Source organism: Hemiscyllium ocellatum, chromosome 13 (genome assembly GCF_020745735.1).
Source record: "Hemiscyllium ocellatum isolate sHemOce1 chromosome 13, sHemOce1.pat.X.cur, whole genome shotgun sequence".
Lineage (NCBI taxonomy): Eukaryota > Metazoa > Chordata > Chondrichthyes > Orectolobiformes > Hemiscylliidae > Hemiscyllium > Hemiscyllium ocellatum.
The window spans coordinates 41,130,038-41,274,216 of record NC_083413.1 but is presented as its reverse complement, the minus strand read 5'-3'; positions in this window follow the sequence as shown (position 1 = coordinate 41,274,216).

The window sequence follows — 144,179 nt, the reverse complement described above, 5'->3', positions numbered from 1 at the left end:
AACTAATTAAAGGGTTCTTGGTCAATTACCTACCTAGACAGATTTGGACAGAAAAGTAACTAGAAACATTCATGCCACAAAGTGCCAGGCAATGACCATTTCCAAGAAGAGAATTTAACCATCTTCCCTTGACATTCAATTGCATTATTATTAATATTATTATTATTATTATCAGTATGAGTCTCCTATTATCAACATCCTGGAGACATTGACCAGAAACTAAACTGAATGAAACTATGTAAATATTGTGGCTACAGGAGCAGGTCAGTGATATAGAATTTTGTGACAAGTTATGCACCCTTTGATTTCCCAATGCCTGTCCACCATTTTACAAGTCACAAGGCTGCCATGTAATGGAATATTTGATGATCAAATATCCATGTACTGAGACACACAACAGAAGACCTTTAGAGGTTTACAGCTGTTTTATTGTTCAACTGTAGTCCACTATAAGTTGTCATCTTTCCCTACAAGATCCTTTGCCTATTCAGATGCCAACACCCCTATTAGGGTGAAACCCGGATTCTAAATATCTTCCTAATCACCTTATTCAGAAATGTTATCATTCGCTTCAAGAGGAGGCAGGACTTGAACCCAGGGCTCCTGATCCAGAGTTATGGACATTACCACCGTGCCACAAGAGCCCCTCAAGCTTACTGCAACAGGTATTCCCAGGCAGTCTCCCAATAAGGTCCTAACCAGACCTGCTTTTGCCATCTGACAAGATCAAGTCAGGGTTAGGGTTTCAGACTAGCATGGCTGTTGGCCAAACCCAGCTTTTAGATATTTTCTAATCAATCCATTCAGACATGTGACTACACACACCTGAAGCAGATGGCATTTGAGCCCAGGGCTCCCTGCCCAGAGGTAGGGACACTACACCTGTACCACAAGAGCCCTAAAACTCATACTTTCCAATCACCCTGTTCAGAGCTGTTATTACACACCTCTGGAGCAGGTGGGACTTGAACCTGGGACTCCCAAACCCAGCTTTTAGCTTTTCTTTTATATCCAGAAATGTTATTGCACACAACTGAGTGGCTTTTTCCCACCAAGTCACCCATGGTGCTTTTCATCCATTATCCATTAGCAGTAAATTGCCAATTTTTTCAGTTCATCAATTTTCATGCAAAACTCAACAAGGGCAGCACTTGCCTTTTTCCCAGTAGGTTCTGTGGTTCAGTGGTAGTATCTCTATCTCGAGCCAGGGGAACCAGGTGTGTCATAATATCTTGAATAGTTTGGTAAGAAATAGCTATTCTAAAACCTCCAATCTGCATCTACTAGCAATCTGAAATTGTGTGGATCACAACAATCTGCAGGCCCTGTTGTCACTCTGTTGAAAAAGAGAATCTTGGTTTCCCTTAGGAGGGAGGCAATAGCCCAGTGTTATTATCGCTGGACTATCTGACTAACAGAGACCATGTTCATATCACCCAAAGAAAGTATTTAAGCTTTGTATGGGAAAATGTTGAGGATCAAGAAGATGGTCTAGAAGTTCAGATTGCAGAGATTGCACAGGAACACCAAAATCCAGTGGTGATGCTGTCATAGCTCACAAGTAATAAGTTAGTACTAAGATATTCTCAAGAATGTCCCATCTCCTCTCCAATAAACTAACAATCCCTCCATTGACTTAATCCAGCTTATTCAACCACCATCTGATTCGTCTCACAGATATCAAAATCATGTTCATGTCTTTATATGACTAGGAATTTCAAAACCAATGTCACCATTGGAACGGTGGAGCTATGAGAGAGGGGCTGGCCAAAGTTCAATGGTACAACGGCTTATGCCCGAAACGTCGAATTTCCTGTTCCTTGGATGCTGCCTGACCTGCTGTGCTTTAACCAGCAACGCATTTTCAACTGTGATCTCCAGCATCTGCAGACCTAATTTTTTACTCAATGGTGCAATACCCTAGCAGGGACGGCAGTGAAACAACAATGGCAGGTATTTCTGGGTATAATGCAGAAGATGCAGGATCAGTTCATTCCAAAAAGGAAGAAAGATCCTAAGGGGAGACAGGGGTGGCCGTGGCTGATGAGGGAAGTTAAGGACCATATAAAGACAAAGGGCAAAAGTATAACATAGCAAAGATGAGTGGGAAATCAGAGGACTGGGAAGCTTTTAAAGAACAACAGAGGAAAACTAAAAAGGAAATACACAAAGAAAAAATAAGATACGAAGGCCAAAAATATAAAAGAGGATAGTAAAGGCTTTTTTAGGTATAAGAAAAAAATGGTTAAGACTAAAATTGGGCCCTTGAAGACAGAAACAGGTGAATTTATTATGGGGAACAAAGAAATGGCAGAAGAGTTGAATTTGTACTTTAGATCTGTCTTCACTGGGGAAGACACGAGCAATCTCCCAGATGTAATAGTGGCTGAAGGACCTGAACTGAAGGGAATTTATATTAGGCAGTAAATGATGTACGAGAGACTGATTTGTCTGAAGGCTAATAAGTCCCCGGGACCTGATGGTCTGCATCCCAGGGTACTGAAGGAGGTGGCTTTAGAAATCGTGGATGCATTGGTGATCATTTTCCAATATTCTATAGATTCAGGATCAGTTCCTGCGGATTGGAGGATGGCAAATGTTGTCTACTTTTTAAGAAAGGCGGGAGAGAGAAAACAGAGAATTATAGACCAGTTAGTCTGACCTCAGTGGTGGGAAAAATGCTGGAGTCAATTATAAAGGACGAAATTATGACACATCTGGATAGCAGTAACAGGATAGGTCAGAGTCAGCATGGATGTATCAAGGGGAAATCATGCTTGACTAATCTTCTGGAATTTTTTGCAGATGTAACCCTGAAGATGGACAAGGGAGATCCAATGGATGTAATATGCTTGGACTTTCAGAAAGCCTTTGATAAATCCCACATAGGAGGTTAGTGAGCAAAATTAGGGCATGTGGTATTAGGGGCAAAATACTGACATGGATTGAAAATTGGTTGACTGACATGAAACAAAGAGTAGTGAGAAACGGCTCCCTTCCGGAATGGCAGGCGGTGACCAGTGGTGTGCCGCAGGGATCAGTGCTGGGACCGCAACTTTTTACAATGTACATTAATGATATAGATAAAGGTATTAAATGTAATATTAGCAAATTTGCTGAGGACACAAAACTAGGTGGCAGGGTAAAATGTGAGGAGGATTTTAGGAGAATACAGGGTAACTTGGACAGGCTAGGTAAGTGGACGGATGCATGGCAAATGTAGTTCAATGTGGATAAATGTGTGGTTATCCATTTTGGTGGCAAGAACAGGAAGGCAGAGTACTACCTAAATGGAGTCAAGTTAGGTAAAGGGGCAGTACAATGAGATCTAGGTGTTCTTGTACATCAGTTAATGAAAGCAGGCATACAGGTACAGCAGGCAGTGAAGAAAGCTAATAGCATGCTGGCCTTCATAACAAGAGGAATTGAGTTTAGAAGCAAAGAGGTCCTTCTGCAGCTGTACAGGGCCCTGGGTGAGACCACACCTGGAATATTGTGTGCAGTTTTGGTCTCCAAATTTGAGGTAAGACATTCTGGCTTTTGAGAGAGTGCAGCGTAGGTTCACAAGGTCAATTCCCGGAATGGCGGAACTATCATATGCTGAAAGATTGGAGCGACTGGGCTTGTATACCCTTGAGTTTAGAAGGCTGAGATGGGATCTGATTGAGACGTATAAGATTATTCAAGGATTGGACACTCTGGAGGCAGGAAGCATGTTTCTGCTGATGGATGAGTCCCAAACCAGAGGACACAATTTAAAAATAAAGGAGTAGGCCACTTAGAACAAAGTTGAGGAGAAACTTCTTCACCCAGAGAGTGGTGGGTGTATGGAATGCTCTTGCCCAGAAAGCTGTGGAGGCCAAGTCTCTGGATACTTTCAAGAAAGAGTTGGATAGAGTTCTTAAGGATAGTGGAATCAAGGGTTATGGGGATAAGGCAGGAACAGGATACTGATTGATGATGATCAGCCATGATCATAATGAATGGTGATGCTGGCTCGAAGGGCAAAATGGCCTACTTCTGCACCTATTGTCTATTGTTTATTTTGTAAAGATAATGTGTTACCATTCATTTGGTAATGACAACACCAACCATGGAGTATGAAGTATCATGCTGATGCAATGTTTTATTCTGTCTTGTGAGGTGGCTTACCTGAACTAGTGGTCCTACAAAGTGCATTCCCAATAGCTACGGCATGGGATGTAAAAGCTGCAGAATACTCAGTGATGCCCCCTGAAATAGTATGGGGAGCTCTGTTCAGCAAGGGGCAAATTGTAGGTCATGGTATTTTGGCAGCAACTGGGTTGGTCAGGCACAATCAGCTGTTTGACATCGAGAGGTTGACTATGTCTTGAGAGAGTGCAGATGCTCTCCTCTCGATGTAACTACAGACAGATGAGTGATTTCTAATGTCTGACGCCTTTGACATTAGTGTGAGTGGTTAGATTTTAGTAAGAAGCAAGAGAGTGAAATAATCAAATATCTTGAGGGAACTTGTCCTTCGGCCCTTTAGGAGTAAACATTCCGAGCTCCGAAGTATCCTGCCTGTAATGTCCTGGGTTTGCCGAGCAACAGGTCATGGTCAAACTCAGAATAACAGGCTTTGGAGATGTTTTGGAGATGTTCCTAACTGAATAGGTGCTTCAAGTGGCATGTCTACTATTTTGCCATTGTTAGTTTTGACAGCCATGAACTTGGACCTCTACGAATTTAAGTATTTATCCATTTTAAAACCCATTGTCACATCGAAATATTAGCCCCACTCGCATAAACATAGCTGCAGTTAGAGCTGCACAACTTCAAGACAGGGCTGCACAGAAACAACAGTTCAAAACTGAATTTCCAAATGCCAGTACTTTACCAATATTATAGCCAATAGACTTTCAGGGTGGAATGTTTATGTACACATCTACCAGCATACTGAACATACTGCGCAGTGTATTCAAGTCAGTCTGCCATTGTGCTGGATACTAAAAGAATCAAGGAAAATGGGGATGTTGTGGGATTGACGGAGCAATTAGGTTCCAGCCATCTGTTTTGTACTTGCATTGGATTTCTCAGTAGATTTTTGATAAAGTTTTATAACAGTACCAAATTTTCTTTCTTCCAATATATTGAACTCATTGACCTCTTTACCATATCTAAATTGTTGTGCTGGCAACACATGGCAAAGATGGAACAGAATTTAGAATTCTCTGGATACCCTGGCACAGATGGTAGCTTTATCATTCTGCAAAGCCTTCTTGTGCTCAATGAACTGTTCTGGTTTTTACGTAATACTTCTCCAAGCCAGAATAATTTTCTCAGGCTGGAATGTGTTCTGAGAATTGAACGTTTCAACACTCAGAGAAAATGAATGCAAATTAATTGTCAATTCCTGCATCAGAGATGGTAGAACAATCAGAGATGGTGAACACTTCGGAATTTCTATCGGTATTCTAGCTCAGGTTCATCAGATTTGTCTGTGCTGCAGTAACAACTAAGTTGGATTTTATGTAACACAATCCTTGCTACAATGGTCTGAAGCATTTTGCTGTCATACTTAGGTTATACAAATAATTACATAGTCTACGGTATATTCAAAAGTTTTTTCAGCCCATTTGTTCTATAATGGCATTTTCACACAGGCCTTTTAATTAATTCTCTCTTCCCATTCCATCCTTGATTTTTTTTCTTCCCCTTGCATGAATCAACCTTCCAAATTCTGACCAAGCTCTGTTTAAAGACATTTATCCGAAGTTCTTTATTTGACCTTTCTGTAGTTACCAGTGTACTGACATTGCTTTAGTCTGGACTCACTGACTGTAACTTACCCATTATCTCTATTCAACTAATATGAATTATCTCAGGATTTTTGACCTACACAATCCATGATTGTTAGAAATTTAATTTGAGTGTCACTTGGTAGTCAGCCTTCAAAGCAGACCTTAGTTCATTCACAACAGGTTTAAAAAGACTGTAATGCTACACTTACCATGGATTAGCATTATATTTCAAGGAGAAATTACTTTACAGAAAAATCAGTCTTGTTGTGCCTATTATAGGATGTTTAATTATTGATGTATTATATTATCTACCCTTTTGACAGGTTCTATTTTGGGACATCTGAAGATGCTATGGATGTTTATGTTTGCTCAGACAGAAAAACATGAATACAATGTTGTAAGAAGAATGTCAACTTATAAAACAGGATTGTATGACAGTTTGTTTTAATACTTGTGCTATAGTCTACAATGTTTAATACAAAGGTACTATTTGTTAAAAGCCAGAATGCATAAAATTCCTGGAGGAAACCAAATTCATTTTGGTAAGAAGAAAAGAGAAAGAATAATATGTTTTAAATTGTCTTACACTGTTCCATTAATTATCATGTTGAAATCACAAGGGATCTGTTCCAGAAATCAACAGGTCAGATGTTATATGCAATTACAAATCATAGGCTAAGGTATACACTGGAAATAAGAACTGTATCAATGATTTAAAATTACACTTTCAAATGCTCTTCTGCCAAAATTTATAACTGAGAGAGGGCATCAAAAATGGCTTTGGGAACTTAAAAATAATGATGTTCATTTTGAAAAAGGATTTTTATCAGCTGAAGCTATAATTAATGAAATGGTCAAAAATTAATGTAATGAAAATTTGCATGTTTTCTTAAGTATTTGTTTCATGACAAATTGCATGTTAATTTAGCTGTAATACTTCTCATCAGTTTAGTTCTTTCTCTCAGCATTTTGTTCAATGTCTTATTCTGGCTTTCATAGTGAGCACAGCACAATTAAATAACTCTGTGCTATGCCATAGATACACGTTGCAATATTTCAGTCTTACAAGCTAAGGACAGTAAGCAAATTCATTTCTAAATTTCTAAGTCAGCATTTCCTTTCAATTGTACAGATAAACTGATGAGGCTAATTTCATCAGGAACAGGTGTTTATTCTAAAAGGAATTTCTTTGCAAACAATGGTATTAGGTGGGTTACATTACTGCATTATTCAGCATCAGTTTTCCTCTGCAGTCTTTCAGCTGAATTGAAAATAATCAGTTCTGCAACCTTCGAGTTATCAATGGCAATGCTGAGAGCTGGAATAATCCAAGACTACAAAATTGAACTCTAGGACATTGCTAGTTAGAGGTAAAGAAGCTCCTAGTGCCAAAAAGTGTATTGGCCACATTTCTGGCCACTTCTGTTGTGGCCTTTGTAGTATCCCATGTTGTGAAGGGCATTCGTATGGGTGTATTCCATGTGTACCATGTCCCCAGGAGCAGCAGAAGAGATTCTATCATGATGCCAGCCATTTTGGTTGATTTGAAAAAATTTCATGAACTTGGTCTGTGCATGTCCACTAAATGTCTGTGTCAATCTCTCATTGCTGAACGTCCATTCAGCATCAAACACACGCCACCTGTACACTGCCATTCCCAAAACCAAATAACATGATTTTTAATTAAGCCACCAAATTGGAATTGAGGTGTTTTTGACTTTCTTCTGCTTTGCCAAAATTATTGGGAGTGCTGTGAATTGTTTTGGGCAGCTGTTTTGTACATTCACGGTGGTAACACGATTTGTTACTCAACTTTGCCTAAAATATGGTTTTGATACCATTGGATTGCAATAAATTGACATGTGAATGAAGGCTGCAATCAGGGCAAGCTCTGAACAGACTGAAGGAGAAAGTGAGATCTTTCCACAGAAAACCCTATTCATCACGGACTTTTCAAGAACACACCTTAGCTCCACCTCAACCAGGAGGAATGTATGAGATGACTCACTTGCCACAAGTGAAAAGTCATTACTTCAAACTGACCTAGAGTCTTATGTCAGGGAGAGCACAACACTGCCATTGGCAGTTAAACTCACAGCAAAATGAAATCTCTATGTGTTCAGACATTTCCAGTCAGGAGTGGGCAATATTTCTTACATAACACAGTATACCATATATCAATACATCTGGAAGATAATGGAGGCTACCTACTTTAGGAGAGTTGAATGGGTCATATTTTTATCTCTTGTACATACAAGCTATATGAGAGGACACATCGTTTATCCAGGATAACAAAGCTTCAAAAACACAAGTGGCCATTGACAATGCACATGACTCAACAGGGCTCCTGTGTCAATGGACTAACGTTTAAGAATCACAGCAGCTACCATTCTATCAACATGCCATTAGTGTTTAACAGGGAACAATACAACATTTTGCGGGATGCCTACAAGCCTGAAAGCAGCCAGAATGCCTGGATTCTGAGGCAATCCACTCTCCTGCCACCATCATTCCTCCGTATAAAACCAGAGAGTGACTTCATGCCACAAATGTGATCCGCTGGATATGTGACTTCTAATTTGGTCCCCAAATCCATCAGAGCTGAAAATGTGTTGCTGGAAAAGCGCAGAAGGTCAGGCAGCATTCAAGGTGCAGGAGAATCGACATTTCGGGCATGAACCCTTCTTCAGGAATGACGAAAGTGTGCCAAGCAGGCTAAGATAAAAGGTAGGAGGAGGGACTTGGGGGAGGGACAATTGGAAATATGATAGGTGGAAGGAGGTTAAGGTGAGGGTGACAAGGTGAGGGTGATAGGCCGGAGTGGGGGTGGGGGCGGAGAGGTCAGGAAGAAGATTGCAGGTTAGAAAGGTGGTGCTGAGTTCGATGGTTGGGACTGAGACAAGGTGGGGGGAGGGGAAATGAGGAAACTGGAGAAATCTGAGCTCATCCCTTGTGGTTGGAGGGTTCCTAGGCGGAAGATGAGGTGCTCTTCCTCCAGCCATCATGTTGCTATGGTCTGGTGATGGAAGAGTCCAAGGATCTGCATGTCCTTGGTGGAGTGGGAGGGGGAGTTGAAGTGTTGAGCCATGGGGTGGTTTGGTTGGTTGGTCTGGGTGTCCCAGAGGTGTTCTCTGAAACGTTCCGCAAGTAGGCGACCTGTCTCCCCAATGTAGAGGAGGCCACATCGGGTGCAGCGGATGCAGTAAATATATGGCTCGGAAGAACTGTTTGTTTAGTGTATGGATTCTTCTGTGGATGAAGAACAGTAGAGGTCCTTTGCAGGTCTGTGAGAGTGTTGTCCTGAGCTAGGGTAGGGCTGATTGCAGGGAATGTAGGGAGTGGCTGCACCCGATGTGGCCTCCTCTATATTGGGGAGACAGGCCATCTACTTGCAGAATGTTTCAGAGAACACCTCTGGGACTTCAGTAAGGCATTCGACAAGGTTCCCCAAGGGAGACAGACTAGCAAGGTTAGATCTCACAGAATACAGGGAGAACTAGCCATTTGGATACAGAACTGGCTCAAAGGTAGAAGACAGAGGGTGGTGGTGGAGGGTTGTTTTTCAGATTGGAGGCCTGTGACCAGTGGAGTGCCACAAGGATCAGTGCTGGGCTATCTACTTTTTGTCATTTACATAAATGATTTAGATGTGAGCATAAGAGGTACAGTTAGTAAGTTTGTAGATGAGATCAAAATTGGAGGTGTAGTGGACAGCAAACAGGGTTACCTCAGATTACAACAGGATCTGGACCAGATGGGCCAATGGGCTGAGAAGTGGCACATGGAGTTTAATTCAGATAAATGCGAGGTTCTGCATTTTGGGAAAGCAAATCTTAGCAGGACTTATACACTTAATGGTAAGGTCTGAGGGAGTGTCACTGAACAAAGAGACTTTGGAGTCTAGGTTCATAGCTCCTTGAAAGTGGAGTCACAGGCAGATAGGATAGTGAAGAAGGCGTTTGGTATGCTTTCCTTTCTTGGTCAGAGTATTGAGTACAGGAGTTGGGAAATCATTTTGAGGCTATACAGGACATTAGTTGGAATATTGGAATATTGTTGGAATATTGTGTGCAATTCTGGCCTCCTTCCTATTGGAAAGATGTTGTGAAACTTGAAAGGGTTCAGAAAACATTTACAGGGATGTTACCAGGGTTGAAGAATTTGAGCTATAGGGAGAGGCTAAACAGGCTGGGGCTGTTTTCCCTAGAGCATAGGAGGCTGAGGGGTGACCTTATGGAGATTTTACATAATCATGAGGGACATGGATAGGATAAATAGATCAGTTCTTTTCCCTGGGTTGGGGGAGTCCAGAACTAGAGGGCATAGGTTTAGGGTGAGAGGGGAAAGATATAAAAGAGACCCACGGGGCAACCTTTTCACACAGAGGGTGATACGTGTATGGAATGAGCTGCAGAGGATGTGATGGAGGCTGGTACAATTGCAACATTTAAGAGGCATTTGGATTGTTATATGAATAGGAAGGGTTTGGAGGGATATGGGCCGAGTGCTGGCAGGTGGGACTAGATTGGGTTGGGATATCTGGTCAGCACGGGCGGGTTGGACCGAAGGGTCTGTTGATTTTATGACTTTACTTTCTCCAATTATAAGACTTCAGAAGATCTTCTAACAATATATGTGTGAGTTGTCATTGACTGTTTGTCTGGCATCAGGTTCCTGGGGTGATTTTCATTCAACAGAATTACTGTTCTGTTTGTGTTAGCACTCTTATACAAGTACAAGAGGTTATCCTTGCTGCATAAAGGTTGCTCCAAGCCCCATCACATCCACACTGTGCTACAGCATGAGTTCATCATTCACATCATACTACCTCAGTACTGGCATTATCAACACTAGTTATTTGATGCAAGTAAAAGTTGCTTTTTGTTCTGTATACGAATAAACCTAAACACTCTTTGCAGTAAGCTTGTGTAATTTTCACAACCTGCTGACAAATTATACAGGAACCTTGCTACTTTGTTCAATAATCCAGCAAGTTGTTGTACTTCTTCCCATCTGTTGATTGCTGCAGCATCTCTACTACCTCATCACCTCATCAGGATAAGGGCAAAGTCTTTTCACTGTCAGTACATAAGTTGAGTTCAATCACCTTCATTGATCTCTGTTTTTTCTTCAGCTTCAGTTATACCTGATAGCTTTTCTCTTTTAAAAAAAACTCATGAGATTCTAATCTTCTCTATGATTTCTCCACATCTGTAGATTAGCAGATCATCCATAATCACTTCAGCTTTGGAAGATCATTGACTATCGCATGATGTCTCCATTGCCAGTTTTCTTGAGCACTATCTTGAGAAATACCCAATGGTATCTGTGATCCTAAATGACATGTCAGAAAATACAATCAGAAAGTTGTTGCTTGCATCCAACTTCGTTTGTCAATATCTGTTGCTCACATCTCAGATAGTAATTATTTTTGTCTTAGTGCATTCTGGTTGCTAGACGAATTAAGATTGCTGCAAAGCTTTATTGATGTCCTTTGGATTTATCCACACACTCAGATTTTCAGGACCTTTTCATTGCTGCCATGGGAATGTGACAGTCTAGTGGTCTTGTTGCTTGACTGTTAATCCAGAGGCCCAGGCCAGACCTGAATTCAAACTGAATTTGAATACAATTAATAAATCTAGAATTAAAAAATTAATTGTTGAAAAAAACATCTGATTCACTAATTTCCTTTCAGGATAGAAACAGCAATCCTTACTTGCTCTGACCTACCAGTGACTCCAGACCCACAGCAATATGGTTGACTCTTAACTGCCCTCTAGGCAATTAGAGATGGGCAATAAATGAAGGTGAAGTTTGATCCTATGAATGAATTTGTAAAAATGCTGCTAATCCAGGATGTAATTGTTACTTTCTTGATTAAGGTTCTCTTTTCCATAAGACCACAAGACATAGGGGCAGAAATTAGGCCAGTCAGGCAATCAAGACTGCTCCACCATTCAATCATGGCTGATTAGTTTCTCGACCCTTCTACCACTTTCTCCCATAACCCATGATCCCTTTGATACTCAAGAACCTATCTATCTCAGTCTTTAATATACACAATGACCTGGCCTACACAGCCTTCTGTGGATTCACAGAAATTCTGTGAATTTCGTAGATTCACCACTCTCTGGCTGAAGAAGGTTCTCTTTATCTCCCTTCTAAAACATCTTCCCCTTACTCCAAGGTTATGCCCTCGGGTCCTAGTCTCTCCTATCAATGGAAATATCTTCCCAACGTCTACTCTGCCCTGGCCACTCAGTATTCTGTATTTTTCAGTCCTCAAGCGTTCCTGATATGTTAAGTTTTTCATTCTTGGGATCATCTTTGTGAAGTTCCCCTGAACATGCTCCAAGGCCAGTTCATCCTTCCTGAGATACTCTTCCAACTCTTTTACATTGTCATGAGCTTAACTTAAAGCATTCATTTTGGAATGATGGTCTCACACTTTCATCTGTTTTGAGATAATATTCACCAGGGAGATATCCAAGACCTGTAAAAACACCTTTTTAATTTTTTTTTAGGATTTCTTCAGTAGTTAATGGGCTGGTGCCCTGAGAAACACTGTGAAGCTCATTTGGTATTTGTTGGGTTACCAATAAAAGCTTTACACTTGCTTTAGTTAAGGTGACAAGATTTTGCTTAACCTCTACTATCTGTAACTATAGATCTTCAATCTTCCTATTGTTTTGGGTGCTCAGCATCAATTGCCCCTTGGGATGAGTACTGATCCTTTACTTGGCCTCAACTTTACTTCTAATGACTTCATTCTTGGTTCATCACCTTGAGGCACTTCATGAAGATCTGCAAAGCTCATTATGTTGCATATATCGTCAATGTTAATCTCATATTCACTTGACACTTTCCTTCTGCAATCATCATGCCAACAGTCATAAGTCATTATCTATTTGCAATGAGATAATGCTATGATGTAGAATGATCTGACGGAGTCATCAGTTGCCATCTCTCCCACAGCTATCTTTATAGATGCGCATTTATTCTTCTTAGCTAGCTACTTATGTGCAAAGTAATTACAAACTTTACAGTTGGAGCACTACTTTCCTCACACTGAGGCATGTTTTCTTTGCTTTCACAGGGTATTCTTCATAATATTTACCTCCAATGCACTAGTAGTTTGAACTGGCCCTTACGCAAGTAATTCATCTTCTCATTGTGCTATTTTTTGTTACACCTGGACTTCACTCAGAGTAATGCAAAGCCTTTTCAGTTCTCCCATTAAAAGTCTCTGTTTGATGATTACCAACTGCAGAGCTTCTGCATACTTTGGCATATTTCTTGAGAGTATTTAATTCCCTCAGCAGATATGCTATCAAAGCAGAATCTCTTATGCCCAAAACAATTCTAGCTCTGAAGAAATCATCTTATAATTGTCTAGATACATACATAAGATTCAGCTCGATGTCTCAGTGCAGCCATTTATCGGTTAATATCTTTCAATTCTTCTTGGGTTCTGATATTGAACACATAAATAGCATAAGTAAATGGTTCAAATTATTCTAAAAGACTTCAACGTTTCTCCAGCCTTGCTTTACTGCTCCGAAGTGAGGTCCAAGGTGCAACACAACTTACAGCATTCTTTCCCTTAAACAAAGAACAGATTTGCTACATTTATTTGTACAGACTTTCTTGTTTAACTCTTTGGCTTTCTCATAATTTTGCATTAAGACTGTAAGGAGTTCGATTGCTGCCTGAAATTTTCGCAGGATCATGTTTGGAAAACTCAAAGATAATTCACCCAGCTACACAAAGCAGTAGATTGAACTTTTAAAATTATTCTATGGCATTCCTTGGAGGTAGCAGGCTCTCTTCCAGCTATTGCAATCCACACAGTTTCAGCTGCACACTTGTAACACCATCTTCTAGGCTTTAATGGTTCCTCCCTTCCATGGAGAAAATAACTTCCCCAAAGCTCACAAGATTATGGGAAATCCCAATTTACAAACTGCAGCAGAAAGACATTGGAAAGCTCAACAATTTCAGCAAACAAATTGTCTATGACAGTAGAAAGGATGGTCTATAAACCAGACATGATACCCTATGTTATATTACAGCAAAAACTCCTTAACAGTGATAGCAGGCTGTCTAGCATGCAAATGTATCAATCTTCTTAACATGGATTATTTTGTGCAACATTCCTTTAAAGTCCTCTTCCAAGCCCCCACCCCCCAGCATAACATGATTGCAACTTCATCCTTTAGCGGATCTAGCAGATAAATCTTTCCTCTCCCCACTTCATCTGGCTGCATCATACTCAGGCCAGTGATTCACCTTGTGCAGACTCAGACTCTCCAGAAGTCTGCCAGCTTTGCACAGTGCCAATATCTGAGCTGGTAACAGTGGGTGCTAAATAAAAGGGCAGGGTTTCAATTGTGGAAGTCAAGTGCGGTTTCACTTTCTTCTCACTGGTGTTGCTGCGTCTGTGTGGAGATGGTGGGCCCAGGTGTCATATAAGGGTGTAGCCACTGACTTTGATGATTCAAATAAGATCAATGTGTTGTGTAGTGCTGCCAAGTTCTCAAGTCCAGGGTCAGGGAGTTGACTTCATTTGCCATTGGTTCCCAACCCCTTGAGAGGTTGGATCTTCAGGGTTTTCTGACTCTGCATGTCCCTTCTTGTTACGAGGATCAGAGCACCATTATGAACCAAAGACTGGATGAATTCCGTATTTGTCTCACATACTGCTAACCAGGAATACTGGGTATGAGTAGAAATTCTGGAATTTGTATGAAATGTGTGTGCTGTCTGCCTAAATGGGAATGGGTGGGCACAGATCATAAAACATCAAAAGATGGGAGTTAGTGAAATCTTAACCTCTTATCTTCGCATAAACACTAATGTATTCCATTATCAATGGGTTAAACCTAATTTAAATTTTAGAGTAATATATTTCTAACAAATCCACCTCAGCCTGTTTAAAAGTTATTGCATCACACCAACAATTATGACTGCTCAAGGTGTATTGATTTTTAAAGATGATGCATATTGATAATAACTCACATTCCCCTAATTTCTTAAGAATTATAGTAAGCAAAATTTTGGAAGGGAGCTGCACATTACTAATTTGTAGCTCCACTCATATGAAAGTCTGTGACATTATCATGGCATACTCAGCGCTGTACACAACCATAAGATAGAAAGAAATACAAACAACATGGATCACAATATTCCAAAGGGCCATTATTGAAAAAATATATAAGGTTTACCCTGATGTATACAGAAATATTACATTAAGTGTTGTTGCTTGATGTTAGCAATTCAAGAAAATGGTACATCGGCCCCTTCTCAGGGGCAATTAAGTAAGGGCAATAAATGCTGGCTTAGCCAATAAGACCCACATTCTGCAAACAAATAAACGATAATCTGGGTAATTATAATGAAGCAGTGCATCAAAATGACATGATTCAGAGAAATTGAGACAGAATATTTAGGATGTACAATAAAACAAAGAACTGTGGATATTAGTGATTGGAAACAAACAAAAACAGAAATTGTTGGAGAAATTCAGCAGGTCGGGCAGTATCTGTGGAGAGAAAACAGAGTTAATGTTTCAAATCCACTGTCTTTACTTCAAAACATGCTGAGGCATTCTGAAGAAAGGTCAGTGCACTCAAAACATTAACTCTATTCCTCTACACAGATGCTGACAAACCTGCTGATCTTCTCCTGCAATTTCTGTTTCTATTTGTTTACATAATATGTTCATTGTCTAAAATTGATCTCAAATATTAACAAAGACCTCTGACTTAACAAGTGTGATTTTTCTTACAAGTATTTTGTCTCCTGAAGCATTTACTTTGATCCTTTCAAAGGCTGCAACATTCTTCTGACAATTAATATCTCACCAAATATCATGCTCGAGTTGAAAGTTGTTTGTCTGTGTATGATGTGAATGTAGCAATTTGACTGTATTCATGTTCAAATGTGCAGGTCAGAGCTGGCCTGAAATAGAGGTTTACCTAAATCACCTGGATGAGTTGGACTTGCTGTCCTGTAAGAATAAATTTCAAGCTACCTACCTCACCAGCAGTAATGTGCTGGGGAAGGCTCCTTGCAAACACAATTTCAGCAATGTGCTTTGGAACCAGGAGAAACACTTCTGCACTTCTCAAATCCATAGGACTGTATAAAGAAATGATTAATACTCTTTGGTACTGATTAATTTCTAGAATACAGCGTCCAAGAAACGTGTAGTAGATTTAGTGCCAAGTTCTCTCCAGAGAATGCTAATTTCTTGAGGGACTTTCATTTAGATATGAAAGGGAACTTGGGCTGAAATGTAATCTCCTCTCATTTTTCAGGTATAATGATTCATAATCAGACCATACCTGATCCTGTTTAGGCAGCTAGTACGCAAACTTGATTTTGCCTCCCTTGCCTGATTTTAACATTAAGTTGAACATGGCTTAGGGAGCTAGCTGGTTGACCACTTAACAGCAGCCTGCATGTGTTCTAGTTAGTCTGCACTTCTTAAAGGGGACCTGCAGTAAGGAAACAGAGACTGCTGCCAACTGTGAGTATGATAATTGATGGCAAGGAAAGGCTGGATAAATAGAACATCAGGGGATCGAGGCAGGCTCCCATTTTCAAGGATAAAGTCAGAAGTCAGACGACACCTGGTTATAGTCCAACAGGTTTATTTGAAATCACTTGATGAAGGAGCAGTGCTCTGAAGGTTTATGACTTTGCCCACCCCAGTCCAACACCAGCACCTTCACATCATTTTCAAGGGTTCATTAGGCCTCGGGAGAGACTACATTGCTACGTAGGGATTTGGGGTATGCTAGCCCTGAAAACATAATGGAAATGGGAACAGGTGGCAAAGGAGGTCAGTGGTCCAGAGGACATGAAAGCTGTGCCACAAGGCATTGAAGGATTGCATGCTGTAAATATCACTCACAGCCTTCAAGCACTTCCAGATATTCAGTTATTGCAGACACATCATCCAATCATGGTGCAAAAACTACTGCCATCCTTCTTTCTATTTTACAGAATAAGGTGAAGGAGACTTGCTGAAGGATAGGCATATCTGTGTCTCCTATAGAGCATATGGTTCTTCACATCATGGGATTTGCAGCTACAGAGCCCTGTTGTATCTAGTATTGCTAAGGACATTGCAGTGAATAGTATATTCTTGCCATATGCCTCTTCTCAGACCATTGCTCAGCCTCAGCCTTCTAGCTGGCATGAACTGCTAGCTGCTCATGCTCCTTGTTTTTCACTTCTTACTCTTTTCTGCTCTGAAACCTCTCCTTCTAATTTCCTGCCTAAGGTATCTGAAAATAACAACTGGCTCAGGAGGAGAATTGAGAGCAATACTATGTCACTGATGGAGCAATATTATCAGTTGATCTTATACTGTGAGAAGTATAAACAGCAACGTTTGGTTGGAATCAGCACACGATGAGCCACCAGATACATGTGGGCTGCAGTCAGGCTAAGTACTGAGGACATAATCCTCATCTCAACTTATACTAAGGTTAAGTCACACACAAGTTCTGCTACAACAGATTCAGATGGGTACATTGATGGGGAAGCTGGCTGATGAATATCATACCAAGACGCCTGGGGCATTGCCAGACCCGCCCGACTGTCACCATAAAGGATCATAAAGGTGGCACATGAATTTGCAAACAGCCTGCAACCCATCCAATAAAACCTGAAAGTAGTGTCCAACACAATGACAGACCTTGTGCACTCTGCAGGATGCAGGTTCTGGTACCTTCTGCCTCAGCTTCCATTATAGGACAGCAGAAGCCACTCCACGTCCCAGGGCTGCAATCCCAGAGGTCAAGCAATCCATGTTTGCTGCCAGATTGACTCAGACTGCTGTCATCTTGGCTGTGGAACGCAATATTCAAATGGCCTTGCAGATTTCATGGCAGTTCAACATTCTGCTCTCCAACAGATTATGAAGATTGCTGGAATGTTATACTGGAGAAAGGCCAGTGTTTCTGTGGTGCAGAAAATTGCTGTCCCTCCTCAGGATGACAGCATTTGTACTCTGAACTATTGCCCTCTGCCAATTTTGTTGTTCCCTTTTAGCCAGCAAGCCCAGATTGCTGATTTTCAACATTTGTGCAAGTTCATTACAAAGCCAAAGGCAGTACTTGTTCCCAGTTCGATAGCTCCTGCCGTCTCTGGGGAAGAGCATTCCACAGTTTAATGAATCTCTGAATGAAAAGCTTTTCATCATCTCTGTTTTAAATGGCTGCCTTATTTTTAAACTGTGTCCTTTAGTTTTAGTCTCTTCCACAAGATGAAAGAGCCTTTCAACATCCACCCTGTCTTAATCTCCCCATGATCCTATATGTTTTATATTTTGATATAATCACCTCTCATTCTTCTATATGCCAATGGATACAAGTAATCCTGTCAAATCCTTCTTCACTAAGAACTCCTCCATCCTAAATCTTACTCAAGTGAACCTTATATGAATAAATGAACACATAAAATAGGAGCAGAGGTCAACTATTTGGACCCTTGAGCTGTTTTACCATTCAATAAGATCAGGCCTGATCGGTCTGTCAATCAAATTCAACTTTCCCAAGATTCCCCTACCTAACCATTCTCGATCCACCTTTCTCTCAAAATATTTAATAACAGTGACTCCGCCACCTTCTGTGGCAGAGAGTTCCAAAATCACGCAGCCCTCTGATAGAAAAGCTGTCCCTGAAAGGATGAGCCCTAGATTGTAAAATGGTGCAGTTTACTTCTGGATTGACCTATAAGGGGAAACATGCTTTTCATGTTCTCCTTGTCAAGACCATTCAAGATCTTCAACACTTCAATCAAGTCATCCCTCACTTTTCTAAACTCCAGTAGGTATGAATCCAGCCTGCCCAACCTAATCTCATAAGACAAACCAATCATTTCAGGACTGCTCCTAACCTCCTTTCTCAAATAAGGAGACTAAAACTGTGTGTACTAGTCAAAGTGTGACTTCACCAACTATAGTAAAGCATCCCTTTTATATTCCATTTTCCTTCTAATAAGTGACAATATCTGTTTGCCTTCTTAATCATGTGCTATATATAGATGCCACCCTTTGTGATTCATGCACTGGGACACTAAGATCACTCTGTATTACAGACTTCTGCAATTTTTCACCATTAAAATAATATGCTACTTTTGTATTTTTCTTGAAAATTTGAATAAGTCGAATTTTTCCCACAATATACTTTACTGCCAAGTTTTCATCCATCCACTGTTATTCATTTATAACTCCTGGCAGATTTCTTATGTCTTCTTCACAACTTGTTTCTCCACCTACCAAATGTTTCTACTGCCTGGCAAATTGGCAACCATAAGTATGGTCACTTCATCCAAATCATTGATAGGAATTTCAACCATACAGTTTCAAAACATAAACTGAGGGTCTGTAGCACTCATTTGTCACATTTTGCAAACATGAAAATGACAGATTTATGTCCATTTTCTATTTCCTGTCAGCTAAATAATTCTATATCCATAATAATATGATTAGATTCCCTACAGTGTGGAAACAGGCCCTTAGGCCCAACCAGTCCACACCGACCCTCCGAAGAGTAACCCATCCAGACCCATTTCCCTCTGACTAATGCACCTAACACTATGGGCAATTTAGCATGGCCAAATCACCTGAACTGCACATCTTTGGACTGTGGAAGGAAACCTGAACACCCGGAGGAGATCCATGCAGACAAGGGAAGAATGTGCAAACTCCACACAGTTGCCGAAGCTATAATCCTCAACGAGTACTTAGTTTGCACTGTAACGTTAGATGTGATACCTTGTCAAACACCTTCTGAAAGTCGAGCAGTAAATCAGATGGCTGAAGTAAGTGACTTCCAAGAAATTGAGATCACAGCCACAGATGGTGGCACAAGGTTTTCACAGGGCGATCTGATCTAGTTGGTTGTTTAACACCAACAATGGTTGATGGCCTAGTGGTCTAATGCCTTAGTCAATAATCCTGTCAGAATTGTACTTCTGCAGTCCTCTTCAACAACATGTATGTGCTCATGGACAGACAAGCCAGTGTAGTTAGCAGCTCTGTGGCCTGTGTTCAGTCTTCTTATGCATGATGGACCCTCCATGTCTTTATATATAAGCTTTCCAACAGGGGTACTTTGTTCTGGTCTGGTGCCCTGACTTTGCTCATGCTCACTAGTATTGCCACATAATGATCCTTCCAGCCAATTCTGAATTAGTTCCAGGGATAAGGCAGATATGATGATAATTACTGTGGGTATGCCTTCAGAGGGGGCAAGGGTCTTTCAATAACATCCCCCTGTTACATATCATCAATCAGAGCAAAGTCATTGACATAGATGAGTGAGGCATATTCTGTGAGGAATTCCAATCAGATATTCTGCCTCTTTTATGCTGCACACTAACAAAAGTAAAGGTAAAATCATCACAGTCCAACCAGTCTATAGGCTGCTCCCTCATCAAAAAGAGGAACTAGTGATGATTTAATCTGAGGCCACCCACATCTCAGCTAAGAGGGGAGGTTGAGAAGGCAGGTCCTTCACGGTAAAGGGGAGAGACCACTTTTAAATCAGTCAACAAAGAAGTTGAATCTAAGTCAAGTAACTGGAATCCAGGAAAATGTGAGGAAGTTATTTCCTTGAATTCTACCCGAGGAAGAGTGTTCTGACTGATCAAAACCTGACCAGACTGATTTCCTGAGATGGCATGACTGACATATGAAGAGAGACTGTATTGGTTCAGACTATAGTTTATAAGAAGTTTAGAAGAAATGAGGAAGAATCTCATAGAAACTTATAACATTCTAACAAGACTGGATAGGGTAAATGCAGGAGGAATGGTCTCAACAGCCTGGGAGTCCAGAACCAGGGGTCACAGTCTGACAATGTGAGGTAGGCCATTTAGGACTGAGATGAGGAGAAATGTCTTCAACCAGTGGTGAGCCTGTACAACTCTCTGCTACTGAAAGAGGTTGAAATCAAAACATTGAGTGTTTTCGAAAAAAAGGTTCACATAGTTCTTATGGCTAAAGCGATCAAAGGGTATGGGGAGAAAGCAGGAACAGAGTATTGAGTTGAATGTTCACCCAGGATCATATTGAATAGAACAACAGGCTCAAAGGGCCAAATGGACTACTCCTGCTCTTATTGTCTCTGTTGTTGTGCTACTGTTCAGGAGCTACTGTATGGGATAAAATATTGAAGATGCTGTTGTAATAAACACTGCATCAACCATTAAATTTAGATCTGAGCTGCAGTAAATAGAATAGTAAGGGGGCAAGTGGGGGTGCATGGTATAGGAGTAAAGGTCCCAGAAACAGGAGAAGCAGTAGAGCCCATGATTTCTCACCTTGACTTTGTTCTGAATTATGTGAGCCGTCATATGAAAGTACCAGGGAGCAGCGAACGGAGGATTGTAAATGCTGGGGTTATAAGAAGAGCTAGACAAAGCTAAGAGTCATGCAAGGTACAAGTTCGGAACCTTATTTTACCCATCCCTCTGAAGTCAATGGCCTTTTTCTTGCATTGTAGCCATGCCTTTGGGCTGATGCTTCTGTTGAATTTTAAGTTGCCGACAAATAACGGAGTAGCATTGGCTAGCTACCTAGTTTATTTAAATCCACTAAATCAACCATGATGGGGATTTGATTCCATTCATATCTGATGTGTTCTAAATGCAGTGCCTGTTCAGAACCTGAAGCTGGGTTTAAATCTACTTCATTCTATTTTGCCTGTAAGAGAGTTTAAAATTTACTAGCAACATGACCTGCTGTGGTATAATTAACATTCTCTGCCTATCAGTGTGCTGATTCCAAGAACTTTTTCCTTCAACAATTCCAAAGCCAAATTGTAGACTAAAAGTATTTCTCTCAAGTATTTGAACCATATGCTGTTAATGTCATTGCATAGCAACTGAAGTCATTGGATAATTATGACTTAAAATGGTCACAAAAATTCTTTACATTCAATATGAGTGTAGAAAATATGCAATCAAACTTTCATAATGTGTAAGCAATGCTCAGTTTGAATAGTTAAAAATGGACTACAGTTATTTTGACAGCAAGCTTGCTTTAAGTACTGTGGACTTTCAAAGTGAATTATGGACCTGTATATATAATTCCATGGTCTGCCATGGCAACAAGCGTCTCACTAGAACACTTTGAGACATGCATCATCCAAACTTCCTTAGTGATCTGTAAGATATTACACAGGCACTGAACTTTATGACCCCATGCAGTGTTACAGCCAATATTCCCTGCTGACATTTCTGAAGTTCACAGGAAAGAATTGTATCCAATTTCAACTGTGGACTTGCTTATGCTTTAATTTTAGATTCAACTTAAGAAAATGTGCTTTTATTAACGCTGGTGCCTAGTACTAAATAAATACATTAATTCTGACCACATGATGCATGCTTGCCAGTTTCCACCTGTGCAAGCTAACTGGAGGATATTTTAACTCTGCAGCCTTCAGGGATTTTTGAATCTTGGACAAAAGCTTTGAAGCCAATATTCCATGAATGTGCTCCATTGTCAGAGCAAAATGTGGCTACGAAACAGATTCTAATTTTTGATTTGGTGTAGTCTTCCTTTTATAATTCCAAAGATGTTACTCACATTTTTTGGTACATCACAAATGGTATCAAACTAAATGAGCAGTCGTCAACACTTTGGTTGTATGTAACACTGCTGATGATTGAAACTCTTGCTACCTTCTGAATATTATTGTTCCTGGCAACAATAATGTTAAGGACTAAAATGGTTACAAAATATGCAGAGGAAATTATAAAGATCCTTTTCTTTCTGTAGTGTGATGACTATGCAAAAAGTGGCTGAGTGAACCAATGTAATTCTACCACTTATTAATCTATTTAGTGAACTCACAGACAATAGATACACCTGTTACTTCACTGTAATCGATACAAGTACATTATAAAGTGCCAATTTTCTAACTGAAATTGTTGCCTGAGGGTTTAGGAATTGTAGGAAAGTGTGACAACTTCCTTTCTTTTGCATAAATTCAGCTACAGAAGTGGTAAGAGTCAAATCATAAGATCACTGTGGATGAAGAAAGCCCATCTGATATGACTTGCTGTTTTCAAGCCATTTTGATTCTGTTTAAATTAGCATTGTGGCCAAACATTTACAGCAATTATTATAATGTGTTGCATTGCGCAGTACATTTGCAATGTTAGCTTTAAAAGACATAAAATGCAGATAAATTTGACTAATGTGTTTGGTAACTGATTAAGTTGATTTCTGATCTTGCATTTTTGCATCTCTGTGACTAAACCCTACTTTCAAATTTGATAATATTTGTTGATAGTATCCAGATGAATTAATAAGAGAGGACAAACATATTTAAACATGAAAGTGACCAATATATTTTTTTAAGAGTTATCACTTTATATTTATAATGATGAGCTTTGGACCAAATGAAACTCTGAAGGTGTATTGTAAGCAAACAGAAACAACATCCAGTTATCATTCCAAAAGAGATATTGTTCATAGACACCCTACAGTGTGGAAACCGACCATTCTGCCCAACTGGTCCACACCAACCCTCCGAAAAATCCCACCCAGAGCCATCCCCCTACCCTATCCCTGAGATGCTGCATTCCCCATGGCTAATCCACACTGACCTTCCAAAATGCATTATACCCATACCCATCCCCCTACTCTATCCCTGTAAATCTGCATTTCCCGTGGTTAATCCATCCAGTCTGCACATCCTGAACACTATGGTTAATTTAGCATGGCCAATCGACCTAGCTTGCACATCTTTGTACTGTGGAAGGAAAACTGAGTACCCCACAGAAACCCAGGTAAGCACGGGAGAACATGCAAACTTCACACAGACAGTTGCTCAAGGGTGGAATCAAACATGGGCTGTGAGGCAGCAGTGCTAACCACTGAGCCACCATGCCACCCGAGACAGAGAATGAGAAATGGTCAGAAGATAGAAGTAAAGAGAAAGAAAGAATTACATCTCTATAGCACACACCCTTGAAAATGTTTATGGTTAGTGAAGTACTACAAGTGTAGTTGTTGCTATAATCTAGGAAATATTGCATTATATTGCCAATTTCTGGCAGCCGGCTCCCACAAACAATGATATGATAAGAAACTGATAATCTTTTTGTGATGCTGACTGAGGGATAAATCTTGGCCAGGCATAGAGGGTTTCTTCTCTGTCCTTCCCCAAAATAATATCATACTCTCATTTATGTCTGCCTGTGAGAGCAGACTGGGGTCTCAATTTAATGCCTATCTGAAAGATAGTTACTCAGATTATGCAGTACTCCCTCAGTACTGAATAGGAGGGTTAGCTGAGATCTTTGTGCTTGGTTCTCAGGAGTGGGATTTAAACCTTCCACATTCTGACTCAGAAATGAGATGGAGTGCATCAGTGATGTTGTTTGAAGCATGTTTTGAAGTTCAATGAGAAGAGATTAAAAAAAGATGTTTTCCTGTTCTCAAGGTACTTATCTCTTAGCAGAAATATGCCTGCTGTGATGTGGACTGCTGTGTAAAAGCAGTCTGCAACTTTAAGGAGATGAAATCTGATGAAGAACATGGTACAATCCAAGTCTGCCAAGGTAAGAATAGCCAGTTTTCTATTATATCAAACAGATGAGTAAATGTTGTGTGCCTCTAATGGTTTCCCTTTATTGTTTGCACACTGTCTAAGGCTACATGCTGAATCTTTAGGGCACCATTATTTTCAAAATTCCGCATGTAAGGCTACACTGCAGCAGAGCACAATTAAAAACTAAACGTTATAGCTCTAATTATTTGGCTACTTAAAGAGTGTTCACATAAAGTCATTACCATGTAGCTAACCTGCATGTTCATCTACTCACACACATTGTGTTGCAAAGTGGATAAAAACAACAACAAATCTTGTGTTTGGGAGCTGCTGAGTGAACATACTGCATGTAATCGTGAGAGTTGCAGTCCATGAGATTCGGTGATAAGCATGTACAGTAGCAGAATTAGAGTGTTGGCCCAGTGAGTGTGAGGTAGCCCAGAGAAAATGGGTGCACTTAACTTTGCAGAGCACAGGAGATCATTGACTTCTCCTTGCTCTCCTGGACATTTACTCAAGAAACTGTACTAACCCAGAGCATTATCTTAGCCTAGGGTAGCTGGGTCTAGTGAGGTGGCCTTCTTTATCAGTCACCATAATACAACACTACCCTGTTCACTACCAGTGTCACCTGGTCCCATTCAGTGACCTTGAAGAACTAACTAGCCTTTCTGGGCCATTTCCTTGGGGATAAAAAGGTGGGACCAAAGTGTGAGTAGTAGTTCCAAGCTTTTAGTGTCTGCAGTGGTGTGCAACTGAGGATTAAAAAATGCAATGTCCTAGCAGCAACAAGCACTTATTCATCTCCTACAGCACAATTCCATGGGAAGAGAGCTATGACACTCCAGGTGCCATGTATCTAATTCAAGAACACTTTACCTGAAAGTCGGAAAATTCAGCACAATATGTAGAAACTTATTAATATCAGTCTCGAATATCTACAATAACTAGCACTTTTGAGCCCTCTGGGACAGAGAATTCCAGAGATTCACCACCCTTTAAATGAAAAAGTCTTCCATGTTTCAGTTCTAAATATTATTCTTTTTATCCTGAGAGTGCATCTCCAGATTCTAGACATCCTCATAAAGAGAAAATCCTCCCTGCTACTACCATATTTGAGACCTGTAAGAATTTTCAATTTCTGAATTAAATCACCTCTCATTCTCCTAAACTCCTAAAGGCCCTGTCTGTTTTATCTTTATCAATCCCTACATCCCAAAAATTAGTTTAGTCAACTTTGTTGCACATACACAGTGTATATGAATGAATAAATTATGAGCTGGAGTAGGTCTTTTAACCCTTGGAGCCCATTCCACCATGCAACGGCTGAACTCTTTCTCTTCTTTATTGTTTCTAGTTATGTGGATGTATCCATAATTGCCCTTCAATGTATTGGTTTACTAGCTGTTGTGATCTCATTGATGGTAATACTGGACAACACTTACTTACAAACGTAACAGAAAAGTGCAGAGGAAGGGAGGAGTTGTCATATCTATCCATTGTCTACAGGAAACAATTTTCTTATTTCCAGGCAACTGTTCCTATCATGTGATACTATAAACGGAAGAGCCTTGGGAAAGGTTCAGGTCCATTGTACCCTGAAGGTGGATAGAGTGGTCAAGAGGCATATGGTATGCTTGCTTTCATTGGACGGGGTATTGAGCATAAAAGTTGGCAGGTCATGTTAAAATTGTACAAGATTTTGATTTGGCTGCATTAAGAATACTGTGTACAGTTCCGGTCACCACATTACCAAAAGGATGTGAACGGTTTGGAGAGAGTGCAGAGAAGGTTTATGAGAATGTTGTCTAATATGGAAGGTGCCAGCTATGAAGAGAGGTTGAGTAGGTTAGGATTGTTTTCATTAGGAGAAAGGAGATTGAGGAGGTGCCTGACTGGGGTCTACAAAATCATGAAAGGTATAGACATGGTGGATAGAGAAAAGCTTTTTCCCAGGGTGAGGGATTCAATAACAAGAGATCACGCGTTCAAGGTGAAAAGTGAAAAGTTTAAGGGGAATACATGTGGAAAGTGTTTTACACGGAGGGTGGTAGGTGCCTGGAACGTGTTGCCAGCAGAAGTAGTAGAGGCAGACACGATAGATTCATTTAAGGTACGTCTGGACAGATGCATGAGTAGGTGGGGAGCAGAGGGATGCAGATCTTTAGTAATTGGGCAATAGCTTTAGACAGTGGATTTGGATCAGCACAGGCTTGGAGGGCCAAAGGGCCTGTTCCTGGGCTGTGAATTTTCTTTTTTTCTTCTTTGTATGTCATCATTTCACTAAGGAGGCGTTGAGTGAAATTTGTCACCTCTTGTATGCGATCCTGCAGCTTCAAAGCAGGATGAGGATGGCAATGCTGGTGATGAGTCAAAAAGTGTGGTGCTGGAAAAGCACAGTTGGCCATGGCATTCATTGTATCCATTGCTCCTGACGCGGTCTCCTCTGCACTGGGGAGACAAGACACCTCCTCACAGACCACTTCAGGGAACATCTCTGAGATACCCGCACCAATCAACACTCACCACCCCCCCTCCCCCCACCACCGTGGCCCAACATTTCAACTCCCCCTCCCGCTCTGCTGAGGACATGCAGGTCCTGGGCCTCCTCCACCGCCACTCCCTCACTACCCGACGCCTGGAGGAAGAATGCCTCATCTTCCGTCTTTGACCCCAGGGCATCAATCTGGACTTCACCAGTTTCTTTATTCCCCCTCCCCCCACCTTACCCCAGTTCCAACCTTCCAGCTCAGCACTGTCCTCATGGTCTGCCCTACCTGCCAATCTCCCTTCCCACCTATCTGCTCCACCCTCCCCTCTGACCTATCACCTCCATCCCCATCCCCATTCACCTGTTGTACTCCTTGCTACCTTCCCCCACCCTCCTCTCTGACCTATCACCTCCATCCCCACCCCCATTCACCTAGTGTACTCCTTGCTACCTTCTCCCACACCCCTCCCCCCCCATTTATCTCTCCACTCTGGAGGCTTCCTGCCTCTATTCCTGATGAAGGGCTTTTACCCAAAATGTCAATTTTCCTGCTCCTCGGATGCTGCCTGACCTGCTGTGCTTTTCCAGCACCACTTTGATCTAAACAGTTGGTCAGGCAGCATCCGAGGAGCAGGAGAGTCAATGTTTCGATCATTAGTTCTTTATTAGGCATGATGAATTTCCTTCTTCAATTTAATGGACTTGGGATAAAATGTTAGATTTCCTATGTGCAGGGAGTGAATAAAATAAACGGAGAGGGGCTAGTCGAGCAAAGTGCGTTTCAGGTTAGACTTACCGCTGCTAGTCCTTTCTCCCAATGCTGGTGATCACACAGCTGTAGCCTGAGATCTTTCTGCTGGTTACAGTGCAGGTCTGGCTCAGGGTAGTCACCAGTTCCAGTGCAAATTTGACCTGATTGATAATGATCCTAGATCAAATGTCACATTTCATATTAAGCAGGAAATTATGCAAATCTCTGATCTCCTACTCTGAGTAACTGAAGATTTACATTTCCATAACGTTTTCTAAACTCAAGCAGTATTATTTAATTGTGGAGGACTGTGGTTGTGAACTTGCTTTGATGAATTTCCTTCCTAGTTGTGACGGACCTGGGATAAAGTATTAGATTTCCCATGTACAGGGAACGAATAAAATAAACAGAGAGGTGCTGGCCAAGCAAAAATGTGTTTCAGGTTAAACTTACAGCTACTAGTCCAGATGCACTTCTGACAGATAACTGATTTTGTTACATTTCCAAAAATGGGGCTTCCTGGATGGTTTTCATACTTAAATATTAGCCTTCTGAAAGGAATACTTCAGAAACTGTACTTAAAGGATTCATTGTCTATTAAAATATCAAGCTCACAGCAAATAGCAACTTGAAGATTGAATGTAAGTAAGCAAATATACTTTTCATTTTATTTTATAATTTAGTCAAAATGGTGAAGACAGTCTCCCAAGAGCAATAGTTTACAATCGATCGATGACCTTATTCATCTCATTCAAGAACTTGTAAGAATGCTGAACTGTTGAATGAGATTACTGACCTTTCACTGCAAATGACCCATTGAGTGAGATTGTGTCTGGTAGAAACATGGCTGAAGCACCTAGAAAATTGAATAGTTACGCATTTCTCCTGCCTCTGGTTTATGTATGGAGTGTCAGTCACCACCCTGAGATGATAATGGATGGCATTATCTTTTTTTGGGTTCAGATATTGCATCAATGACTGAAATATTTATTTCTTCTTAGGTAAGAGAAAATAAAATGGACTTTGCAAAGAAATGTGGATATGGTCAATTTAACTACATTCACAAATGTTAGCTTGCTTTGTCTCATTTTACTATCAACAAAAATGATTGTGAATGCCTTTGCTTTTTTTTTCTGTGGTGTTTAGCAAAAACTATCATGCCATCATAAATTTGGCCTTTGGCTACCGCATTTAGAATGTTCACATTTTAGAATTAAAAGTACGATATCCCACTTCTAATTTGATTATTAATTGTCACAATTTTATGATTTATAATTTTGGTTGAATAGAATACTGTTTAAGATGCTCTATATTATATTAATTTCCATTATCTTTGTACAAAATGTTATGACACATTTAGACAGTTCTCATGGCACACCAGTGTACTGCGGCACACCAGTCAAAAACCATTGATATAGGGGATATAGCATGCTCCAGCCTGAGAGAGGCGTGCCAAAAAAAAATTCAAAACAATTGCCAATCAGTTCAAAAGCGCTTTGGAGTTGCTATCTACCCTGAATCAGACCTGTACTTTAACTAGCAGGAGAATCTCTGAGAATCTCACACAACTCAGGGATAAGATCAGCTTTTTGCCTCATTGTGTAAACCAGCAGGTGAAGGCACTTAACAGAAACACAAAAACTTACATGATGGATATTAAGGAGGGAATTTGTAATTGGATGCAATTTCTCTACACAATTATAAGTTAGGGAAATAAATTAATGAGTGAAATTAGAAAGGTTTCTAATCAACAAAGGGCCAGGTAGAGCTGTGCTATGTTGGTGTGTTGCATCAATTCTTTGCCAAGTCCATCAAGAAGCATGTGGGCATCAGAGGGGTGAAAAGTCCCAAGCAGCAGAGGCAGACAGGTCAACCTACATACGCAAGGTCACAGTTGTTTGCTCTGATAGTTGGTTCACAGACTGATGAACATCTGTAACTAAGAACTACGAACAATACTGCACAGGAACAGAGTTGAGAGTGTAGTGCTGGAAATGCACAGCAGGTCAGGCACCATCCGAGGAGCAGGAGAATTCAACTTTTCGGGCATAAGCCCTTCATCAGGAATGGTACACAGGAATCAGCCATGAGGCCCTCCAAGCCTGCGCCGACACATTTTGCACTTCCCTTTCAAAACTGTCTTCACTTACAGGATCTGTATCGCTCTATTCCCTTCCTATTCATGTATTCGTCCAGGTGCTTCTTGAATGCTGCTGTGTGTCTGCCTCCTCTGGTAATGAATTCCAGTAATTCACTACCCTTTTTGTGAACATCTTGCCTCACACATTTTGTTTAAATAAACTGCCCAACCCCGCAACTTGAACCCGTATCTTCTAGCAATTGACCTCTCACCCTGGGAAAAAGCCGTATACTTTCCACTCCATCCATGACACTTAAAACTTTATAAATATCTATCAACCTCTCAACCTCCTGGGTTCCAGTGAAAACAAACCCATGCTAGCCAACCTTTCTTCATAACTAAAATCCCCATACCAGGCAACATTTTGGTAAACCTTTTTTGAATGCTTTCAAAGCTCCTACGTCTTTCTGATCGTGTTGTGACCAGAATTGTATGCAATATTCCAAGTATGCCCTAACTAAAGCTTTATAAAGCTGCAATACAACTTGCCTATCCTGATACTCAATGCCCCTTCCAATGAAGACAAGCATGCCATAGACCTTTTTTCCTATCTTATCTACCTGCGCTGCCACCTTCAGTGATCAGTGGACCTGCACACATAGATCCCTCTGCATATCAATACTCCTCAGGGTTCTGCCATTCACTGTATAATTTCCACCTGTACTTAACCTTCCTAAATGCATCACCTCACATTTGCCCAGATTAAACTCCATCTGCCATTTTCTACCATGCCTCCAACTACTCTATAACCTGCTGTATCTTCTCACAATCCTCCTCATTATCAAAGTTTGTGCAAAGATTTGTAGCTCGGGTGCTTGTTGTAGTGGTTCTGTTCGCTGAGCTGGAACAGCTCGGCGAACAGAACCACTACAACAAGCACCCGAGCTACAAATCTTCGCACAAACTTTGGACACTTACGGGCGAGAGACGCTGAGACAAGCCAGGAAATGGGAATCCTGCGCTAACCGCCTAAGCGCAACATATGAACAACTCCGGTTTCTACACGAATGCCGAAAGAATCAGATCCTTCCACAATGTGTCAGGTACAGACCACCAGTCAATAATCCACAAGCCAGGGAAACAGCCAAGCAGAACGGACTCAGGATGATCCAGGTAATGATCAGAGACGCTCACAACCGACTGCACAAATACAAACAAGAAATTGCGCGCCAAAAGTCGTTAATTTCAAAGACCGCTAATCATGAATGGACCCGGACCATAGAACAGGCTGTCACTATAGGACAGTACAGGACAACACATCGCAAGAAAACGGCACTAAAAGAAAAACTGGCCAAACTAACACACAAAAAAGAGGACACCACAACACACACCTGGGTTAAAAACCTCTCCCACAGACAGCTCACAGACATGGAAAGAACTATACTGACCAAGGGACTCAACTACAACCACAGGGACGCCAAGACAGCAGACTTCCTAGCAGCACTGGAATGCACACTCAGGAACAATGGACTGACTGAAGAGACACAACAAACAGTGAGACAAACAGTCGTACCTATGATGATAAGAAAAAGACAAACACATAACCTCAACACCAAGGAGAGGGAAGCACTGAAAGCACTAAGAAATGATAAGAACATAATCATACTACCAGCAGATAAAGGCAGAATGACTGTCATCCTAGATAAATCAGACTACATCAAAAAAGCACAACAACTACTCGCAGACACCAACACCTACCAAATGAAGGACTCGGACCCCACACCACAACTCACCAATAGAATAAATAACACACTAAGGAATCTCCAAAAAAACGGACAGATAACCAAAGCGGACCTATGAAGAATGAAACCGGAAAGCAACAACACCCCCAGATTCTATGGACTACCTAAAGTACACAAACCAGACATCCCACTCAGACCCATAGTATCACTACCAGGGACACCATCATACAAACTGGCCAAAGAACTACAACAGAAACTGAAACACCTGGTCAGCGGATCCAAACACTCCATACAATCAACACAGGAATTCTTGGACGCCATCAGGAATACACACATAGACAAAGAAGAAACCATGATCTCATTCGACGTGACGGCACTGTTCACTTCGATTGACAAAACCCTAGCCAGAGAAACAATAGCCAACCTACTGGACATACACAACAGAAAACAGGAGGCGGAACCTATCAACAAAGACGGCATACTTAAACTACTGGACTTATGCCTCACTACACACTTTACATTCAACAATCAGATATACGAACAAATCAACGGAACACCCATGGGATCACCAATCTCGGGACTCATAGCAGAGGCAGTTATGCAAAGATTAGAACAAACAGCCCTACCACAAATTCAACCCAAACTCTGGGTCAGATATATCGATGACATTTTCGTAATCATCAAAAACACGGAAATAGAAAAAACACACCGGATCATCAACGCAACACTCACAGACATCCGATTCACAAGAGAAGTAGAAAAGGACAGCCAACTCCCATTCCTAGACGTGATAGTACAGAGAACACCGAACGGAGAATTCACCACAAGGGTACACAGGAAAACAACACACACAGACCAAGTCCTAAACTATGAAAGTAACCACCCCAACACACACAAACGAAGCTGCATCAGGACACTATTCAAAAGAGCTACAACATACTGCAGTACACCAGAACTGCGAAAAGAGGAAGAGGAACACCTATACAAGGTATTCGCCAAAAACGGATACCCGCAAAACTTTATCAACAGATGCCTAAGAGATAGACCACGGAACGAGGACATGCCACAACCAAAAGGACTAGCCACACTACCATACATCAGGAGCGTTTCAGAACTGACAGCCAGACTACTGCGACCCCTAGGACTCATAACAGCACACAAACCAACAGCCACGCTCAGACAACAACTTACTAGAACAAAGGAGCTAATACCCAACATGAGCAAAACTAATGTAGTTTATAAAATACCATGCAAGGACTGCACAAAACACTATATAGGACAAACAGGAAGACAGCTAACAATCCGCATACATGAACACCAACTAGCCACGAAACGACACGACCAGCTATCCCTAGTAGCCACACACTCAGACAACAAGCAACATGAATTCGACTGGGAAAACACTACTATCATAGGGCAAGCCAGACAGAGAACAGCCAGGGAATTCCTAGAGGCATGGCATTCATCCACAAATTCCATCAACAGACACATCGACCTGGACCCAATATACCAAACACTACAGCGGACAGCTGAAACTGACACCCGGAAGCGGCAAGGACAGACCACTATAAATGCTGGAAGAAACATCAAAGAAGCGCTTCGCAGGCGGCTCCACAGCACTAATGATGTCTCCTAGCCAGGGGACGAAACGTTTGCAACAAAAACTTCCAGCTCGGCGAACAGAACCACTACCTCCTCATTATCTGCAACTCCACCAATCCATGTATCATCATTAGACCAGCCAATTTTTTTTCTGTATCATTTATGTGGACCACGAATAGCAAAGATACCAGCACTGATCCCTGTAGAACATCACTAGTAACAACATTCATTCCAAAAAGCATCCTTCCACCACTATCCTATGGCTAAGCCAGTTCTGTATCCATCTTGCCAGCTCACCCCGATATCATGTGCCTTCATCTTTTGTACCTTGCCAAAGGCTTTACTGAGGTTCATGTAGACCACATCAACCGCTTTGCCCCAATAAATTATCTTCACCACCCCCTCAAAAAACTCAATCAACTTAGTGAGGTATGACCTCCCCCACACAATACCATGCCGCCTATTGCTAATAAGTCTATTTGCTGCTAAATGTATACAGATCTTGTCCCTGAGAATTTTTTCCAATAACGTCGGTGGTGGGCAAGTCGTTGGAGAGAACTCTGAGGGATAGGATGTACATGTATTTGGAAAGACAAGGACTGATTAGGAATAGTCAACATGTCTTTGTGCAAGAGGAATCATGTCTCACAAAATTGATTGAGTTGTTTGAAGGAGTAACAAAGAGGATTGATGAGGGCAGAGTGGTAGACATGATCTTTATGGACTTCAATAAGGCATTTGACAAGGTTCCCCATGGAAGACTGGTTAGCAAGATTAGATCTCATGGAATACAAGAAGAACTAGCCATTTGAATATAGAACTGGCTCAAGGACGGTGATGTTGGAGGGCTGTTTTTCAGAATGGAGACCTGTAACCAGTGGAGAGCCACAAGAATTGGTGCTGGGCCCATTACTTTTCACCATTGATATAAATGATTTGGATGTGAGCATAAGAGGCACAGTTAGTTAGTTTGCAGATGACAACAAAATTGGAGGCGTAGTGGACAGCGAAGATGGTTACCTCAGATTATGACAGGATCTTGATGAGATGAACCAATGGGCTGAAGAGTGGCAGATGGAGTTTAATTTAGATATATGCAAGGTGCTGCATTTTGGGAAAGCAAATCTTAGCAGGATTTATACACTTAATGGGAATGTCTTTGAGAGTGTTGCTGAACATAGAGACCTTGGAGTGCAGGTTCATAGTTCCTTGAAAGTAGAGTTGCAGGTGGATAGGATAGTGAAGAAGGCGTTTGGTGTGCTTTCCTTTATTGGTCAGAGTATTGAGTACAGGAGTTGGGAGGTCATGTTGCAGCTATACAGGACATTGGTTAGGCTACTTTCGGAATATTGCATGCAATTCTAGTCTCCTTCCTATTGGAAGGATGTTGTGAAACATGAAAGGTTTCAGAAAAGATTTACAAGGATGTTGCCAGGGTAGGAGGTTTTGAGCTACAGGAAGAGGTTGAATAGCCTAGGGCTGTGTTCCCTGGAGCGTCAGAGACTGAGGGGTGACCTTATAGAGATTTATAAAATCATGAGGGACATGGATAGAGTAAATAGATAAGATCTTTTCCCTGAGGTGGGGGAGACCAGAACTAGAGGTCATAGGTTTAGGGTGAGAGGGGAAAGATATAAAAGAGACCTGAGGGGCAATGTTTTCACACAGAGGGTGGTGCAAGTGTGGAATGGGTTATCAGAGAAAGTGGTAGAGGCGAGTACAGTTGCAACATTTAAGAGGCATCTGGATGGGTATATGAATAGGAAGGGTTTGGAGGGATATGGGCTGGGTGCTGGCATATGGGACTAGATTGGGTTGGATATCTAGTCTCCATGGACAAGTTGGATGGGTTAAGGGTCTGTTTCCATGCTGTACATCACTATGACTCTATAACTCTAATTTTCCTTCCACTGACATGAGGCTGTAGTTTTGAATCAGTCTTAACTTATTGTGTAGCTTCTGAAAGAATCTGACAGAGGTTAACGTATGGTTGCATGCATACGCACTCTTCCCATTAGCCCAGGAGACTGTTACCTTCACACATAGTAGGTGAGCTTCCCAATTTATTATGGTTCAGACAGGATTTCACAGTCTGTTCAGCTCTTAGGTGAAGACCAGTGAACAGACTTCCCTCAGTTATGGACATGCTCCTCGTTTGATATGGATCAAAGTTACTTTTAAATGGATCCCTTCCCTTATGAAATGCTTCATCCAGACCAAAATCTATATTTAAAAGAAACCAATTGAACCAGACTGTATTGAATTCTCAAAAAGAGTGAGTCTATTAGTAATTAAACATAAGAAGAAATGATATTGCAATATTCACACAGGTTGAGAAATAAGAGATGAGTCCAATATGATGCAAGTTGTACGATTTATATAGTTTGGTACAAGCCATTTTGGATTTTAAAATTATAAACGTGTGGCTTATGTATTTTCTGTGTGTCTGAAGCTGTTAAATTATGTGCACAATGGTGAATTCATTATTTCTTTAAATGGTCTGAGAATGATAGTTCAGGGAGGCTAATGAGAATTTGTTTACATTGGGAGTGTCTATGAGCAACAAAGTAAACTGTGTAGTGCATTAGACTCTCAGATAGGGGAGAATGGAATAGATTAGATTCCCTACAGTGTGGAAACAGGCTCTTCGGCCCAACAAGTCCACACCGACCCTCCAAAGAATAACCCATCCAGACCCATTTCCCTCTGACTAATGCACCTAACACTATGGGCAATTCACCCGCACATCTTTGGACTGTGGGAGGAAACCACAGCACCCGGAAAAAACCTTAGCAGACACGGGGAGAATGTGCAATACAAACTCCATACAGATAGTTGCCCAGGCTGGATTGGAACCTGGGACCCTGGTGCTGTGAGGCAGCAGTGCTAATCACTGAGCCACCATGCCGCCCCGATTTGTCTTTGAACTTGGGAGAAATCTCAATAGCTTGGGGAAAAAAAGCTCTTAATTTCAGTTTGGGTAGTTTATTGATGTCTTGACAAAAGCTGCATGTACAAAACATTTGCTTCTGAGAAAGGAAGGTAGTTAAGGACTGTCAATAAAGAAATTACCCCAGTCAAAAGAATTTAGTTTAGAAGTTCCAAGCCAGAGCTGTTTAGCTAAAACCCTGAATGGGTTATTGGAAACTGAAAAAGTCTAAGTTCAGTTGATGAGGTTCCAAGATGAAGGGCTTATGCCCGAAACGTCGAATTTCCTATTCCCTGGATGCTGCCTGACCTGCTGTGCTTAACCAGCAACACATTTTCAGCTGAGGTTCCAAGAGGGGCTATCAACTTCTCAATACAAGGTAATGAAGTCACTGCTAAATTAAACATTATAATGCTGAATTCTAAAAAGGAATGCCTTTAAGATTAATGGGATTGTTTTCTTACCATATATTTCAGAATTCTTATAGTTGCGTTATATGTAAATCATCTGGTTTATTCAAGTTTATCCTCATTTCCTTTTTATAATAATTTTTTGTTTTACTGTTAAACCCAAATCTATAACATTGCATCTTTCTGTTTCAATGAAAGACCTTTCTATTAAAACCAAGACAGTCATGACAATTCTTTCTTCATTTATTGTTGAGGAGAATCACAGGACTAGAGGTCATCAATATTTTATCTCAAAAGAGGAGATATTTCCTTGTGCTTCAAATCAAACTAATAAACATCATAAGAAACACTGGAGCAAATCAGTCTTTTATAATATTCTTTGTCGTCTAGAGTGTTTAATGAAAGAGAAAATATTATTCAGAGGTTTGCTTTGATGTTACAAAATAGTTTCATTGTACAGAGTTTGATTTAAAAGTGACCTGTTAAATTAAATGCTTTATTGGTAGTTATGAAATAATATCCAAAAGAAGGAATTGACTTTATTTTGGGAAATGACCTGACAGGTTCAAGAATATTGGCTTCGCCAAAGGTGGAGGAACAAATTTTGTGGTATAAGGAACTGAAATGTTACAGGAGCAACATCCAGAATTGTTTCCTGTTTTTATTCTGACGAGATCAAGTATATATTGAATTAGACAGAATGAAAAGGAGTCTATGAAACAGGGCATTGATTTGGCAATTCAGTTATTGGATGCAATTTTTGAATATTGAACTAAAAAGTAAAAAGGTGCAAAGAATGAGGTTAAGAAGTTTAGTTTGTCTTGTTGAATAGAAATGGAACAAATGGATTCAGAATTGAAAACTTTATACAGTACAGACTACTCCGAAATTGAATCAGAAATAATACCAGAATGTTACTTTTGAAATACAATGTACTGATGAGGGAATGGAGACCATCTCAATACCAGGGGATGAGGATTTGGCAATTATCAATCAGTTGGTAGTTCCACCTGGGTATTGTGGCTTGCAAAATTGCAATGGCAAGTTACTTAGGTATTAGGAAAACACAAGCTAATATAGTAAAATGTTTTATTAGCCGGGGTTACATAAAGATGGAGTCAATTTTTGCAAGACATGCCATGTGAAGTGGGAACCCCTAACCTTCGATTAAAACTGTAACATTGAATCTAATAATCAATTATTGATGACACATTTAGCAGAGTCTTAGTAGATTTTTTAGGACTCCTACCTAAAGCCAGGATTGGGAACCAAAATCTTCTGAGCTGAAAATGTGTTGCTGGTTAAAGCACAGCAGGTCAGGCAGTTTCGGGCCAGAGCCCTTCATCAGGAATGAGGAGAGGGTGCCAGGCAGGCTAAGATAAAAGGTAGGGAGGAGGGACTTGGGGGAGGGGCGATGGAGATGTGATAGGTGGAAGGAGGTCAAGGTGAGGGTGATAGGCCGGAGTGGGGTGGGGGCAGAGAGGTCAGGAAGAGGATTGCAGGTTAGGAGGGCGGTGCTGAGTTCAAGGGAATCGACTGAGACAAGGTGGGGGGAGGGGAAATGTGGAAACTGGAGAAATCCGAGTTCATCCCTTGTGGCTGGAGGGTTCCCAGGCGGAAGATGAGGCGCTCTTCCTCCAACCGTCGTGTTGTTATGTTCTGGCGATGGAGGAGTCCAAGGACCTGCATGTCTTCAATGGAGTGGGAGGGAGAGTTAAAGTATTGAGCCACGGGGTGGTTGGGTTGGTTGGTTCGGGCGTCCCAGAGGTGTTCCCTGAAGCGTTCTGCAAGTAGGCGGCCTGTCTCCCCAATATAGAGGAGGCCACATCGGGTGCAGCGGATGCAATAGATGATGTGAGTGGAGGTGCAGATGAATTTGTGGCAGATATGGAAGGATCCCCTGGGGCCTTGGAGAGAAGTAAGGGAGGAGGTGTGGGCGCAAGTTTTGCACTTCCTGCGGTTGCAGGGGAAGGTGCCGGGAGTGGAGGTTGGGTTGGGGGGGGTGTGGACCTGACGAGGGAGTCAGGAAGGGAGTGGTCTTTGCGGAACGCTGATTGGGGAGGAGAGGGAAATACATCCCTGGTGGTGGGGTCCGTTTGGAGTTGGCGGAAATGACGGCGGATGATACGCTGTATACGGAGGTTGGTGGGGTGGTAGGTGAGAACCAGTGGGGTTCTATCTTGGTGGCAGTTGGAGGGGCGGGGCTCAAGGGCGGAGGAGCGGGAAGTGGAGGAGATGCGGTGGAAGGCATCGTCGATCACGTCTGGGGGGAATCTGCGGTCCTTGAAGAAGGAGGCCATCTGGGCTGTACGGTATTGGAACTGGTCCTCCCGGGAGCAGATGCGGCGGAGGCGAAGGAATTGGGAATATGGGATGGAGTTTTTACAGGGGGCAGGGTGGGAGGAGGTGTAGTCCAGGTAGCTCTGGGAGTCAGTCGGTTTATAGTAGATGTCTGTGTTGAGTCGGTCGCCTGAGATAGAAATGGAAAGGTCTAGGAAGGGGAGGGAGGAGTCTGAGACAGTCCAGGTGAATTTGAGGTCGGGATAGAAGGTGTTGGTAAAGTTGATGAACTGTTCAACGTCCTCGTGGGAGCACGAGCAGCGCCGATACCGCTGAGTCGAAAACGTCGAATTTCCTGTTCCTTGGATGCTGCCTAACCTGCTGTGCTTTAACCAGCAACACATTTTCAGCTCTGATCTCCAGCATCTGCAGACCTCACTTTTTAACCAAAATCTTCTAACAATTACAATTGTCTCCATAAGATTTGCCATGCCTTTTGGGAAATTTACTACAGGAAAGGTGGTGAAATCATAAATTCAATTTTTAAGGAGATATGAAAGAGATACAATCAGATTCAGAGCTTAGATTTTAGATAATAAATATTCAAAAAGTGATGAATAGTTCAACAATAAATCAATTTACACTTGCTGCTTAAAGCCACAATCTTAAGTTTTATTAGAAAGATGGCATTAACCTTGGAAGAACATAATTAAATTTTATTGCTAAGAATGACCAAACGATTAGGATAAGGGGATTATTTTGTTCCTGTTTGCCATTACTAATTCCAAAAACACACAGTATCTTTGCTGCAGCATTGCAATGATAGGCTGCAGTGCCTCACAAATTGCAGCCTGACGATGAAGAAGTATACTGTAGGTGATTCAGAGATGTGCTATGAGTGTGTAGTGAGGATGGTATGTTATTTGCCAATCTGTTGACATGGTGCTGTTGCCCATGAAGATGCCATGCTCTCCAGGATAGAGGTCCAGAGGAGCAAGCAGCATGCTGCAGTCACCAGTTACCCCCACTCTGACTGTCAAGTCAGAAATTCTCTTGTACCTATCTGGCAGGTTGAGGAATTGGAGAGTGTTTATTCATGAGGTGGGCTGTAGTCCTAACGAAGGTTGCAATGAGCAATAATACCTATTGATAGGCCTCTCACTGTCAAGCATCTTGACTCCTAGAATGTAGTTGAAAAATGCACCTTGTTAAATTTCTTGACTTCAAGAAAAGGCCTCACTTAGTTTCTTATGGTGTTCTCCCAAGGTTCTGGCATAGCTCATTTTGTTCAGGACCTGTGAAGATTCCATCTGATGGTTTTCTAAGAAATTATATCTGCTAAACCTTCCAGTAACTTATCATGTGACCAAGCTGCCTGGAAGATAAACAACAAATACAGATCAACAGGAAGTTAAGCAGATTGTGAATATGCCTCTGGTCTGAAGTTAGGTTTAGGAAAGCTTGCAATAGGAAGCATCTCCTTCAACCAGAGTTCAACTGAAATTTTTTTGTCAAACCTAAAAGTATTTAAATTATTGTGAAGCAAAGGACTACCAGCTGTGAGTTGGACTTCTGAGATAGCAAGCTGAGAAGAGAGAAGTTGAGTTAGTTTTAGATGTAAGACAAAGCGTTGATTCATATTAGAACTAGGAGAGTTCTGACCTGAATTGGCTATGCTTAAGATGCTGGTGATGCCTGTATTACATAAGTAGTTTATGACTGTGGGGAAGGAGATTTGAAATGGATATCTTGCTGGAAGTAAATGGAAGGCTCAATTGATTTTGACCCTGACATGAATCTTTGAAATAGTAACCAGAAAAAGTGGCTAACATTCTAATAGTCTAATGAATGCCTCACTTGAGTTCCTTGGGGGTGTAAGCCATGGGAATAGAAGGACAATAGAAGGACTATTTAAACTACAAACTATATACCAGTATTCATGATCTTTGATAGTTATGTAGTAATTTATTTTGATTAAAACATTAATCTTGTTGCTTCATTTAAGGAGAAAGTGAGGACTGCAGATGCTGGAGATCAGAGCTGAAAATGTGTTGCTGGAAAAGTGCAGCAGGTCAGGCAGCATCGATTCTTCTGGTCCTTGGATGCTGCCTGACATGCTGCGCTTTTCCAGCAACACATTTTCAGCTTCATTGGTTTAGTAATGACCCAGGTTTTGGGACTCTGGAAGTATCTAAATTATCATGGATCTCTACCCATGTTCATAATACATTAGTAACCAGACATGATGAGTAAAGAATGTGTAGCAATTCACTTCCTACAAACTGTGGTGAGGAATTTACTCAAATTCAAATTATTAGGGAAGAATGGCTTATTCATGTACGCTTGTAGGGGAGGTGCAGAGCATAAAGGATCAAGTGCTTGAACTACAATTACCCAGGAGTAGGTTATATAGTTCCAATCTTCACCTTGATCATAAACCTTAATTCTGCTCTCCCATCACATTGTCCATATTCCGTGACACCTGAATCACCAAAACTCTTATTCATTTTGCTTTAAATATAACCAAAGATGGAAAACTACGACCCTGTGGACTGGAGAAATCACCAAAGAACTACAAACCTTCAGTGAATCAATTCTCTTCTTCTCAATGATACAGAATCAGTTCTTATCCTGCGACAGTGTCCTATATTCTAGAATTCCAGTCTGAGGAAATAACATATAAGTGCCTACCTTATCAAGCCCCTTCAATGTATATTTCAATGAGATCACATCTTATTCTTCAAAACTCCAGAGAATATGAGCTCAGTTCCCTCAACCTTTCATCACAGGCCAACTTTCTCATCCAAGGTATTAATCTATTGAAATAATTCATGTGTGCATTCCAATTCCTCCATTATAGGTTATTATGTTCAAAGTGAGGACAGGAAGATAGGATCCAGCAACCTATTTGCTTCAAATACCTAGGAGAAAGTGAGGACACGTAGTTGGTCACATTTCACAACTTAGTTGGCTCATTAGCTTATTAAGTGCTAAAAGCAATGGACCTCTTCAAACAAAATAGTATAGATTCTACATGTATTTCCCAAGTTAAAATTACACGTACTAAGAGTGTATGTAATGTATGTGCACATTATGGTATAGTATTAAGAAAACACATTTTTATTGGCCATGGTTACATAAAGATGTACATAATCTTTGCAAGACATGCCAAGTGAAGTGGGAACCCCAACCCTCAATTAAACCTGCCCCATTAATTCTCATACCAACTATTCATGACCCACTTCTCAAGGTTCTGACAGAAAGAGAGAGAGTGAGGAAGGCCTGATGAAGAGCTTATGACAAAAACATTAACTCTCTTGTTCTTCAGGTGCTGCCTGACCAGCTATGCTTTTCCAGTGCCACACCTTGTGCTTCAAATACCTGCCCATTAAGGTCATCAGAAGTTTGCTACAGGGCTGGGAAATGCCAGATGTTGATTTCAAAACCAAAGCCTGATGCACATTGGCAAGCAATGTTTGAGTGTGTTCTCAAAATTATTCATGCCATTTTTGGAAGACAAGGTTATTCTCTAAAAGTGGGTTTACTGGTCACTTGCCCACACCAGCATCATGGGTGCTGTTATTGAAATCCTGACATTTACTTAATGCAAGAAGTGGAGGCAGTTATGCGTCATTTTAATTGCACAAACCCCACTTTAAGGATCTAATAAAACCAGTCATGCCAGTGAAAATGGCAAGTGCTGTTTTGAGTTCAGTAGGGGGCAAACTTCACATAATTATTTTGTTTGAAAAAGGCTTGTATTTGTTCAAAGAAATTCATTTTTGCCACCAAATTGCAAAATTCAGTGTGACATGAATCTTCTGATTTCATCTCCTGCATCTGCTTGCACTAATTTAATGAATAGAGAAACACGGGAACCCAAATTTATTATATGAGCATTCATGTGCAAAATTCTGTGTGTTGAATATTAACAGTAAACGTTTACATACGCGGGAACAGAGGCATATAAAACAGCTCATGCAAAGGAGTTCTTCCAACATCTGTCATGGGTATTGTCAATACCTATGCTGGATTTTGGCTACAAGTGTCCATATTGCAGATGGCAAAGCTCCCTGCTGAATTTATAGTGCCAGTTGGCCTTAATACATCCACAACCAGGCATGCCAGTACTTGCAATTATGATTCACAATGGTTCAAGACCTACAAGGCATCTGGCACGTACAAAAAAAGAGTTCCTTGTGAGAGGTTAAGTGAAGGTACAGTTAAAGAAAAAATACATTGCAGATTTCGAAAAGTTCAGTGCTTAGCCTTAACTTGCTTATTTATTTTGCAGCCATTAATTTGGCAATGAAGGTCAATTTTGTGTGAAGTGCAGGTCAGGCAATTGTGGGGGCAGGCTGATATGGATTGGATTTGTTACAGTGACATCAATGGGTCAGTTATCAATAACTATGATGATTTTATTACTGATGACATCTGATCTGTTACTGATGTCTGTTCTGCTACCGACATTGGTTTTTGCCTTACTCATGATATTTGTCTGTTACTGATAGCGTTGTTCTATTATTGATGATGTCAATGGACTTGTTCCCAAGATGTTGATGTAAGGTCCACAATGACTTTGGTTGTCACTTGCAAAACATATCAATCATTAAAACAGAAATTGCTGGAGAAACTCAAGTCTGTAGAGACAAAGTAGAATTAACGTTTCAAGTCCAGTGACCCTTCTTCAAAACACAGTCTATTTCTAAAGTGGTTTCTCCAACAATTGCAAGTTTTGTTTTGTTTCAGATTTCCAGCATCAGTTCATTGTTTCATTTAAAATGATTAATCAGTGGTGCTGCTCCTAGGCAGCTCATTGTTTGGGAGGGTGGCAAACATAGCAAACCAAATTTTCATCACAGCTCTTTAGCAGCACCCTAAAGTTGAAAGTTGAAAGCTCTGAGAGTTCAATGGAGTAGCAGTTTTCATGTTCAGGGAAATGTTATGAGGCGAAAAATGTGGCAGTGGAAGAGCACAGCAGGTCTGGCAAAAGCAAATTGTATGGGCTCTTAAAGTGATTTATACTGACTTGGTAATTCATGTCAGTCTTTATAATTATCCTAATCAGATGTAGCCTGCACAACCCAGTACAATTTCACCTTTCATGCAACTTCTTTACTCCTACTTATCATGTCAGTAATCATTATGCATTGAAATTCTATTAGTGGTTTTGTATAAGTGCACAAAATAAAGTACAAAATAATACAGCCTACTGTTGTCTGGCAGTGCCTTTCCTTGGGGATGCCTTATGTATTTTTGTATCTCCTATTTTATTGCTTCTTTTAAGTACAGTCTGAGGATTATCATTGCAAGCCATGGCTGGTTATTCATTTTCTATGAAGGCTTAGGCATCTCATGATAGTCAATTTCTCAGAAGGAGATACTACCAGCTTGCTGTCTGTAATTTGTTTTTGTGACATTGTTGTGTTGTTTCTTTTGTATCATTGCATAGCCTTATGTGGTTAAAAAATGCATTAGGAAAGAGGTTCCCTGATACATTCTATGAACAACTGGGGACAACTCACTAATACATTTGAGGCTGACCAATAGCCCACATCTTGCGTGCCCTTTCCAGAAGTCTTTTAACACAACATCCAAACACAAAATTTGAAAAGATATCTCCAACAATATCTATGGATTTGTTGAAGCTTTTCAAACATGTTTACATCCAACTGCAAGACAGTGACATTCTAAGTGATAAAAATGAGTTGAAAATCCACCACTGAGAATTTGCTCACTCATCTATGAAAACTCCAATCTCTCTCTCTTGATGATGCTTACTGAAAATTCTAGAGAGGAGAAAGGTGAAAAGATTAAAGGTTGAGCAGCTAACTTTCTGTCACAGAAAAGACAGACTTTTTGCATGAGGTATAACAGGCCAACTTCAATAGAGTCAAGCTGTTTGCAATTGCCATTGGGACAGTAAAGTGGTTATTTATTGAATAATCAATGTAGTCTCACTTCAGTATCAGGAGGAGATTACATCCCAAGCATTATTTCCTTCTGATTTTTATCACAATCAATGCAAGTCAATTAGAGTTGACATTACAACTCATCACTGTACATTTCTTTCAAATGACTGATTTGCAATCGAAGCCTTTTTTTAAACTGTAATTTTTGTAAAACAAAACTTACTAAAGGGGTGGAAATTTGGCCAAAATGACATTGTAATGAAAGAATATATACATTTTGCTATTACAACTGTCATGTTTTCTTGTGTTGTTATTAAGTAGTGCAGATTAAGTAGTGTGTATTCAGTTTACCTGAAAAGCTCAAATGGTTTATTATCAGCTTGGGATATAAGTTGGAGTTGCAGAGAATTATATCTCCAAACTCCTGCTACCGTACTTCTGACTGGACTGAACATGGCAGTTGATCATGTTTCACAACTTGGTCCTTGGCTCTTTAGCTTATTAAGTGCTTATAGCAATGGAACTCTTCAAGCAATATTATAGATTCTACATTAATTTCCCAAGTTAAAATTACACACATTAAGAGTGAAAATGTGTGCACATTATGGTAGTTGCAAAACTATTTATAGAGAAGCAATAATTGAAACATTTCAAAGTATAAGAGTCTAAGAGTCTGTATAATGTATAGGGATTTGATAAACTTCTAATCTTTTGATGGTACAAACTTCCAGAGATTTAGACTGCACTCTGGATGTTCTCAACTCTTAGTGTATTGACATCCTAAGTGTTGTTAGCATGTTGATGGCCCAATGGTCTTCTGTACTTTCATTATCCACACATATTTTTGTGTATGTTTTGTGTGCAATTGGAGTATTGTACATTTTCATGAGTCTGCTTTTGTTTCTCCTCAACATGGTTTCATTCAAAGTTATGACAGTATAACATTTGGACTCACTGTAATTTCAGATATCACTGCATGAAACCATGGTCTCTACGTAACAGGAGGATCTACACTTGTTTGTCAGTTATGCAAGATCTTGGCCACATGTTTTTGAAGAAAGCTGTCCTGTAAAGGAGAACATAGACAGGTGGTGACATGGCAGGGTTATCCTACCTTAGCTTCTAGGCATGATGGTAAACTTACCTTGATGGTAAGCTTATGTCCAGAGGGGTTGCTGTTTTCGTAACAGATTTTTAGCATGTATTAGAATCATACCCTGTATCTTTGCTAGATGTCATTGTAGACTAGATGGTTCACTTGTCAGTGGTTTGTGCCAAGTCATTTCCGATATTTTGTGATAGGTTTCCACAGTGAATTGCTTACTAAAAGTGTGCGCAGCTGGGCATTGAGGTGCAAATCGGGAAGAATCACCATGGTTTTGTGAAATGCAAACCATGTCTGACCAATTTACTGAAGTTATTCGAAGGAGTAGAACGTGCTGTGGATAAAGGAGTACTTATAGATGTATTGTGGTTGGACCTCAATTATTGCTATATAAAAGTCTATTGTACAAAGTAGGATCTCAGGTAAAGGGGACTACATGTTAATGTTGGATAGATAATTCAGAAAACAGAGAGTATGCAGAAATGTTTTTTTTCCTGATTGTCAGGATAGTTCAAGTAGAGTCCAGTAGGGGTCTATACTAGGGTCCCAGCTTCCAATAATTTATATCGATGATTTACATGAGGGGATTGAAGGCATAGGAATTAAATTTGTTGATAGCACAAAGATACGTTGGGAAGTATGTTGTAAAAAGGACATAAAGAGCCTACAGATGGATACAGACAGGTGAAGTGCATAGGCAAAACTCTGATAGATGGAGTGTAAAGTGGGCAAATGTGAAGTTGTTCACTTTGACAGGAAGAATAAAAAGAAGTAGGATGTCACTGAAACAAAAAATAACTCCATTTAAAAAAAATAATCAGTTTTGGAATATAGATGCTTCCAGCTGGGTGAACATTGATTGCCCTTCTCCCATTTTCCTAGTGAGCTGCCTTCTTGAATGTTGCAATCCATTTGATTAAGGTAGACCTGCAATGCCATATGGCAGCAAGTTCCTGAACTTTGATCTAGTGACAATAAAGGAACAGTAATATATTTCCAAGTCAGGATGGTGAGTGGTTTGGAAGGGAACTTACAAGTTTGTGGTGCTCCCATGTGTTTGCTATCTCTGTTCTTTGAGCTGCAAGTGGTCTTAATTTGAAGTCAGAGGTGCAGGAACTAAAGAACTTTAGTAAATCTCTGCAGTGTATCTTGGAAATGGTACGCAATGCTGCTACTGTGCATCGGTGATGGGAGGAGTAAATCTTTATAGATGTGGTCCCAATCAAGCAGGCTGCTTTGTTCTGGATGGTGTCAAACCCCTTGATCATTATTGGAGTTGCACTCATTCAGATCAGAATTTCATCAAACTACTGATTTGTGTGTTGTAGATGGTGGACAGGGTTTGGTCAATTACTCACCATACTCACCAAACAGCAATGGCTAGATTCTGTCTTGCTGGAAATGGTAATTGTCTGGTACTTGTGTGGCACAAATGTTACTTGCCATTTTTCAGCCCATACATGGTGATTGGTGCACCTTGCTGTGTTTGGACATGGTACACTTTAATAACTGAGGAGTCACAAATGATGTTGAACATTGAGCAATTATCAGGGTCCGTTGCCATTTCTGACTTTATGATGGTAGGATGGTCATTGATCAAGTAGCTGAATATATTTGGGCCTAAGATGCCACCCTCCACCATTCCTGCACAGATGCCCTGGAGCTGAAATAACAGATCTCCAACAACCAGAACTATCTTCATTTGTTTCAAGTATGGCTCCAACCACTGGAGAGTTTACCCCCAATCCCCATTGACTTCAGTTTTGTTGGAGCTCCTTGATGACACATTGGATGAAATGTGGCTTTGATGACAAGGGCAGTCACTCTCACTGCTGGAATTCAGCTCCTCTGCACATGCTTGAATCAGGGCGTAACAAAGGTCAGTATGCAGACTGGCCCTGACAGAGCCTAAAGTGAGTGCCAAGGAGTAAGCGTTTGCTAGGAAAGTGGTGCTTGATTGCACTGTCAATGGCACATCCCATCACTTTATTAATGATTGAGAGTAGGCAAATGGAGTTGTAATTAACTGTTTTGAATTTGTCCTGCTTTTTGTATACAGGACATACCTGGGAACATCTTCGCATTGTTGGATAAGAGGCAGTGTTGTAGCTGTACTGCAATAGCTTGGATAGAACCATCACAAATTCTGAAGCACCAACTCTTCAGTACAATTGCTGGTTTTCTGTCCTAATTCTGAGGTGCAGAAGAATTTAGATATTCTATTGTATGAATCACAAAAAATAATACCAGGTACAGAGAGTAATTAAAAAGGTAATGGGATGTTATCCTTTAGAATGAAAGGAATTGCTGAAAAAATTAATGTTATTACATTTTAATTATATAGGGCATTGGTGAGACCACAACTCGATTCTTGTAGACTGCTTTAATAAGGTTAAGGATAATCCAAAGAGATTATAAAAGTACATAAGGGCAAAGGAGCAACTAGGAAGAAAATTAGGCCCCTGAAAGGTCAACGAGGTCATATATGTGTAGAACCACAAAAGATGGGAGAGATACCAAAGGAGTATTTTGCATCTTTTCTCTGTGGAGAAAGAAATGGAGGGTAAGGAACTTGGGAAAATAAATATCTATGTCTTGAAAACAGTCCACATTGCAGAAGAGGAAATGCTAGAGGTATTAAAAAAACATAAAGGTGGATAAATCTCCAGAACATGATCAAGTGTATCCCAGAACATTGTGGGAAGTTAGGGAAGAAATTGCAGGGCTCCTAGCAGAGGGATGTGTAAAATCTACAGCCGTAGGTGAGGTATCCGAGGCCTGGAAGGTGGCTAATATTATATCCTTTTTTAAGAAAAGCTGTAAGGAGAAACCTGAATCTGTCGACCTGTGAGTCTGACATCAGTGTTGGGTAAGTTGCTGGTTGGGAGTCTGAGAGATAGGAAAATCAACATGGCTTTGTGTGAGGGAAATCATGTCTCACAAACTTGATTGAGTTTTTTTGAGGACATAACAGAAAAGATTGAGGGCAGAGCAAAAGACATTGTCTACATGGACTGTCGTAAAGCTTTTGACAAAGTGCTGCATGGTAGACTAATTAGTAAAGTTAGATCACATGAGATTCAGGGAGACCTTGCCAATTGGACACAAAATTGGCTTGAAGGTAGAACACAAAGGGTTGACGTCATAGAGTCATAGAGATGTACAGCATGGAAACAGATCTTTCGGTCCAACTCATCCATGCCAACCAGGTATCCCAAACTGATCTCATTCCATTTGTCACACTTGGCCCATATCCCTCTGAACTCTTCCTATTCATATACCCATCCAGATGCATTTTAAAGGTTGCAATTTTACTGGCCTCTACCACTTCCTCTGGCAGCTCATTCCATACACGTACCACCCTCTGCATGAAAAAGCTGCCCCTTTTATATCTTTCCCATCTCATCCAAAATCTATGCCCTCTAGTTCTGGACTCCCCCACCGCAAGGAAAGACTTTGTCTATTTATCCTGTCCATGCCCGTCATGATTTTATAAACCACTATAATGTCACCCCACAGCCGTCGAGCTCCAGGGAAAACAGCCCCAGCCTGTTCAATCTCTCCCTGTAGCTCAAATCCTCCAAACCTGGCAACATCCTTGTAGTTCAGAAACTTTCAAGTTTCACAACATCCTTCCGATAACTGGGAGACAAGAAGTGCACACTAAATTCCAAAAGTGACCTAACCAACGTCCTGTATGAGCACAACATGACCTCTCAACTCCTATACTCAGTGTTCTGCAATAAAGGAAAGCCTACCTAACGCTTCCTTCACTATCCCATCTACATGCGTCTCTACTTTCAAGGAGCTATGAACCTGCAGTCCAAGGTCTCTTTGTTCAGTAACACTTCCTAGAACCTTACCATTAAGTCTATAAATCCTTCTTGATATGCTTTTCCAAAGTGCAGCACCTCACATTTATCTAAATTAAACTTAATCTGAGGTGACCTTCTTCTTCACTACACCTCCAATTTTATTGTCATCTGCAAACTTACTAACTGTATCTCCTATGTTCCTATCCAAATCATTCATATAAATGATGAAAAGTAGTGGCCTCTGGTCCAATCCTTGTTGCATTCTACTGGTCACAGGCCTCCAGTCTGAAAAACAACCCTCCACCACCACCCTCTGTCTTCTACCTTTGAGCCAGTTCTGTATCCAAATGCCTAGTTCTCCCTGTATCCCTTGAGATCTAACCTTGTGAACCAATCTCTCATGGGGAACTTTGTCGAATGCCCCACTGAAGTTCAGATAGATCATGCCCACCAATCTGCCCTCACCAACCCTCTTTGTTACTTCTTCAAAAAACTCAATCAAGTTCGTAAGACATGATGTCCCATGCACAAACCCATGTTGTCCCTCAGGATTCCCTCCAACAACTTTCCCACCAGCAACGTCAGCTCACTGATCTATAGTTCCCCGGCTTTTCCTTACCACCTTTCTTAAATAGTGGTAAGTTGAAAGTTCTTGCCAAATACTGTCAAAATTCATCTTCTTCAAACTTAGAACTTCAACTTTTAGATCTGGTCTATCCTTTCCATCAGCATTTTAAAACTAATAGAATTATGGTCGCTGGCCCCAAAGTGCTCCCCCACTGACACCTCAGTCACCTGCCCTGCCTTATTTCCCAAGAGTAGGTCAAGTTTTGCACCTTCTCTAGTAGGTACATCCACATACTGAATCAGAAAGTTTTCTTGTACACGCTTAACAAAGTTCTCTCCATCTAAACCCTTAACAATATGGCAACCCCAGTCTATGTTTGGAAAGTTAAAATCCTTTACCATAAACACCCTATTATTCTTACAGATAACTGAAATCTCCTTACAAATTTGTTTCTTAATTTCCTGCTGACTATTTGGAAGTCCATAATAAAATCCCAATAATGTGATCATTCCTTTCTCATTTCCCAGTTCCACCCACATAACTTCCCTGGATGTATTTCCGGGAATATCCTCCCTCAGCACAGCTGTAATGCTATCCTTTATCAAAAACGCTTCTCTCCCTCCTCACTTGCCTCCCTTTCTGTCCTTCCTGTTGCATTTGCATCCTGGAACATTAAGCTGCCAGTCCTGTCCATCCCTGAGCCATGTTTCTGTAATTGCTATGATATCCCAGCCCCATGTTCCTAATCATGCCCTGAGTTCATCTGTCTTCCCTGTTAGGCTTCTTGCATTGAAATAAATGTAGTTTAAATTATCAGTCCTACTTTGTTCTCTGCTTTGTACCTGCCTGCCCGGAATGTTTGAGTCGATTTTTTTCTCAATTGTACCAGTCTCAGATTGATCTCTCTCTTCAGCATCTCCCTGAGTCCCACCCCACCTCCTTACTAGTTTAAATTCTTGTACAGGTCACTTCTACCCCAGAAGAGATTCCAGTGATCCAAAAATGTGAATCCTTATTCCATCCACCAGCGCTTCAGCCACACATTCATCTGCTCTATCCTCCTATTCTTACCCTCACTAGCTCGTAGCACTGGGAGTAATCCAGATATTAGCACCCTCAAGGAACTCCTTTTTAAATTCCTGCCTAACTTTCTACATTCAGTCTTCTGGCAGAATCTCATTCTTTTCTCTTCCAATAACGTTGGTACAATGAGTAAAATGAAATGGTCATTCTCCCCTTTGAGAACATCCTCCACCCTCTCTGAGAATCCTTGATCCTGGCACCAGGGAGGCAACAAGCCATCCTGATTTTTTGCTGCTGGCCACAGAAGCATCTGTTTGTGCCCCTGACTAGAGAGTCACTTAACACAATTGATCGCTTGAAACCTGATGTACCCCCATTAAACCAGAAACTTGGCTGTCCGTGCTACATTCCTCTGAAAGTCCATCAACCCCTACATTTTCCAAAACAGCATACTTGTTTGAAATGGGGATAGCCAGAGAAGACTCCTGTACGCCAACCTCTCGTACCTTTCTAGGAGTTAACCCATCTACCTGACTGTATCTGCAGCTTTTCTCCATTTCTATAGCTGCCATCCATCACACTCCCTAGCTTTTGTAACTTCCTCATGCCTCTAACTGTCCTCCAACTGATCCATTTGATCTAACAGGATTTACAACCAATGACATTTATTGCAGGTATAATCATCAGTAATCCTTAAACTCTCCCAAAACTCCCACATCCAACAAGAAGAGCAGAACACTCTACTAAAGGCCATTTTGCTCCTTCCAACCTACAGATCCAGAAAATAGCACTGTCTTATTACTCTACAAAACACTGCTCCAAGCTAACTTTATACTTATGATTTATATTTTAAAAATGATATAAAGAGACAGATCCCAATAAATACATACAATCAAGAAAGAACCCACTCTACTCAGTATTGTAGATTTACAGCAAGACTACATTTAAAACTATTTACTTATCTGTTTCTGTGCTGTGACCTTTCCCAACAGGTTCCTTCAAGTTCAGTTGTGAATTTTGCTGTTTGTTAAGTTTTCCTAGGCACACTCTGATGTCCAGTGACACATGAATTCAAACAGCAAAGGCAGTAACTGTGCAGATTCACTGCTGTGAGAGCAGTGTGGTTTGTCTCTCTCTCTCCCTTACAGCCTTTGTTTGTCTTTCGCCCTTTTAAAAATGCTGTTGTTTTGACTTTTTTTTTCAAAGTTCCAAAACAGTTGCAGCAGCATATAAAACAATAATTGCTGCTCCTGGAATTTGAGGAAATCACCTCCAACACCAAAAATACCTGAAAAAAAAAGCAGCTTGTTACTGCCAGAAAATTTTCCCGTCTTCCATACTGGATTAGTTGCTTTTTGGATTGGAGGAATATGTCCAGTAATGTTCCACAGGGATCAGTGCTGGGTTCATTTTTTTTTTATCATTCCTATAAACCATGTAGATGAGAATTTAGGAAGCAACAGCAAAAAAGGTTATCCAAGATTACAAAAGGATTTTGATCAATTAGGCCAACGGGCTGAAGAAAGGTAGATGGAGTTTAATTTGGATAGATGTGGGGTTTTATGTTTTGGTAATACAAACAAGGGCAGGATTTATACCATTAATGATAGAGCCCTGGGTAATTTGTTGAACAGAGAGACCTAGCGGTTCAAGAATATAGTTCTTTGAAAGTTGCACATTTGCCTTCATTGGTCAGACCATTGAGTATAGGAGTTGGGACATCATGTTGAGGTTGTACAGGATGTTGGAGAGGCCACTTTTGGAATACTGTGCACCATTCTGGTCACCCTGCAATAGGAGGGATATTATTGAATTGGAGAGGATTCAGAAAAGATTTACCAGGATGTTGCTAAGAATGGGGGGGGGTTGAGTTTAGATTAGGTTAGATTACTTACAGTATGGAAACAGGCCCAACAAGTCCACACCGACCCACCGAAGCGCAACCCACCCATACCCCTACATTTTCCCCTTACCTAACACTACAGGCAATTTAGCATGGCCAATTCACCTGACCCACACATCTTTGGACTGTGGCAGGAAACCGGAGCACCTGGAGGAAACCCACACAGACACGGGGAGAATGTGCAAACTCCACACAGTCAGTCGCCTGAGGCGGGAAATGAACCTGGGTCTCTGGAGTTATAAGGATAAGCTGGGACTTCTTTCACAGGAGAATAGGAGGTTGAGGGTTGAGCTTTTAGAGTTTGTAAAATCATGTTGGACATAGATAAGCAGAATATCAAAAGTTGTTTCACTTATGTGTGGGATTTCAAGACAATGGAGCGTATTTGTAAGGTGAGAAGAGAACGATGTAAAAGGGACCTGAGGGGCAACATTTTTAGACAGAGAGTGGTTCATATGTGGAATGACTTGCCAGAGGAAGCAATTCAAGTACAGCTACAATACTTAAAAGACATTTGGATAGGTACATGATTAGGAAAGGTTTTGAAGGATACGGGCAAACACAACTCAGCGGGACTAGTTTAGTTTGGGAAACTTGGTCGTCATGGATAAGTTGGGTCATTGGGTCTGTATCTGTGCTGTCTGACTCCATGATTCTATGATCCCCTTATTTATGGAAAAGAAATATTCTTTTCCACTGTGCCACCGTGCAGGGCGGCACGGTGGCACAGTGGTTAGCACTGCTGCCTCACAGCGCCAGGGACCTGGGTTCAATTCCCGCCTCAGGCAACTGACTGTGTGGAGTTTGCACGTTCTCCCCGTGTCTGCGTGGGTTTCCTCCGGGTGCTCCGGTTTCCTCCCACAGTCCAAAGATGTGCGGGTCAGGTGAATTGGCCATGCTAAATTGCCCATAGTGTTAGGTAAGGGGTATATGTAGGGGTATGGGTGGGTTGCGCTTCGGCGGGTCGGTGTGGACTTGTTGGGCCGAAGGGCCTGTTTCCACACTGTAAGTAATCTAATCTAATCTAAAAATATATTATAGGCAATTCAGAGGAACCTTACTTGACTGACACTTAGAATGAATTGGGTGTCTTATGAGGAAAGATTTGACAAACCAGACCTTTTAGAAAAGTGAGGGGTGGTGTAATTGATGTATATGTGGTGGATGGGGAAACAATATTAACTCTTGTGAGTGAGCCAGAAGACACTGTGTTAAGATTAGTTGTCTCCCTTCAAGGGTAGTGATAGGGAACACTTTGGTTTTTTTTAGTGGGTTGTGAGACTTTGGAACATTGTGCATCAGAAGAAAGTGGAGGCAGGGTCATTGAATATTTTTGAGGTACTGCTAGATAGCAGGGAACAAAAGGTTAGTGGTATTCGATGAGAATATGGAAATAAAATAACAAATGTTCAAACACAATCTGATGGATTGGCAGACCATTTTTGAGAGGGCAAAGGGTGTACTGCTGTTCATCTTTTTTATGCTCATATGGAATCCTGTGCTGACAAACACTGGAGCAAGTGTTTCATGCACTTACATTGGAATAAATGGATTTTGCTTGCTGTAGACTTTAAGATCCAAATGCAACTTATTTGCTATCTTGTTCAATGCACATTCTTAGCTCTTTCTGAGATGTATCAGCTTCCAGGATTGTCTTCTTCCTGGGGTCATAATACAGTAGAATAGTATAAGTTTTTATCGACAATTCTTGCTTGAGTGATTTGAACACCTGTTGATGGTCCTCCTACCAGACATACAGCACATCTTTCCTTAAGAGTTCTCTTAATGACAAGGTTTTATTAGGAAAGTTTAGTAAGCATGAGGGTAGAAAATTCAAAAATATGGAGTCATCCCTGAAGGTCGTCTTTATGTTGGGAAGTAAGGATGTGACTGACATGTTTGTTTTTGCATCAGTAAGGATGGATTCCATAACTTGAATAAATAGAGCTATAAGAGTTGATCTGACCCACATTCATTTGGTACTACTTGGTGCTGAAGAAAAGTCCTTTGTAATTGGCCATGATTAGTGGATGGTCACAATACTGAGGTGCCAGTAATCCTCCTTTTGCTAATCCACGCATGTTCACTAGGTTTCATAGCAGAATTACCATAGCTGCATGTCATTGTCAATGTGTCAGTGCAAGGGCTGGGTGTCCCAGTATATTCTAGCAGTTGTAGGTTCTATCATTGTTTTCCAGATTTCCAGGTGCATTACCTAGCATTCTACCTAGATGGGCATTTACACTCGCTCCTATTTTGAATTTTGACTTGATGGATGCTTGCCAATTTTGATGTGACATATGAAGATAATAGTGGCAAAACCTTCTGACTGCTTCAATTTGAAGTTTCCACTCTGAATTTTCACCTTGTTCTGTCTTACTGCTAACGTTATGTAAGTGCTTGGATTGATGCAGGCTTCTGGTGTTGCTGTGAGCATGGCGCTCATGCTTTTTTATTTGGCTGCATTGTTTGTACCATTTCTGAAATGACATGTTTTTGTATAGGCAAACTCATTGTCCTTTTGCACCACAGACATGCAAAGATCTTGGAATACAAGCACAGCACAGAATGCACTTCCAACAGTACCAGCTGGCTCACTTATGTTCTGGCTACTGTGCCAATACTGGTAACTGCTCTAATGCTTGCAGAAGGTAATATCTGGCAACAATGGCTTCATATTTTCTTCCATGTTTAGGCAGTTTCTCAATGTCATGACCTTTCTTTTTCTCCAAGAGGTCTTGATGGAAATCTTCATCATGTGGCTGTTCTTGCAAGGCATCAGCTCGAACAGTGGTTTCTGAAACTTACTTTAACATGAAGTTTTTTTTCTTGCATTTCCAATAAATTGTCAGTTATCCTGAACCATGTTCAGATAGACTTGAGGTGTTGACTTTGTGAAGCCTCTGATTTTTCATAAGTATTCTTCTTTTCATTGCTTGCAAACCATGTGTAAAAAGTATAGGTCCATCCTCTGCTGTTCTTAGTCTTTGGCAAATGCTATCAATATGTAAGGATTGTTTTATTTTTCAACTCTATTCTGCGACCTGCAACTCAATTTTATCAATAATTTGTTATAAATAAGCACTCACTCTTTGTGGAGTGATTTTTCTTTTGTTCTTGGTGTAGATGTAACTTGTACATTGTTCAATTCTTGGCTGAGGCCTTCTCCTGTGATTTCAAGCTTATATTTTTGGAGGAAAAACAATCCCTTCACTAAGCTTCAGGTCATGGTTTCTTGTGTTATCCATAACACAGATTGAGTAGCTTGAATTCAGTCTGCCTGAAAATCTCAAAAAGGTTTATAAATAGCTTAGACCACAATTTGCAGTTCCAGATAAGTACGTAAGTACATATCTGCCTCCTGCTAGCATACTTCTTGCTGGACTAGACACGGCAGTTAATCTTATGGTTTCCATTCTAGTGCTTGACTGATTCATATATCAAACTTTAAAAGCAATAATACAACAAAAGCCAGCAGGTCATGTTTATAATTGTGTTAAATATTTTAAAATTTAGCTGGAAAATTATACCAAGTTTCTTTATCCTATAGGCCTCTGTGAAACTGTTGCGATGCTAAGATAGGTTGCACAATGCATGCATTCATCTTCCTGTTCAATATTTTTTTAAATGAAATCAGGTGCAATGTAAGGCACAGTTATTATATGAACCCCAGTTAAATGGAAGCTCTTGCAACTCACCCACCCATTAACTCAATGATTAGCTGAAGCAACGATGAGAGAAACATGCCAAGGCATTTCACAAAAGGGGACAACAACTACCCAGCAGGAATTGAAGAAAGATTCAGGGGAGTTAACTGAAGCCAGACTTAAAGAGAATATGTTTTGAAAATGGACAGTGATATTCAAATATATGTGAAATACTCTGTGGAAATATTCATGTGGTCCATTAAACGTATTCCATTAAATCACGGTGGAACTCCTACATCAACTCCACTTCCTTTTAACCATTTCCTTTGATTTCTTTCATACCCAGCTCCTATCCACCATTGTCACTGGGTCAAAATCCTGGAATTCTATTTCTAACAGCACTGTGGATGTCCCTACATCTCAAGGACAGCAGCACTTAAAGCAGGCAGCTCATCATCACCTTCTCCAGAGCAATCATGGAGAAGCAAGAAATGTTGGCTTAGCCAAGAACTCCTGCATCCTACAGGCAAGTATATTTTTAAAACATCAGTCTCAAAAATATCAATCAATTGAGCATTCACAGAACTTCATAAAACACAACACAAATCAGTTGCCCTCCAAACTGAGTTTCCACCCCACGTTTGCCAGAGTGGAAGGACCCCTGCCATATCTGGAATTATTGAAATAGCAATATGAGAGGTTAATGTACATCAACAGTATGTTTGATCATTCATTTAGGATCCAACTTGCTTTCAGAGCACTGCACAATGAGAATTACACATAGTTAGGAATGATGAAACAAGTATTTGAAATTGTCACAAATAAGAAATCACTCATTATAAAAACTTTTTAAAAGTTATATTAAGTGATCTATACTTCAAAATAATATATATAAAATTACATACAACTGATATAGAATTTAGTATGAGATGTATAAACAGATAAATTTTAAAATGCATTTCATCTCATACAACAGTATAAATTTTAATGATAAAATGTAATTTCAATTTTGTTTTAGAAATATGGTACTTTTGATAAATATTATTTGTGCAGATATATATAACTGATCTTTGATGCCTTTTTAAACAAAATTGAAGGAGTGAGTAGTGTTTTTGTATTTTGAGATATGAAAACACAGTCAAGTTTCTGTCAAAATAAACATGGACATTCCCTTACTCACAAATCACCATTAAATCCAGACACCTTGGCCTCAAATAACACCAAAAATTATGAAGTGCATCATATTCCCACTAATATTCATACTATAATATTGAAAGTGACAATCCTTGACTATCAGTTAGACAAGAGGTTTACAAACTTGACCTTTACAGCAGTAACAACCACTGAAAGTATTTCCTGTCATTGAAGTAGATAGCATAAGGTACCTGCCACTATTACTGATAATATGAATGAAGTATAGTGACTTTACTGGGCTGAACCTTGTAGGAGTCTGAGCAATGTGGACTGTGGCAAGTTTTCAGGCTGAATGAAGTGAGAAGTACAGTGAGGCCTATTTTAATGTTGAGAACAACTCGCTGCATCTTTTATGTATTTGCTGAATGGTGAGGCAAGTTGCCAATTAAATTGGATCATAGCATGTTAAACATTTTATTAATGACTCAATTCACCTCATTAATATTCAGCTTCCTGTGATACCAAAGGAACTGAACAAGTTAGCTGTCAAGGATTCTCCATGATGAAGCCAGAGTGGGTACTTGGTAATTTCCTCTCACTGCTGGCTGCAAAGAGCAGCCATGTTGCTCAGCACCAAACAGCACTCAGGGTAAGATCCATGGCTACCAGTTCACAAGCATCCTTCATCCACTAATGTTGGTGTCTGAAATTTTGCCAACCTCTCATAACCATTGTGGTACTGCTCCAATCCACTTGCTAGTTGCTTGGGAAGAACAGACCTGTATTGCAAGGCAGATTAGAATTGAAAGGCTGCTACAAAGACACTTTTGTGCAGAGGACAGACATCGGGTTGCAGATTGAATTTGGCAATGTCTAGCTTGTTCTCTTAGCACTTATTCATTTTGTGCCTGACTGCATACTCACATCATCCACGCTTTGCCTTGCCTTGTCTTGCCATGTCTATTTGCACAATAACACAATCAGGCAGTCTTCAGTCAATGGGCTCCACATTTGCTACGCACACAGACCCATGTACAGTACAGGACACTAACCTAGGAAATCCCTTACCCCAGGTGAGCCTAATGCATTGCTTTCCTATCTGCCATGTATCTCCTTGCCCCAGACATTACTGACCACATCACTCACGCCCGCATGTATGGACACAGAGACCAGGAAAAATAAATGTGTGTTTCAGGATGAAGGGCAATAAAGTCAGCTGAAACCACAGCCCTATATATGCCTTTTTCATCTCACTAAATGCTCCCAACAAAGACATTGATCCATGATACATCCTGAGTGGACATAAAGTTCAACACATTTACAGTTACAATCAGTGCTACACAGAACATCACAACAAAAACGCAATAGAAAGACAATGACCAGGAGGAGTCGGCCTCGATGCTTCATCAGAGGTTTCAGTACTCCTCTCATTCTCAGAGACTGATGAAGTGGATCCTGGCTGTTTCTCCACGGTGTTGGTGGACAGCCCACTGTTATTTGCAAATCTAAGGCCAAATGGGGTAGCAGCCAATTGTGATTTGCAATGGATGAACCAACAGTGGGATTAATGTGAGAGTTGCAGTGGAATGAAAACTTGCTCGATTAGCGGGGAATGGATATTTCTGTATCCCCATGGGAGTGACCTCAATCTTTTTTCTGTAAGTGCCAGGATTTTCTCCAAGTAGAGACTGAGCAGTCTGATGTCAGTATTCTCTTCAATCATCTAGGCCCTTTCTGCTTCTTTTTGAACTGTTGTCTTCTGGAATAAAAGCAAGGAATGGATTGGGGGTGAGTGGGAAACAGATAGCACTGCTGTTAGTGCTGGTTCAGGTGAGGGACAAATGGGAAGGCACCCTGGGCAATGGAGTAGGCAGTGCACAGGCCAAACAGGGTTCGTAATGTGGGAAGTTGGAGAGTTTGAGTGTGTTAATGAAGAAAGATGTTGAAGACAATTGTCAGAGTGAAAGTGCATATGCCTTGCTGGGAGCTGAATACTGTATCAGAGATAGAATGAGTATGAGGTAGCTGAGAGAAGGTCAATGACCTTACCGATGCTGGCTGTTACTCCACACCACAACAATGGTGCTGACCCATGTGACAACCTCAGACCATGTCTTCTGGGGTCTGGGTGACATGACCTTCTCTACCAGTCCTCCGGAGGGATGACTGTCCTCCTTTTCACTATACAATCTATCAGAATCTCAAAGACTCATGGCACCATCTTGCCTTTTAGCAACATCTTCACACAGAGTCTGTCACTGAGCAGGGCAACTTTGGATGGCAGCATTAATCCAGATGCACAGCAGCTTTTTAAATATGGTACAGGTGTCAGGGATGTTGGTCTCTCAGTGGACATCTGCTGAGTAGTGAGTTCCTCCAAGAATAGTGCATGGTAAGAGGATGGAATCGGACATGAGGAATTCCTTAGGGTTGGAGTAGATAGTTAATGAAGAAAATTGGATAAGATATGATGAGAAACCTCACTACGCTTCATGACAAAATGCCTTCCACAATCCTTGTTGCAACTCACACTTTGGCAAAAATACATAAAATTTAGTCTTTTGTTTTAATTTACTACAGATTAATTGCTAAATTAACATTGGGAAAATGGGAACAAACAGCCATGAATGCAGTAATAATTTGATCTTATGGCATTACTGAGGCCAGAGAACCCAAAACCTAGTACATTTCTGTCACCAAAGAACAGCAGCAAGTTTTTTTAAAAAATCTTAAATAGAACAGTTTGCTAAAACAGGTCTCCTCTAGAGACCTGTAAGCACAAAATCAAAGATGCATGTTTACCACAGGTGTAAGCAATGATATTGTACAGATATGACAATCTGACGCCAAAATATACAAACATCACAAACTTAATATTCATTTTAGCACAAAGCTTTACATAGATGGGGTACATGGAACATTATATTAGTTGTGTTTTGCTCCAGTTTCTGTTTTATTATTTTTTCTAAAAATATGTTTTTAATAATATTTTAAAAATCAAATGTTGTATAATTCATTCCTCCATTACAAATGATTCCATATAAAGTATTTCTTTGGTCATTCCAATTCTGCAGCACTACGTTAAAAAATGTTAGTCCGGACATAAAGACCTCCTTGAGAACACAAGCAAATATTTTAAATCACTTGGATGTATCCATGTACAAACATGTACATGATTTTTCATATTGCTAAACCAATATTGCCATCTACTGATGGGTACTACAAATATACCATTAGGGGTTTTACCTGCCATGCATGTGTGTATATATTTTCTGCTGTTTTCTTTTCAATGTGATTAAAAATTACTAAATCTTCCATTCTCAGTTTGATAAAGTGGAACTGCAAAGACAAAAAGAGTAATGCACCTCAACTGTCTCACATTATTCAAGGTTGCATTTTGTGGCCACAGGGTCATAAACATATTTAGACACACAAGATTTTGAGAAATAGGCCCAGCTTACATAATGCATAGGATTGAAGTATTGTATTATCTGTGCAAATGCAATGTATCCTTTAAAATGTGCAAAGACAGTTAGAGAGGCATGGATATTCTGCTCATTCTGTGCCCACAGGTCAGTGTGTCTGAGACAATTGCACTGCATCCATACACATTTCAACCATATGCAATTACTCAGGTGGAAACACCATCCCGAAAGTATTGTAACAAGACCTGTGACAAAAATACCCTTTGGATTTCTTTTACATTTTACAACCATGGAACAGTATGCATATTCCAGATACTGCAGCTATCAGGAACACTTAGACTGAGTGCAGACAATGTCAGTGAGTCATTTGTCTGACTTTAATAATTCATTTTCCTTCCATAAAACTGTCATCTCCAGTGTCTAGAGGATTGTCAATTGTGGGCATGTACACATTTGCATTGGAAAGGTAATCCTCTTAAGGGTGTTTACAATCAAGTGTTGAATTCCTAATTGTAACATATTTGACTTGGGCCAGTCAATTCAATTTATTTTCTACCTTTTACATTATTGTCTATGATGAACTGCAATTCTTCCACTATATTGTTTTACATTGTAGTTTCTAGGTTCTACATTTCAGTTTCCACATGAACTAACACATTTGGTTACAAGATTGAACATGTTATGCACGTTTTCTAGCTTTTCATTTTATTTGCTGATACCTGCATTATTTTTCACACCACTTGAAAAGCACTTGAAAATATATCGTGTTGCATTTATACTGACTTGGGATTTGTGCATGACATTAGGACTTCAGAATTATGTCACGTGTGATTGCAGCACAGATTCTGTGCACAACTATTGAGGCCCACAACAGGACTGAGGCAAATTGGTTGCTGGTTTCACCAGGTTAATACCAATGATCTGCAGGCAGCAGTTGGTTTACAAATAAGTGCGATTATTTCTGGTTAGGATGCTTCTCAGCTGAGCCCTAGACAGGGAAGGTACTGGGACAAGAATAAGCAATGGTTGGAAGTGTCTCTGAATTTTACCTTACCAAAAAGAAAGAGCTCTCCTATTCCTCCCAGCTCCGCATTCATTTTAGGTGGCAGCATCCAGCAATCCTTTAATGGATAAATCTGTTGGCTGCTGTGTATTTGAGAAAACCTATTCCAAATATATACAGGATATGTTGTTCAGTTTCAGACATGTGCCCTGCATGACCAAAGGGCGCACTAACCAAAATCCTGTGTTGATGCACTTTCAGCAATGAGTGAGTCACCCACTCTATACATCTCATCAAGTTTTGCAGATCTCATTTTTCACCTGAAAAGTAGCTGTACGCAGTCAAATTTCTAAGCCAATACCTTTATCAGACATACATTCTCCCCAGGATTTTTTTCAATTTTAGGCTTTGTCCCAACATGGATTGATTATTATTTAATTGACAGGAAAGAATCTGGCTGTAAAAGCTGACGAGCATCCCTCTACAGGAGTAATAAATCAGCATTATTCACCTAACAGTTTTATCATAATTTAAATACTCTGTCAGAATCTAATAAATTTAACCTGACGCATTGCCAATGCTGTCAACGAGTACTTCAGCTATATTTAACTTTTCCATCCACTTGTGTTCCAGTTCCATTACCACAGAGGTTTCTTCACATAACTATCTTTGGAAGTACACAAGTAGTTCTGTGTTATTTAAGTGAAATGTTAAGTGGGTTCTGCATTAGTGAGGCACCACTAAAGTGTGCACATGGCTGATTATATCAGAGGTAACTAAGAAAATGTGGGATGGGATTCATTGTGGCATTTTTAAAGGAAGATGCCTCAGCTTTTTACAAAGTGTCATTTGATAAAATTCATTTTCTACTATTTTTCATCAAGGCATGTAAGAACTCACATGTATATGATACAAAGCTGCTAATTAGTGCCTAATATTTAATAGTCTGTCCAAAGTCAGAAAAAGAGAATAACAGCTTACAACAGCAATACCAAAATATACAAATTTAGTCACTTCTGTTGTTCAAGGCTGCTGTAAATATTGAATGGGCTCAGGTTAGTTTATATTTTATCTGTCTATATTAGGTCAACATGCATGTTTTTACCTCTTCCCTACCTTTCACAGAAAGCAATTGAAGAGGATAAAACAAATCAAATCAATCATATGTGAATTGCTGCAGCACATATCATCTGAATGCAATTTTTAGATTCTGTGGGACGAATATTGCAAGTAATTTAGAAAGTACTTAATGATGAATGGAATGTTTGAGGACACGAGTTGTGAAAAATGTTCAGGAACTTCATAAAGCAAAAGATTTTTAAAAAATGTCATTTCATCAAGCCCCTGAAGTTTTCGTGCAAATATGTTAGGGAACGTTTTTTGCTTTGTAACAAAGTCACATTCAAATCTGGCTAATTGGATATATGACATGGTACATCTGTTTCAAGAGAATCTGTGCCATTTATTACACTACATTTTCACGTTCTATAAAAATTAAACGGAGATACAGCAGAAATGTACTTTTAATTTTGACTTAACAAGGAGAGGGCTAAGTAGATTTTTAACGAAGCTGTCTGTCAGAGAAGTGCAATGCACTTAGTTCCCATTTTGTCTGCGTGGTTCTGTGCAATCATTTTTTACTTGTAAAACACATATGGTAACTGATGGAATGCTGTACAGAGAATTTATTGGAAGAGTGTACATAGAGCAAGCACTGCTTATATAAATCAGTTAAATTTATTTTATTTGACACTGAAGTCAGCAATCGTTTGAACTTATGAATATTATTGTGCCTTGGCTCTAACTGTCTGTTAAAGAGAAAACAGACATCTGGGAAAATGCTTTAATCTTCATCATGATGTGATTCGTGAAAAGTAACTGTGCTCTTCTGTTATTATAGGTTGCATATCTGAAGTCACATTACCACATTCAAAGAAGGTTTACAGAGACAAAAATAACACATTTTATTATGAAAGCAAAATAATATGAAAGAATCTATCTTGTCGCACAGGATACTCAACATTATTTCTTTTCAGAATTGATTGTTTTGGAGTGGTCCGGAAAGATGGATGCCATTTCCATCAAATCAATAAAAAAAACTTTAATGAAAGGATCATTATCTCATATCAGCTGGGACTCTATCATAGTCTGAATTATATTCCCTTGGAGGTTTGGCAACATAGCAATAAATAAGAATTCCATCATTTAGATTTTTACAAGTAATAAATGTTTTGCAATATAAATATATTCCAAAGAGATTGTCATCTTCTTTGCTGATATTTTATGTAAGCTTCTTCTGTACAGTAAAAAAAAGTACTACTAGCAAAACCAATGTATGTTACGTGGGAGAGGGTGCTAGGTGAACTGTTACAGCAGTGATGAAATATTTCATCTGTGTTCTTGGCAAGGTTTAAAGATTTTCAAGCTTTTCTTAACCCACAGAATTACACAAGGTAGCCATTCAGCTCAGAGCGTGTTGCGTATTGCTAAGAAAGCCAACATTTTCCTGTTCTTTTTTTTCCAATCTGTAACTTTATTTCAAGTGTTGGTCTACCTTTCACTTAAAAAAATGTTCTTGCTTTAACTTTTGCCTGTGGCAAAGTATTCCAAGCTCCAATGAATCTCTGCATAAGAACACGTCTCCTGGCTTCTCTCAATCTGTCTGTGATAGCTTTAAATTGAAAAACCGTGATCATTGTCTCCACAACCAGATCTTCACAATTTCAATCACCTCTATTAAATTTGTGTTTTGACCTACCTGCTCCAACAAAAATTGTTTCATTATTTCAAATCCCTCCTGGTAATTGTAGTTTCCTGACTCTGTTAAATCTAGACTGTCTGTTTTGATGTTCTTTCCATAACGGAACACCAAATCTGCATCCAATGTTCTAGTATCATGGGAAGAATGCAGAATGCGGGTTTCTTTAATCTTACATTAATGTAAAACTAGACGAAGTACTGGGACTCTATCTACATCAAAGGTAAAACTGCAGCCTGTGTTCAATTACTTCCTTTCCTTACTCCTGTAGTTCTGAAAGGGTTAATTTTGGAGACTGCATTAGGCTCTATCCAATGTATTGATATCACACCATCTTTGGTAGAGAATAAGGCTGTCTAGCATGAGACTGATGGAGATATATGTGTCGCCATTGGCTTTTGATAGCCTTGGCCATTATATCCAACTAATCAATACTAAGATATGAATTAGGAGCAGGAATAGACCATTTTGCCCCTCAAGCCTGATCTGCCATTAACTGAGATCAGGGCTAATCTGAATACTCCACAGATCGGCATGCCCATTATAACCTTTCAACCCCTTGCTTAACAAAAATCTCTCGACCTCTGCCTTAAAATATAATCAAAGACTCAGTGTCCACCATGTTTCAAGGAAGGGAACTCCAAAGATCCTCATCTCATCCCAATCTTAAACAGGTAGCCCTTATATTTAATCAGTAACCCCTATTTCAATAATCTCCCACAAAAGGAAAAGTCCTTGTCAACACCCTGTCAACACCCCTTAGGTCAATCAGGTTGCATCTTCGTCTTCTGAAGAGGATGCAAGCCTAGTCTATCCAACCTTTCTTCAGAACTCGTCCATCCATTCTATATATTGTTCTAGTAAATCTCCTCTTATAAATTTCCTAACTACTTGCTGTACCTGCATACTAATAGGCTGAGGTTCATTCATGTACTAAGGCACGTAGATCACTCTGCATCTTAGATTTCTACAATCTCTCGCCATTTAGAGAATATGTTTCCTCTTTTCCTTCCTGCCAACATTTATAGTTCTACATTATGTTTTAACTGCCCAATCTTTCTCAACTCATGTAATCTATTTACAGCAAATCTTTTATTAACCAGCACCTATGGGAGCAGGAGGGTGCTGGCTGATCAAATAAACTGGTTGATTAAGAGGTCCATATAATTAATGTAAAAACATGTACTAATGTGATGTGGGGGTATACATATCATTGTTATACTTTATTTTCAACACAGATCACTTAAATAATAATGCACCTTTACTTGAAATAAAACATACTAGCAGAGAGCTTTCTCACTCATGCCCTCAACTGATTACAGGGGCATCGCAGAGATTACAATAATACAGTGAACTTCCAGTATTTCAGGTAAATACTTTTTGCTGGTTTATTGCCAGTGCCAGTTCATAGGTGCTAAATTAAAACAAGGTTTGCTGAACATCCTTTTGAAACCTCCTCATCACAACTTACTTTCCGACTTTTTTTTATCATCAGCAAATTTAGCAACGATACCGTGATAAAGAGATGACAGTCACCTTGGTTGATTTTAATCTAAATACAAACTGGAAAAGTCAGCTTAACAATGGTAGCTTGAATGAGGAGGTTGCAGATGCTTTTAAGACAGTTTCTTAGGACAGTGTGTTCAAGAAATGACCATAGAGCAGACTATTCCAGATTTCATACTGTGTAATGCATAGATTATTAAATAAATTTAGAGTAAGGGCACTGGTAGGTAAGAGTGAACATAATATGATTGAATTTTATATCCAGTTTGGAAGAGATGGGAGTGGGTCTTAAACTAAAATTTTAACAGCATGAACTGAACTGGGAGACTTATTCAGGGATATGGATAGCATCCAAAATGATACTTATCATTGTGTCTGGGTACATGTAACAATAACAAATTAAAGCAAACATTTAGAGGCTATATCAAAATACTCAGAATATGTACATTCCTACTATGAAGAAAAATTCTAAATGGAGATCACGTCATCTGTGATTAACCCAAACAGCAAACTTCAGGAAATAGCATATAATTACAAAAAATTGTGGTAAATCAAGTAGTTGGACAGAATGTCAGGCAGCATCCAAGGAACAGGAGACTCGACGTTTCGGCTTATGCCCAAAACGTCGACTCTCCTGTTCCTTGGATGCTGCCTGACCTGCTGTGCTTTTCCAGCAACACATTTTCAGCTCTGATCTCCGGCATCTGCAGACCTCACTTTCTCCTAGTTGGACAGAATATAAAGAATAATGGAGAATGACTAAAAGGTTGATCTGGCGAAAGAAATTAATGTATGAGAGCAAGATAGTTAGAAATGTAAAAACAGATAGCAAGAATTTCTACAGGTACCTCAAAGATAAAGATTGAGTTAAAGTGAATGTTAATCCCCCAGAAAGTACGAATAGGAAGTTAATAATAAATATTAAGAAACTGACATGAAAAGAACAAACGTTTTGCTTCTCTGTTCATTATAGAGGGTACACAAATATTTCAGTAATAGCTATTAATCAGGAAGTGGAAGGGAGAGAGGAACTGAGTAAAATTACATTCTCTAGGGAGGCAGTGCTGAGCAAATTGCTGGAACTGCTGTCTGACGTGTCTACATAAGGCCATAGACTTAGGAGCAGAATTAGGCCATTTGGCCCATTGAGCCTGCTCCATATTCAATCATGTCTGAAATGTTCCTCAACCACATTTTCCTACCTTCTCCCCACAGCCTTCGATCTCTTTACTAATTAAGAACCTATTTATCTCTGTCTTAAATACATTCAGTGACTTGGCCTCCACACCCCTAGCTGAAGAAATTCCTCCTCATCTCAGTTCTAAAAGTTCATCCTTTTACTCTGAGGCTGTGTCCTCAGGCCCTAGTCTCTCCTACCAGTGGAAACTCCTTATTCATGTCCACTGAATCCAGGTGTGTCAATGTTCTGTCCTCATATGACAAGCTTTTCATAGCCAGCATCAGTCTTGTAAACCTCTGGACTCCCTCCACCACCAGCACAGCCTTCCTTAAAAATGGGGTCCAAAACTGCTCACAATATTTCAAATGCAGTCTGGCCATAGCTTCATACAACCTCAGCAGTACATCTCTGCTCTTGTATTCTAGCCCTCATTAAATGAATGCTAATGTTGTATTTACCTTCCTAACTCTGAACTGAATTTGCATGTTAACCTTAAGAGAACCTGGAATCTAAACTTCAAAGTCCCTTTGTGCTTCAAATTCCCAAAGACTTTCCCCATTTAGAAAATATTCTATGACATTATTCTTCCAACTAAGTGCATAATCTCACACTTGCCAACACTATATTCCACCTGCCACTTCTTTGCCCATTCTCCCGCTCTTTCATCCCTTCTGCAAGCTTCACTCCTTCCTCAACATTACCTGCCCCTCCACCTAGTTTTGTGTCATCTGCAAATTTGCAACAATGCCCTCAGTTCCTTCATCCAGATCATGAATATGTTATGTGAATAGTTGTGGTCCCAACATTGAGCCCTGTGGAACTGTACTAGTCACTGGCAGCCTTCCTGAAAAGAACCCCTTTATTAACACTCTCTGCCTTCTGCCAGACAGCCGTTCCTCTATCTATGCCAGTACCTTCCACTAACATCATGCACTCATATGTTATTTAGCAGCCTCTTGGGCAGCATCTTGTCAAAATCAAAATAAATCATGTCTGCTAGGTCTCCTTTGTCTAACTTGCTCATTACTTACTTCATGAATTCTGACATGACTTTCCTTACATGAAGCCATGCTGACTCAGCCTTATTTTACCATGCACTTCCAAGTAGTCTGAAATATCATGCTTAATGAACTTTACAATCTTACGACAGACCAAGATCAAGCTAACTAGCCCATAATTTACCACCTTCTGCCTCCCTCACTTCTCTAATTAGCTATTTCCAGTCCTCTGAGACTCTACCAAACTTCAGTGATTTCTGAAAGATCACTGCCAATGCCACTACAATCTCCTCAACTATCTCCTTCAGAACTCTGGAATATAGTTCATCTGGTCTGGGTGATTTATCCACCTTCAGATCTTTCAGCTTCCTTAGCACCTTCTCTTTAGCGATGGCCACTACACTCATATCTGCCCCTTTACACTTGTAGAGTCTTAATATGCTACCTGTGTTTTCCATGTGAAGGTTCTGATACAGGTAATGAGCTAGTTGATGTGTTATGCAAAATTTCCAGACTTGCTAGATTCTGGAAAAGTTCCTTCAGATTGTAACGTACCAAATGTAACTTTTTCATTCAAAAATGGAGGGAGGGAGGAAACTGCAGGCTAGGTGAAAGTGAGGACTGCAGATGCTGGAGATTAGAGTCGAGAGTGTAGTGCTGGAAAAACACAGCAGGTCAGGCAGGATCCTAGAGCAGGCGAGTCAACGTTTCAGGCAAAAGCCCTTCTAGTTAGTTTGATATCTGTCATGGAAAAGGTTTAGAATCAATTATCAAGGGCATTAAAGCTACACACTTAGAAAACTTCAAAGTGCTAGGGAAGTATCAACATGGTTTTGTGAAGACACAATGTTTAACCAACATTTTGGTGTTCTTTGAAGGAGTAACATACGCAGAGAATAAAGGAGAGCATGTAGACTATTCTGCTTGAATTTCCAGAAGGCATTTAACAAGATTCCACATTCAGGATTATTGTGTAATGTAAGAGCTCAAATTGCAGAAGATAACGTATTAGCATGGGCAGTAGATCGAGTGACTGACAGAAAATGGAGAATACGCATAAATATGACTTTTTCTGATTAACTGGATGTGGTGAGGGGGTCTGTGATGGTGCCTCAGTTTTTTTTTATAATTTACCTCAATGACTTAGGCAAAGTGAATGAAAGCATGGTAGTTAGCTTTGCAATGACACACAAATAGGCAGGAAATTATGTTGTATCAATAAGGGAGGATGCAGATTAATATAGACAGCTTAAGTGAATGGACAAATGTCTGGCACATGGTATAAAATGTGGGAAAAATGTGCTGTTCACTTTTGGTAGGAAGAATATAAAGCAAAGTACTATTTAATAGAAGACAGTATGTGAATTCGAACCTGCAGATGGATCTAGATGTTCTAGTGCAGGAGTCATAAAAAGTTAATATGGAGGTATAATTTTGGTCTTCTTATTCAAGGAAGGAAGTAAAGACCTCAGAGGCAGTTCAGTGGTGGTTTACTGGATTAATAGCTGGAACAAGCAGATTATCTCATGAGGATTTATTTCCACTGGAGACTGAATGAGTGCGGGGTCATTTTATTCAAATATGTTAGCTCCTGAACAGAATTGACAAGATAAAAGTAGAATAAATGTTTCCTCTTGTAGATGAATCCAAAATTGGGAGCACAAATTTAAAAACTGAGTGTTGTTCTTTTAGGAGAGAGAGGCGATTCTTTTTCTCTCAAACGTTTGTACAAAAGTAGAAGTCTCCTCCACTTTCTGCTTAAAAGTAGAGTTATTGAATATTTTTAAGGGGAGGTAGATAGATTCTTGATAGGCAACTGGATCAAAAGTTAGAGAGATAATAATATGGAATTCAAAATACAAATAAATCAGTCATGATCTTTGTAATGGCAGAGCTTCAGGGCCAAAAAGCCTATTTCTCATCCTAAGTTTTATGTTGTACATAAATGCCCTAATAAAAGTATTTTGTAAGAAGCACCTAGCATTTCCCTATGACAAATGTTAAGCCATATTTCATAAATTTCCTTCTTTTTTTATCCCTCCATTTTAGAATAAAGGAGTTACATTCGCTATTTCCCCATCTAATGGAACCTTCTCTGAATCAGGGGTATTTGTGAAAAATTAAGCCAATTTATCAATTATCTCACTAGCGACTTGTTTCAAAACCTGCGAATGAAATTCAGCATGAGCTCCGAACTTGTCAGTCCACAACTCCAACAGTTTTCTCAGTACCACCTGGTGCTTGTAATTTTCTTGAGCTTCTTCCATTTTCTGGTTTATAGCTATTTGTATCCTCTGTAGTGAAGTCTGATCTAAATTCCTGTTCAATGCAACTGTCATCTAATTACTTTCCATTATTAATTCCCTAGACACAGTTGTTAACTGTTCTTAAATATCTACAGAAAAGATTACCATCTGTTTTCTAATTTTTCTCTCCTTAAACTTTCAGTCATTCTTTATAGTTTTTTTTAATATTCTGTCCAAACTCCTGACCTGCTACCTATCTTTGTGCAATTTTTTTTTGTTTAAGTCTGATTATTTCTGCAAATATGGAAGGTAGGTCTATTTCGTGAGAAGGTAGGTCTTTCTCATAAGAAGCAATTTTTTTCTGTGCATTCTGAAATATCCCCTTCAATGTCTGTCATTACTTTTCTATTTACCTATCCTTTAACCTAATTTGTGGGTTTACCTTAGACAGCTTTCCCATCATACCTTCATAATGTAAGCTTAAAATATGAGTTTGCAGTCGTTGTTCCTCAAACTTAACGTGAAGTTCTAACATATTATCTCTGCTTCTGCCAAGGGACACTTACCCTATAAGATCAGTAATTAATCTTTCGCTGTTTCACAATGTAAGATCTACTGTAGCATACTCTCCAATCAGCTTCACAACACTCAAAACATCGTACCATTTTGCCGATCTGTTCGTTCCAGGTTACATGTAGGTTAAAATCCCCCAGGTTTACAGCATGTTTTCTGACAAGCTCTCATTATTTCTTCTGTTGCACTGAATCATACTATTTGATTACAGTTAGGGAGCCCGGAAGTCACTCCACAAGTAACATTTTGCCTTCTCTCTGTCTCATCTTTACATAAACTGCTTCTACATCACTGGTTTCCTGAACTTGTTCATCTTTCTCTTTTGCACAATAATTTATTAACAGAGCCACCCCTCTACCTTTTCCCAGTTTCCTGTTTTAATTAATGTAGTATGTACCCATTGCTATCAAGCAGTAAACTATATTACATCTTGTGCAAGACAGGTACCTCTTGTCCTTAAGATTCAATAGTCTTATACTCTCTACCATTGTTAATTAGAGAAGCCCATCTACTTATTATAGTAAGGAGGATTGGTGGCAGAAATTTAGTCCAACTGCAATCCACCAGTGTAGGTACCCTGAGGCCAATTCAACACAGTGTTGCAGGAGATATCACTAAGTGTATTGTCAGATAGTAAGAATCTATTGTGCCCTGCTTAGCAGGGTATATCCACTGCTGTACTGGATCAACTGCAGGATAACTGCTTCCAAAAGGCTGACTAAGCAATTAACTAGAATGAAGAAGCAGCCCCTGGACTTCAATTCTTTTTGGCTCTGTTTGGAGGAAAGTAGCTTTGGCCTGGCATAGGTAAGCTACCACAACTGCAGTTACTGATTGAGGGAGGAAAAGGAGAAAGGAAAAGTTGTTTTGTTACAGTGAAGGAGGATGAACTCAACCTCTTTTAAGGAGAGGAGGAGCAGGGGAAACACCTACATCAACTACAATTGGATCTTACCAAGTGAAAGAATAGCTCCTTTGGCCTGGCTGGGCTTAATTAACTGGGCTCAGTAACTATTCCAGTTAGCTGCTAAAAGGGAAGAATGCTGTTCTGCATCAAGACCTTTTGCTGCACTTGCTCATATGGTCGGGAGGCAAGAGAGGTAAACAGTTACGACATAAACATCAATAACAGCAACACAATGACTTTGTAAAAATCTAAGTGCTAGGTGATGTTTGGGTCGTTAATTGTGGATTCTAGGTGCACATTAGGGGAGGGTAGGAAGACACACTGGAAAAGGCCGAAGTGAAACATTATCCTTGCCACCACCAATCCCTGTTTGCACTAAAGACAAAGAACCAAGCCAACCTGCAACCACTCTGCCTCTTTCCTGAGGCAAGGACTGAGGTAATTAGCAGCCCCCTCAGCCACTGACACAGTTACCGAAGCCGTGAGAAGGCAGTCTTCTTTTTTTCAGGACTGAATGGACAATGGGCCTGGCCATTGCAAAGAAGCTCACTTTGGTTCACACCTTTCTGGGACTGGGCCGCAAGAGTCGACAATGCAGTAAGTTACCCTATCAAATTTCTTGGTTTTCCTTTCTATTGAGCTCCACTTTCCCTAGTTTTGCTAACTGGGACAGCACTGATTCCATTCAGCTTTCGGTACATTTACTCCTTCCAATACCAGTTACTCATTCTTCCAGGAGGAGATTGTGCAAAGAGATTTAACATGAACCATAAAGGGGGCTGTAGATAGCTTGCTGGTGTTTGATGAAAGGTTGGTCATTATAGCTTCACCGTTAAATGAAATCCAAGGCAAGAAGCATCAGGGTTGCATGTTGATTACCAACCACAGAGGCAGGGCTTGGGCAACATTGTGGTGCCTAAGGATCTCAAAAGGAGATCAAAGATCTCATAGCTGACTGTGAAACTTGTGTTATTCACATGCCTGAGTAAGGAGAGCCATTAATCCTCACTACTTTGCCTAGCAAACCATTGGATCAAGTGGGAATCAATCTGTTTATGTTTGGAAGACATTCATACCTTATCGCTGTTGAGTATCACTCATCATTGATAGAGTTTAAAGGGTTACATACATTACCAGAAACTCAGTTGTCAATTTTTTTGTATGAAATGTTCACTATACATGTGATCATGTTCGACTATCGCCCACAGTTTGTAAACATGTCATTTAGCCAATCTGCAGCCACCTTTGAATTTGAACATGTCACCAGCTGCCAAAATACCCAAAGTCAATGGAAAACTAAATTTGGGGTCCAGATGGTCAAATTCTTTTTGAAGAAAAGCCCTGACTTTTACAAAGTCAATGTGTTGCTGTTATTGATGTTTATGTTGTAATTGTTTCCCTCCCTTACCTCCAGACCATATGAGCAAGAGCAGCAAAAAGTCTTGATGCAGAATAGCATTTTTCCCTTTTAGCAGCTAACTGGAATAGTTACTGAGGAATATTAATTAGCCCAGGCAGGCCAAAGGAGCTATTTTTTCACTCGGTAAAATTACTGGTCCACCCCACTCCAGGGTAGCTTGCTGTTATCAGAATTGCTGACAGAGAGAAAGATGAAGAGTCAATTTTATATTCTAGCAAACAGGTTGACCCAAAGTTGAATTCATGGGAGCTATAAAAAATGTTTGTAACAAGGAGTGGTTTTATCAGGAGCAGCTGGCTATTCACAATAATTGATGTTGTGCATGACAGTTGCAACACTGAAACCAAAGGCATTGGGTGTGGATTAGGGACATCAACAGGAATGTATGGTTGACCAAGAGTCAACAGACTAACAATAACTGTATGTTGTTCACACAGCTCAGGATGTTTTATGGAGGGACCGTAAGTACTTTATGTCATTGCAAAATTGCCCACTATTGTTTGATTAGGAGCATCCCAATGAAGAATGCCATAATGGAAATAGTTCACAGACTAATGATAGTCAAGATCAGATCAAAGTAATCCTCAAGATAAAGATCTACCAATGTTCCAACTGCAAAGAGATTGAATCTTGAAAGAATTTTGAAACCTCTGGCCTGAATTTGTAAGTCAAAAATTAGTGTAAAATGTGGTAAGGTAAAAATAAAACATATTTTGACATGTAAATGTTAACTGTGGAGAAAGGGCTTGGGGTGAAACATTGAATAAAGATAATGCGGCTATCAAAGAGTTAAGGTTGGTGATTACATTAGCTTCCTCCCAATCTGACGATCTCTCACAGTTGCAGGTGCAGAATAGGACAGTTAAAACAATGTCCTAATGGAGCTTGAAGTGTCACCTGTGGCAGACAACCTTTTTATTTGTGTTTAACTTGTCAGTCAATGTCACTTGTACATATTGTTGTCATACTGAACTACAACTAATTATTAGAATGAGTGCCTTCTTACATTAAGACTCAATAATGGGCTTATGCTCTACCACTGTTACAGAGAAGGGCCCTTCAATCCCAGCATAAAAAAGAGGATGGGACTCCTGAGGCACAACGGTAGCATCTCCATGTCTATGTTCAAGTTCCACCTGTCCAGAGGTGTATCTGAACAGGTTGACAGAAAATTTTGTTTTTAAAAAGGAGGATTTTTGGCTGCTCTGTACCCCAAACATAAACATAATGAGTTGGTACTATAATAGGTGACAAAATGTATTCAAGTCCTAATCACCTAGCTGTTTTAGAGTTGTGATTAACACATCCAGTTTGTGACAATTATGATGAAGCATCTGAAGGAACAGTTGAAGTAGGTCTTCTATTCAGTACTTTATATTCTGACCTGCATTGCCCTGGTGTTGGGCAGTCCTGAAGCTAGGCATCCTGAGATCTCTCTGTTCATCTACATATCTTAGGATCATTCCACTGTGTTTGTACTCATGTTCTTTATTTTCGTCCCAAAGTCCATTCCTTCATAATTGTGATCATGTTGCCACAGGTGTAAGGTTGTGTGCATCGAATAGCAACCTTAGTACACAGACAGAATATTTGCATTTCCTTTTTCTTTGAGAACAATCCTTAAGCTTACTATTGAAGTTGAGTTTTTAGCTTTACATTTGTGTACACTTTAAATCTATAATCTGAACGTTGAATTACATGCCACTAACATCCTAGCTGGTGATACAAAAGCTTGTTTCTACTCCCACAGATGTGCACCATGAAACAAATTGCATTGTTGACATTGGTGGATCTGGATGTAGTAATGACTTTGACTGGCTATTGAAAGGCAACTCCACATCTTTTCAGAAGGGTAATTATTCCACATTTCCTTGACATGTCCACAACATTGCAGATTAAAGTTGTTTATTTTTACTACTTTGTATAAGGATTCAAAATCACCCTTTGTACACTGTCTAAATGACATATATAATTGGTTGTTATTACCCAATCATAACCCTATGTGCCCTTTAAATTGCAATAAGCATTGTATTTATTTAGTTTAGCTCAGTAAATCTATTTTTTCTGTCATGACATTCTGTCTAGCAAGGTGACAAAATCTATTATGTGTCTGCTTGACTTCAAGCATCCAAGTACAGAGCATTACAATTAGAATGGTATTTACCCCTAGATCAAGCAACTTCCATAAAGGAAGATCACACAAAAAAAATACAACTTATGGATCAGAGAGGACAATATCTACTTAGGGAATTACAGTGAAAGTGAAAGCAGTATTTTAAAAATCTGAACTGTACATAACTACATAGCTGAAGCATCTGGAGCAGAACTCATTGCAAGTAATTGTCAGACCATATGCTTGCCATGTGGAGTGTAAATCATTAAATATAAAATGTGAAAAATACAGAACTGTTTATACTGCAGACAATAATGATCAATGAAACCAAATTTAGTATGTGACTAATAACTATCATTTCGAAAAGGGTTATAGCTACAAATAAGATTTGAAGCCATCTGGATGTTGACATTAGAGGACTATTTACTTTTTATGTCATTAAAATGCAGTATATTCTAGTGCTGAGCTTTAATATTCAGTTTAAAAAGATATAGTTAGTTTCCTATTCATATCTTGCCATGCTTTTTTATAAACATGCTAGTGGAATTCAGAAGATTGAATTAACGCAAAACAATTTCGAAAACTTGTAACATACAATATTGTGTAAGGCAAATTTTTCATTGTATCATTTTACGTCAAATTTAATTAATTTTATATATAATTTAATGAATATCTAGTTAATTAATGAATTAATTATATATAATTTAATTAATTCTATATTTAATTTAATTAAAAAATAGATTCCACCATTTGGAGAAAGGAAGAGCAGAACTAATCTTTGTCTTGAAGCCAGAATAATTAATATTATAAACAGATTTATCATGAATATTAGGGCCTGTGAAATATTTTCTTTTAACTTCCACAGCAAAAAGTCTAAGTTGACACTATTATGAGGGATTACTGCACTGTCAGAGGTGCTATTTATCGGACAAATCACCAAACTAAATCCCTATTTGCCCTCACCGTTGCTCGAGCTTCCACAGCACAATTCCAAAGAAGAACAGAGGAACTTTCTCCAGGAGCTTGACCAATATTTCTCCTCAACCAGCATCGCCATGACACATTTCCTTGGGAACTCCTGTGAGCAATTTGGCTACCGCATCTCCTTCATTTCAAAAGCAATTTGATGTAGACTTTTTACAGACTGTCCTGCAGGTGGAAGGATGGACACGAGAACATGATTGGCTAGGGACGTAGATTGGGAGCTATTGAACTGAGGAAGGTCTGAACCTGGATGGAGAGAACAGATAATAAGAGGGGTGGGCAGCACGACCATGTAGTAGAACTAGATCAAGGTGTCAAAGTTGGAAGAACAAAAGATATTGGAAGTCATGATCAGATGGAGTAAGAGGTAGGGGTTGGAATTGCAATTGTGGAGTACCATCAGGCAGGTGCCTGATCAATGGAACAAGTGTGCCAGTAAAAAGTCAAGTTGCCATAATCTTATCAGATCAAAGGGCTCCTCTTCCACTAGACAAACAATTTGTGGTGACTTAACTATACCTCAGGCTTGGGGCAGAGGTTAAGAAGGAGAATCCTTCCTGGTAATCTCAGCCAGTGATGGAAACTAAGCCCATGCTGTTAGCATTGTGCTGCTTCGCAAACCGACCATCCACCAAATGAGCTAAACTAAGCCTTGTGAAGATAACATTGCTGGATGAATTGACTAAACTATTTATGAAATGGTAAGTAGTAATAACGTAAACATTGTAGTATGAACGTCTGAAAACAATTATTCTTACATAGTTTCTTGCATCATTGTTTTCATAATTTGAGCGGAGCATTTACGAATGTGAAGTAATAAAACCAAATGGCCCGGTTCTGTGCTATAATGTGTATGCAGTAGTAACATTGAGCAAAAGCAGCCACAAATACCTCAATGATTTTAATACTTCAAAACATTTTGGTCAATGAAAACTACTGATAGGTTTCCCTGATTTTCTAGAATTTATTCCCAGGATTGTGAGTAAGAGTGAATGAAGAAAGATGTTGAAGGCATTACTGAAAGTGGTAAAGCACAAACCTTGGTGAGAAATGGGTACAATAACAGAGAGAAGTTGATGGAAAATACGCAGGTGAAGGTCATCGACCTACTTCCTACGTTGCTGTAATTGATCCAGATGGCTGAGCTTGTAATGACCTCAGGCTAGTTGGGTTGGATATGAGGTGGTGGCTTCCTTAGCTGGTCTGGGGGAAGAGGACATTCTGCCTTGGCACTACCCTGACCTCTTGCTTCTTGCCCGCAAACTGAGGGGTCTATTTCCACTATCTGCCTTGCATCAGACAAATGCCAGGAATAGTGCAGCCACAGAAACTGAGCTTGTCTGGGTGCACAATGATCCTTTAAAGATGATTCTGGCTGCAGGGATACTGGTTCATTCAAGGATGATTCGTCACCGGCAAGTTGTTTTCAGGAAGGACAATATAGAATGGGGGTGGAATCATTCAAAAAGGTATGTAAGGATATGGAAAGTAGTCACTGAAGCAAGTTTGGTAAGATGCAGTGAGAGGGTTTGCTAAACTATGTGGAGAGAAACCATCCATGAAACTCAATGAAGCTGACAAGATAAAGGGAAGATTCAGCCCAAGCTCTGTAAAAAAGCAATCCTAAGGTGTCTACCTAACAGTGTATGTACCTCAGGATAGAAGTCACATGATTGTCAGGAAGGACATTTGTATATGAATCTAAACATTCTCTTTTTTGGTGCAACAAAGCCATTTTGCATTCCAGTCCAAACACTCTACCAGTTTGAATTGCGAAAAGGGAAAGCCCTCTCAAAGCTGAGACAATTCCTGCTGAAAACATTCGGAATAGATTCCAATGACAGCATCAGGACCCCGACTGTAGTGTTAACCTGAGGACTGTGCAGCAAAGGTAGTAATGGTCTCCTCAGCAGACCAAAGGTGTTGGAGATGAAATATTGCATCCGGCCTGTGATGAAAGGAGAAGTAGCTCTTTGGGCTGGGAGGAACAGTTCACTTCATTTATATTAATACTGCGGTAATTTCCCCTGATCCCTAATGACAGCATCTCTCCATTCGATATTAGCAGCTAGAAAGCTGCTTCCAGCCAACTCCAGATTTTTTGTGATGGCTATTTACCAATGGAATAGAAAGGCCTGACTGTTAAAATTCAGGACTGGCCATGTAATTGCTTCATTGAATTCCAATCCAGAACTTGTTTTCCAGTGATTGACGAAACGATGCAGATCGGTAATATCTAGGTTTAATCCTTGGTTTTTATGAAAATTATCTGATTTCACTCTTGTTTGTAATGATGGTGCAACTTTCACTGATTAGCATAAAGTTTCATTATCCAAATTAGTTTGGATGATGGAGTTAGCTGGAGGAAATCAGCAAGGATTCCCAATCATAGTCCTATTTGGGACAAAATTGGTGTAAGTTCAGGCTCAGCTATGATGATTCCTGCAGTCAACATCCTGCAAGGAATTCATTTATCAAGGCTGACGGATGTATAAAAAACTATGAAGATGACAAGGACACATTGAGTTATTACAACAGGAATTTGCACCATTTACAGAATTGGAGCAGGTGGAGACTTCAAGAAGAATTGTTTTCAAAAATAATTGAGCATTTACGGAACTCTTAGAATGTCTTAGGACAATGTCCTATTCAATAGCATCAGAAGTAGAGAAGGCCAGTCAATCCTTAACCTGCTCTACAATTCAGATAGATTATGACTGATATGTCCAGTTTCCTGTCTCTGCTCCATATACGTTGATAGCTTCACTGAACAAAGACCTATTATTGTTTAAAGTTACTAATATCAAGTTTGGGGGACAAGTTTTAAATTGCCTGCAAGTAGGTGTGGAACCATACTCTCTGATTTTGCTCCTGAACAGCCTAACAATTATTTTAAGATTATATATATTTGATTCCCCAACCAGAGGAAATAGTTTTCTTTGTGCGTACACTATCAAATGCTTCCAACATTTTAAAATTGAATTATCGATATATATCAAATTACATCAGCTACTTACACAATAAATCAAAACAAAATAAAACTGACCTTACCACTTGGATGAAATATGACATTATGCAAAGTTAAGTGCATGCACAGCTCTGATTTTCAATGATATAACTGTGGAAACTGTAACAGAAATTAATCTTGCCCCTTGTTTCAGTTGCCTCTTTTGGAGCTCTATATTTTAATCAGTAGCAAGACTTGTTTTCACATTGTGTTCTATCTTAGTAAAAACATGAGGTTACATTTTCAGAAGCACACTCAGAATTGTAAAAATAATTCACAAATATATAAAACATCAGTACATATTAGGAACAAATTACATTGAAATATGAATAAACTGATGATATTGAAAAAATCTTCAGTAACTATTTATTAAATGCCACAAATTTAGATTCTTAGTCATGACTGATTAGAAAATGCCAGATATCTCTTTTGCAGGCATTTATCGAAGATAAATGAATCAATTAGTGTTCTTAAACAGTTACCCTAACCAGGCAACTCAAATACACAAGCCATTGCTATGACATGGATTTTCCAGATGTTGACGCAAATGGCTTTAGACAAAGCAATCACCTTGTTTGTGAAAGTTATACATACAGTTAAACTGTTTACAAACCATTAGTTTGCCTGACTCAACTTCAATATGTACGTATATGTTCATACAGATATGCAGAAATGGTGTAAAGGTGCACATCGAATATGTAAGGTCTATAGCTGAATGAGCAAGGAGCAGAAGCAAGTCAGTCAGTCCTTGAAACCCACTCCATCATTTACTATGATCCTGTCAGATCTGATATAACTCTAAATTGAAATCCTTCCTTCCCTTGATAATGGTTCACCTAGTTGCTTACCAAGAATCTATTCATTTCTCCATTCACATAATCTTGTCAGGAAGTCAGTTCCAAAGACTCACAACCCCTTTGAGCAAAAGTTGGCCTTATCTCTGTTTTAAATGGACAGCCCCTAATTTTAAAACAGTGACCCATTAATTCTACATTCTCCCATAAGAGGAAACATTCTCTCCACATCTACCCTGTCAAGGTCCCTCTGGAATCTCATATGTTTCAATTAAATCACATCTTATTTTTCCAGAGGCCAATGTTCCTCGTAAGACAAGCTCTTAAGTCTGGTTATTAGTGTGGTAAAAATTCTCTGAACTGCATTCAATGCATTTACATTCTTCTTTAAATAAGGTGTCCAATACAGGACTCCATGTGTGGTCACATCAGATCCCTGCACAACTGAATTAAAATCTCCATACCTTTATATTGAATTCCTTTTACAATAAATGATAACATTCTATATGTCTTGCAGCCAGTATGTTAATAACCTTAAGGGATATGTTCAAGATATCATCAATACATCATAGCAATTGACCTAAGGGTATAAAGATCTTACATCTCATCTTACCTCAGATCACTTGTAGAATGGCATCAACTGGAAACATGTTCCTCTGTTGTAAACTATTAGCTTAATAATAGCTCACGCATGTGGATGTCTAAGGAACATAAAATTCGTACATAATAATTGTAATAGATATCTGGATGATGTAACGTCCACACTCAGATTCTTATTTGCAGGAGATAAAATAAGTTAAAGACACCCTTTAGAGCTAAACACAGCATTGTTCAAGTAATGGCCATAAGAAACAGGTACAAGATTAGACTATTCAGCCTTTCCAATCTGCCCCACCATTCAATAGGACCATAACTGATCCGATGATCATCAGGTCCACTTCCCATCCTTTCCTCATAATACTTGATTCCCCTCCTGAACAGGAATTTATTTCAGCCTTAAGTCCACATAAGGATTCTGCCCTCACATCTCTTTGTGGCCAGTAATTCCAAAGAATCACAACCCTCCAAGAGAAGAAATTTTTCCTCTTCGCAGTCTTAAATTGGTGTCCCTTTATTCTGAGATTAAGCACTCTGACCTTAGACTCTTCCATGAAGGGAAAACATTCTCTCAGCATTCACTGTGTCAAGCTTCTTAAGAATCCTATACCGTTCAATGAGATCACTGTTATAGACCAGACCAAACACCTCAAAATATATTAAGATCCCACTTTATTTTAGAGGGAAGTGTAAGGTGGTGTGTTCCAGATACGATTTGATTGATCAAGTTATCAGGTTTGAAACAAAACATTCTCACACTGCAGTTTAAATACAGACAAAAGAAAGAAGAGTAGAAAGAATTAACTCTACGGGAAAACTTCACAGAATTATAGATTATTTAACTACTAAACAGCAACTGTTCTAATGTAGCAACATTCCATAAACACATCCTTGGCAAAGACAAATTCAGTAACTAGATTGTCTCACATACAATTCTAGCAGCAGGAAGAGAACCCAAGCTTTTAACTGTGCCAGAGAAAGAAGTAAGAGCTTACACATCCAAGTTCAAGATGCCAGCAACTACTGAAAGTTAAACTAAAATCCTGGTTCTATGGGAGCTTGACTGCACCCCTTCAGGCTACTTCTATTATTTCAATTTTAGAAAAACCAAAGGTCTCAAAACCTGTTTGCTTTATTGGTCAGAAAGAGAGTGCTCATCACATTTGTTTTAACCTCTCATCATAAAAAAAAGGATAAAATAGATTTCTTCAAGCCATTGTATCATCACTTCACCTCTTGCTTTCCTAAATTCCGATGAGTACAGACTCAATCTGTTTAACATTTTCTCATAAGACAATCCCTCCATACCAGATCATCCCAGTGAACTGCCCCAATGAAATAATATATTTCCTTAAATAAAGAGACCAAACTTGCTTGCTGTTTCCCAGATATGGTCTTAGCAATACCTTGTACAATGGCAGCAAGGCTTCCCTACACTTAGACTCCAAACTCCTTGAAATAAGGGCTAACATTCCCTTAACGTTTCCGATTACCTGCCGCATCTGTGTGTTAGATTTCTGTGTTTCATGCACAAGTACCCCCAAGTCATTTTATGCTGTAACTTTCCACAGTTTTTCTCCTGTAACTAATACCATGTTCTTTTGGTTCCCCCTCCAAATGAACAACTTTGCATTTCCCACATTATACTCCATTTGCCAATATTTTGCCTAGTTACTTTACCTATCAATATCATTCTCACAACTTGCATTTCCACCTTTTTGTGACATCTGCAAATCAATTTAAAAAGCAATATTCAGAGACAAATTTGAAAGCTAATTGAAGACCAACCAGACAACAGCTTTTTCACAACAGAGAATTTAGATAAAGGGATAAGATTCTGTGAATACAGTAAAGTGACTAGATTTGTAGATAGCATATTAACCACCAAGAAAACTGACTTAATTTCTTTTTGATTAAAAAAAATGTAATGACAAAAACATATCTAAGATTGTCTTTAGTATAAATAAATGTGACTACCTAACCAACACTCAACGAAACATAGTAGAGCCCAGCAAAAGTCAGCAAAGCAGCAAGACCCTACAGTTGGGATAATACAAATAAAATAAAATGATCACACAATGACCTTGATTTTGCAGTCAACTATGAATGGTAACAGTGTTAGCTATTACATTTACCCACAGAAGCTCTGAGGCCATTGTGAACACGGTAAGAATGTATGCTTCTTCTTAGTCAAGCATTGTAAATAATCTTTGCTGAGGCATGGATGCTTTTGTGAGGGTGCAGAGAAGGTTTATCAGGGCATTGCCTGGTCTGGAGAATGTTAGTTATGAGGAGAGATTGGATATACTCCGATAGTTTTCACTGGAAAGATGGAGGCTGAGAGGTAACCTGATGGAAGTCTACAAAATTATGCAAGGCACAGAGAGGGTGGATAATGAGATTTTTTTTTTCCAGAGAGGAAAGGTCAATTACTAGAGGGTACAAGTTAAAGACGAGGGGAGCAGGTTTTGGGGTGAAGTGCAGGGAACATTTTCCACATACCTGCTAAACACTGCCAGTGAAGGTGGTGGATGCAGGCACATTAGCAACATTTTAGGTGCATCTTGATAGACACATGAACAGGAGGCAAACAGACTGCTTAAAAGGCCCACCTCAATATTTTGGGATTTCTTTCCAGTTCAAATGAAAAAATAAGAATCCGTAGTCATCACCCTTTTGGGATTATGATTGGCCCAGGCTGGTAGGACTGAAGGGTCTGTTTCCATATCGTATGACTCTATCACCCCACATACTCTACATTTCCTATCCCCGGCAGCTCATTCACCCACTAATCTCCTATGGACCCATGACCTGCTAAGTGATGGCACTTCACATACCAAGACAACTCAAGCACCCCATCGACCCCGAATAGATCCTAAAGCTCCAAGCCAAACAATGACCACTGTATACTCCAAAAAAGGAATGAGATCTATAGTGGCATTGGCTGAGTTGTAAAAAGGTTTAAAACAAATCCATTCATTCATTAATTCCAGCAAACTGCAAGTCAATAAATATGTCAATCTTCCCTTTAAAATATCAATAGTAGAAACTACAAGCACTTCAAATCTGTTAGCCATATGTAAATACACAAACTGCAACTGATAGCATAGATCACAGTACCACAGCGATGATTTCTCTGGGACTCAGGTGTTTCAAAAGAATATTGTATTTCAAGGTGCTTTGGCAAACATCATGAGACATTCTTAATTCAGTGCCCAAAAATGCTTTTTTTATGACAAAAGTCATGAGGAGGGAATCCTGAAGTTGTTTCCAGATACATATGAGACGTGGTCCATGACTCCTTAAAAGCTGAACCCCATGAGAATTGAAGAAAGCTATGGCATGCCCCAATATTGTAATAATGCCGCCAAAGGTGGGGACTGCAGGACGTGGACTCAACTCAAACTAGCCTGTTCCCTTAAAAAGCATTCTGAAAATTCAGAAGCCCTGAGACTGGGATTGGGAATCCCGGAATCAGGACCTTCCACAAGTTTTAAAGAACCTTCTTGTGAACGCTGATTGCAATAATGTACTGAATTCATTATGTTAATTAGCATAATCTGGATAAGTATTTATTTTAATTAGAATACAGTATATGTCAATATCAAATAACTGAACCATATATGGGTATTTGAATTGTTAATGTGTGAGAATAGCTTAATTCTCAGTAGTGGTATCACTTAGCAGGACTGAGAAAACATTAACTCACCAGAGGAAAAGAACAGCTGCATCAGTTATCTGTAACAAACTATGACAACATCTTTTTTGAATGATGTGTCCTGTTACCGATAGCAAAAAGAACAATCCTTTTCCCCAGGTTTTCTAAATTCCTTTTGTAACAATAGGTCTTGACAGTGACCACAATGTTCACAAGACAATACAGTTCAGTGGTTACCCAGCATGTGATTCTCACAATAAGAACTTCAATATGATCCTTTAACAACTTGTATCTATCACTTTGCGACATGTCGTATCTTCTACACCGTAAAGCAATATTATCATTTGGAGGTATTGTCGCAGCAACAGAATGATACAAAGAGAATTGAGTAAATATCTTGAATTGTACTCTTGTATAATATTTTGAGAACTGCTTTCATGCACTAACAGAATAATTTTCTGAGTATATGGTTCGAATTGACTAGTGGCAGTTAATACAAAGATGACAAAATCACAACAAATCTGCCATTGCAGCATTTATATTACCAACTATATTACTGTACAAATAACAGGAAATCTAATGAACCTATTATAGGATTGGTTCATTTCGTTAAGAAAAGTATATGACAATAAAGCTTGTTTTCATAGTGCCAAAACTAGAGGCACTGAGTGTATGATTTTACACCCAAATGGTATGTACTATGTCAGACTCCATTTTGGGTAGATCAGTAGCTTCAACACTGTACACCAGAAGTATCCAGATTAGACAGATAATGACAGCAAACATCATGTAACACTGATGCCATTTTCAGATCAACATTCCAGTTAATGCTGTATTCTTGACTTCACATGTATATTCAACAGTTGGTAGGACTCTGTCCCTTCAGTCTAACCCAACCTATTCAAAGAGATCAATTCTCAGATTAGTTGTCAATTTATTCTAACTGTCTTCAGCTGAGTTAGTTGGAAAGGTTTGGTGGTCTGCACCGTGAATTGAAGTAGTGGCATGGCGCATGGTGAAAGCATTAATAATATCCTGTGGGAAGTACATCAAAATTCAGAAACATGTCAGAACTGTAAAGGGATCTAATTCCTTTTGGGTATTATGGCCATACTCAGTGTATGATACAGATCAATGGCAATCATCTTGGCAGGTGAATGTGTGTCTTTATTCGGTATCTGTCCACTATGAGTTCAGAGGGTGGCTAATGGACAACAAGGGTTATCCCTGGTCACTTTGTGTGTAGATGCGCAACACACCTACCCACATATGGGCAGCATACATCTAGTGGTAGCAATTTTACCACACAAAATGTCAAGAGCAGATCACTGGAATTCTTAAGTAATTCTTTTATTATATAGATAACTCTAAAGGAAATCTGAAGGGCTTTTCCAAAGTGCACATCACAATTTAGTGTGGTCTGCCTCATTCTACTCATCATCATTGTCATGTGGACAAAGTCCATGTCACTAGAAATAGGGCAAGTATAGGGTTGAGGAAGAGCAGGATCCAATCACCATTTCTGTCTTATCTCTATGTGATTGGTACCATAGTTGGATCGTCCAGTCAACGCAATGCAATTCCTCATTCCACTGTACAACATCAACCTCCTTTTGTTGCTAATGATTATAGTATTTATTGCTCAGAATGACAAATAAAAAACAAATATTCCAAACCAATTTTATCAAGTAAACAAACCAAGATTCCATCCAGAGGTTAATTTATCTTCCTGTCCAATCCTTAAATTAGATTAGATTAGACTTACAGTGTGGAAACAGGCCCTTCGGCCCAACAAGTCCACACCGACCCGCCGAAGCGCAACCCACCCATACCCCTACATTTACCCCTTACCTAACACTACGGGCAATTTAGCTTGGCCAATTCACCTGACCCGCACATCTTTGGACTGCGGTCTTCAGAACTGCTGGTTCAGAAATGTTGGTCTTCAGAATACCTTTGCCTGTCTTAGCATTTCTACACAATGAAATATGGATAGCTGAAGCATGGCTGCTGGGAGGCTGCTGACATTCAGTGAATGAGACTGCAGATGATGTTCCATTTTGGACTGCCCTTCTTGGCATGTGTGGCACCAATCTGTGCTGGCTGGCTGACAGCCAATGACAAAGATACTGGTGAAGTGATACTAGTGAGAGAATGAATGATTGGTCTAAGACTGTAAGAGGACAGTAGGTTAATGTTCCACAGATCCACAGCCAATTTTCCTGGAACAATGTCTCAGTAATCCTGGTTGTTTGCTGGAGCACAGATTGTTGGACTGCTGTGACAGCCTACAAGCTGCTTTGAGCATTGGCATTCACAGCGATGAGGACAGCAGTCTGAGTGTCTATAGTAGCAAGCTGAAGGTGCATGCCGTGAGTCTGAGCTTGCACTGTAGTGCTCTCTATATCTGATAAAAAAAATTGAATAAAGGATAAAATCAAATGCACTTCCAAGTTCAGCATTGTAACTCTGGCAACACTTGTTTTGCAAAAGCTGTAGAAACAAAAGCAAAACTTAGCAGCTGCAGAGTTTTCATCTCTGATTTTCCAACCATTATCCTACAATAGAAATATTTCAGGAATCTTTTATGTTGTCTGGTTTGTAATGATGACAAATGTCCCTTAGTGGCTGCCATTTAAGTGATTGCATCCAGCTGCTCATGTCATGAACAGTGAATCTCGCAAGCAAAGAACAAAATGGTAAAATGCTGTCTGAACTCACAGGTTCGGTTTTTACAATTTCCACAGACAAGAGAAAAGAAAGGATTGTAATGCAATACCAACCAACAAATCAGCCTGAATAAGAGAAAAAGGATCAGAAGTACACACTTCTAAACTCTCAAAGTCAAAAATCCACATCCATGCATAAATAACATTCTACAGTTCTTGAAGAAATGTTGCTTTAAATGAAAATTCTACAAAGCTAGAAAATGCTACAAATTAATTATTTTCAGCAAATTTTCAAAATGGTCTAATGCACATAAAGAACAGAATTTAAATTCCTCATTAACAAAGCATGGTAATAGGAATAGTGTTTTAAACCTATATCTACAACAAAACTCAAATGTGGAGAGTAGATGTTTACAACAACCTCCTGGTGAAAACACTGATCAACCATAGAGATGTGTGAATGAAAAGTAAATATATCAATACAGAAATTTAACTAATTCCCAGGTTTTCCAATCTCCAGATAGTTGCTAACTGATGAGACCCATAACTTTCCCTAGAAAAATTAACCAGCATCTGGAACTCTCCGAGAAATTTCCCGAAACTGAGTTAGAGTCAGAGATGTTAGAAAACTGTGACTTAGTTACCTGGATAATTAGTCAGGAAAAATTAAGGAGATTAAAACATACAATGACATTTGGTTGATTGTAATATTGACACCCGAATCACTCACACACTGACCACCCCACCTGAAACCATAGATAACACTCAACATCCCACATCTTCAATTGACACCCAGCCATATGTCCTTGTCACCCCACCCATGTTGAACAATGCTCCCCACAAAATCTGACTCCAGCCCTTACCCTCCACCCCAATCTGATTCACCCGACGCTCTCACCTACTTCCCATTGTATGCCATCACCCACCTGTTGGCTTCTTAACTCCTCATCCACTGACCTGGCACCCTACTTCCTCACTCACCCAGCCACGTGGTGCCCTATACCTTTATCCATCAAACATTTTTATCAATCCAGCATCCTACCTCATCACCCACTGACCACTCTATCCCTTCACCACTCACTCGACTAACCATCTCCTCACCCAAGTACCACCCTAACTTCTTTCCCACTTAGCAACCTACTTCCTTAACAACCTGGCCCATTGCCCCTTATCCTTCTGCCATCTTAGCCTTCACCCATTTATCTTACACATTTTCATTGCCTGTTATCAAAGAGGCTTTTAATCTTTATCCCTCAGAGTACAGCAGTTACTGTTGGAGGTTTGAGTCAGAAATATGAAGCTCCGGGGAAGTATAAGCAACAAGGAGCAAAGGGACTATCCAAATTGGATTGTCATTCCCAAGAAGATTCAGACCATAGTTCCTCCTCATTTTTCTTCTCTTTATTGATACCAGACCAGTGCCTGCAAAAGGCCTGGATGAGAGAGACAGGTTGTTCCTTATATTTATCTTCATAACAATGCTCAAATAAATGTGATTATTCAGTACTTAAAGAGTCCCTTGAAAATAACCTCATGCAGTCATTAATAAGAGTAATCTTGAATGCAATATTGGATATAAATTATTACCATGCATTGCTACTAGTGTGACTGACCTTGTCCTTTTTTTTACATCACTAACATAATATAAGATATATTGTTAGACAACGTATGAGAAAGTATTTCATATTCTGGAATTTTTAACTGATCATAAATTTTGTATAACAGCGGAAGCCTGAAGCTTTTTTTCCCCCTCAATTGGTGTTCTAAGTTTGAAATAATCTTAATTATTTATGTTAGTTCCTGAGTCGTGTTTGACTTAATGCCAGCTGACAGAATAGCTCTTTAGTTTGAATGCGAGGAATTTTGTTATTGGTAGATTTTTCAAAGAAAATTTGCTTTAATCTCATTGAATTAAAACAAAGTGCAATTCGTCAATCTCTTCTGCAAACCTTTGGAAAATGTTTTCCTTTTTCACATGGTTTTGTTTTCAATGCACTGATTAAAGGAATGAAAATTTACTGTGAGATAATCAACTCTATGTAAACCAATATGGAAGATTTTCTCATGGCCTAGAATTGACATTATTTTCTGTGATTTGACATCATTATCATGGTAGTAGCTTTGCAGAAAATCTCAGCACAAAATACAGAAGAAGATAGAATCCACATCCCCTCTCCAACATGAGTTCATTAACAATTAAATAATAATCTCAAAATGGCGGCAGCGGCAGGTAAGGAGTATTTGGGCTTCTGAGCGCATCCACTCCTGATCACCAGGCCAGCTGCATCCTTTTTAAAAAAATGTCTTCATTTATCTCTCATATCGAACTAGATCTCGTCTTCTTTGTGCAGCTATAGTGGATGAACACGGTTGCAAGGGGTTGTTGCAGTAGCAGCAGTGTGGTGGATCCGGTTTGTTCCTCGTGGCTATGGTGGCTATGGTTTAGTGGCAGTGACTTGGTGGGTCCAGTCCATGGCTGTGTGCGGTGCCCTTGGTAGGGAATTTGACAGCAGCAGCGTGGAGGGTCAGGCCCAGGAATCTTTGCAGCAGAAATATTGTGGATTGTGGATCCGGTCCGTTGCTATGGTGGCCTCAGCAGTGCCATTGTGGATCCAGTCCGTTGCTATGGTGGCTTCAGCAGTGGCATTGGCAGTGGTGTCCTGGAGTCCCTTCAGAAGCCCAGAAAATGTGAAGGGAACAAAAGATTAACTTTTTGTTAGTTATTTGTTTTTTATATTCTCTATAATTAAAATGGCACGAAGGAATGGAGACTTAAACACTTTTCACTGTGTTTTCCTAAATACAAGTGAGAATAAATTAATGTACTATTCTACACTATTCTCTTCAGTCTTTGGGTCTGATTTTATACTGACCCCTTTTCAGAGCTATTCACAAAATGTGAGCTGGATGGAGTGAATAACCTTCGTGTTCTTCTTATTATTATTTTATGTGATTATTCCGCAATGTGCAACCCAGGAGAAAGTAGTACTGAAGAGAAAGATTACCTTAGACCTTTAGTCATCTTCCTTTTCTTCAATAGTTTCAGAGCACCACTGATAGACACTAGGATTTCTACAATTCCCCCAGGCTTCCTACAATTTTCTACTCATGTAATGGAATAAATTCCATCAATGGCCTACTAACTGACAGCGAGTTAAACAATGTCTCATACATTTTTTGGCAATCTTGACTGATTGAATTAAGGAGTGGTATTGGTTCGCACCCACACAGCTGGCAACAAATGGTAGTGGCACAGGCAGGATAGGGAGGAATGTTGGAGGAGAACAAAAACAGCAGACACTAAGAAGAGCTCGACAAAAGTTATCCCGGCAGAAGAAACTGTTTCTGCAAGGAACATAACAGCAAAAGCAGAGAGGGAATAGAATTTAAGAAATGATGGAGATGGCATGAGAGTGATGGTATGAAAATTAGGATGGTATGGAAGGGGTGATGTAATGATAGATTTAGGACTCTGGCAAAGGCAAAGAAATCCCATTGGTATAATTTAGACTTCTGTAGATATCCTACATAGCAAAAATAAGGAATAATTAGTGTTAGAAAGTGAATGTTAGAAAGCTGCTAAGTGAATTAAAAGAAGACAGTGGTATTGATTCTGTAGGTAAAGATGATAACAATCCAGACAGTATACACAATCGAACTCCAAATGTAATGTGGATTTTGTCTCCAGCCAGATAGTTGTACCTGAGTTAGGAATATTAACGTTAGCTCTTCTAACATAAGAACTAGACATAGATAGTGTGGTATTGAAAGAATGGTACACTATTGCCAACATGTCATGCCAGATTCAGTTAAGATAGAATCTGAGATTATTATAACCCTACGAAATGATACAATGATATCATGAGCAGGATCTAAAGGTATATTTACACATTAACTGCAAGATGTAACATAACAATCAGTATGCCATCACACAAAATTATATGCAAGGGAGGAACTGTTATAATAAAACTCTAAAGTACTGCAGATGCTGTAAATCAGGAATGAAAATACAGGTTGCTGGAAAAGTTCAGCTGATCTACTGAGTTTTTCCAGCAATTTCTATTTTAGAGATGTTATAGAGTTTCCTGAAAACTTGAATCCTAATCAAGGCAACACATTTTCACTTCTGACATAGTGACACAGAGTCATTAAATTTCCTGGATTCAGAAAAAAAAGGTGTATAAAATAACAGGATTTTTGTTCCAGAAAATGGAAAGGGTATATGGTGTAGGTGATTTCTGGAATTGGACCAGCCATCTCTGGAAATAGTTTGTGCACAGCCAAGTGCAGAAACAGGTTGCTTAAGAGGCCAAACTCTACATTGTAGGATTTTATTCCAGTTGTTGGATTGATGGCCTTCAAGCCATCACTCCTCACGTGTCCTCTCCCCAAACCACACTTTACCCATGCCAAGCCATATCCCCATGCTGACCAATATTCACTCACCCCACAATGGTGCTTATACCTTCTATGACAACCCCAATGGCCGCTGATGCCCTCCATGTAAATTCATAATTTACCACCCTTAATGTCCCTCATCAAATCCATTTTGGCCTTTGTGACTTCATTAATTCCATGACCCCTCACTGGCCTTATGCAAATGTAGTACTGACACATACCAATTACTAATCCCTCCACTCAATTATCCACACATTACTCCTTACACACTCCATACCGTCCCATTCTGGATACTAATGCGAAGGCCTCTGAATCCATCCTGAGATGCAATAAAATAAATCTCTAAGTGTTTAATATAGGACCTCACTAGACAGAAAAGTAATCTGATTCAAAAAGGCCAATAAATAGATTTGAATACCTTCAAGTATTCTTTATAAAAATAAGTATTTGTATGAACCCACAAAAGATTACTAATCTGTGACTAATCCCTTGCAGTTGGCATTTAAACTATGAATTTACACACCTTCTGCTGCTATAAAGACATATCATAGAAGCATCTAAGCAGTAGTTTTGTTATAAAGACAAATCTTAGGGATACATTAATAAAACACTTTTAAAATTCCATGTACCAATTTTATTTCAACTCAGAAACACAGCCAGGCTGTTAATTTCCAAAATTTAAAGGCCCGTGAATTTGATTAACCTCCAGCTTGACAGTGCCACTGACCTTATTTGCCATGTACGAGCATTTAAAACTGCCTTAAAAATTCATCAGATGTTTACTGCAAGATAGAACCCACCACCCAGCAAATTTGGGGCCTGCTTGAATTCAAGTGACCCTCCTGAATCCAGGCTTCTTCCATGTTTGCACCACTTTAGATAGGTCTGGAGTCAGCGAACATCTAAACAAAGATTTTTGTCATGGAATAATTTTGTTTGTTCGTACACGGGGAAGATAGAAATAAGGTGAAGACATGCACTGACCACTAAGAAGAGTAGGTGGATAGCAATATTAACTATATAATTATAGTTTTTTACTTTTCCCCACCATTAAAAGTATTAACTCATATCCTCTTAGCACCATTATTTCTATTGATAGAATTTCTTAACCCTTGTCAAGTCATTTGCCCATTATTTGGCTGAGGTCAAGCTTAATTCAAGAAAGCAAGAGCTCCCAATAAGCAACTTGAAGTACGACTTGCGAGAGCAAGATCTCATAAACCACAGCGCTACACTTTCATCCAGCTAGTGGTCAGATATGTCTGTTCCTCCTTTTTAAGTTGCTGCTATCCATTTCCATTGGGTGGGTTTCCAACATCAGATGTTAAACCCATTCAGTATTTCAACACAATATGCTAATCAACAAACTCAGAAGTACCAGTGAGTTCACATTGAGCAAAAGCCCAACTCACACAGCAGTTGAGGATAGAGGAAAACTATATGCTATGAGTTTTCTTTTGTGCAAAGAGTAGGGTTTTTTTCCAGTGTCTTTTCTGTACTCCTCAATTAATTATATATATATATATATATATTAAGGCCTGATGCTATAGAGAAGAAGCATTTTCTTAACATCTTTTCATCAACCACATGATGCAACAACAATGGACATCTTTCCATCTCAAACATTTGCAATATATAGCCACAGGCATAAATCCACAAAGTAGCATGAAGGCTAGTAAATTAGCAGTGACTTCGTAATTTTTCATTAAGTATATCATTTTCATTGTCACAATTTATGAAAATACCTGAAATGGTCAATGATCTTGACATTTTCCAAACTAATCAACATAAATGAGTTGGCTGCACTTCATAAAACATGGACCACACAGATAGAATTGCTATGTTGCAGTACTGGCCTGCTCATTTTAATTACATCAGTAACGTGTTATTTAAAATATTTAAGCCTGGTCCTGAATTTTCAGAATATTATGGCTATTGGATAAATCCAGTCACTAACCTTTCGGGATCTTATTCATTGCACCATAATCCCTACTGAAAATTAGGAACTATTCTTTTCATTTACTCAATCCTACTTAGAAAAATAACGACACGCAACTACGCTGTACGGTCTCAAAAATCAAAATACTAAAAGCAAGAGAAAGCTCCAGCATCCAAAAGGTCAATCGGGAATACAACTGCTTCTCTTTGTTAGACTTAACCAGAAAGCAAAGTAGCAATGATTACTAGAATTGCCATGTCAATGTCAAAGCTATATTTCTTTAGCAGTATCTATTTATTAAATGATTCATTTTTTACAACTATATTCATATTGACAATCGCAGAATGTCTGAAACATGCAGTTTAACCCTGGAAGAATATTGTCTGGATAGATAATTGTAGAATACAGCTTGCCAATTGCCTCCCAACCATATGCTCTTTCCCGCTGCCCTTAGGAAGGACAAGCTTTGACACAGTACAAAAATAAGCAGCTGAACTTTTGAACCTCGTTCTCAAGGTCCTGATAAAACGCCATCATGTCACAGAAGGCTGTAGGCCTAATTTTCATTAAACCCAGAATAACTTGAGGTTTATCTGTAATACGTGCCAGAAGTAACATTTATGGTTCACTACAAGGTCAGTAGGTTATATTTTTCACATTATATTCACACCCTTCCTGTCTATATGCCACTTTCAATTAAACAGGTTTTAATATTTGAAGTATTCATGCAGCTGCACCATAACACACCACACATCACTGTTGATTTTGAGTATCACACGTGACAAGATGACCTATTTTTCCAAGACTGTATGCTTGAAAAAATAAATGTGATGACCACATTTAAAGTTGGAATAGTTTGTACAGTTGGCACAAAAATATATTCAAATTATCTTGATAAAATTAGGTAAGTGTTGTTATAATCAGTTGAACATATTAGTTAAGAAAAATGTATTATGTTGATTTTCTAAGTCATGCGTTAAGTAAAAACCACAAACAGTCTATGTATTGTATTTGTCCATTTAACAATAGATCTATCCTGGCACAAGATTGTTGTCAAAAGGTTATTGGGTTCCATTAGCATTGACGCCATGTCTATCAGTTGAGGACATCTGGTTCATTAAGGACTATAATTCCAACTTTATGCCTAATAGCACAGGTGCAGAGTGCCACAGTTTTCCCTGTTAAACACAGCATGGAATACTAAAACTTCATCACAAAGAACTGTGTAGACCGACATAATTTGTGCCATGGGTATTCTATGCATGATGTGGAAAAGAACTGAAAATAGCGTAGAAAGAAATCTGGAGCTGATATTCATTCCAATGTTTAGCCTGTCAACTCACTGTGGAACAAAAATAAACGAAGCCAACTGAATGCTGTATTAAGGTTCTCAAGAAGTGAATTACAAAGAAAGACCAGAGAAATCTGAAATAAGGGAATCTTAAAAATATTAAAAGTTTTCTTATAAAGAAAACCAGACAACTACAGACTACTGTTGAATAAGTTAATGGATATGAAAGAGATCATCTGAGCTAAACAGAAATGCTGTCCACTCTAATGTATAGCATAGCCACAGGCTGCAGCATGGGATGGTTTAGGGCAGTTCAGACAAACAGTAGCCTGACATGGTTTCCTGATACAATTAATATACCTAAGAGTTAATGTAACCTGTATATAGTTACTGAGATGTAATAAACGACATCCTGGTATCAAAGACATTAGCTTCTTCTACTGAGATTTATTTGTGGTCCATCCTCACCACAGACCACCAAACAGCCACTTAGAATAGCACAGGAAGGAGAATTAATAGCAGCGCTGTACTGCAACCACAACCATCAGTGGTCAGTACCCAGACATCATGTTTTGTAACTAGATGGCAATGATAATTCACATCACTTCTACAGCAAGAACATATATAGCTTTGTATCCAAAAGGAACTTTAGCTTCTTTCATAGCTAGTTCATCACACGTCATCCATCTTCATTCTTCTGTCGCGATGCTATTAATTAATTCAATACTGAAGGGTATAGAATGTTTAGAAATGGCACAAAAGGAAATGATTTAACTATGAAAAGTCAGTGCTACTTAAGATCAAAGCTGAGGAGATTCAGGGAAAAATTTAGATTGATATTTTGGATAAAACTGCTGGCTACAGGGTAGCAAACAATGGACACTGGATAAAGATGTAAGTTCAGGTTGAGAGCAAATATTGAACAAGGTGCCTGAAGGCTCAGTATTTGTATTACTGCTCTTTCTAACTTGCTAGAATAACTTAGATTCTAAAAGTAAATAAGTTAATATTGTACAAAGGAGCATGCTAAGACAAGTAGCGGAATTGAATAAGGCACTCCTTACTATAGAATTACGGAATTATTTTTAAATGATTGGATTGAACAACAACTGATGATCTCAATGCAAACTAGTATTGCAAATAAGGAAAAAAACAAATACGTATTGCAATCTTATATGATGATTTATGATAGAATTTATTCACAACCACATCTACAGCAAGCCGATTCAACCACTTTTATATCCATCTGTCTCAATTGTACCAACTGATGCACAGACACTGACAGCCTAATGCAGATCAGATGAGCATAACTCAGCTATCACCTAACATTAATATGTGTGACTAATCCGTAAGGCATTATTACATTGTACTTAAGATTGGTACACTTTTTATTTATTCCTGTCTAGCTCACGGTCACCAAGACTATTCAGAACACTTATTCCACTCCAGCTAGGGTAAGGTAACTTAGCTTAGACTAGGGAACTGAACCTTGCAACTTCCTGGTATATTAGAAAATCATAAGGTTCGTAAAAATAATCTAAATATTTTTACTTGAAGCTACTGTTTCTTCAATCATCTCAGGTCTCTTTGTGAGAACAATGTTTACATTTGTTGACAACAGGCTGTAAATTATGAAATACAGGGCAAAACTACGAGTGGCGGAAACAAATGTGATTAATTTTCTCTGTTCTTTAAAAACATTGATGACATCTATCATGCAACATCTGTGAAAAAGATTTGTTTTAATCTCTCAAAATGTACAAGGAAAATGTGATTGAAGTCATTATAGGACACTGTATACATGAATGTACAGTCACCAAAGGATTAAAATGAATATTTATAATCTTCTTAATCTAAAGTATTGTTCAAAGGATTAAGAGTTAGCAATTTAAGGACTGAGAGTAGGGTGGTAATGTGAAGATTGTTTGATACAATATACATCTTACCAGCAGCTGACCTGATAACCAAAGAAATCAAGGGTTAATTATGATCAGTGCTATAAGTGATGCATTATTTATACTCCATTAAGCTTCACTGCATAAATTGTTTATATCAATGATAAAAGTTAGTTAGATAAAGACGTTACTAAAAAAATGGTGGACTGGACAGTGCACATTATTCTATGAAGTTTGATTCCAGTGAAGTTGGAAGCAGCATATATATTTTCATTAACCCATTGTATAATGATGTGGGTTTATCTTGTTTCAGCTATAACTCTGTTAAAATGAAGTTCCAAAGAAAAAATGCAGTATTTAGAATGTCAACCCATAAAATTAGAAAATAACTTTATTGATGCACTATTAACATGCGGTAGAACTTACTGCTGATTTCTTGAAAATGCCTCCAGTTATTCAAAAGTCATTTTGAATTCCATTATGTTATCCTACTATATGTGCAGCATCTAATAACACGGTATTCATTCTGATAAAGAATTCATGCAAAACATCCTCATTGTACTCATATTTTTGTTAATATTTCCACAGACTGTTAATAGGATATAACTGCCTAATGATAGAATATTTCATTCATGTTTGAGATATTGAATACCAAAATTGCTCATCAACTGTAGATACAATTCAAGTCTAAAGTAGAAGTCAGCAATAATGCTATTGTAACGCACATCAAAATACTCATGTGTCAACTGAAACACTAAGAACGAGTTCTGGATTTAGCTACAAAAAATTAATCTATCATGAATGAGGTCAAATTGAGTATGTTGAATTGTTTAGCTGCCGTATATGTCACTCAATTACACCGTTATGTTAGTTAAAAAAAAATTACACTTCTTAATGTGTAAGACTTTCACTTTAGTTCTGTGGGAGTGACTGATCTGATTTATTTCATAAAATTTGAAACTAACTCCACTATACCATGAAATTTGGGAAACAGTGTAATATTTTGCTTATTTGTGCAACATTTGAAATCTATTTGATTGTTAGGATTTTGTTATTTATTTTTCCAAGGCTGTTTTTGTATAATCACAGTTTTAATAAATTTTATCCTAATCCCTCCTCATCTTTTGATTCAATAGATTGTTAAACTTGCTTTGTTCCTCCACTACCCCTTGACTGAAGGGTGACAGAGTTCAGATTAAATGTGCACAATGTTCTAATCACATGTTAAGTTACTTCACCCTGTAATAATGCACTAACATTATTGCTGAAGCTCTGCTTGATAACATGCCAGATTAATCATTTCACAAATGAAATGCAGTTAAAAATCAAGACTGTCACAAAAGTGTACCATTGGCTTTTAATTATCTTAATATGAACAAATAAATTTTATTCACATTTTCTGAATATATTAGCATTTGAATGCCTACCTTCATATATATTATTGATTTAATTACCCTTAATAAACAGTTTAAAAAAGAACTTAACATCTTGATTGTAAACCTTCATCAGAAGTGAAAAGATAAGTGTCGTTATAGGCTTAGAAAAAAAAATGAAGAAGAGCAGAAACTATCACATAGTGTAGAAGGTCATTTTGGTAAATCATTGGAAAGATGGCAAGAGAAAGAAAAGAATATAAAGCCATAAAAAAATTGTAAAATGCATAACTTACACAAATCAGAGGCCACAACAAAGGGAGAATTGTAAAAGAATGCAGGAAATCTGAAGTGAAAGAAGAACATTTTGAAAGTGCACAGTAAGCTTGCTTGCTCTGAAAAGAGAAAAGCGATGGGCACTCAGGCTTTGGTAACTGTTAATGTCTTTTCTTCAATTTTTCTCATTCTCTCACTATTAAACTTGGACACCTTTTATTTATCTTTTCAACATCTTAATGAATTAGACATTACATTACCTTTTGAATTCCTTTCTGCTGCCTCAGTGAATGTTCCTTTTGAAATAACTCCACAGAGACTGGTATCCCGTCACCAAGTCACCCCTTATTCACACCTCGAGAGCCCTTGACACTGATCAAGCTCTCTCAGAGGCAGCTGTTAGAGTGAACAGGATGTCTGACACTCCTATTCTTATCTATCAGTCAGGGGTCCTGACTGGACCAGATTAACAGCCCCAAATCAGGGAACTCATATTCTATGAGGTCCATCTGGCTGCCCTCATTCCTATCACTATACCTTTCTTGCAAAGTATTCTTTCCATTATAACATGCCTTGCCACAATTTTGACCAGACACATCATTTTACTGAATCACTGCTAAACACATTGACATCTGTAATGGGTTAATGTGGATTAGTTGTAGGATCCCCACTGTTGCAAGCATTTCTGGGATCTGATGGTCATCCTATCCCTTGACTCTTATCCACAGAGAATGACCGGACAGAAATCTATGGAGTATTAAAAGGGTCTTTATGACTACTTATAGCAAGGGACTCCAGAGTACCTAAAGATACCGAAGACCTCAAGCAAAGGATTACAAAGCAATTACAATCCCAGATTCAGTCACAAAAAAATTGTAAGGCACCTCTTTACAAAATGGATTTCTTTCTCAGGCTATTCCACATTCTCTCATTCAAAAGAATACTGCCAGCAAGTGTATTTTTGTTTCCTTTTATAAGCCACCATATTATGACCAATAACAAAAACAGAAGTTGCTGGAAAAGCTGAGCAGGTCTGGCAGCATCTGGGCAGAGACATCAAAGTTAACACTTGAGATGCGGTGACTGATTCTGTTTCTGATTTACACCATCCGCAGTTCTTTCGGTTTTTATTTAGTCTTATTACCAATGTCTGATAATTAACCTCCATTGCCAACGATTACCCTTCTCATAACTGATGACACAACAGATAAACATCTCTGGTATGGATTTGGTTTTAATGACTGCAGCAATGTCATTTTCCATAAAATAAGAAACTGAGCATGATGATATGGTTGTTACAAATAACTGTTATGTGCAGACATTATATTCCTCAAGCATGTAAATGTCTGGGCTAATATTAAGCAATTAGTTTACAATCGAGGAACATGTTCCTAGTTTAGACTCTTGTTTCAAGTTATCTGAGGCAAAGTGAAGTATAAGACCTTCATATCTAAATGTGAAAGTACCATGAACAATTTCTCTATTCCATTGTAAAGGTGGAAGCTACCTCCAGAAAAAAGTATTCCCCGCCACCCCCGTCCTGGCAGCACACATGTTGTAACGTAATGCCGTAGTGTTAAAGTCACTGCACTAGAGTTCTGCAGCAAGATGGCGCCGGATATAGTTGACTCCTTGCGAGCTCCTGCGTGCAGATTTAAGTTTCCTATTTACTACAATTGTTCTACTATCTACGCTACTTAATTTTGTGATTTGCCTGTTTTGTTCGCAAGACAAAGCTTTTCACTCTACCTCACTACACATGACAATAAATTCAACTCAATTCAATTCAATCCAGAATGGTAGGCTAATATTCTGAGGACATAGTGTTTTTAAAATCCCAAAAAATCCAACTATTGCATATATTTGAATTTAATAAAAGTAACATCTGGAAGGGAAAAACTAGCCAAATGGTGATCATAGAACCATTGTTGATTGTCATTGGAAAAAAATTTGGTTCGTTAATGCCTGTAAGGTAAGGAAGTCTGCCATCTTTTCCTGATCTGGTCTACATATGACTCCAGCCCCACAGCAACGTGGTTGATCTCTGAATGTCCTCTGGCCACATTCCTTGAGAGAATGTCGGAAAAAAATTCTTCTGCTGGGTATTTTATTTGTCACTAATATAAGTGCCGCTTGGCATTGCAGTTGTTTGGGCTTGATTCCTGGTTTAGCACTGAACTAGCTAGCGTTGTCCACAGTCCCAACTTGATGAAAATGTGGCCCAGGCCTCAAGATCATGTGCAGCCTCGGTTTCACCACTCCAGTCCAACAACTGATATCCAGCTGGCTCATGATCCCAAAAGAAATATAGACTTAAATTTCTGTACCTTTATTCTTCAACTTTAGTTTTTTTCATATAGATTGTATTAATTGGTGGCTGTCATTGCACTAAAGGCATACAAAATCTACTCAAGTAGCTATAAACTGCACAGCTTGGCTGGTATGAGTAAAAATGAGAGGGAGACACATGCAGCCTTTCTTTCACTGAGGAAAACAAAAACTGCTAAAAGCAATATTAGTTAACAGTCTTCAAACCAAATTACAGCTGTTCTTAAGATGAAAGGTGAATAGTTCAACTATGATGAGAACACACAATGATAGCAATCACACAGTAGCACAATTTAGAAAACTTGTTAACAGCTCAGTGCACATTTAACTAAAGTATTTTACAGATTGATTTCCAGATGCAATCTGGAAACACATTATTTGAGTGAGCATATTTGAAACTATCATCATTTTCAGCAGAAATTGGAAATTGGGATAAAAATTGCAAGGAGAAGCCTACATTTTCTGACTATTGTTAAATTTTCACATTAACCTCTTGAAAATAAATAATCAATACTAATGCAAAATAAACACCATTCAGAAAGTGAAGGTTTACAAATAAAAATGAAACTGAATCTCTATAATGCACGAGTACCATGGGCTAAAAATAAAGGCAGGTGGATGTGACTGAATATGTAGTAACAGTGAATTAACTGTATGATGGAAGCATTTCTGGGAACTAAATTGCCTCATCCTGCTGTGTTGATCACTCAATAGTTTTAAGTTTCAGTGTAGAAAGAATAATACATATTATTCTTAAAAACAAAAAGTTACATTTTAATAATAAAAATTAATAATAACTAGGGAAAAAATAAAAAATTAAAAATAAAAAAAATGAACATGAAAAATAAGAATGAAAAATACATTTCTAAGCAACAACTTATCAATATGATTTTGGTTATACAAATGTAAGATAATCAACCAAATATCTCAAATAGAAATTCCAAATTTAGTCCATTTTTAGTAGTAATTAGAATTTCTGTCAATATAAATCAAGAAGTATGTTATTTACGATACAGTGTTGCAGAAACTATTTGTTTTATTATTTTCAAAAGCTCATCAAGTGAATTTTCGCCTGGGAGCAGATATGCATTTTCAGACATGAATAATCGCACTTAGGCCTGGATTTTCACTACTGAGACAGAAAAGCTTTCAGCTTGTAAGAAATATTGGGTCTTCTACAAAGAGTGAGCCTCTTTGGCCCAATCGCAATCATCTGCTTCATCAATGACTTCCCATCCATCATAAGGTCAGAAGTTGGATATTCACTGATGATTACACAATGTTCATCAAAATTTGTAACTCCTCAGATGCTAAAGCCATCCATGGATGCAGCAAGACCTGGACAATATCCAGTCTGGGGCTGACAAGTAGCAAGTAACATTCACTCACACAAATGAAATGACTTTCTTCAACTAAAATCTAACCATTGCCATTTGACATTTGATGACATTACCATCACTGAATCCCCATGACTAACATCCTGGGATCACCAAAAACTGAACAGGACTAGCGATTTAGATACTGTAGCTTTAAGAGCAAGTAAGAGGCTAAGAATCCAGCAGTGAGTAATTCACCTTCTGACTTTCCAAAAGTCCACTATCTAAAAGGCACAAATCAGGAGGGTGATGGAACAACCTTCACTTGCCTGCATGATTACAGCTTCAACAATACCCAATAAGCTTACCATCATTCAGAACAAAGCAGCACACTTGATTGACACCACATTCATAAACATTCACTCCTTTCATTACTGACCCTCAGTAGTAGCAATGTATATCATGTACAAGATGAACTGCAGAAATTCACCAAGACTCCTTCCAAACCTACAATGACTACCACATAGAAGGACGTTAGTTTCAGGTACATGGGAACACCAATACCTGAAAGTTCCCTTCCAAGCCACTCACCATCCCGAATTGGAAATATATCACCATTCTTTCAGTGTCACTTGGTTAAAGCTCTGGAACTCCCTTCCTAATAGCGCTGTGGGTTACTTTTGCCTCTTGCAGGCACCTTGGCATCTGTACAGTCATTGTTGTGAGAGACCAGCTCTTAAAGACATTAATTCCTCTTTCATAAATGAGGAAGGATCCATTGAGTCCTCCGGGGAAACATTAATAATGCTACTGCCTGCATGCCCCACCAGTGCAGATATTGACACCTTAGTGGCTATGTTAGCTAGATTAGAGTCAGAAATACATTCTGGTGGCCACATTACCGCCACACTTCCACAGCTGGTCCATGTTGCTGGCAATCAGAGAACCATTGAGGCAGATGCCTGCTTGGCCCCAAGGCAAGTGAGGATCCCATAGATTCAGTTGTTAATCACTTCATTCAGTAGCACAGGCAGACACAGGAGCAGGAAGCAGGAGTATTGGAGTCATATGGGAACTTGACTTGAAGGTTGAGAGAGTCCAGCAACACTATCTGTACCATGTTGTTTCACTCTTGTGAGCATCTGGCTGTGTCTAGTTAGATTGGCAGTTGCCACTGAGACCTAGGTCCAGCACATGCAGTATCCACTGGATATATGCTCATATACAGGAGTTCAGGAAAAGCCAGGGAACTATAGGCCAGTGAGTCTGATATCAATGGTGGGCAAGTTGGTGGTGGGAATTCTGAGGAACAGGATTTACATGTAATTGGAAAGACAAGAACATTAGAACCATAAGAACATAAGAACTAAGAGCATGAGTAGGCCATCCAGCCCTTTGAGCCTCCTCCACCATGCAATAAGATCATAGCTAATCTTTTTGTGAACTCAACTCCATTTACTCGCGTTTTCACTGTATCCCTTCATTCATTTATTTTTCAAAGAAATATTACCTTAGCTTTAAAAGCAATTACTGAAATAGTGTCAACTACTTCCCCGAGCAAGGAGTTCCATAGATTAACAACCCCTGGGTGAAGAAGTATCTTCTCCATTCAGTTGTAACCCTGCTTCCTCTAATCTTGAGGTCATGCTCTGTTTTCCTAGTTTCACCTACCAGTGGAAACATCCTATCTATTTCTATTTTATTGCTTCCCTTCAGAATTTAATAAATTTCTGTAAGAGGCCCCCACATTCTTTTGAATTCCAATGAATATAATCCCAGTCTACTCAGTCTCTCCTTATAAGCCAATCCCCTCAACTCCGGAATCAACCCAGTGAACCTCCTCTCCACCCCCTCTAATGCCAGTACATCCTTTCTTAAGTAAGGAGACCAAATCTGCTCACAGTACTCCAGGTGTGGCCTCACCAGCACCCTGTACAGCTGTAATATTACCTCTCTGCTTTTAAACTCAACCCTTATAACAATGAAGGACAAAATTCCATTTGCCTTCCTTATTACTTGTTGTGAGGATCTGAAACCTGAATACAGGCTGAGGTAATTAGTTGTTGTCAGGAACAGCCGCTTAACAGATGTTCTTAATAATTTAGGTGGCAACAAAATGGCTTCTCAAATAATATGACAAAATGGCTTCTAGGCTGCAAATTGACAATTCTGCTAAAAGCTGCATAAAAAGGCTTTTAATTCTGTTATAGCTGCATAATTGACTCACCACTGTCTGCTTCAATAGAGATTAGCAAACAATGCTCCTTTTAGAAATAACTAGACTAGATAAGACATTACTGGCCATCCTAAGTGACCTTCAAATTCAGGTGCAATGGCTCGGTTAGTGAGATAAGGGTGGCCTGAGTGTTGAAAAACAAAGTTGGCTCCCAGGAAATATCATTGCACTAAGTAATTATCAAATAAAGCAATATCATATATTGATTGTTAATTGTCTGAATGTCCTGTGCAATCATGGCCTGTACCTTTCTTTAAGAAAAGTATAAAAATGTCTTTGTTTCAAGCCAAGTGCACAGCTCCTCTGAGGAACTCTGGTGGGCGGCACGGTGGCACAGTGGTTAGCACTGCTACCTCACAGCGCCAGAGACCCAGGTTTAATTCCTGCCTCAGGCGACTGACTGTGTGGAGTTTGCACGTTCTCCCCGTGTCTGCGTGGGTTTCCTCTGGGTGCTCCGGTTTCCTCCCACATCACAAAGATGTGCAGGTCAGGTGAATTGGCCATGCTAAATTGCCCATAGTGTTAGATAAGGGGTAAATGTAGGGGTATGGGTGGGCTGCGCTTCGGCGGGTCGGTGTGGACTTGTTGGGCCGAAGGGCCTGTTTCCCCACTGTAAGTAATCTAATCTAAAACATGGAATTGTATAACCTCTGTGTTTCTGGATGAACTGTGCCCAGCCATATGAAGAAATAAAAAGTGAAGTCTTAAAGACCAGACTGTTTGCAAGTGTTTATTGACCAATCACGGAACCGAGAGACCCCGCCAATGGTCCAGATCTACATCTGGTGCCATGATTCGAATTCGGTACAGACGGATTGTCAACAGTGGTGTAAGAGCCTTGAGTCATCCACTATTGAGTGTAAAGGAATCGGCCAGCCAGATGTGAGTATTTTCTCTGTTTGGTTTTCCTCTCATTCAAGTCGTGGTTGACTCAACCCCTTGCTGTCCATCTTCTTCTAAGTCCAGCCTGAAAAGGATCAGTCCTGGTAAAAAATTTTTTAAAAAGGAGTCAGGAACTCCCACTAACAGGTCAGGGACCTGCAGATCAGTGATCCGAATAGAGTCGGGGGCTCCACTAACAGGTCAGGGACCTGAACAAGGAAGTACTCAAAATGAGTCAGGGACTCAGATTTGATTGAATTGTTGTTGTCCAAAATTGTTCTCTGAAAGATGAAATAAAGAAGTATCGCGATACATTATAAAGAGACTGTCGAGAGTTTTGGAATGTTATGAAGGATTTGCAAAAGTTATTAGTTCTGTTGTTTGTTGTTGGGTTGTTAAATGGTGAAGGTCTTAATTCAGGATTATAAATGGAAGGTTGTTTTAAGATGGGTAATAATATAGACAAGACGGAAGATCCGTTTACTTTATAGTTTCACCAATGTGAAAGTAAAAGGAAAAGTCTGAAAGCCTGTGAAAACTTTCTGGCACCTTAAATAAGACATTGTATGATGAGCAGTGCCACTGGGCAGCCTTAAAAGGACTCAATTGGTTAAATCAGCCCAGCAATTGATTCGGCGACAAAACTTGGGCTCACAAACAAAAGAATTGATGGGACTGCAGCAACAATTCTGTTGTGAATGCCACAAAGAATTGGCTTTGTGTTCATGGCAGGATACTGCCACCAAATTGAATTAATTAATGATGGTACCATGAAACCTACCGTGGTCCTGAAAAATGAATGTGCTCAAATTAAACATCAACAGAAACAAAAAGAAAAGTCATCGGTGATTGATAAACAAAAAGAACTGTGCAGTTCGATGGTTGGCCTTGGTTAGGGTGTGGGAGACAATGAAAATTCAGCTTTAGATGATTTGTGTTCCTATCTGCACCTTGCACTGCCACCACCTCCCCCACACCCATAAGCGAATCTTAATGTATCCCCAGTTATTCCAATCCCTGCCACACCGATAAGTCAAGCAAGCACCCCTTGTGCTAACCCCTTCCCCACAGATTATTCAACCTCCTGCTTATCAAACTGTTGTTGCACCACATTCTTAAATTCCCGTTGTTCCCCTGCCGCTGGCCCCTCTCTTTCTCCCACCTGGATTCACCCCTGCTATCGCCGCTTCTTCTCGTATTCCTCCGATTCCAATTAGTCCGGCTGCTACAGCTCTTCCTCAGACATACGTTGCTGCCATAGCCATGCCTGTTCCCCCCACACCTCCCTCCTCAGTTTATTGATCCTGTTGCTTGGAACACTCGCAGTTAACTAAAATCGAACTCTCACCAATCTTTGAAAAGCTCTTACCGTGCCTTGTCACAACTCATTCAATGATCAGAAACCCCGTTGAGTTCCTCTTCTGAGGACTCAGGAGATGAAATACTCGCTCCAGGCATGTTTCATGAAGAACTGCTGATTCCACAGGCTGGCGCTGCTGGTCAAAACACCACTATCCATGTTCACTGTCTCTGGAAACCCCATGAAATTATGTCTATTCTCAGTAATGATCCACACTGCCACAAGGCTCCTCAACAGTTTGTTGATTTCCTAAGCACCATCATTAAAATTTATGATGGCACTGTCCAGGACCGTTGGGCCCTTATCCAACAGATTCTTACCCACTGAATATGCCTGTTTCACTGAATGTGTAGGTTATAATGATTTTGCTGCCCTCACCAACACTGTGGCTCAGGATCAGCAGTGACAGGATGATATCCTTGCTGCTGCATCCGACATATTGGCAAAACCTATTGACCTTACTCATATCCTCAAAGTTTGCCTAAAAGGAAGGAGTCAAGATTTTCTTGAATGCTTCCGCCAATGTTATGAATCCTATTCTGGGGATCAAGTTTGAACTTCCATGTTGCCAATGCTAAATATAACTGTTATTAAACTGTCTGCCACCCTCTGTCACCACTGCAATCAGGACAAATAACCTGGACTGGGTCGACGCTAATCCTAATCAATATCAGAGTGAAGACAAGGTGCAGACCCATGTAAAGTCAGGATTTGTTGTCCAGCAAGAGGCTTCTCAACAATTACCTATACGTTGCAGTAGCAGTCCTTCACCCATTCGAGCCCGCGGTCATGCATATGGCTGAAGGGTCCCTCCCAGACAACTCCTCATGGCTGTTTCAACTGTGGCGACCCATACCACTGGTCTTGTGACTGCCCGACCCAAGGCTGCTTTAATTGTGACCACCGTTTCACTGGGCTTCTAATTGCTGAAAAGTATCAACGGGGGGGAGCCAAGGAGGCAGATATGGAAATTACCTCCAGGACTCCTATGACAACTGGGGGAAACTCCCTAATAATAACCACCCTCTGATGCAAGCAAGAGGCAGAGAGCAATTCACTAATTTTTCACAAAATAAACCCGTTTTCCAAATGACTGCATAACTTCCCTTTGAAGACTGTATCTTTCAAGCAGGAACCCACAGTCTTTCTTAAAGTTGAAACAGATGGTATCCCCTTCTGATTGACACAGGAGCCTCAATGTTCTCAGTGAAATCTGACATGAACCTCCAATCTCTAAGAAGACCCAAAAAGTATCTGGCTTTCATGAAGAAACCCACCATTATCCAGTTTCTGATCCAGTTCCTGTCTATTTCCAAGGCTATTCCCTGGACCACCGCCTTGTGGTAACTACCACATTATCTTGCAAACTAATGGGACGAGATCTGCTGTGTGCCTTTCAAGTCAAACTCACGTGTTCCCCTGATGGTGTCCAACTTGATTCTGACTCAGTTGTACGTGTCCACTAAATCCCAATAATAGTCACTTGACCTTGACCCCCAAAGTTCTGGAAGTCGTGTCACCCTTGCTTATAATCGGACAGGCCAAGATCAATCTCTTGAAGATTTTTTTAGGGATTTAATTGGTACTGAATGGACCACCCCCAGCTCACCGGGCCAGAGGGTGAAGCAGATTATGTACAAATACCCACTCACCTATGAAAACAAGCAGATACCTCAGCCCTTCACATCACCTGGAAGGTCAACCCACCTCATCATGCTAAAGACCTAGGCCCTTTGGTCCACCATGCAATCACCAGGGCTGACCCACACTGCTATCATCTGCAAACAATCCAAGGAGGGATGACTGTCCTCTACTATCCAAATCCCTACCTCTCACAGAGCCATACTCCAGCACCATGAAAGTCGGGATGTCTTTGATTTAATCCACCCTGATGTATGGGCTGAAACATCCTCTCATTTGGACTTAAAAATGTAAACCCTTTCAGATTGCTCTCAAACCAAATGTTACTCTACCATCCATCCGCCAGTACCTGCTGAAACAACAGGCGATACAAGCCTCACTGCTCTAATTGATTACTTTCTCAACCAAGACATCCTGGTCCCTTGCCAATCACCCTGTAACACTCTAGTTATAGCTGTCCCAAAACCTGGCCAGCAAACCAGTATAGACTGGTTCAAGACCTAAGAGCTATCAAAGCTATTGTACAGCCTCTTCATGCCCTGGTCCAGCTCATATTTTAGCCTCAATACCATCAGACGCTAAGGTTTTCACTGATGTTGACCTGCAATGTGCTTTTTTCTCTCTGCCTATTCATGAAGACAGTCAGTATCTATTCATCTTTACTTTTAAGGGCCACCATTTGATGTGGATTCGACTTCCTCAAGGCTTCAGACATTCTCCGACCCTTTACTCTCAGGCCGTACAGAAACAAGTGCGGTCTCTCACCCTCACAGATGGGTCTGCACTGATCCAATATGTAGACGACCTCCTTGTTGCCAGCCTAGATGAAGAATCTAACCGCTCTGATGTCGTTGTCCTCTTCAACTATCTAAAATGCCTGGGTTATGTTGTCTCTCCAAAGAAAGGTCTCAATTGCACAACGCCAGGTAAAGTTTCTAGGTTTTATCCTGGCAGATGACTCATGCTCTCTTGAACAGAATCGCATCACTCCTATTGTCACCTTTCTGGTCCCAAAGACTGCAAAACAGGCAGTCCAGTGGCTGGGCATGGTCAACTTCTGCCAACAATGGAGCCCTAACGCTGCCCTCCTCGTCAAGATGTTGACCCCTTTTACTTCTTACGAAGATAGCTTCCAGCTCTCCTCAGACGCAAAGCAAGCCTTCTGCAAACCTAAACATGCTTTGTCACAAGCTCCAGCTCTGGAAAGACCCCTCTATGACAAACCTTTCCAATTTTACTGCACTGTGCTTCCTCTGTCCTCACTCAACTACATCGTTGCCTATTTCTCTGCTAAACTTGACCCTGTTGCCTTAGGACATCCCCGTTGTACTCAGATCCTTACTGCTATTTATCTTAGCTTACAGTCCGCCGAGAACCTCACACTTCGGAAGGACATTGTCGCCTACAGTTGTCGCCCAACAGTCTCTGTTGGGACAATTGTAAACTCAACATTTGACTGCTGCTCACCAAAACGGTTATGAGGTTTACCTCCTCAAATACCCCCGACTGACCTTTAAGTACTGCACCCCCATTAATCCTGTTGATTTCCTTTCACGTCCTCCATCACCCTTATCCATTCCAGATCATGATTGTTTTCTCCTTTTCAATGAGGACATCCAAATTCTTCCAGATCTTTCTGATGCCCCTGTCTCAGACTTTGATATCATAATGTTCTTCTGCTGACCATACAGGTGTTCACCTCTCAGGCTACGCGATAGTTCATGACCATGGCTCCATCCTGGAATCAGCCACTTTTGAGACTCCATTTTCTGCCCAACAAGCTGAACTTTTTGCCATAATCTATGTCTGCATCCTCAGGACGAGTCTTCGTGTTAACATTTACACTGACTCCCGCTTGGCTTTCAGGGCTGTGCATGATTTTGGTCAGCTCTGGAAAATAGAGGGTTTTTAACATCTTCATGTGCCCCCATTTCTCACCGCCAGCTCATCTTGAACATTTTAACCGTGCTCCTGCTCCCAAAACAGGTTTCTGTTATTAAATGTATTGCCCATACCATTGGCCAATCCCCTGTCGACATTAGTAACCATGCTGATGAGGCTACATTTGCAGCCATCTTCTGATTGTGCCTAAAATGATGAGCCAGACTGAAAGCTCTGACAAGAGTGAGTCAACCTCAGACAAACTAATGCCAACCATTAATGATGTTGTCACCTTACAGGGGGACGCCTGTAACTCTGAAAGGCTGTTGTGGTCCAAGGCCGGCTGTTATTGTAATCCTGTTACTAAACTCTGGACCAATACAGATGATCAAATTTGTATGTCAGATGTTTTTGTCTTATGGGTCATTGACTATCTCCACAATGCTACTCATTGTGGTGCTCACTCGACGTCTGACCACCTCTTGACCACTTGGTGGCACCCTCGCCTCCAGCAGATGGCCCAAAATGTCAGTGCACAATGCCTCACCTGCCAAGACCACAACCCAGGCAAGGGTGTGCCTTCCCCAGTTGGGCAGACACCCCTCCCTGAAGGACCCTTCCAAATTGTTCAGCTTGACTTCATTGATTTGCAGAAGTGTCAGCACTATAAGTATGCTTTTCTCATTGTTGACATTTTTTTTCCAGATGGGTTGAAGCTTACCCAATTTCCAATGTTACTGCCAAAACTGTTGTAAATATATTGCTCAAGGGAATTATTCCCTGCTTTGGTATTCCCATTTGCCCATCTTCTGACAATGGCCCTCATTTTATTAGTGATATTAATGAGGAACTATGCTCTCATTTTGAGATCTGCTGCCAACTTCATTGAGATTGCCCACAGGCTGCAGGGCTCATGGTGTTTTGTAACCAAACTCTGAAAACTAAATTTGCCAAGTTGACCTCTGAGACAGGCCTTTCCTGCATAAGGTTAATGCCTCTACTACTGTTCCATCTATGATACATTGTGTGGATAAAACTCGCTTGTTCCCAGCCAAAATAGTCTATGGTTGAGCTTCTTCCCCCCTCGAATGGTGCCTCCCCCTCCATTCACTCCCACCGCAAGACAAAGGACATGTCCTCCAATGTTCTTTCCTTGACTAAAATTTTGCAAGGCCTTCAGTCCCAAGTCCGTGCTGCCCACGAGAATCTACCTCCCTCAACAGTGTTCTGACTGTTGAACTGGGCTCCTTCATTCTCATCAAGAATTGGACACGCTGTGGCTCCAACCTTGATGGGAAGGACTCTTCCAGGTCCTCATCACCCCGACTGCTGTTAAGGTCACCAGGTGCTCCATCTGGGTTCATCTCCATCATTGCAAGATCATCGCATGAGCTGCTCCTTGCAAGGGGGGAGGTGATGGAGATGGAGACGATGGGGAACTGAGAGAGGAACCAGAATCAAACCAAACTACTAAGCTGCATACATAGCTGCATGTTTCGAATAATAATTATTCTTCTGTTTTAGATATCCTGATCCTTAATCCAGAAATGACCATTATGATGAAGATCAAACTTCCCCTGTGATATGGACTCATCATTGCCAGCATTGGTGCTCATGAAGGGACTGTTTACCTGTGTGACCTGAGCAATAGGAGACTGTGTACCATTTATGCTGAAAAGATGTCTTGTGTGCTGAAAGACTGATTCCTTCAATGCATGGAATGTTACCAAGAAAGATCGCCACAATGGTCAATGGCATCAAGAAGATCAGACAGTTCATTTACAGAACAAGTCTCAATGGTCGTTACCCCATCAAGTGTTTTGTATCAGTTTGACTTTAGTTGTGCTAGGGGTGGCTCTGGCAAGCCCTGCTTCTACTCAAAGAGGTCTAAATTAGCATGTCGCAAAAGAGAAAAGGAGGAAATGTTATCTTTGACTGACAATTTGTTTCTTCAAAGTCACAATAAAATATTCAGCTGGGGTGAAATGGTCTGATATGCCCTCACATCAGCAAAGGACTCTTTGACCTCTTCCCCCCGCCTCTCCAATCCCAATATGGAATACTTCCAAGGCCTTTACCAGACATTATGTTTCTTTTGACTATTACTTATCCCCACCTGCTAGTTGGTTGTGGACTTTGTCTAATAAGTCCGGGGTAGCCTATCCCAACTGGTACAGGATGGGGGTGCACTTACATGAATGTGACTAAGATTATTCCATGTGCCTTGGTCAAATGTACCAACCGTGACTGCCCTCCTGTGGGGCCTCGCATCTCATGCACATGCTTATTGGAGGAGTATGTCTCTGTTATTGCTGGTATTCAGGCTCTTTGTGGTATGGGTAATGGCACCCACCTTCATTATGAGACCCCTAATGGCACCTCCATCTTCCCAAAAGTGAGATGGAAATAACCAGTCTGGGACAATCACCGCATCTCTTACCGAACGACCCACCTCTTTTTATTGAATGGTATCACCCTAACCACTCATGACAACCATACTTTGTGGCCATGGACTACCCATATGTCCAGGGTAATCACAAAGACAGGCCTGGTTCTTATTGGGAAGCCCCCTCCATTATCTTTACCAAACCCGGTTATTATTTTTTCAATCAAGGCAGAGCAATGAACTTCCTTGTTCTTGATGAAATAGGCACGCCCCGCTCCCCCCCCCCCCCCCCTCACCCTTGCTGTAGCTGTAAGGACATTTTTCTCGATTACTGTTCCCTGTCCAACTACCTGAGAATGGTGTTGGGGTTTCCCTACCAAACATTCAATTTCATCTGAATTTTGTGCGCATTAGAGACAGCAGTAAAGCTCAATCTGTGGGCTACGCATTTCTTAGTATGTTTTCCTGAGGAGGATCTGGGAATTATTAGCCATCAAAACCAAAACTATCTTATTTGCGGCCTCACCCTCTTAGGCAATGAGACAGCCTTGGCCTTAGCAGGAGTTAAAAGCATGCTCTCAGAATAAAGTTTATTTTCCCAGCAAAACCAGTATGCCCTCGACTACCTACTCACCAAAGAGGGAGTGCTGTGTGCCGTAGTAAATGGTACAACTGGTTAATAAATCTGGCCATGTATATTGGTATTATTTTAGTTTGTCTCCTTGCTGGCATTGCTATTGTTAAATGTATTATTGCCAAGCTAATAACTTCCATTGACAACATCAGTTCCCCCAGAAATGCTTCTTCTTCATCCAAATGATGGTGAAGAGGAGTGGTTGCCTACCCCTACTTCCTCCACAGACGAGAAGGAAGTATGGCAGTCTCTAGCGTCCAATCAATCGGACTGACCTAATCTATGCCCTCTCATCCTATGGTGTGGTCATGGAATGACCAAAAGGGGGAGATGAGGATCTGAAACCTGAATACAGGCTGAGGAAACTAGTTGTTGTCAGGAACAGCCGCTTAACAGATGTTCTTAATAATGTGGGTGGCAACAAAATGGCTTCTCTATGCAAATAATATGATGCAATGTCTTCTAGGCTGCAAATTGACAATTTTGCTGAAAGCTGCATAATTGACTAACCATAGTCTGCTTTAATAGAAATAAGCAAACAATGTTCCCTTTATGGCTTAGAAATAACTAGACTAGATAAGACATTACTGGGCATCCTAACTGACCTACAAATGCAGGTGCAATGGCTCAGTTAGTGAGATAAGGGTGGCCTGAGAGTTGGAAAACAAAGTTGGTTCCCAGGAAATATCATTGGACCAAGTAACTGTCAAATAAAGTAATATTGTATATTGACTGGTAATTGTCTGAATGTAATATGGAATCATGGGCTGTACCTTTCTTTAAGAAAAATCCAAACCTGTCTTTGTTTTAAACCATGTGCGCAGTTCCTCTGAGGAACACGGAAGTGTATAACCTCTGTGATTCTGGACAAACTGTGCCCGGTCGTATGAAGAAACAAAGTGTGAAGTTTGAAAGGACCAGACCAATTGTGAGTGTTTATTCACCAATCACAGAACTGAGACACCCCACTAGACATTCAAATCTTCAGTTTTACCTGCAGACTAACCTTCTGTGCTTCATGCACAAGGACACCCAGGTCCCTCTACAAATCAGCATGTTGCAATTTTTTACCATTCAAATAATAATCTATTTTGCTGTTACTCCTACCAAAATGCGTGAGTTCACATTAACTAACATTGTATTCCATCTGACAGACCTTTTCCCACTCACTCAATGTGTGTATGTTCCTCTGCAAAGTTTTGCAGTCCTCAGCACACTTTCCTCTGCCACTCATCTTTGTGTCTTCGGCAAATTTTGACACTGTACACATGGTTCCCAACTCCAAATCATCTATATAAATTGTAAATAATTGTGATTCCCACCACTAATCCCTGAGACACACCACTAGTCACTGATTGCCAGCTAGAGTAGCACTCATTTATCTCTACTCTTTGCTTCCTGTCAGTCAACCAATCCTCTGCCCACGCTAATATTCTACCCCTAACGCGATGCATCCTTATGCAGCAGCCTCATATGTGGCACCTTGTCAAAGGTACACCACATCCACTGGCTCCCCATTGTCCACTTTACTTGAACTGTCTTCATAGAATTCCAAAAGATTTGTGAACCATGACCTGCCCTTCATGAACCCATGCTGCGTCTGTACAATTGAAACTCCTGCTATTTCTACCTTGAAGATAGAGTCAAACATCTTCCCCACTACAGAACTTAAGCTCACTGGTCTATAATTCCCCATCTTTTTTCTGCTTCCCTTTTTAAACAGTGACTCACATTTGCTATTTTCCAATCTGTTGGGACTGCCCAGAGTCCAGCGAATTTTGGAAAATTACTGCCAGCCCACCTGGTATTTCTCCTGCCATTTCTTTTAGTACCCTGGGGTACATTATATCTGGGCCAAGAGACTTATCTATCCTTAGCTCCATTAGCTTACCCAACACTAACTCTTCCATAATAATAATTGTTTCTGGGTCCTCACCCACCTTCGTCTCTTCATCACTTACTGGCATATTATTAGTATCCTCTACTGTGAAGCCCAATCTTAAGTACCTGGTCAATGCCTTCGCCATTTCATCATATCCCAACACTCTTTGTGTGGGGGAAATCATGTCTCACTAACTTGATTGAGTGTTTTGAAGAAGTAATGAAGACAATTGATGAGGGCAGAGTGGTGGACGAGATCTATATGGTCTTCAGTAAGGCATTTGACAAGATTCCACATGGTAGACTGGTTATCAAGGTTAGACCGTGTGGAATACAGGGAGAATGAGCCATTTGATTACAGAACTAGCTTGAAGGTGGTGGAGGGTTGTTTTTCAAATTGAAGACCTGTGACCAGCAGTGTGCCACAAGGATTGGTGCTGGGTCCACTGTTTATCATCATTTATATAAGTGATTTGGACATGAACACAGGAGGTATAGGAAGTAAGTTTACAGATGACACCAAAATTGGAGGTGCAGTGGACAGTGAAGGTTATCTCAAAGTAAAACGGGATCTTGAACAGATGAGCAAATGGGCAGAAGAGTGGCAGAGGGAGTTTAATTTAGGTAAGTGTGAGATGTTGTATTTAGGAAAGGCAAATCAGAGCAGGACATATACACTTAATGGTAAGGGCCTGGGGAGTGTCGCTGAACAACGAGACCTTGCAGCGCAGGTTCATAGTTCCTTGAAAGTGGAGTCGCAGGTAGATAGGATAGTGAAGAAGGTGGTTGGTAGGCTTTCCTTTATTGGTCAGAGCATTGAGTATAGGAGATGGGAGGTCATGTTGCAGCTGTACGGGACATTGGTTAGGCAATTTTTGGAATATTGTGCAATTCTGGTCTCCCTCAACTCAGAAAAGATTTACAGGCGTGTTGTCAAGGTTGGAGAGTTTGAGCTGCAGATAGAGGCTGAACAGGCTGGGACTGTTTTCCCTGGAGCATTGGAGGCTGAAGGGTGACCTTATAGAAGATTATAAAATCATGAAGGGCATGAATAGGGTGAATAGACAAAGTCTTTTCCCTGGGGTGGGGACTCCAGAACTAGAGGACATAGGTTTAGAGTGGGAGGGGAAAGATTTAAAAGGGACTTTAGGGGCAACCTTTTCATGCAGAGAGTGCTGTGTATATGGAATGAGCTGCCAGAGAAGTTGTGGAGGCTGGTACAACTACAACATTTAAAAGGCATCTGGATGGATATATGAATAGGAAGGGCTTAGAGGGATTATGAGTCATGTGCTGGCAAATGGGACTAGATTAATGTAGGATATCTGGTCAGCATGGACGAGTTGGACCGAACAACCTGCTTTCATACCGTACATCTCTATGACTAATTGATCCAGCCACTGGTGCACCAATGCAAAGGAAACTGTGTGACAAGGGACCTTGAACTCAGTCTGAGTGTCCATTCCTCATAATGAGACAGGGCGATGCTCGTAGGCACCCAGCCAGCGAAAGACCTAAAAATAGCACCACTCCCATCACCAGCCCAAGATATCTCCTCTCAGCACACTTCCAAAATGCTGGGTCACCCTGCTATGCTTTTCCAGCACCAACCCTTTGGGAATTCAAGGCAAGGAGGGTTAACCTGCATCTGGGGAGGCTATATTCAGCAATGTTTAGGCCTTCTAGCTACAAATGCACCTTTATCTGACTGATCATAAACTCAAGGTTAATAGGATCCACTATACAGCAAGCTCCCTGCACCTTGCTGCAGACAAGAGGCTTCGACACCTCGATGTACTGACAGGATAAGGATAAAGAGAAGCTCATGAAGCCACATAGGTGGCATGTGTCAACACTTCACTGTAAATATATTACCACAGTTACAAAGATATGTTCACTTATCATCCTCAGCTGTGTGAGCAACTGTCACTTTAACTGCAATTACAAGAGTGAAAGTATAGCCATCCAAATCATGACACAATGTCTCAGTCCTGTCTGAGTGATAGCTACTCTTTCCACAGCAGCCATCCTTGCATGCAGCTTTGTTATAACTGAATGAGCGACCATTGGATGCTATGAAGGCATCCATCAAAATGTTTACAGTCAATGGAAGATGACTCAATGCAACTCAATTCCATTGAACAAAGTCCACATGAAATCATGCCTTAGTGGTTCTGGCCCAGAACTCTCTGCTGTAAGATGCCAAAGCTGTTTTTCCTTCTGAAGAATCACCTCATGTTCTTACTCTGCCCAAAGGCAAAACTCTTATTAATCCTCCTCATCCAATACAACATCTTGGTGCAATGCCCAATTGTCCAGAGCAGAGATTCCAAGAATGAAATAGCACCATCTTTCTGCATGCTATTGGAACACACCCTCAGACATATCCTGCTTGAAAACTGACATTATGGCCTTGTTCGCCCCTGTGGAAGATGGTGTAGCATTGCAGATAGTCTGGATACTGTGACATGGAATTCTGACATTCACCTCTTAGGGCAGCTTGGTCACTCAGTTGTTAAAACTGTTGTTTAGATTAGAATGGTGCTGGAAAAGCACAGCAGGTCAGGCAGCATCTGAGGAACAGGAAAATCAATGTTTTGGGCAAAAGCCCTTTATCAGGAATGGAGGCAGGGAGCCTCCATAGTGGAGAGCACCAGGCACCTGGGTTCAATTCCATCCATTCGTGACTGTGAGGATGGGATGCTCTACAGAGGGTCAGTGCAGACTCGATGGGCCAAATGACCCCTTTCCACAATGTAGGGATTCTCTGGTTCTGTTATCTCTGAAAAAAGTATGGTGGCATTGTCCCTCTCATAATTGTATAGGATTCCATGGAAGATGAACAACTGTAGACTCCTGCATCTTCACCACATGAAGGGTTACATCCAGCTGGAACTTAGCTTTAGGAGGTAGCTTCATTTCTGCTGGAAGCTTCAAGAAACATTTGTACATCATTTATGTAGCAACTCTTGCTGCAGTAGCTTGAAGGACAACCATAGCACCTGCATTTGGATCCATCAGGATAGTTTCAAAGAGCATATATGAGCAATATCAGAATCAAAGCAGCTCCTCAGTAATGTGATCATTTAGCAGAAGTAGCACACAGAAATAATATTTGAACAGTGTTCTTCAACACTGTGACTTGGAAGCCCCAGACAATGAAGCCAGTGGCGATGTCTTTACATGGGATTTTCTAATGAAGATCCCAAAATGGCAGCATGGCAACAGCTTGCAGCGGCCTCTCTGGTCCGAGAGTGACTAAGTTCCAGGAGAAATAGGAAACCCAGTGTTTGCAGACACTGTTACAATCTGACAACATGGCTAACAGTACAGGATCCAGCTGAAAACAGACCTGGATGGAGAGCTGCAGCAGGAGCTATGTGATCTGGGCTTGCTTCGGAAACCTGGCCTCCAATCCTCCGCCTCGCCTGATGCCAGTGGCTGGGTCTTGAGATGTTAGAAACATTGTGCAAGGAAGCAGGAGTGTGGTAAGCATGGAGGAGTTCTCAGGTTGCTGCAGAAACCAGGCCTCTAGTCCTCAGCCTTGCCTGATGCCAGTAACCAGGTGTTGAGCCATCGGAAGTGATGTGAGAGGAGACAGAAGCGTGGTAAGTGGCAGGAGTTCATACTAGGTTTAAAACAAATCCTAGCTGGCCAGCTCTACTGTCCATTCTGCTCTCTAATGTCTGCTCCTTGGACAATAAGTTGGACTGCATCTGATGCAACAGGCGCCTCAGCGTGAATTCAGAAATCTGCTGCATCCTTGTTTTCATGGAATCATGGCTCAGTGACAGAGTTCCAGACACCGCCATCCAGCTAGACTGACTCACCTTGTTTCGCACCAACAGTAAGGCTCAGGAAGGGGTCTGCGTGTCTACATCAACACGAAATGATGCAAAGACTCTGTGCTAGGCTTCGGTTACTGCTCATCACTTGATGGAGTTTGTGATTGTTAGATGCAGACCATTTTATTTACCATGGGAGTTCACTGCCATCCTTATAGTTTGGGTGTATATTCCTCCCAGTGCTAATGCTAAGGAAGTGCTCTGTAACTGTGTGGGACTATTAGCGGCCTGCAGAACACACACCCTGATGGCCCATTCATTGTTGCTGGAGATTTCAACCATACAAATCTCAAGACTTTGCTCCCTAAATTCCATCAGCGTGTGGACTTTGCAACGAGAGGGAAGAACATGCTGGATTATGCAAACATCCCCAATGCACACAGGGCCCATGCCCCATCTCAGCTCCTCAAACCACATCCCTGTTATGCTAAATCCAGTGTACAGAACGTTCTTCAGACTTGTCAAACCAGTTCTGAAGCAGGTGAAAACCCTAGATGGCAGGAGCCTGTTCTGCTCTTCAAGACTGTTTTGAGTGCACAGACTGGTGCATGGTCAGGGAGGCAGCACCTGAGGGCAATTCCAGCAACTTAGGGGAGTACATGGCGCCAGTGATTTGCTACATTAGCAAGTGTATTGACGACATCACTGTCTCCAAGACCATCACTTCTTGCCCCAACCAGAAACCATGAATGACGCAAAGATGCATGCACTGCTGAGGATCCGTGATTCCACCTCCGGAGCAGATGATGAGGCAGCCCTAACAACAGCGAGGGCCAGGCTGATCTGGGCCATTAAAGAAGCAAAGCATGCACATGCACAGAGAATACACAGGCACTTTCAGGACAGTGGTGATACGCGGAGCATGTAGAAGGGCATCGAGGCCATCACCAACCACAGAACAGCATTGCCTGCTTGTGGTGATGACGCCTACCTCCTGGATGAGTTGAACGACTTCTATGCCCGGTTTGAGGCATGAGATGAGATGGTGGCGAGTAAATCCACATCTCCCCACTCCCAAATGACCAGATGCTGTGTCTTACCAGTGCCCATGAGGAAAGCAGTATGCAGAGTCAACTAACGGAAAGCTGCTGGAGCACATAACATCCTGCCAGAATGCTCAGAGAATGCTCTGACGTACTGGTGGATGTTGTCAAGGACATCTTCAACATCTTGTTGAGCTGCACTGTAGTTCCAATGCGCTTCAAGGCTGCTACCGTTGTGCCCATGCCAAAAAGGTCTTCAGCACCCTGTCTCAGCCACTACTGCCCTGTTGCGCTAACACCCATCATCATAAAGGGTTTCGAGAGGCTCAGGATGAGGCACATTAAGACCCTCCTGCCCCCCTCCCTGAACATCCTGCAGTTTGCGTATCGACCCAAACACTCAGCAGATGTTGCAATTTCCACCACCCTCCATCTGGCCCTCACCCACCTGGAGAAGAAGGACACCTATGCCAGACTACTGTTTATAATCTTCAGTTCTGCATTTATCACCATCATTCCTCAACGCCTGATTGAAAAGCTGAGTCTGCTGGGACTAAATACCTCACTTTGTAACTGGAACTGGGACTTCCTGACTGAGAGACCACAGTCAGTCTGGATTGGGAACAGCATCACCAACATCATCATTCTGAGCACGGGGGTCCCCCAGGGCTGTGTGCTCAGTCCACTGCTGTTCACCCTGTTGACATACGACTGTGCAGAGATGTACAGGTCGAGTCACATCATCAAGTTTGTTGATGATACGATTGCAGTGGGTCTCATCAACACAAATGACAAGTCAGCATATAGAAAGGAGGTGCAACGGCTAATGGACTGGTGCAGAGCCAACAACCTGTCTCTGAACATGGACAAGTTGAAAGAGATGTTTGTTGATTTCAGGAGGGCACGGAACAACCACTCTCAGCTGGACATCAACATCTCCCCATGGAAATCATGAAGAGTACCAGGTTTTTTGGTGTACACCTAGTGAACAATCTCACCTGGACCCTCAACACCAGCTCCATAGCCGAGGAAGCCCAGCAGCCTCTCTAGTTTCTGCACAGGCTGAGGAAAGCCCACTTCCCACCCTGTCTTCCTCACCAAATTCTGCAGTACCCTGAGCTGCTGCATCTCTGCCTGGTTCTGGAATTGCACCGTCTCAGATTGTAAGACCCTACAAAGGATAGTGAGATCAGCTGAGAAGATCGAGGTCTCTCTTCCTTCCATTACAGACATTTACACCACACACTGCATCCGAAAGGCTAAGAGCATTTTGGAAGACCCCTCACTCAAACACTTCTCCCTCCTGCCATCTGGCAGAAGATACTAGAGCATTCATTCTCTCACAGCCAGACTGTGCAACAGTTTCTTCCCCCAAGCTCCTTAACACAGAATGATTAGAATTTTTCCCATCTGAAATTCTTTGTACGACTTCGAAATGCTGCTAGAAAAAAAAACTATTATTTATCATTCTTTTATTGAACTGTAACTTACGTGTTTTACACTTCTTCTGCACATTATGCCATGTATGATTGTGTAGTTTGTGCTGTCCATGTAGTACCCTCAGTCCTGGAGGAACACTGTCTCGTTTTTACTGTATCGATTGTATATGATAGAAATGACATATAAAAAGCTACTACTACTACTACTACTACTACTACAACATTGCTGTTATGATGCAGATATCTGCTACTCAAGCCCCCCAACTCCAAGATTACCTAACATATAGGACAATGATGTGGATATTTCGGAGTCCAAGATGTGATATGGCCAGTACCTACATCTTTTATAAGCCCTGTGGATTGAAAGATAACTGAAAGTTTGGAACATAAAGTGAATCTTCACAGCTCAGTTGACTTTGAATTTTACAGCCATTAGTAGGCTTAATATAGTCAAAAGTGCTTGTGGCCAAGTCATTTACTCAAGACAGTAAGTAGGTGAATGCATGAGGGTCACATACAAAATTATCTGATAATAAATTAATTTCATCTGCACTGTGAGAGTCTACTTATAGCTAGAAGAACCTTTGAAGAACCTCACATCATAAAAATGTGGAGCTCCTCTCTCAGATTAAAAAAGCGACTAACTCAGCCTATTCCAGGCGTGGTGGCAGCCATTTTTCATTTCAGTTGTGCGCTTGTGATTTAGATGAAGATAGAAGGCAATATGGGTACGGCTTCATGGAGTGAATCACAAGTTCAAACCACCAAGCTAAGTGATGACAGTGTAGATCTCACACCACTACATAGACCAATGCAGGCACTACTGAGGCTTGCCCAAGATGGATCAGGTTAGATGTTGGAGTGCTTACTTCTGATAATCACTTAGATTATCAAGGACCATGAATCAGAGGGCAGTATGATCAATTGTACTCAGAAATCCACTGGCTTTTTTTTCTGATGCACCCATGTGCCTATGCAGATCAAGTCATATTCAAAAGGCAGTTAAAATATGTTAATATGGGGCTGGCATTTGAATACTGCACACCAAGCTTTATGCTTACTGCTGACCCTATGAAAGGTACATGGTCAGACAATCAAGAAAGAGTAGGATCCTGCAGCACAAATCCCCAAAATGATGGTAGGGTACAGTGGGAGTGACAAAAAAGCACGTATAGCTACTTCCTCAGAGGATCTTGATGCAGTAATTAAAGGACACTATTTGGATTGTACAACAATATTCTTTTATTCAACAAAACATCCTCTGAAAATCTGTATTATTAAAGTGCAAAGTTCTATTGTTTACAATCCATTCATATTAACGAGATTATTAAATAACTATAATTAGATTACTTACAGTGTGGAAACAGGCCCTTCGGCCCAACAAGTCCACACCAACCTGCCAAAGCGCAACCCACCCATACCCCTACACCTAACACTACAGGCAATTTAGCATAGCCAATTCACCTGACCTGCACATCTTTGTGACTGTGGGAGGAAACCAGAGCACCTGGAGGAAGCTCATGCAGACACGGGGAGAATGTACAAACTCCACACAGTCAGTCGCCTGAGTCGGGAATTGAACCCGGGTCTCTGGTGCTGTGAGGCAGCAGTGCTAACCACTGTGCCACTGTGCTGCCCACTGTGCTTGAATTGTTCCGAATTAATGTATCTTAAGCAAGTTCGGTTCGGAGCTACTAAATTTTAGTATTAATTTAATTGAAACAACTATCACCACTATCAATAAATTCAGATAAATAATGTACATAATCCTTTTTGCCCCAGGTATTAACTGGCTTGTGTTTTACACACTATTACAGGTAGCACATTAATCAAATCATTCAAAAATATATAATTTATAATCATATATAAATTTAAACTTCTCAAAAAAAATCAAATCTAATCTGGGAGGTTTTGGTTTAATTTCAATTTAGAAGCATTGGACTGTTAGGAAAATGTTTCATAATTCAATAACCATGCTCAACATGCAAGAAAGCAAAGAATATTTCTTTGGCAGCTGAACTGGTTCGCCCTGCCAATAGCTTCTTATTGAAACCACAAGATTGTCACCTAAGCAAAACATCGGTTCGAGTCATGCTTAATAAATGAGAGTTAAGGCACAGTATACAGGTTGAACCTCTGACATCTAGATTGGTTTTATTAATTGAATTTCCATACAGCTGTCACTTCAGCCATTGGATTGTACCTTTTTATTTTAGTTGCTGCAAATCTTTAAACTAGTACTATTGAACTTCCTTTAAAGAATGATCCCATGGGATGAATAAACTGGATAAGATCCCTGGCTAAAATGCAAATCCTAATAAAGTAATGCATTATGACATATTATTGGCAAAGAGATGCATGCAAAATACATTTTAAGTACAACTTCAAGAAAGAAGAAAGCAGTAAGAAAATACTGAAGTAAAACAATACCATTTACTAGAATTAGGATAATTCATTTTAATGTTCTCCAGGTGGTTTGAAATTAATCAACATAAAAGCCACAGCTACATAGAATTACAGGCTAAAAGATTTTGAGAGAATCAGTGTAGTTCCAATGGTGTAGTAATTCTATGGTCAAGGCCATATTGCTACAAGTAATGTAAAGTCAATCCTATCATAAGTTATTAAGTGTCCTGTCATAAGAGGAAATGAACAGGACGAAATCAGACCTTTGGGTTGCTTTCCAATAGTTTATTAGTTTGGAAGTGAATGACTACCTTGGAGACCTGACAACCAATGTTTTAACATTTCATATAGAATCCAGAAATTCTGTTAGTATTTGCAAGGAAATTCAAAATACTGAAACAGCTTAAAACATTCTTTATGTCCTTATCACCTAATTAAGTCTGAATTGGATCCATTTATATATAGGTATATTTTCATGTAGAAATGACATATAGTCAAATTGCTGCAAGTAGATTTATTGCAAAATATGTATGTATAAAGCATGAAGTTAAATCTTTCAACCACAGTAAGTTATATGTATATAGTTGATGCCTAATATAATGCAAACTGAACAAAATTTGATCCAAAAATGTGCATCTTTTAACTAGTGACAGTACTTTAACATTTGAGTTATAAAATGGGAAGATGGCAATTTGGCTTCATTGTTTCCGCATAATGAGTGTTCCATTCGCACTGGTATGACTAATAATTTTAGCGCACTGAGAAATCTATTAATCCTGATCCACTTCAAAAACTAGTACCTATATGACTAAAGCAACTGTATTAACTCATGAGGTCAATTGCTACCTCACTTGATTAACTTGGAAATGTTTGTACATTTTGTCTCAAAGTTGAAAATGCAGTGGAATGATATCCTTTCTGTTAGCTGCTTTCTACTTACCAAGAGCTTCTATAGAGACATAGAGATGTACAGCATGGAAAGAGAACCTTCGGTCCAACCCACCCATGCTGACCAGATATCCCAACTCACTCTAGTCCCACCTGCCAGCACCTGGCCCATATCCCTCCAAACCCTTCCTATTCATATACCCATCCAAATGCCTCTTAAATGTTGCAATTGTACCAGCCTCCACCACATCCTCTGGCAGCTCATTCCATACAGGTACTACCCTCTGCATGAAAAAGTTGCCCCTTAGGTCTCTTTTATATCTTTCTACTCTCACCCTAAACCTATGCCCTCTTGTTCTGGACTCCCCGACCCCAGGGAAAAGACATTGTCTATTTATCCTATCTATGCCCCTCAGAATTTTGTAAACCTCTATAAGGTCACCCCTCAGCCTCCGACGCTCCAGGGAAAACAGCCCCAGTCTGTTCAGCCTCTCCCTGTAGATCAAATCCTCCAACCCTGGCAGCATCCTTGTAAATCTTTTCTGAACCCTTTCAGGTTTCACAACATCTTTCCGATAGGAAGGAGACCACAATTGCATGCAATATTCCAACAGTGGCCTAACCAATGTCCTGTACAGCCACAACATGACCTCCCAACTCTTGTGACCAATAAAGGAAAGCATACCAAAAGGCTTCTTCACTATCTTATATACTTGCAACTCCACTTTCAAGGAGCTATGAACCTGCACTCCAAGGTCTCTTTGTTCAGCAACAGTCCCTAGGACCTTACCATTAAGTGTATAAGTCCTGCTAAGATTTGCTTTCCTAAACTGCAGCACCTCGCATTTATCTGAATTAAACTCCATCTGCCACTTCTCAGCCCATTGGCCCATCTGGTCCAGATCCTGTTGTAATCTGAGGTAACCCTGTTTGCTGTCCACTACACCTCCAATTTTGGTGTCATCTGCAAGCTTACTAACTGTTCCTCTGTAACAATTTTTTATTGTTCCACTATTATCTGGCCTTCCGCATTTTTAATTTCTGCCAAGTTGCTTTGATTTGGGTTCAGCAACTAATTAGGTTAATTCTAATTGTATAACTGCATCTTTGAGATCCTGCGAATATTTTTAAACCATGATATTACTATTTTCAGCTGGTCAGTTTAGGCTAAATTTAAACAATTTGATTAGTCTGTTCATCTCTGCATAATATTCCATCTGACCTTATTCTACCTCAACAGTTGCATATTACTGCATTGTAATCAGGAGAAGGAACAAAGTCACCTGAAGATTAACCTTTACATGATGGTTGAGCACTGCAGAAGTGACTTTCTGGACAACTGGGGTCCTTTCTGGGGAAGGTGGAACCTCTATAAAAAGGATGGGCTACACCTGAACCTGAGGGGCACCAGTATCCTTGGGGGGAGGTTTGCTAGTGCTCTTTGGGAGGGTTTAAACTAACTCCGCGGGGGCATGAGAACCAGGACTGTAGCTTTAGGGTACAGGACCTTGAGTGTAGGGAGGTTAGGAATAATGCAGCGATCTCTAAGGAGGGTGCCTGTAACCAGAAGGGTGGATTGAAGTGTGTATACTTCAATGCCAGAAGTATAAGGAATAAGGTAGGTGAACTTGCAGCGTGGGTTGGTACCTGGGACTTCGATGTTGTGGCCATTACAGAGACGTGGGTAGAACAGGGACAAGAATGGCTGTTGCACGTTCCAGGGTTCAAATGTTTTAGTAGGATCAGACATGGGGGTAAAAAAGGGGGAGGCGTGGCATTACTTGTCAAAGATAGTATCACAGCAGTGGAATGGACGATGGAAGAGGACTTGCCATCTGAGGTAGTTTGGGCTGAGGTTAGAAATAGGAAAGGTGAGGTCACCCTGTTAGGTGTTTTCTACAGGCCTCCTAATAGTCCTAGAGAAGTAGAGGATAATATTGCAAGGATGATTCAGGAAAAGAGTGAAGGTAGCAGGGTGGTTGTTATGGGGGACTTTAACTTCCCAGATATTGACTGGGAGAGCTATAGCTCGAGTTCATTAGATGGGTCGGTGTTTGTACAATGTGTGCAGGAGGGTTTCCTGACACAATATGTCGACAGGCCAACAAGAGGGGAGGCTATATTGGATTTGGTTCTAGGTAATGAACCAGGCCAGGTGTTAGACTTGGAGGTAGGTGAGCACTTTGGGGACAGTGACCACAACTCGGTGACTTTTACTTTAGTGATGGAGAGGGATAATCGTGCGCCGCAGGGCAAGAGCTATAGCTGGGGGCAGGGAAATTATGATGCAGTGAGGCATGACTTAGGATGTGTGGATTGGAAAAACAGGTTTCAAGAGAAGAACACTAATGAGATGTGGGGATTGTTCAAGGAGCAGCTACTGCGTGTCCTCGATAGGTATGTACCAGTCAGGCATGGTGTAAAGGGCCTTGTGAGGCAGCCGTGGTTTAGTAAGGAATTGGAGTCCCTTGTGAAAGGGAAGAAGGCGGCATATGTAAAGATGAGGCGTGAAGGTTCAGTAGGGGCGATTGAGAGTTATAAGGTAGCCAGGAAGGAGCTAAAGAGGGAGCTAAGAGAAGCGAGAAGGGGACATGAAAAGTCTTTAGCTGGTAGGATTAGGGAAAACCCAAAGGCTTTCTATAGGTATGTCAAGAATAAAAGGATGACTAGGGTAGGTATCGGTCCAGTCAAGGATAGTAGTGGGAAGTTGTGTGTGGAGGCGGAGGAGATTGGAGAGACATTAAATCAGTACTTTTCATCAGTATTCACTCAGGAACAGGACACTGTTGCTGATGTGAATATGGAATCACAAATAATTAGAATGGATGCCCTGGAAATATGCAGGGAAGAGGTTTTGGGAATATTGGAAAGGATGAATATAGATAAGTCTCCTGGGCCTGATGGCATTTACCCCAGGATCCTATGGGAAGCTAGGGAGGAGATAGCAGAGCCATTGGCCTGGATTTTTATGTCGTCATTGTCAACGGGAATAGTACCAGAGGACTGGAGGATAGCGAATGTGGTCCCATTGTTCAAGAAAGGGAGTAGGGATAGCCCTAGTAACTATAGGCCAGTAAGTCTGACTTCAGTAGTGGGCAAAGTCTTAGAGAGAATGGTAAGGGATAAGATTTATGAACATCTGGGTAGGAATAACGTGATCAGGGATAGCCAGCATGGTTTTGTGAAGGGCAGGTCGTGCCTCACAAACCTTATTGAGTTCTTTGAGAAGGTGACTAAGGAAGTGGACGAGGGTAAAGCAGTAGATGTTGTGTATATGGATTTTAGTAAGGCGTTCGATAAGGTTCCCCATGGTAGGCTAATACTAAAACTTCGGAGGTATGGCATTGAGGATACATTAGAGGTTTGGATTAGGAATTGGCTGGCTGGAAGGAGACAGAGGGTAGTAGTTGATGGATTATGTTCATCTTGGAGCGCAGTTACTAGCGGTGTACCACAAGGATCTGTTTTGGGACCATTGCTTTTTGTTATCTTTATAAATGATCTAGAGGAAGGACTTGAAAGCTGGGTAAGCAAGTTTGCGGATGACACAAAAGTCGGTGGAGTTGTGGATAGTGAGGAAGGAAGTGGTAGGTTACAGCGGGATATAGATAAGTTGCAGAGCTGGGCGGAAATGTGGCAAATGGAATTCAATGTAGCTAAGTGCGAAGTCGTTCACTTTGGTAGGAATAACAAGATGATGGATTACTGGGCTAATGGTAGGCTACTTGGTAGTGTGGATGAGCAGAGGGATCTTGGTGTCCATGTACACAGATCTCTGAAAGTTGCCACCCAGGTAAATAGTGCTGTGAGGAAGGCATATGGTGTACTGGGCTTTATTGGCAGAGGAATTGAGTTCCGGAGTCCTGAGGTCATGTTGCAGTTGTATAAGACTCTGGTGAGGCCTCATCTGGAGTATTGTGTGCAGTTTTGGTCGCCATACTATAGGAAGGATGTGGAAGCTTTAGAACGAGTGCAGAGGAGGTTTACCAGGATGTTGCCTGGAATGGTAGGAAAATCTTATGAGGAAAGGCTGAGGCACTTGGGGCTGTTCTCATTGGAGAAGAGAAGGTTTAGGGGAGATCTGATAGAAGTGTATAAGATGATTAGGGGTTTAGATAGGGTAGATACTAAGAACCTTTTACCGCTAATGGAGTCAGGTGTTACTAGGGGACATAGCTTTAAATTAAGGGGTGGTAGGTATAGGACAGATGTTAGGGGTAGATTCTTCACACAGCGGGTTGTGAGTTCATGGAATGCCCTGCCCGTATCAGTGGTGAACTCTCCTTCTTTATGGTCATTTAAGCGGGCATTGGATAGGCATTTGGAAGTTATTCGGCTAGTATAGGTTAGGTAGGATTCGGTCGGCGCAACATCGAGGGCCGAAGGGCCTGTACTGCGCTGTATCCTTCTATGTTCTATGTTCTATGACTTTTATTTTTCTATCTTCTGAGAAAGGACTGTTAAATGTCTAACCAATATAAATGCATATAGAATACAATCTGTCATTTCTTATGTTCAGTTATCTATTTATTGCTTAGTTCATCTGTTTGATGGCTTGTAAGCTAAGCTATGGTTGACTGAAGTATTTATTCTGCAATCATCCAAAATGAATGGAAATTACAGGAGGACTCATGACAGAACAGCAGTTCAAATTCCTCACCATGCGTTTCCTGGTTAGTTATGAATAACTTACATACAAAGTTGGTTAAGACACATTCCCATTTATAGGTAGTGAAGTTCAGCAAAGGGAATGGCCTGAGATGCTGAATCTAAGAAAAATATGTTTTCATAATAAAGATTGATCTAACATTATGGAGCAAATTACAATTAAACTACAATTCCAAGAAGAGAACCTTTATTTCCAAGCTTTAAAACTTAGTTTCCTGTCTATATTTCACCACTTACGTTCAGAAACTTACAGTAATAAAAAGGGTTTATTTCCAAAGCCCTCTCGTGTTGTTTTTATTGACAGTGGGAAGGCTTGCTCAGCATTGTGATTTTACTATCTATACCATTTGAAACATTTCACTTGTGTGTATTTGATTAGGTAGATCACCTATGTCAACTCTGGTAAAATACAAGGCCAGCTGAAAATGTACAAAAATTCTAACTCAACAAACTATTTAAAATAACAAGTTTTTTTTATATTTAGATTTTGATCCATTACTTGCAGGGAGTTGCATCACTCTAACAAGGAATGAGATCAATCCCTTTATCAACATCAATGGATAATGTTTATGTGGCATTCATGTATAGCTAAAATTTCCAAGCAAAACATCAACAGTTTGTCAAAACCATGTCACCTGCACTGAGGCCATTTTTATGTAAATAACCTATGGAGCCAATGGTTTAAAAAATCCTTAATGATCTGTATTATCCGATGAAAGCTCACTGGTTAGCTCTGCTGCTTCACAGCGGGAGGAACACATGTTTGATTTCACCCTCAGGTGACTGTCTTTGTAGAACTTGTATTTTCTCTCTGTGTCTGTGTGGGGTTTCCATGGGTCTCCAGTTTCCTCTCTCAGTCCAAAGGTGTGCAGGTTAGGTGGACTGGCCATGCTAAATTTGCCCTTAGCGTCCATGGATGTGCAGGCAAAGTGAATTAGCAATGGGAAATGTGGGGTTACAGGGTATAGGGTGGGGGATGGGTCTGGGTGGAATGTTCTTCAGAGGGTTAATATAGACTCAATGAGCCTAATAGTCTGCTTCCACATTGTAGGGATTCAATGATTCTATGATATTCAAAATCTATGTCAGATTTATTCCTTTACTTTGTTAAACTTACTCATCTGCTACAACTCTTTGAAAGACAAAATTTTATTTTTCCAAATCCACATTGCTTTCTAGCCAGAAACATATATATTATGCGTAATCTCATGATAAATTAACACACACGATGTAAGGATCTATTTTCAAAGTATATTTTGTGCGAATAAAAATTGACATCTAACAAAATCAACTAATTTGTAATGATGTTTTTGTGAACAATACATGCATTTCCAACAGTTTCAAACATTTGCACTTTCTAATTATGCAGTAGAATTTCAAAAATGAGCATAAAACTGTACATGTTAAAAAAACTGTAGAGGCTGGAGGGTTACTTGCTATGAATCTATGACATATTTTGCATTTGATGAGTTTTGCATATACCTTCAGGACACATATTAATCATAAAGGATGATGCCTGGCCACCGAGAAGCATGTTGCATTCATCACTTGTGCAAACATGCCTGAAATCAGAACTGTAAAGTGTATTCTCCCAGAAGTACTGTGATAAAGAAAAGGATACAATGGTTCATCAAGTATTTGTTCATCATTTTCTGAATGAAAATAAAGATTTATATTTTCCCCACGTCTGAGATTTCACTAGAGGATGCTATTTCACTGTATGAACAATCTATTTGCCTGGTGTCATTCTCTCATGAGTAACCTCATTCTTCAAATGAAGGAGAAATGGAAAAGTAAAACAGTCCTGTGGGTGCAGGTGCACAACTCCTTGAAAGTGGAATTGGAGGTAGACAGGATGATATAGAAGACATTTAGCATGCTTGCCTTCATTGGTCAGTGCATTCAGTGGAGAAGTTGGGATGTCATATTGTGGCTGTACAGGACATTGGATGTGCCACTTTTAGAATACTGTGTCTGATTCTCTGCTATAGGAAAAATGTTGTTAAATTTGAAAGAGTTAGGTAAAGATTCACAAGCTTCTTACTGCGATTGAATGGTACAAATTATAGGGAGAGGCTGAATAGACTGGGGCTTTTTTCCCAGGAGCAGTGGTGGCTAAAGGTAATCTTATAGAAGTTTGCAAAATCATGGGGATCTGGATAGGGTGATTAACCACAGACTAATCAAAACTCATCAATTACAAAATATGTCTTAGATTCATAGCAACTGTCCCTCCAGCCTCTGCAAATTTTTTTTAACATGTACAGTTTTATGCTCATTTTTAAAATTCTACTACATAATTAGAAAGTGAAAATGTTTGAAACTGTTGGAAATGCATGTATTGTTCACAAAGACATCATTACAAATTAGTTGATCTTGTTAGTCAGATGTCAATTTTTATTAGCATAAAATATACTTTGAAGATTGATCCTTACATCGTGTGTGTTAATTTAGTGTGAGATTATGCATAGCATATATGTTTCTGGCTAAAAAGCAATGTGGTTTTGCATTTTTTCCCAGGGTAGGGGAGTCCAAAACTAGATGGCATAGGATTAAGGTGAGAGGGGAAAGAACAAAAAGGGACCTGAAGGGCAACTTTGACACACAGAGGGTGGTGCATGTATGGAACAAGCTACCAGAGGAAGTGGTAGAGGCGAGTACAATTACAACATTTAAAAGACATCTGGATTGGCAGATGAATAGGAAGCATTTAGAGGCATATGGGCCAAATGCTAGCAAATAGGAATAGATCATTTGTGGATATCTGATCAGCACAAATGAGTTGAACTGGAGAGTCTGTTTCTGTGCTGTATAATTCTATGACTCTTTTGCTCTAATTCATATAAAACTCTCATCCTGCAGCAGCCTCAGTCAGCAGTTCACTGCAGTCCTTGCATTAATGAAGATAAATTTTACAATATCAAGTATGTCATTTTCAATATTTTACTTGACTAGGCAACTCACTCGAAGTATGGTTCAGTACAATTATTAGTGGATTATATTTCAGTAAAAATGTTAACCTGATGTCTCAGGCAATTCACTGTTCTGAATACTTCCAGACACTTAGTTGTTGAAAGGAAAAGAAAATATTCTGAAATATTTATATTATTGTCCTCTATTTTCAGTCATTATTTACATAAACACATAAGACCATAACAACAAAACTGCATCCATGTGACATCAAAGTTCTGTTTTTAAATTATAAACTATGTATATGGGGAAATATTAGTAGATATTACCTGTAACTCTAGCAGACTCATTATAAATTGGATAATTGCATAATCCATGTTCCATGATTATTCTTTCAATTCAGAGCTTCATTCAGCACACACCTCTCTACCAGCAGCATTTCATGCTAATTATCAGTGTTTCCACTATCACATTACGACTTCAACATTTTCTGACCACAATTAACAGGGTTTTTTAGCTTTAATTTGTTTGGAAAAGCACCTCAGAATATCACAATATTTTCCTTTACTTATTTTCCAGACTAGTATGCCCCATCTGATAAACAAATCTCATGTTCTGAGTCATTATGGCACCAGGAAAAGTCACACTTTGCTTCCTTTCATTTGTTCCTATAGTAAACATATCTAAATATTGAATATTCCTGCATCTGATACTGCAGTGTATTTATGTGCATGCTCAGTAGAACAATTGCTTTGCAAATCATGAAAAATTATGTACTTTTTCATGGAATGCAGGTTCAAATTATGAAATATAATCCCCAAATGTGGGAAAAACATAAATTTACATATAATTGTAATTATATGAGAGTAATATAAGAGTAATTGTATTGCATTAATGGACAATGTTATGAAATCAATCATTCTTGTTGTTTATTTTCTACTTGATCAATAATCCAAATCCTACTTGTCTGCTCTGTTTCCATTTCTTTTGATTCCCTGAGAGATCAAAAGTCAACTTACCCCCTGCCTTAAATATGTTCAGTGATGGAGCATCAATAAGCCTCAGAAGTAGAGAATTCAAAAGATTCTCAACCTTTAGAGCGACAATAGTTCTCTTCATCTCACAAGGAGATATGTAACCAGGTATCTCCAGTGACAGAATTACATAGGTCATGAGCATCACCCCAAAATTGGATTCAGTCAAAGAACAAACTAAATAAGCTAATAGAAACAGCAAAATTGAGAACCCACCTTCATTGCTCTTTTCAGCAGCACCCTGCAACACTTTTACCATTCCGTACCCTCTATCAGCTATCAACACTAGGACACATTAAACAATTCTCCTTCACTCTCCAAACACGTTCAATTTTTCTAAATTCCATACTTGTATTACACATAAACATTGCCTCACTTGTACAACCAAATTTTTTTTTTATGTATTATGCCTTTTTCATTTCTCATTGTGAATGCTCTTTCGAATTGTTAAGGGACAGAGGCAGGCAACTGAACCAAATCAGCTGTTCTACCTCTGCCTTCACAAAACAGTAAAATTAAGACTTTCAAAGACCTTCAAAATTAACCCCAATGGATCATAGCCAGCCTTTTGAATAATCAATTCCAGTCACCAGTGTGTATTTTAAATAAAAGACTTAGCAATTTATTAACAATGTGGCTCAGTATTAATACGGTGGCTCAGTGGTTAGCACTGCTGTCTCACAGCACCAGCAACCCGAATTCAATTCCCCTCTTGGGCAACTGTCTGTGTGGAGTTTGCGCGTTCTCCCCGTGTCTGCATGGGGTTCCTCCAGGTGCTCCGGTTTCCTCCCACAGTTCAAAGTTGTGCAGGTCAGGTGAATTGGCCATGCTAAATTGCCCGTAGTGTTATGTGCATTAGTCAGGGGTGAATGTAGAGGAATGGGTCTGGGTGGGTTGCTCTTCGGAGGGGCGGTGTGGACTTGTTGGGCCGAAGGGCCTGTAGGGAATCTAATCTAAACCTGGCAGAGCAAGATCAAACAACAAAGTGATCTAATTTGTCTATGCTTTAAATACAAAGCCCTTTATTTTCAGACCCATTCACACAAAAGACAGACAGACAAAGACAGTGAAGGTATAATTAAAAGTAAATAACAAAACAAGCCATCCTTACAGATTCAAGAACAGCTTCTTCCCCACTGTTATCAGACTTTTGAATGGACCTCTCAAATATTAATTCTGACCTCCATCTCTGCACCTTCTCTGTGGCTGTAACACAATATTCTGCCCAATGTTCTGCTAGCCTGATGCATTTTGTATAGTACAATCTGGCTGTATTGCATGCAAAACAAAACTTTTTACTGTATCTTGGCACATGTGACAATAAATCAAATTAAAGCAAAATACTTAACTCATTTTCCCAATGTGCGGTTCCACAGATATAAATGATGATTTCTTGGTTAATTTTTTGAAAATATCAATCAGAGTCACATTTACAGTTCATTCAGATAAAGGCAATAATACTTATAACTTAGTTTACTAGGGCTGGTAAGGGAGGGTAGGCAGGGAGCTTTCAAATCTTCATGCTATAGCATCAAATGCCAGATTCCTTTTTTTCACAGAAAACACTATCCAAAAACAAATTCAAACTCTGACCACTCTCTGACAAACTGACCATCTCCTCCACAACATCCCAGTTACCATTTAACATCTGCCACCTACTTGAACATAAGGTCTTTTCCAGACTTGCTGGAGTGAGTGACCTCATTAATTTCCAGCTTCTGCTATCCATTTAAACATAATGCCCTTCCTCACTGATGAAGGGTGTGCAGTATCCTTGGATCAGGAACAGAACTGCAATTAATTTCCAGGCCTGGGCTCACAAATAAACAAAAGTTTGTTTGGTCTATTTCCCTTTTACTACAGTCCAAAAGTCATCTTTAGCTCACAGTTCCTATTTCACAATTCCAAACCAAAACTGACAAAACAATAAAGTAAAAATAATGAAAACTCAATAAAGTGTCTGATAATAATCATTAACTGTCATCATCAATTAACCTTGTATCTTTTCCAACTCTGAAAATGTGTTGCTGGTTAAAGCACAGCAGGTTAGGCAGCATCCAAGGAACAGGAAATTCGACGTTTCGGGCCAGAGCCCTTCATCAGAAATGAAGGCCCGAAACGTCGAATTTCCTGTTCCTTGGATGCTGCCTAACCTGCTGTGCTTTAACCAGCAACACATTTTCAGCTCTGATCTCCAGCATCTGCAGACCTCACTTTTTACTCTTTTCCAACTCTGACAGCAGCATGCAATGATACCTGCTAGTGCTCCCTAAGGTGCAGCTTTAAAGTGTACAAGCACACTGTATATGAATCGCAAATGTGTGTTGATGATGCGGAGAGTTAGTTAAGTGTCTGATTCCAAGGTCTGTGGCCATGGTATGTACTCAACTGCTGCTCATGGAGTGTGCCAGAGATGTTGGTATTGGGTGTTCAAGATGAACCAAGCAGCGAGCTGGAGTTGCCAGTTAACCACTCAAACTTTCAGGTCAAGAATTTTCAATGTCTAATTTCCTTGTGGCCTTGTTCAGTTCTAAGGCTGTGTATTAATAAAGTGAGATGTGCAGTTAATTAAGCTGACAGTAAGCAATAATCCCTGGTAAAAGGTATCTCACCACCTTCTAGTGAGAATCTTGTCTCAATGATCTCAATGCTCAATGTCTCAGTGTTGGAAAACACTAATTGTTGCTCCCAATGCTTCACTCAACTTCTTATGTGATTGTCCCCTTATTTCTCAGAATTGCACATATCGTTCCAGGCCCTATAAGATTCCACCCAATAAGGTTGGGTTCAAGACAGATCGATCAAGAAGAAGGCCAAGTCAAGAATTCTATCTAGCTTTCACTTCAAAGCAATACTATTTATGAAAGATCAATAATAAATACTGCTATGCAAGGCAATCATCAATATACCAGACTCTGAACTTACAATTACATTAATTAAGAATGAATCTATTATCTTTCTGTATTCATAATCATATTCTCAAGCCTCTTTAATGGCTCTAGTTGAATATAGCAGCATGGTTTCTTCTTCAAGATAGTTCTGACCCCACCCATATTACACCTATTTGTACTCAGTTGCGTTCAGTTCATGACATCATCACACTGTTGATCCAGGGACCTGCAGCAATGATAAATACCACTCTCCAAGCCTTTTCTTCCCACATTATAATCAACAGTTTTATACATTCGTAAATGAATTACCTGGAATACTTCTTTCTATAACATTTACTATACATTTTTTTAACTTACCTTTCCTAACCTATTTCAAATCTTTGACTTGATTAATCTGATTCAATAGGTAGATCAGAAAGTCTGTGACCAGGGATGGGGAAAAAAATGGAGACAAAGCTAGTATCTTGCATTTTCACTGCTGGCTTTCATTATGTCAGAGATTCAATTGAACTAGCTGAAGGAATTGTGGATATGCATCTGCAGGACCGTATGAGAGTTACGAGGTGTTTATATTTCTGCTCCACGCATAGCATCAGGCACAGCTGTTAGGTCCATTAGGAAGAAATGGAGTACTCCATCTGTGCACTATTGTTTTTCATATATGGAAGCTTATTTTCTTCCAGTAACTATTTGTTCTTCAAGGTTCTGTTTCAAATATGAATGTACATGTTGGGTTACAAATGATTTGATTTGTTGCGTGGTAAATTCTTCAGATTGTAGCTCATTTTCAAGAAATTACCTTTTTTGCTCCAATATTTATTGGTAGAGGCTGAACAGTTTTGTTTTGGCAAATTAAGCTTTTTGAATGGCAACTGTGACAAAATACTGTAGCATTGGATTGTTTAGGATTTTATATTGATGTTGTTATATACTGTGTAATGTTCTGAAGAGAGATCTGTATCCTGACGTTAAATGTTTTTTTTAGTAGTGAACATGCTCTGTAGAATTGTTGCTGCATAATCCTTATTGAACAGTTTTCTACACTTGCATCTACCATTACTTGGACAGCTCATTCGAGAGATAGATCTTCTTTTGATTTTAGTTCAAGAACTGATCTATTAAAGAGACCAAAAACACAAATTATCTCTTATAGGTTTGCACTGTTGTGCAGTTCAGATAGTGCATACAGATCATTTGTGATCTGCCAACCCTCCTGAGAGATAGAATCCACTATTAACATATGTTCCCACTGATATCATCTGTTCTTGAATATTGACCAAAAGCTGTTATGAGGTTGTCAAACGTAATTTACTTTTCAGTGATTAGAGGTCTATGTAAAACATGATCTGTTGTTGTATTGATTAAAGCTGTTGATGAATCTTTGTTATTGTGATTAATGCTGTCGCACTAAAAAAAAAATCAAAAAAATTATAAGCTGCTAAAGTTTCTTCATTTTCATTCTTGGGATGTGGTGTCACTGGCTGGGCCAATACTTATTGTCCATTCCTCGTTGTCCATGAGAAAGTGGTAACAAGCTGCCTTCTTGAACCACTGCAGTCCATGTGTTCAACATACACATGTTGTAGACTCACAGTGACATGAAGGAGGGGCTCCAGAGCAGGAACATTAACCTCAACAAACCAGACAGGATTTCTCTGGCAATAATCTTTCAATGAAATTGAGTTGGATGAAGTCTTTCCTTAACTGTAAATGCTGGATAGGCAATCTCTCCCTGTTTAATCTTAACCTTAAATGTAGCTTACCAATATGAACTTTTTGTCTTTCTTGATGTTCAGTAAAAGTTAGCAGACATAATCTTATGATTTTTGGCTATTTGCAATTAGCATCAATTTTTTTGGAAGAATTCTCACCACTATGCCCATTGAGATTTCTCGCCATATCTTAGCAAGTCTGCCTTATCATTATCTACCTTACTCATATTTCATACCTCATGTCCACTTTAAGCCTCACCTTACTGCATACTGTTCCCAGAACAACTCACCACATATTTGCTAAACCTGGCACCCATGCCTTACGTAAAAGGCTGCCAAACACCTAGCATCCCTGTTCACTCAGAAATGGAATCTGAACATGGAGAAGTGGAAGATAACACTGCAATTCCTTGTCCTGGCCATGCAGCTCCTGCAATAAAGTGGGGCCTTCTTACTGCTAGACCAAGATAATGCACCCTGTCAGTCTGGTCGAATGATCACCGCCTGGGTCAGAGTTATCTCCACGGTCTAGAATTATGGCTAGCAATGCTGTGAAAATGCTCTGAGGATAGAAGATGGCTTTTTTTCCATCTCCTCTGCTGGGAACTCTCCCAGCTCCTGTCAGCAAAGCAAGGTGTTATCTTCCTTTATCAGCCAATTCTACCCTCTGGCTTGCAGCATTTGGCCGGTTACACAGATGGGTTTTAACTATGGCTCTGTCAGCAGAAAAGCCAGAAAGCTCTGGAAACAATGAACACTTCTGCCACTGGTGAGCACAAGAATAACAAGAGAGCAGCATCAGGGGCCATGGTGCACACATAATAAGGTGAGCACATTCACAAGAACTCACTCAGGCACATGGAGGGAAATCCTGTGAAATAACCCAAAATTGACAATTTGCCAAATCTTTTCATAGAACAATACAGCACAGAACAGGACCTTCAGCCCTCGATGTTGTGCTGACCTATGAACTATTCCCAGCTCATCCCCCTGCACGATCCCAAAATCACCCATGTGCTTATCTAAGGATTGTTTAAATCTCCCTAATGTGACTGAGTTGACTACATTAGCAGGTAGGGCATTCCACGCCCTTACCACTCTCTGCGTAAAGAACCTGCCTCTGACATCTGTCTTAAATCTATCACCCCTCAATTTGTAATTATGCCCCTCATACACGCTGATGTCATCATCCTAGGAAAAAGACTTTCATTGTCTACCCTATCTAATCCTCTAATCATCTTGTATGTCTCTATCAAATCCCCTTTTAGCCTTCTTCTTGCCAATGAGAACAAGTTCAAATCTCTCAGCCTTTCCTCATAAGACCTTCCCTCCAGACCAGGCAACATCCTGGTAAATCTCCCCTGCACCTTTTCCAATGCTTTCACATCCTTTGCGAAATATGGGGACCAGAACTGCACACGATATTCCAAGTGCAGCCGCACTAACGTTTTGTATAGTTGTAGCATGATATTGCAGCTCTGGAGCTCAATCCCTCTATGAGTGAAACCTAACACACCGTAAACCTTCTTAACAGCACTATCACCTTCTTAACAGCATATCCACTTGGGTGGCAACGTACATGGACTCCCTCTGCACATCCACACTACCATGAATCTTTCCATTAACCCTGTATTCTGCCTTTCTGTTATTCTTCCCAAAGTGCATCACCTCACATCTAGCTGCATTGAACTCCATTTGCCATCTCTCAGCTCAATTCTGCAGTTTATCCAAGTCCCCGTGCAACCTATAACATTCTTCCACACTGTCCACTACTCCACCAACTCTAGTGTCGTCTGCAAATTTACTAATCCATCCACCTATGCCTGCATCTAAGTTATTTATAGAAATGACAAACAGCAGTGGTCCCAAAACAGATCCTTGTAGCACATCACTAGTAACTGGACTCCAGGCTGAATATTTCATATCAACCACCACTCGTTATCTTCATTCAGAAAGCCAGTTTCTATTCCAAACTGCTAAATCACCCTCAATTCCATGCCTCTGCATTTTCTCTCACATTGCTGAGGGTCTGGAGTGACATGTAGGCCAGACTAGGTAAGGATGGCAGATTTCCACACATTCATACATGTGGGCATTAATGAACCAAATGGATAATTATAACAATGGTCACCGTGAGTCCAGCTTTTAAATCCAGATTTTTATTGATTCAAATTTTACCATCTGCTTTGGTGGGACGCAAGTCTATGTTGTGGTGGGTCTCTGGAGAACTAATCCAATGATATTATCATTCCGCTAACACCCACCTATGTGATCTTAAGGTTCAGGATTCTCTTAAGTTCCGGTCTAGTATAGTAGTATGGTTTAGTCCTCTAGAGAATTCTAAATCTGCCCACCTGTTACTGTGGCTCAGTAGTGTACAGCTCCATGGGATTGTCGTTAGGTTTCTCCAAAGTCCTGAAGCTCTTAATCACGGTTACCTCCATGTGGAAACAGTCCATTATTTTCATTTTTATGCTATTTTCTCATAACATTTGGAGTTTTTGAGTGTTCCAACTTGAAATGTAGTTAAAGTTGTATGTTAGCTGAAAGTAAATCACTTAATAAAGCTGACTTCAAATTGCAGAAATACAGAAGTACATCCATTACTAGGATAATGAATCCATAATTACTTCCACACTCCAGGCTAACAGATCCTCAAACTACCAACAAAACTCTGGAGAAAGACATCTGGATCACAACAAGATCTGTAAGTGCTGAGGACCAAGCATAGCAACTGCCATTAAAAATAAAATGCATATCTGCTGCCAGGACAAAAGGATTTGAAGTATTCCTCATTCTGTGGAGAATTATGTTTCCTTCCTTGAAAATCAAAGAGATGAGAATCAGCCAGGGTACAGTGGTGGCAATTGATTCTGCCATACCACCACACAGACAGTAGACAGTAACGGATGGAACAAACACCTAACTGTAGATGTTGTCTTATTGCAACTACAGAGCAACTTTAAAATACTAGACACCTCTCAGGTGAAGCCAGAAATGAGCAAAACACACTGCAATCTGCAAACTCATGGACATAAGGCAATGAAAACTGAAGCATATGAGACATGATTGCTTAAGGGTTTGTGGATAACCAAGAATAATGCAACTGTAATGTCCTGTGGTTCTCTTATTTATCAGTTAGGCTTTGCATTCTTAAAAGCACATGGTTCCATAAAAGCATTCTGCATTGTGAGGTGTCACAGACCTTGAACATTTTAAAGATTTGTGAAAACATGTTAAACGGAGGTCCTCCCAGTTGGATAGAAGAGATCCCAGAGAACTACTTCATAGACAAGAAGGGAGGAATAACACTGGAGTGCTGACAAATATAACACTCAACCAACATCACAAAAAAAGAGACACTGTCATTATAAAGTTGTTGCTGGTTTTTTTAGATTAGATTACTTACAGTGTGGAAACAGGCCCTTCGGCCCAACAATTCCACACCGACCCGCTGAAGCGCAACCCACCCATACCCCTACATTTACCCCTTACCTATCACTATGGGCAATTTAGCATGGCCAATTCACCTGACCCGCACATCTTTGGACTGTGGGAGGAAACCGGAACAAACCCACAGGGAGAACGTGCAAACTCCACACAGTCAGTCAGTCGCCAATTGAACCCGGGTCTCAGGCGCTGTGAGACAGCAGTGCTAACCACTGTGCCATCGTGCCACCCATTTTGAGCTTGCTATGCTCAAATTGACAACTATATTCCCGACAACAGTAACTATACCTCAAAACTGGTCATGAAGGCAACAGAAAAAAATCATGTTTTGCTTTCATATAGGCATGTTTGAAACTCCTTAATGTGGTTTTAATGCTAATGCTAGAAATTAAATATTGAAAACTTCCTAGTTAGTAATAATAAGCATCTTTTGAAACTTGCCTAGTTTGATGCAACGGATTGAAGTAGAGTTAAAAAGGCACAACAAATTCCAAGAGGATAATTTGATCATATCATAGATTCACTACAATGTGGAAGCAGGCCATTCAGCCCATCAAGTCCACACTAACCCTCTGAAGTATATTGCACCCAGACCTACCCCCCTAACCTATACCCACAACCTTGCATTTCCCATGGCTAATCCACCTGGCCTGGACATTCCCGGACACTATGGGTAATTTAGCATGGCCAATCCACTTAACCCTAAACCATTGGGAGACAGAGAAGAGGGGTCTGGAATGACTTGGCTGCAGTATGCAATACAGGGTCATTGGTAATGAATGATTGTGTGATGTAAACTAAGAGAAATTCAGCCTCATGTATTAAAGACCATATAGTTACAATGAACAGTGTGACATGATACTTGTCAGTAGGAATAGGTTAGGTACAGCTGGACACTGGAGTTGATCCAAATTTCATAGAACATAGATAAAACATTAAAAAGTACAGCACACAACAGGCCCTTTGGTCCACGATGTGCTGAGATTTAATCCTAATGTAAAATATAGTAACAACCTACACACCCTCAACTCACTGCTATCCATGTGCACGTCCAGCAGTCACTTAAATGTCCCCAATGACTCTGCTTCCACCACCGCTGGTAACGCATTCCATGCATTCACGACTCTGTGTAAAAAATCTACCTCGGATGTCTCCTTTATACCTTCCTCCTAATATCTTCAAACTATGACCTCTCATACCAGTCAATCCTGCCCTGGGGAAAAGTCTCTGGCTATTGACTCTATCTATTCCTCTAATTATTTTGTACACCTTGGAATTTTGTAATCCTTGGTTATTGTTGTGGTTCTGTTCGCCGAGCTGGAAGTTTTTGTTGCAAACGTTTCATCCCCTGGCTAGGCGACATCATCAGTGCTTTGGAGCCTCCTGCAAAGCGCTTCTTTGATGTTTCTTCCGGTATTTATAGTGGTCTGTCCTTGCCGCTTCCGGTTGTCAGTTTCAGCTGTCCGCTGTAGTGGTTGGTATATCGGGTCCAGGTCGATGTGTTTGTTGATGGAGTTTGTGGATGAGTGCCATGCCTCTAGGAATTCCCTGGCTATTCTCTGTCTGGCATGCCCTATGATAGTGGTGTTGTCCCAGTCGAATTCATGTTGCTTGTTGTCTGAGTGTGTGGCTACTAGGGATAGCTGGTCGTGTCGTTTTGTGGCTAGTTGATGTTCATGTATGCAGATTGTTAGCTGTCTTCCTGTTTGTCCTATATAGTATTTTGTGCAGTCCTTGCATGGTATGTTGTACACTACATTAGTTTTGCTCATGTTGGGTATCGGGTCCTTCGTTCTAGTGAGTTGTTGTCTGAGCGTGGCTGTTGGTTTGTGTGCCGTTATGAGTCCTAAGGGACGCAGTAGTCTGGCTGTCAGTTCAGAAACGCTCCTGATGTATGGTAGTGTGGCTAGTCCTTTGGGTTGTGGCATGTCCTCGTTCCGTGGTCTTTCTCTTAGGCATCTGTTGATGAAGTTGCGCGGGTATCCGTTTTTGGCGAATACCTTGTATAGGTGTTCCTTTTCTTCTTTTTGCAGTTCTGGTGTGCTGCAGTGTGTTGTGGCCCTTTTGAATAGTGTCCTGATGCAGCTTCATTTGTGTGTGTTGACGTGGTTTCTTTCATAGTTTAGGACTTGGTCTGTGTGTGTTGCTTTCCTGTATACCCTTGTGGTGAATTCTCCATTCGGTGTTCTCTGTACTATCACGTCTAGGAATGGGAGTTGGCTATCTTTTTCTTCTTCTCTCATGAATCGGATTCCTGTGAGTGTGGCGTTGATGATCCAGTGTGTTTTTTCTATTTCCATGTTTTTAATGATTACAAACGGGTCATCGACATATCTGACCCAGAGTTTGGGTTGAATTTGTGGTAGGACTGTTTGTTCTAACCTTTGCGTAACTGCCTCTGCTATGAGTCCCGAGATTGGTGATCCCATGGGTGTTCCGTTGATTTGTTCGTATATCTGGTTGTTGAATGTGAAGTGTGTAGTGAGGCACAAGTCCAGTAGTTTAAGTATGCCGTCTTTGTTGATAGGTTCCGCATCCTGTTTTCTGTTCTGTATGTCCAGTAGGTTGGCTATTGTTTCTCTGGCTAGGGTTTTGTCAATCGAAGTGAACAGTGCCGTCACGTCGAATGAGATCATGGTCTCTTCTTTGTCTATGTG